Source organism: Acinonyx jubatus, chromosome D2 (genome assembly GCF_027475565.1).
Source record: "Acinonyx jubatus isolate Ajub_Pintada_27869175 chromosome D2, VMU_Ajub_asm_v1.0, whole genome shotgun sequence".
NCBI classification, from domain to species: Eukaryota; Metazoa; Chordata; class Mammalia; order Carnivora; family Felidae; genus Acinonyx; species Acinonyx jubatus.
In genome coordinates, this window is record NC_069393.1 from 20,736,562 (window position 1) to 20,880,740 (window position 144,179).

The 144,179-nt window shown below is 41.2% G+C and overlaps 1 protein-coding gene and 1 non-coding gene across 3 annotated transcripts; both read right to left on the reverse strand.

The window, feature by feature from the left end:
* Positions 1–2,554: 2,554 nt before the first annotated feature.
* Positions 2,555–111,169, reverse strand: CCDC6 (coiled-coil domain containing 6). 2 transcript variants are annotated; one of them, XM_015088349.3, is made up of 9 exons: positions 110,112–111,151; positions 60,059–60,208; positions 42,206–42,334; positions 28,087–28,190; positions 26,094–26,254; positions 20,539–20,695; positions 19,134–19,234; positions 7,893–8,017; positions 2,555–6,853 (listed from the first exon to the last, which is right to left on the reverse strand). In XM_015088349.3, exons 1-9 carry the CDS (start codon positions 110,418–110,420, stop codon positions 6,659–6,661), a joined length of 1,431 nt encoding a protein of 476 aa, XP_014943835.2. In that variant the 5' UTR covers positions 110,421–111,151; the 3' UTR covers positions 2,555–6,658. The 2 variants fall into 2 exon arrangements, with proteins under 2 accessions (XP_014943835.2, XP_053063627.1); XM_053207652.1 differs by lacking the exons at positions 2,555–6,853; positions 7,893–8,017 and adding an exon at positions 16,980–17,248 and having other exon boundaries at positions 110,112–111,169.
* Positions 11,676–11,779, reverse strand: LOC113600430 (U6 spliceosomal RNA). The gene has a single exon (XR_003421424.1). It is a non-coding gene; the product is annotated as a U6 spliceosomal RNA (small nuclear RNA).
* Positions 111,170–144,179: the final 33,010 nt, after the last annotated feature.

Below are 144,179 nucleotides of genomic sequence, written 5' to 3' on the forward strand. Positions count from 1 at the left end.
TTAAACCTGAGGCTTGCTGCCCAGCACTGCAGTGACTAATAGGAACAGTCAGTTCCCAAAGTTGAAGATCCCCCAAGAGCGGCTCACCACCACCCCAGCAACACACACAACAGGAAAGGGGGGAGGAGAAAGGTAGGTCAATTAGGCTGAACTTGAATTTTAGGAGTGGCCTTTTATTTTATTTATTTGTTTATTTATTTTGAGAGAGAGAGAGACAGAGACTGAGAAAGAATCCCAAGCAGGCTCCATGCTCAGCATGAAGCCCAACACAGGGTTGGAACCCATGAAGCATGAGATCACGGCCTGACCTGAAGTCAAGAGTTGGACGCTCAACCGACTGAGCCACCCAGGCGCCCCTAGGAGTGGCCTTTTAAAGGAATAAAGAGCACAAACAGAAATCCACAAAAGATGTATCAAGTTTGTTGTTTTAAATTCCAGATATTGTATTTTTTTGTCTCTAGAAATTCAATTTGGTTATATTTTGTATTTTTCATTTTTCTCATCATACTCATGCTTTCTTCTGCCTTCCTAAACACATGGAGAAGGTTCTCATATTCCTGTCTACTAATTCTATTGTCCATTTCACTTCTGAGTCTGGCTTTTCCTTTTTAAGATGAAAAAAAAAATTAAGTAATTACTAAGATCTCTTTTGGGGATAGTTATCTTGAAAGTTGCACTAAACCATTTATAGAGTACCAGAAAATATGATCTTCAGAAAAAGCTCTAAATATATTTAGTTCAATAGCATTCAATGTACTGTGGAATTAGGGATGATACCAGAAAACTTCAAAGGGCAAGAATTCAATCTCTCATGTCAACATAAACATTAGACACAAAATATAATCTATCACACACTGACTTCCTCCTCTATTTCCAAAGAGAATATTAAAAACATTTGGGTGTGGATTAGACATTAGTGACTGAATACAATTGCATTTCCACAAAATTTTTAATACTCAAATGTTAAAAACAAAACCCCAGATTTATGTAGTTTTATTTACCTAAACACAAAGTTTCTATCAAAACTGTTTCAATTTCAGATGCACCAGGTGGGCATACCGCCTCTAAAAGATATCAGAAGAAAAAAAAGCACACATGTAGCTTAAACTTTACTTACTTGTTGTTAAAACACTTTGTTTAAATCCTGTTTTCATCAAACTCTACCTAAAATAAGAATGGCTATCTCCATTATACAGATTCAAAAAATGAAGCTTGCAAATGAAGCCAGGACTTGAATTCCAAGGTCCTGGGTAACTCCTCGGGTAACATTTTCTGCTAAGACCTAGCTGCCAGGAGTACAGAGGTCTTCATCAAAGGGCTAACCAAATTAAAAACTCTTTCGTTAACTAATAGTTAACATGGAATCTGGCTTAAGCCAGAGTGAGTCAGAAATTACTCGATTCATTTAGCACTTTTATACAGAAAAAGGCCTAGATTCAAAGTCTGCCCTCAGAAGACTGTACTGCACCTGGGTTCTTGAAAACTAGACTCCTAATTAGGACTATGCTCCTAAGGCAGGATTCTGCTCACTACTGCGCTTTCCCCCATTGGATGCTAGGGGCTCACAAAAATGCAACTGACAAATGATACTGCCCCCAAATGTGTGAAAAGTCAACCCCAAACACCCATTCTAAGTTTCTTCCCAAATGAATGGCTGTGGGGCTAATCTGTATCTTATTGTGCGAAGGACACTAGAGGCTCCCGTCTTCATCTTCTCATGTTAGTAAGGCAGATAATGGTATTTCACAGGTGAGGGACTGGAGTTCCAGAGTGGTTAAGTAACTGGCCCAGTTAAAGAGCTGGTACTCAAACCTGGAAGTGATTCTGGAGCTGTGCTTCCTAAAAAAGTAAAAGAGTAGAAGAGTAAATTACAAGAGACTTTAAGAATAAGCTCGCAAATATACCAGATGTAATATCCAAAGCCCCAATGTGTGTGCATGTGGGTGTCTATATATGTATGAATCTACACACAATATAGACACACATATATATATTTGTGTAACATTTTGGGAATGAGTGTCACTTTTCATAATTTCCTAGGTTTATGGTTTTAAATTGAAATATAACAGTTATGGAGCAGTGCACACAAATCATAAGTATACAGCTCAGCGAATTTTCAGAAAAACTCAATACATCTAGGTAACCAGCACCCCATTTAAGAGACAGAACAGTCCTAGCTCCTTTTGTGTCCTGTCCTTAAGTTTACTTTCTAGGGGTGCCTGGGTGGCTCAGTCAGTGTTGGACTCTTGGCTTTGGCTCAGGTCATGATCTCACGGTTCATGAGTGCATGCCTCCTGTTGGGCTCTGCGCTGACAGTGTGGAGCCTGCTTGGGATTCTCACTCTCTTACTCTCTCTCTGTCACTCCCCTGGTGGTGCACTCTCTCTCTCAAAATAAATAAACTTTAAAAAGAGTTTTAAAAAAAGTCTACTTTCCAAGGCAGACTTTAGTATCTAGAATCAAAGTTAGATGTCCATCAGAATCAACAGGGAAACAATGTTCATTTTCTGACTCAAAGACCAGAAACAAAGAGACAGGTTTTAAGGCTCAATAGGTACATTTTAAAAAATTATCTTTATTTAGGTTTCTGATTCAGCACATGTATCAAAGACTAATCAACATAAAGAAGTAAATAAGACATTAATTGGAAGTCTTACAGCTCTCTAAACTCTGACCAAGTATGTCAAGATTGCCACTATCACCAGAACTCCAACCTAGTCAAGTTGTAAACAAGCTATCATGAACAACATACAGTGTGCACGGAGATGCAGAGGCAAAAGACAATGCTAGCACTTGGCTCTCCTCTCTTCCTTGTTGATGTCTTTCTATTTGACAGTCCGCTTTTGTTTTCCATGCTAAGTTCCAAATGAAGTCCAAAGGCTCAGGGTCAACCTGATCAAACACTCTTCCGGAGGAATGCATTCTCAAACTGTTGTGCCTGCAACTTTGTTTTTGCCAGGATGAAGTTCAGATCGAGATGTACAGTACAATCTCGATGACGGTGCAGACCAAGTCAAGAACTAAAGTTGAGCAGTAACTCGAGTTAAGGCATGAATGCACACACACACACACACATGTGCACACACACAGCACCCACGCGATCATGAATGCAGGATTCCTTCCACTGCCTAATGAGAGACAACCAGAGCTTGGCAGTTAACCGTAACTGCTGAGCATTCTGGAAGATGCTCCTCATTTTATGCTAACAGGTGTGTGTGTATGTTTTTAAAAAAATAGAAAAAAGAAAACAAGAAAAAAACAAAAAAGAAACTAAAAACCCCTTAATCTCTTACAATGGCTCTTGAGCATGGAACTCATGTAGCAGCGTCAATGGCTGGTTCTTTAATAAATTTGGAAATAAAAGGTTGTTTCACTATGTATTTCTTTGGTAGTTATCACTACAAAGTTTTCAGTGTTGGTTACCTATAAGACAAGTACTAGACAGAAGATCAAGTTACACAGAAATGACTCTTCTGTACTGGTAAGATAAAAATATTGCGCTCTCGAAGCACAGTTACTATGCTCTTTCTTGCCTTATTGAGCATCCTCTATAAGCAAGGCTTCGTGCAGGAAAAGTTCATGTCTACCTAACAAAGGGCGATACATACTCTATTTTCCTACAATTGAACAGTTAACAAAAATTCACATTATCAATTATCTCTGGTCAAATCAGTTAGAAGCCAATTACAAAGGGACAGCAGCACTTGGTGTCAAAGCCACATTCTGGTCACACATTCATTCCATGGTTGTGGTATCTCAGGAGCTCAGAATTTAAAACTCCTTTCAATTAACAAAGGAGCAAGTTAAATTAAACCTTAAATACTTCCACCCTCTGCCAAATTTCTAGAATTCTGTCCAGAATGCCAGCATGCTTGATGAGAGAAAGCAGTTCAGAGCCCAGAGAGGTGTCAGGTATTACAGAAGTTAATTTGGTTTTGTATAGAAGGCATGGTAGTCTGGCAACAGAGTACTTATCCTATTAGCAGCACAGTGGTAGCCAAGGGTCTCTGTCAGCAAGACAGGAAAAGGAAGTTACTGAAGCTACTGCTGTTCCCGCCTGCCTTCATGATGGCTACGGATTTTACAAAGGCCTTCGGGGCATCAGTCCAGGGTTACCCTGGGTGAGTGAGCAACAGGAATGGCAGGAACCATATTTAGCCCCAAAGAGAAGAGCCTGAGGTAAGGCAGCTTCCCATGGGTGAGGGGACTCCTGCCTCTACGGGCTTGGGGTCTGAATTTTATGGGTCCCCCATGGCTAAACAATCACTAAGAAATGGCCCTAGCATGTGTACCGCCCATGCGGGACAGGCTCTACGTGGGGTCAAAAACCCTTTAGAAGTACACAAAACAGCATAAATTCAAAATAGTAGTGTTTGTTCTCTCAATTCTGAATGTCTGCAGGGAGAGGCAACAAGATTTATGTTGAAAAGTGCTGTTTGAAGGAGCTGTGGTCTATATTGAAAGGAAATGACTAGTCCAGGGGCACCAGCACTACAGTTCTGCAAAGTCTGAATATCAAGAACCTGTTTCTAAAAGGCATTTGTCAGGAACGGTCTGCTCACGCCAAGTGCTTTCTGTTCACCACATGGCAATGTCTGGACTAGTGTGCTTTCAGGAGGTAACTCAATGGACAGGAAGCAGAGGAAACTCGTTGCTTTATGGACATTCCGATGGGAGTGCAAGCTGCTATTCAACAGCATTGAATTCTATCATCTCACGCAAGACTCTTGTAAACACAGACCACGCTTTTCCTAGGAGAAAAACCAAGAACTGTACCATGAAGGCAAACCTTGTTTGCCCCTTCTCAGAATTCCTCGGAATGGCAATGTACCGGGAGGGACAGCGGGCTGTTGGTGAGATCCCCGGGTTTGATATGACCTCGTCTGATCGAATTAAAAACCTAAAGCCTCAATAATTAAATGCCGAACTTCTTCCCCATATTTGAGAACTGCACTATGATTATGCATATTACGTACACGTTATAAATAACATTTATATAGACCAACTGGGAAGTGAAGTTCTCAGTTCAGGGGTGGAAGCAGGAAGAGGTGAAAAATCCTACTGTTGCTTTTACTCTCAAGTTCTTAAAATGCTAGTCAAACACTATTATCCAACAAGACTTGTTTCATTCTGTAATTCTTAAATATGCATTCGAAGGCAAAAATGGAAGTTTCTATACTGTACACTATTAAATATCTACAATGTCACGGTTCCTTATTTTTAGGAGTGTGTTCAATAAAGAGCTAGCTATTAGAGATGGTTGTCACAAAACAGGGACTCTTAAAAATTACTGATAAATTAATTTTCAGTTCTCTGATTATATCCAACAGATACACATTCTCATCATAAAATATACATTCTCTAGTAAGTTATTTTCATCCACAGCATATATAAATATGCAAACACAAGTGGTAAAAATCACTTTACTACCAAAGTACAAAACAGTAACTGCTGAAAAGCAAAAAATAAAGATGTTGCAAGTATTAAGAAAAGAGTGACTCACAGTGTTCCACTTCAAAGTGAAACCAAACAATTTATTTGTGCTGAATGAATGGAAATAATGTATTCAGAGTATACTTCTTTGTACACTGCACTTGCTTATACTGGGCGATGTAAGCGGTCATCAATGCTAATGTGCTACTTTCTTCTACAACTCTTCTCTTTTCTGCCAAGCAATAAAGTATTCTGTGGCCATTATGCCAAGATATTCCTATAATGTTCATTTCAAATAGTATTTTCTAATATTTTGCACCTTTAAAATATTTGTTCAAACTCTATTTTAGGGGAACACAAAGAATGGAAAGGTAAATAGCTGTTTTTGTTACAATCACATTGCCCTCTGCAGCAGAAATCAAATAGCATGTTCTAACCAGGCATCAAAACCACTGGTTGGTAGGACAACATTTATCGACTCATGTTAGAGGGGCCAGGTCTGGGTAGATTAACACTAAAGATAAGGAAAGAATCACACCTTAATCTACAATAATTATCCATCCCACATGTGGAAAAGGTACAGCCACGTGATCCATCACTTCGGCCTGTTTTACAAGAGAACGGATGTTGACATATACTGAAAAAAACCTATAAAAAGTGTATCTGTAAAAAGCTCTATTAAAGAGTTTATGGTCTTGGGCACTGATCCATCTAACTTTCCATTCTACACCGAAAGCTAGATTTTCAAAGGTCTGAATTGTAGTGCTGAATTACTGGGATGTTTGGTAAACACCATTATAATGGGGGTTGGGGGTGGGATTAACAGCTCAGTAATTTTCTGCAAATTTATGAAAACAAATATAAAAAAGATATCCCTTTTTATTTTACAAACCTAAAAGCCAGGAAAATGAAGCTCTGGGGCCAAGCAAAAATTGCACGCTGCTTCTGAATTACCAAATATTGACTAGCAGATGCTCCAGCCAGGGAATGGACGTACATGTAGATTCAAGTAAAACACTGATGGAAAAAGTCGTCTGTTTAGTGTTGTAGACCCACAACACTGGCTGCGTTTCCGACAAACACTTACAACACAATTAATAGTGAAGCCTAGATAACCTCAGTGCAAATAAGTCAGATCCAAATATGCCAGGGAAGGAAGCCTTTGGCGTCGAGGAGACGGCTCCACTGTACGAGTCCCAACGTGAGATGCAGACCAAGCACATGCATTAAGGCTGGGAGGAGGGGTGCCCCGGATGTTGCGAAGGGGCGGGTTGCGAGGTGGCTGCCGAGGGGGCCGCGGGCTGCATGGGCGGCGGAGGTGGAGGTGGAGGGGGCTGCACTGGGGTCTGTGTGTTGGGAGACGGAGGAGGCGTAGGCCGTTTGAATTTGTCAGGACTGTTGCTTCTCCGTGGTGAAGGCCTCTGTAGACAGGACAGAACAACAGGAGGTCAATCTGGGTCCAGACAGCTCATTTCTAACACAGCCTGACAAGCAGGAGCTAGTGAAAAAGGGGAGCAACAAAGACCAGAAACCAGGGATTTCCTAGTCTATCCCTACTGGTTTCTGAACTACTGATGAAAACAAGGTGGAGTTTGCATCTACACTCACGAAAAAGCTATACATAATTACTATGAAACTTGCATTGACCAAACAATTGGACTTGGGCCCTTCCAGGAGACAGCCCTAGAATTAAAAAACAGCTGTCTCATTCTCCACTTAAATCTTTTCTGTCCATTGTATGTCCCCAAGTTCCTTCCATCACTCAAAGTAAGTTTTCAACCTCCTATGAGCTACAGCTCAACCAAATGTTTCTGCTTTTACATAAAGCCATCAAACCAATAAAAACAACTTCAGAAATACCTTACTGCTTTTCCAGAATAAAAGTCTTCTTTTAAAGATTCCCTTACTGGACATACCCTCACGTCTCTCCTATTCTCAAACCCATTAGCTACATTTCCAACTGCTCTATTAGTCAACTAAATAACCAGGTCTAAAGAAAAAACTCCCGAGTGAAGTCTGAACCAAATGCACTTAAGGTTCCTTCTAATCCCAGGAGAGAAAATTCTGAGTGAAACTAGAAACAAGGCTAATTTCAGAAAGAATACTGGGGATCAGTGAATTGTGAAGATGCAGACATTGTGGCAACCAGCAATGATTCGTTATGGCAAAGAGCCAGCCAGAATCTAATCGAGGCATTGGCCAGAGTTCAAATAACATTTCACAAAGGGCAATTTTTCACAGAAAGTGAAGCTGAAATTTTTGTCTCCCAGGAAGGATTTTACTTTCAACACCAGAACTTAGTAACAAACTGCTGGAAGTCTCTACAGTTTGAAGGTGAACTGACGGTGGGAGGGAGAAGAAAGGTAAATGTCTAAGGGCATCGGGCCTGGTCTCCTGAGGAGGTCCTGTTGCTACCAGCAGCAGGAGTAAAGTGTGGCTTCCTGCCCTATGGCTACTTACTGTGATGCCATGGGATGCTCCCATGTGCTGCACATGAAGACCCGGGGAATTGTAGTAAGACATTCCGGCTCTAGTCAGTGAAGTTGGTGGCGTGAAGCCAACTGTGTGACTTGCATATGATAGACCTGAAATATGACAATAACAAGTATTATTTCAAACTCAATTATCTGCTGTCGTCAACCATCTAGAAGACCTTAAAATGCAAAAGTTCTCCATCACCAATAAAAATGAACACATATGAGAAGAGTGCTGGGCTCACCAAATGGCCTGCTGGGTCAAAGGGGAAATGATAGTCAAGTCCTGGAACAGAACACAGTGCCCAGAGATAGGTCCATGCATAAACGGTCAAATAATCTTCAACAAAGGGGCCAAGAATTCATAATGGGGAAAGCCTAGCTTCTTCACCAAATGGTACGGAGAAAATTGGATATCCACATGCAAAAGAACGAAACTAGACCTCTATCAAACACCATACACAAAAATCAACTCAAAATGGACCAAAGATTCAAACATAAAACCTGAAACTATAAAACCCTGAGAAGAAAACACAGAGGAAAAGCTTCATGACATTGGTCTTAGCAATGATTTCTCAGATGTGACACCAAAAGCACAGCCACAAAAGCAGAAAATAGACAAGTGGGATTATATCAAACTCAAAAGCTTCCAGAACGAAACAGTCAACAGAAAGGGAACATATGGAATATGAGAAAATATTTACAAACCATGTATCAGATAAGGGATTAGTATTCAAAATATATAAAGAACTCCTACAGTTCAATATCAAATAAATAATCCAATTAAAAAATGGGCAAAGGATTTGAGTAGACATTTCTCCAAAGACATACAAATAGTCAAAGGCATATGAAAAGATGCTCAACATCATGCAACCTAATGTTGCAAGAGCAAAGATGTATAAACAACCTAAATGTCCATCAACAGATAAGTGAATAAAGACAACATAGTATATACATACAATGGAATATTACCCAGCCTTTAAAATGAAAGAAATTCTTTTCAAGGAGAACACGGATGAACTTGGAGGACATTATGCTAATATAAGCTAGTCACAGAAGGGCAAATACTGCATGATACCAATTATATGAGGGATTTAAGTCAACTCATAGAGGGAGAATACGGTGGTAGTTGCCAAGGGCTAAGAGTAGAAAGAGAATTATTGCTCAACAGGCATAAAGTTTCAATTATACAAGAAGAGTAAGTTCTGGAGATCTACTGTACAACACTGTGCCTATAGTTATAGTTAAATTTTTGTTAAAAGTAGATCTCATGGTAAGTGTTCTTATCCCAATTAAAAAAAAACAAAACAAAACAAAACCAGACCTTCTTAGGAGTCCAACTAAGATGTAGGGAAGTAGTCAAAAGACAGGAGAAGAAATAAAAATCAAGGAGAAAAACAGAGCAAAGGGGTAAAAATCAGATGCAAGAAAACAGGAAGTGTCAAAAGAGACACCAACAATGAGACAAAACCACTGTGGGTGTGTGTGTAGCTGTTATAAAGGCAAACAAACAAAAAAAAAAACAAAAAATCACCACAGAGAACTTCGCAACTTGAGGATACTCAACAAAGAAAACAGAAGCCCTATATATGTCACTGCTCCCCCAAAGCAGCTGATATTTAGGAAATAAACAACCCCCAGCCCACTATCATGTTCTACATAGTCTCCATCTAGGACCCCAGAATCATCTCCAAAGTGTTTTTAAAATACTCAAGCCCAGACTTTCCTTAGATAGGTCTGGGTTGGGGAACAAACAACTGGGTTTTTCAAATAATCCAAATGTTCAACCTAAGCAGCTCAGGAACTACTGGTCTAGTGGTCTGGGGCATTGCTTATTTATCAGTGAATAAATACAGCTATCTTTACATCTTTGAGTTCCCAGCATCTACCAGGGTTATCCAGCACAGAGTACATCCCATATGAATCAATGGAATGAAAATGGAAACAAAGGGGCAATTCGGGGAGTTTGGGCAGAACAACCTATTTTCAATCACTTTGGTTTTGTTGTTATTTTATTTTAACTTCCATATCGTTAACATACAATGGTGTATTAGTTTCAGGTGTACACTATAGTGATTCAACAACTCCACACATCACCCTGTTCTCATCACAACTGCACTCCTTAATCCCCCCATCACCTATTTCACCAATCTCCAACCAACTTCTCTTCTGATAGCCATCAGTTTGTTCTCTATAGTCTGTTTCTTGGTTTTTGTCTCTTTTTTCCTTTGCTCATTTGTTTTGTTTCTTAAATTCCACATATAAGTGAAATCATACGGTATTTGTCTTTCTCTGACTTATTTCACTTAGCATTATACTCTCTTAGAACCATCCATATCATTGCAAATGGCAAGATTTCATTCCTTTTTATGGCTGAATAATATTACATTGTATGTATATATACCCATCTTCTTTATCCATTCATCAATCGATGGACACTTGGGATGTTTCCATATCTTGGCTATGGTAAATAAGGCTGCTATCAACATAGAGGTGCATGTACACCTCTGAATTAGTGTTTTTGTATTTTTTGGGTACTCAGTAGTACAATTAATGGATCATAAGGTAGTTTTACTTTTAACTTTTTGAGGAACTTCCATACTGTTTTCCACAGAAGCTGCACCAGCTGCATTCCCACCAACAGTGAAAGAGGATTCCTTTTTCTCCACATCCCCTCACCTTTTATTTCTGGTGTTGTTGATTTTATCCATTCTGATAGGTTTGATGTGATCTCTTATTGTAGTTTTTGATTTGCAATTGTTGTGCATCTCTAATAATGAGTGATGTTGAGCATCTGTTCACATGTCTGTTGGTCATCTGTATGTCTTCTCTGGAGAAATGTCTGTTCATATCTTCTACCCATTTTAAATTGGATTATTTGTTTTTTGAGTGTTGAGGTTTTTTTAATTAAAAAATTTTTAATGTTTGTATTAATTTTTGAGAGAGAGACGGAGCAAGTGGGGGAGGGGCAGAGAGAGAGAGAGAGAGAGAGAGAGAGAATATGAATATGGAACAGGCTCCAGGCTCTGAGCTGTCAGCACAGAGCCTGACTCAGGGCTCAAACTCACAAGCCATGAGATCATGACTTGAGCAGAAGTCAGATCCTCAACTGACTGAGCCACCCAGGTGCCCCTGGGTGTTCTTTTATAAGTTCTTTATATATTTTGGATATTGACCCTTTATCGGAAAGGTCATTTGCAAATATCTTCTCCCATTCCATAGGCTGCGTTTTAGTTTTGTTGTTTCCCTTGTGGTGCAGAAGATTTTATTTTGAGGTAGTCCCAATAGTTTATTTTTGCTTTCATTTCACTTGCCTCAGGGGATATAGGATATATCTAGAAAGAAGTTGCTCTTGCCAATATCTGAGACATTATTGCCTACTTTCTCTTCTAGGATTTCTATGGTCTCAGGTCTTACTATTAGGTTTTTAATCCATCTTGAATTTATTTTTGTGTATGGTGTAAGCAAATGGTCCAGTTTCATTCTTTGGCATGCAGCTGTCCAATTTTCCCAACACTGATTTGTTGAAGAGACTTTTTCCCATTGGATATTCTTTCCTGCTTTGTTGAAGATTAACTGACCATATCATTGTGGGTTTACTTCTGGGTTTTCTAATCTGTTTCATTGATCCATGTGTCTATTTTGGGGCCAGTTTTTGATTTTTTGATTACTATACTTTTTTGATTACTATGGCTTTATAATATAACTTGGAAGTCTGGAACTGTGATGCCTCCAGCTTTGCTTTTTCTTTCTCAGATTTGCTTTGGCTAAAAAATACAGGCACTCCACAAACTTGCATGTCATCCTTGTGCAGGGGGCATGCTAATCTCTGTATCATTCCAGGTTTAGTATATGTGCTGCTGAAATGAGTGCCATTTTCAATCACTTTGAATCTAAGATCAGCCAATGGATGTCAAGCGACATGAACTCCACTTAGCCTCTTTTCTGAACTACACAAAAACAAGAAGCTGTTAAGGATGCTTTTTTTTTTTTGGCTTCCATGGCTGAGACATGCAGCCACCAAGCCTACCTTTAGTTGTCTTTTTTATATAAAATAAATAAAGGTTATTTTATTTCTTGGTTTGACCATCAATTAGTGCTATTTCACATGTTTCTATTCCATTTGTGGATCTTGAGTTGACATTTAAAAAATGGAGGGCTTGGGGGCGCCTGGGTGGCTTAGTTGGTTGAGTGTCCGACTTCGGCTCAGGTCAAGATCTCACGGCTTGTGAGTTCGAGCCCCGCATCAGGCTCTGTGCTGACAGCTCAGAGCCTGGTGCCTGCTTTGGATTCTGTGTCTCCCTCTCTCTCTGCCCCTAACCCACTCACATTCTTCTCTCTCAAAAACAAACACAAATAAATAAATAAACAAACAAACAAACAATTTTTAAAAAAATGGAGGGCTAGAGTAAAGTATAAGTCTTTGGAAACTAAGTGATCATGTTTATTTTTAACCACAAGGGCTTTGTTCAGCTGGAGGAGGAAAGAAAAGGTTTTATTTAACCCTAATTCTGTTTCTTATGCAAGTGATGAAATTTAAGAGATAAACTATGGATCCTTATCCCAAGACAGAGAAGCTCATAATAATAATAATAATAATAATAAATATCTAGCCTATTTCGTAGCATTACAAGGTTATTGGTATGTTAAACGCTAATCAAGAATCTTCAAAGACTCCCTGTTGTCTACCTAAGTTGAAGAAAAAAGAATGTCTTCTCTGGCTATTATAAAGGCCTCTGCACTTGGCTCCAAACTATCTCTTGAGTATCAAAGCCCTTGCCCAGCCCCATATCCAATGAAATCAGAATCCATGGGAGCAGGACCCAGAACAGCCTGTGGTTAAGAACCACAGTGACCTTATCACTCTTGATTCTCACCTCTACTGCTCAGTTCACACCAGCCCTTTGCCTGGGATGTCTTCTCTGTACCTTCTCTCATGTCAATCAGGACCTCGATCAGCCTCGGAAGAGGGAAACAGCCCAGACACTCTAGAGCCGACTGTCATATTAGCTCAGACTCTAGTTCTGCCTCTTGGCACCAAGTGACAGTGGACTTCAGATAGATCAACTGTAAAATGAGATTACTGTAGTGGCCTTGTAAGGTTGTTGTGGGGATGAAATGAGTAAATATCACAAAGTGCTCAGAGTGCCTGGCCAACTATGGCCTCATTAAGCTTCAGCTCATTAAGCTCCTTTAAGGCCCATCTCTAAAGTGCTCTAAGCTGGTAGCTCTCTTTGTTTAATCTCTTCTTAAACTATTTTTTTCAATTTTAACTTTTTATTTTGAAACCATTTACCATCCACATGAAGTTGCACACACACTACAGGGGTCCTGTGGGCCCTGCAGCCAGCCTCCCCAGGAACATCTTCCATAAGCACAGCACAGTGTCAACCCAGAACACGAACACAGGTCCACCACTAGTGACCAAGGCAGAGACTTGAGTTGGATTTCATCAGTTTTTATTGTACTCTTCCTGTGTGCATGTGTGTACACAACTCAAAGTAATTTTATCACATGTGTAGATCCAAGTAACTCACCACAACCAGAGGCAAAACTGCTCCAACATCACAAAGAAAGCCGGTCATGCCCATCCTTTCCCTGGTCACACCCTCCCCCTCATCCTACACCCTGGCAATGACTGGTCTGTTCCCCATCACAGTAATGGTGTCACTTTGAGAATGTTCTAGAAATGAAATCGTACATCATATAACCCTTTGAGAATGGCTTTTTTCATCCATAACACTCCCCATGCTCCATCCAAGTTCTCACACGTTATCAGGTTAGTTCCTTTTTACTGCTGAGTAGTAAGTATTCCACAGAGTAGATGTACCACTGTTCAACTACTCAATTTTTACATAAATTCATTATGCTTGGCCTTATAAAGTTTCTTGCAAAGAATTTGTTTATTGTATTTCACCCCCTTCCCCAGGCCCTACTGTTTGTTGATGATAAGCTCTTAGAGGCCAGAGACCAGGTCTTAGTACTTTTTGTTTTCCCTTAAGTTCTAATCATCTTGCATCTGACCCACTAGCCCATGAACACAGTACAGGAGGAGATGGCGTGCCTGGGTGGCTCAGTCAGTTGGGCATCTGACTCTTGATTTTGCCTCAGGTCTGAGCCCCCTGTCAGGCTCCGTGCTAAGCATGGAGTTTGCTTGGGATTTTCTCTTTCTCTCTGCCCTTCTCCCACGCTTGCACAAAAAAACAAAAAACAAAAAACAAACAAAAAAAACAAAAGAAAAAATACAGGATGAGAACACAAATACCTAGGTTGAAAATGCCAACCCCCAAATACCAGTCTACTAAATCGAATACTACGGCTTTTCAAAGTTATTGCTACGATAAATTTCTCTGGCTCTCATAGAAATGCATTAACTAAAGTAAAAATGTTAAGACTTATTTCACTGTCCACAAGCTCAAGGCTGCAAAATTAAAAGATGATTAATTAAAAGCAGTTCATGAGGAAAACTACTAAGCAAAATGAGGCAAATACAAAATATATATAATCTGTATGAAACCACCTCTCCAAAGGAACATTGTAAGAGGAGGGGGGTAGGGAAAGGACACAACTGGAAACACTAAAATATTAACTCCACCTTTGGATAGAGGGATTCTGGACTCTGGAAAGAGGGACTTTATTTCTGCTTATATCCTTCCGATTGTCCCCAAATTTTCTTTAGTATCTTTTTGCTAATGAAAAAAAAAAAATGTAAAACTGGACTAAAGGCAGATATACCTTTTCTTCCTTTTAAGATTATTTTAAATTACAGTTTTAAGAGATTTTAGTTCTACAAATCACACATAAAAACATGGTCTTTGCAAAAACACAGACAATATAGACAGGATTTCCTCTTTAAATCTCCCTAATGTGGCTCTGTCTCCATCCCTCCACCAAGACTGCTCCTGCAATGTCAGCAGTGTTTCTGCTCTGCCAGCTGCAATAACCACTCTCCACTCCTCATTTTACTTGACCTTGGAGAACATCTGATGAAGCTGACCACTCTCTTCTTGTTGAAAGGCTCTGTGAGATCGTATTCCAATTTTTTCCTTCCACTCCCCTGGTAGCCACTTCCCAATCTCCTTTGCCAGTTTTTCCTCCTGAACTTGACCTCTAAATATTGCAGAACTTGACCTCTAAATATTGCAGTTGCTTCAGGATCAGACAGGAGGGTGTTTCTCTGCTCCTTTTATCTATTATGACTAGGTGAGATCTCATCTATTTCTGCAGTTTTTTGTTTGTTAGTTTTGTTTTTTAATTAACTTTTAGGGGCATGTGGGTGGCTTAGGTCAGTTAAGTGCCTAACTTTTGATTTCGGTTCAGGTCATGATCTCACAGTTGCTGAGATTGAGCCCCATGTTGGACTCTGCACTAACAGGGTAGAGCCTGCATAAGATTGTCTCTCTCACTCCCTCTACCCCTCTCCCACTCACACACTCTTTCTCCCTCTCAAAATAAACAAACATTTAAAATAAGTAAGTAAATTCGGCACCTGGGTTGGTCAGTCGGTTGGGCATCCAACTTCGGCTTAGGGCGTGATCTCACGGTTTGTGATTTCGAGCCCCATGTTGGGCTCTGTGCTGACAGCTCAGAGCCTGGAGCCTGCTTTGGATTCTATGTCTCCCTCTCTCTGCCCCTCCCCCACTCGTGCTCTGTCTCTCAAAAATAACATAAACATTAAAAAACTTTAAGTAAGCTTCTAATTTTAGAATAGTTTTAGGTTTACAGAAAAGTGGCAAAAACAGTACAGAGAATTCCTGTATAGACCACACTCTGATTTCCCTATTAACATCTTATGCCAATATGACACATTTTTCACAACTAATAAACCATTACTGATACATTATTAATTATTAATATTATTATTATTAGCTCAGGTCCATACTTTTCTGGACTTCCTGAGGTTTTACCTAATGTCCTTTTTCTTGTTCCAGGACCCCATTTAGGATGACACTTTATATTTAATTGCCATGTCTCCTTAGGCTCCTCTTGGCTGAGACTGTTCCTCAATTTTCCCTGTTTTTGAGGAGCTTGTTAGATTTGGGGTATACTGATGAGGTATTTTATAGACAGACTATCCTTCAATCTGGATGTGTCTGATGTTTTCCACATGGCTCAGCTGGGGTTACGGGTGTTGACAGAGTAAGACCACAGAGGTGAAATGCTATTTTCACATCAAGGATACACACTCCCGACAAGGCTCCCCATTGTCGATGTGGACCCCGATGGCCTGGCTGAGGTCACATATGTCAGGTTCCTCCATGGTAAGGTTACTCTTTTTGTCCCCTTTTCCATACTTATTCTTTGGAAGGAAGACCTTATGTGCAGCCCACGCTTAAAAGAGTGAAGAGTTATTTCCACTGCCTTAACAATAGAGTATCCAAAAATTATTTGGAATTCTTCTGTATGGGAGATTTGTCTCTTCTCCCTATTTACTTATTCAGTCACTTATTTATATTAGTATGAACTCATGGATGTTTGTTTTATGTTTGGGTTATAACCCAGCATGACATTATTTCTTGTGTTGCTCCAACGGTTCCAGCTTTGGCCTCAGGGAGCTCTTTTGGTTGGCTCCTGGGTCTCTTTCACATACCTTCATCTTGTTTTTTTGAGCACCTCCTTACTTGGCAGCATTATCAGATTTTTCAGGTTCATCCTGCATATCCCCTTCTCTAAGCCCTAGAAACATCCAGTTCTTTTCATTGGAGAATGGAATTAAAAACCAAGATCTGAGCAGTGAGTATGCTTGTTGCTACTGGGGTGTAGACCCTTTTTCAAACTTCCTTAGTCCCCATCTCTGATTTAGGCACATCAAAATATGCTAATTGGAAGTGTCTTTTGTCAGCCTGCATCAAATAATGGACAACCTGAAAGATAACTGTTGACAAGTAATACTCTGCTCATATATAATCCACATATGTAACACCACATATTATTAAAAGGATCTTTCGTAAATTCTAGGAAATACACTTTTCAGTCAAACTGAAAGAGAACTTAAAACATTTCAACAACTTGATGAAACCCGAGATTGCCAATGTTAATCAGAAATGGTAAAGGAAGAAACGAGCCAAAACGCTTAGCATGGAAATGGAAACTATTTTTATGAATAATGTAATTCTACTAAGAAAGTGATTACAGATTCTTAATACAAAGAACCACAACTTCTTCCAATAAAAACTAAATTGAAAAGCAAACTTGAAAATTCACGTTTTGCTGATGAACTATGTATGGGACAGCAAGGGACTAGATTAGGAGTAATTCTGCTGCCAAGTACGAGATAAAATCAACTTCGATGATATTATCGAGTTTAAAATAAGACACACATGTTCTTCTCACTTAGGCTGGCTGAAAGAAAAAAAAAAATCTAGGTGTTACTTATTACTTAGTTTAAGGAAAAAGCAAATGGCTTATCTATACAGGCACGTCCCACACTACAGGGACAGGTGCAGTGACAGTCAAAATTATGTACACAGAGTAAGATCTTCCTATAGAAGATCTGTTACAATAGAAGTTAATATTCCCAGCCAAGGTCTGACTTTTGCTTTTTTTTTAATTCAATGACCACATTAGGTTTAATGAATTGGAAAATACATGTCTCTAAGGATTTCTTCAGGTTTAAATAAATCAAACAGAAGGCTAAATTATACTTCATATGAATCAACATCACCATCAACTATAAAAGCTACCCCCATCTTGCTTCTTCCTAATGCATGCCTTCCTTTTATATCAATAAATCAGAAGGCAAAGACTTTTATCATGGTAATGAAACCCAAGCATTATTTGGGGAGAACTGAGAGGAAGCAAGGCAGAGGAGCTTTCGGAGAGATTTAAAGGCCATGAGAGAACAGGAGAAACAGATTCCAGAACATCCTTTTGGGCAAGAACAAGGGGGAGATGATCATGCATTGATCTATGATACGAAGTCCTTTTGGTTTGCAAACAGCTCCTCTTTACCCTGCCTGAACCAGATAAAAGTTGTCATGCTTTGTGCTGGACATTCTTTTGATTTCTCCTCTTAAAAAACAAACAAAAAAAGGTCACAGCAGTATAGCACAGGGCTGAGATCCTAACCTCACAGCATGTCTGTGGCAACTGTGCATTACTGTAGCATTTCCCCTCATCCACCTGAAGGGCATTCCTCTTTGTCAGTGTTGCAACAGACAAGGTGAGGCTGTACCTAACATGTAGCTGTTTTACTTTCCAAAACCACAAAGCCTTTCCTGTGCCACTCTTCCAAGCAGGCACCTCGCGTTATTCTGCTGTGAAACTCCTCCCCCCGACACGCTTTTTCCCCAACTCTGTTTAAAATCTGTTTACCAGCAAGGACAAGAAACTCAGACTCGTCCCCTCGGTCACAAGACACAATCCTTTGGCTTGCTACATTTTCTTTCCTCCCTCCGCTCCACTCACCCACCCCCGCCCCCGGCTTCCTCTTTCTTCCTTGCTGGATCATTTACTTGCCCTCCTGGCCCGAGAGCCCCACGCTGTTCTGGTTCTGAGCCAGAGACCCTGGGGGGAGAGAGTTTTCGGGGTCAGATGAAGACAAGCACGCCTTTGAGGGAAAGGCTTCTGAGCAGCAAAGCCAGATGCAGAAGCAAAGCCAAAAGCAAGTCCAGTTCCTTCTTGCATGGCCTGCCTACTAGGGCCCGGTCCCACTCACCCATCAGTGGGACTATCAGGAGGCAGCTTGTGCTCAAAAGAATACAAGCTTTGGAAATAAGAGCCACCCTGCCTTGCAATTTCCTTGGATCTAAGACCAATAGCCAATGAATTTCTGAATCACTGCTTCCTCAATTTTAACATGAGAAAAATGATGCCTACATGAACTATTCTGAGGATAAAATGAGATAACGTACGTACAACATAACAATAGAACCCACAGGAGATATGCTATGATCCATCTTAGAAAACATCTATCCATGCTTTGTCAATCCACAGGCACTTAAAATCAGTCTAAGACCGTCTTTTTAAAAAGAATTTTTGGAGTTAAATTCTTTTTAAACAACAACAAACAATCTAAAAACACTAGCTGGCACAATAAAATTTATGCTTAAAAATTTCAGATTAAAACTCAGTCTTGATAGTGATTTGTTTTAGATGTTTCTGAAAAACACAGGACCATTCACCCTCTGTTTACAAGATTTTTACATGCTGGAGGGGAACATATTTGGAGATGCCTATTAGATGTCCCAGATATCAGTCACAGAGGTAGCTGAGGATGTGTACTTACCGGGTGATATAGGCCTGCTGGAACTTGGAGAAGGTGTGTAAGGGATCGGGCTGGACACAGTGCGAGGTCTTAATCCTTGTGCAGACATCTCATTAAAATACCTAAGAGGAGAGGGGGGAGATTATCAGAACTGTCTGCACTTCAGTAGTTCCTATGAGAAAATGTTGGGGGTTCATATTTTGAGGTCAAACTCGGGGTATTTAGAGAGTGATGTACAAAGCTAGGAGACATGTATACAGTGGACTTGGGGGTCACACAGCTCCACCGCTTGGCAAAGCCCTCTCTCTAGGGGTACGGGCTAGGGAATCTGGAATGCTCTAGCTCCAGGTGGAGGCTTGCCAACAGAACTGCTCCAGTCAACAGAGAGGACTGGGCTTTCCTTCCTCACACACCAGCTATGTAGAAGTCTACCTCCGCTACCCCAAGAATTACAGACACATCCATGCTTTAATGGCTACACTTAAATTATTATTTGAAACTCAAAACCAAACAAGCCCTCTAAGATTTATGTCATCGAATCAAAGCCTAAAGATGATGGTATTCCCAAGAACTGGAAGTCAGCCATTTACAAGACAAGCTTTGCTTAACAAACAGTCACACGCTAGAATGTAGTAACAGACACTAGCACGGCACATGTACCGCAGCCACACCTGACCACACCATTCCTCCTGGATGTGGAAGTCACATCAGACCTGAGAACACTCAGGCATGATTGTTAGGGAAGTCAGCCTTTATGCTGTGAATAAGCACAGAATGCTGACAAGGAGAGATTTCTGCTTGAGAGACTTCCCAGTAAGCTACCCTTCAGAGGCCATACAGCCAAAGGAAGAAATGGCCGTGTGTGCAGACATCTTTACGCCAGGGAAGATCTCGGCCCTGATTGTCAGTTTATGAGAACATGAACACAGCCATTTCCATGCTGGTTTATGTGGCTTAAAGAAAACCAGGCTCCGAAATTTCACATACATCTCTCAGCTACCCACTGTTGACTCTTCCTGCCCCTCCAGGGCAGCCCACCGTGGTGGCACCTACATCCTGCTCGGCAATGAAAAACACCTCTTCATCTTTAAGAATAAACAACTTGGAGACATCTCAAGTTTCCAACTATTTTCTTTCTCTCAAATGTGACATTGTCATTCCTAGTTCAGTATACAATATAGCTGCTCAACTAAGACTACTACTACCAAGTAGTAACTTTGAAAAGACCTTTTTTTTTTTTTTCGGTCTGTGATTAAGGAAAATGGTCAATGCTCTTCACTTCCCCATCCTCAGCATCTACTTGGATGTGGCGGTGGCACCACGGCGAGCGCGAGCCATCTCCTTCCACATCCAGCAGGATGCGAAGGGAGACCTCTCGGGGCCTGGTTTCCTTTATTTTTCCACAAGGCTCAGAGGACGTGCACACCTTTCATCATCCATTTCCAGGCTGGACTCGCTCTCAGAGAGCTGCCGACAGAGGGCTTCCCTTCTCTCCATCTCCCTCTGCAGCTTCCTCTGCAGCCGTAAGTTCTCTTCCCGCATGTGGCGCTCCTCCTCCAGATACTGCGCCATCTTCTCGGAATCTGAAAGGCCAGAGCTCTCCATTAGACCACGGCCAGAGCAGGCGCCGTCACACCGCGACGTGTACTGTGAAGGCCGCCCAGCAGCAATGCTGAGGCAGCGGCTCTCCCCCACCCCTACCCTCTCGCCCGGGGAGATCTGGATCTAAGGCTTCCCCTTCGTGTTGAAGTTTACCCACGGTTTGCATTAAGAAAAACACAAGCATACAAAGCGGCACTCGGAGTGGTTAGGCACCTTCACTCCCACTTACTTGCCTTCTAAAGTGATGTTTGTGGAAGAGGAAATGGTGGAGCTGGAGCCAAGTAAGGGCGATGCTGGAGCCGAGGGGGGAGGGGGCCAGCCAGGGAAATTGCGTCAGCCCTGCGCCCCCCTCAAGGAGGCACCAATTCTGCTGCCCCTCAGCTCCAGACACAGAGGGAGCCCATCAGCCTGTTAGCACACCAGTGAGAACCAGGCTACTAGAACACGCAGTAGGTTAGAATTCTCTTTATAAAAATAGAAATTGACGCAGTGAATAGCTTTAGATGAATATGTCACGTCTAACTTTCCACGTGTGTGTGACTCTACTTCCCTGACTCATGCACAGCCCGAGTCAGACGGCAGGTACAGACCCGTGTGCAGGTAGGCTCCAGGGACGGAGTCCTGCTTATGACAAATTCCTGTTCCTCAGGAGCTGCCCCACTGAGCGAGGCCTCTGCTACAGTACCTGTCTCCTGGACCAGGGTCAATTAGCCTCAGGGCTAGATGGAACCAAGCCAAGCCCATCAGATTCTCCATACAGAAATCTGAAATGTGGAACTGACATGTTCATGGGGCTCTACAATGTCCTTGTGCTGAATTCTCTGGAGCTTTCACAACCCCCGCCCTTCTGAGATCACTCTGTGCAGGACTGTGGGGTACTTTCTGGCACCATTCCAATTAACAGTAAAACGTGACCACCCCCAGCCCTTTGCTGGTTTACATCTGACAGAATGTGTTTGTTACTAAGTCACCAAAATAATGTTAACACAAAATGTAGGGTCAACCCATCTTCTTGCTTCCATCCTTTTTCCCTCCCTCAGGCAATGAACATCCTGGGAAAAATAAAATCTCCACCTATTTCTCATTTCTAAAAAATAGCTACAAACTCAGAGCGGTCATGGTCATGCTGAGGAAACAGTCCTATAAACTATTGCTCCATATTACTAGCCCACTCCAAATTTAAGAAGGAAGGAAGGTGTGGAATGCCACAATGACCACCTCTTCCCCACAAAGTGACCCTACTTCAACTCTCCAGTCCAAATTACTTTCAGTTTTAAATACTTCTATGAAGTTCTGATGTTTTAGCAAATAATGACTTTTGATGCTAAGTATTCAATGATTTCTAAGACCACATCATTACAGAACATACAAAAGTTCTTGAATACCCTTATTTTAGAAATCCAAATAAAAATACCAAAATTATTAAACAGTTATGTGCACTAAACACTAAATCCCTCAGTTGTTTTCAATATAACCAGAAACCCTGCTGTCTAATCCAGATGCAAAAATCTCTTTAATTGAAGGCATGCTGGGAAAATATTTACAAAGTACACTTTTAATATAAATGATTTAAATTATTTCATCCCAAATATGCAAGCATGCAGAATTTTTCACTAGCTCTACAGGAAGCACTAGATTGGCCCCTTGGAGTATTATTGTTTCTAGAACAAGAGGGATGGCTGTTGGAGCAAGTTGCCTTTCTTTTCCATAAATAGGAAAGCTTCAGAGAACTGAGGATTTATGAGGCTTCAAGAACAATCATTTAAGAGAAACACTGTCTTTCAGATGCAATCCTTTAGCATCCGAGGAAATCAGCAGGGGAATACTTAATAATCTATACACAAGAACATCAGTCAGCAGGAGTGATGGCTGGAGGACTTTCATGGCAGTTGGGCAATTAACCCAGAAGCTAGAGGACAGAGAAAGCACCAGGCCCAACACCTCTGAGTGTTACAGTGCTAGCCGCAGATGGCTGACACCACGGTATTCCTTGGGTGCCCTCTGCTGGCACACCACCACACTGGATTTCAAGAGACTGGATTTCCTCCCATGAGTGAGTCACCACCCTCTCACCCTCTCTCACAGAGTTCCCAGGACTCAGGGGGCACAGTCGATGCTTCCCCCATTTTCAGCCATCTTGGAACACTTAGTCACAAAGTTAGCATCAATAGAGGATGACTTCCAGACAGGCTCCAAAGAGGCAGTTTCCATATGATCCAAAGGTAGCCTGTACATTTTGCATCCCTTTCAAGTTTACACTTTTAGAAAATGCTGATGCCCAGATCCTACCCCAAACAAATCTGAATCCTGAGGATAAAGCCTCTCCACTGGGATACTGAAAAGCCCCCAAGGGATTTTCATGTTTATCCAGAGCTGAAGAACTATTGGGAGAGAGGTTCAAGTTTTGACACTGCTGGACTTGGAGGGTAAGGAGCCAACTGTCCCAGCAGCATGGCAGAGAGGTGGGGTATCTGACCTCTGCAGGATGAAGGAAAGTCACTAACTCATCTTCTCAACCAATCCAGACCAAATGTGAGCAGCAGGGAGCCACACGCCCCTTCTTCCATTCAGCTTTCTCTGCCCTCATGAAATTGAAATAGCACTTATGGATGCTCCTGTAGTCATCTGCAGTCTCTTCAAAGACCAAATAGTGCCGTAGGAAGAAAGTTATGGGAATGAAAAATTCTTCCCCAATTTCTTCTAAAAGTTTTGTCTGGGGCATAAGTATACATGAGAAAGAACTGTAAACTGACAGCACTGGAGGAAGTTCAGAAAGGGGCTAAAAGACATCTGACACACCAAAAACTCAAAAGATATCCTAACATAACTAGTATTTGAAAACTGATTTGTTTTCATGAAATATATGTAGTGGTTTTCAACCCGAGGTACACATCAGAATTCTTTGTATTAAAACAAATGGAGGACCAGGTTGTACTCCTAGAGTAAGCCCAGAGTCCTGTATGAGGTTAGACAGAATAATGGACCCCCAAAAGATGTCCACATCCTAATCCCTGAAGCCTGGGATTATGTCACCTTACATGGCAAAAGGGACTTGGTAGCTGTGACGAAGTTAAGGACCTTGGGGTGGGAATTTATCGTGGATTATCTGGCTGGGCCCAAGGTAATCAAAGGGTCCTTGTAAGAAGGAGGCAGGGGAGCAGGAGTGAAAAGATACAATCCTAGATGCAGGTAGAAGTGATGCCAATGTAAGAAGGAACTATGACCCAAAAGTACAGGCAGCTTCTAGAAGCTGGAAAAAAACAAGGAAACAGAGTCTCTCTAGAGCCTTTTACCAGAAACCAGCCCTGCTGACAGCCTGAGTTTAGCCCAGTGAGAGATATCTTGGACTATAGACCTCCAGAACTGAAAGGTAATATATTTGTGTTGTTTTAAGCTACTAAATTTGCAGTCATTTGTTACAGCAACAAGAGGAAATGAACATTGTTTTTTAAAGGTTCCAAGGATGATCCTGAGTCACCATCCCAGATGCACTACTGGACTAGAATCTGCAGTGAACTTTAGAGAAGACAATGTTAAGGTATGAATCACCAAAATTTTAAATGCACATTCACGTGACTCAACAAATCCACTTCTGGAGTTTCTCCTGAAGATGCTCTTGCTCAGGTATCAAATGTGTGGACACAGATGTCCACTGTGGTTGCAGCATCACAACTGGTGTTAACTAAATTATGGTATAAGGTATCCAAGGGCGATGTACTCCAAGATCCCATAGTGGATGCCTGAAACCAAGGAGGGCACCAAACCCTACATATACTAGGTGTTTTCCTCAATATACACACCTATGATAAAGTTTAATTTCTAAATTAGGCACAGTAAGAGGTCAACAAAGTAATAACAAAATAGAACAATTTATAATAACAATTATAGCTACATGAAGTTGTCTCCGTCTCTCTTGTAGGGAGGGCAGGCCACCCAAGATGGGCCACTTTGGCACGAACATTATTTTGAAGTAAAAGCAATCCAAACCCAGCAGATTTAGGAAAAGCTCTTTACCTTCCCCTCCAATGCCTGCTTGTACCAGAAAGAGAGCTATAAATAGAGATTCCTCTTTACCTAAGAAACTTCTCTACATAATAGGGCTTTGTTTTCCAAACATCTCCTCTCACCTTCCTTCTGATGGTCTGTCTCTCCTTTGTATCTTCAGAACCCTCCTCCCTTTGTCCAAATAAGCTTCATGTTGCCTGTAGATTTCCCATATGTATGCTATTAAATTTGATTTTCTCCTGTTAATCTGTCTCATGTCAATTTGATTCTTAGTCCGACTAGAAGGACCTTGAAGGGCAAGGGAAGGTCTTCGTCTCTGACACTCTCAAAATATCTTACTGTGCGTACTCACCCTTCTTGTGATGATGTGACATGATAAAATGCCTACATGAGGAGATGGAAGTGAGGTGAATGACACAGGCATGTGACATATCATCAGGCTACTACTGACCTTCTGATGCTAAGTCAGGAGGAGAACCATCTGCCTCTGGACTGCAGTTGACCACAGGTAATGGACACCACGGGAAGTGAAACTGGGGGTACGGGGGCACTAGTGTACCAATTAACCAAATACCAAGCATCCTTTTAGAAAAGGAGTAAGACATCTCTATGTATTAGCAAGGAAAAAATTACGAGATACAGTAAGTAAAAAAAAGAAAAATACAAGAGTGTGTTCATTGTGCTACTTTTTGTATAAAATAAGTTTATCTGGAAGAAGAAATAAATAAAAACTGTGTAATTGTGAGACCTGGGTGGTTGGGGTCAGGGATGAGAAGGACAGCTACTTTTCCCTGCATACCTTTCACTACAAGGTCTATTCAGACCCACATGAGCAACCCAACTGCATAAACAGGAGAAGCCCAAGCAAATACACAGTGCCCTAGGCAAGTGTTCAGAAATCTAGTTCCTTTGATTTCTAACTCAACATCTTGACCTTTTCCAAAATAATCAGTATAAATTTTTAAAGCATTTATTCCTCAAGTATGATGAACAGATGTTATCTGATGCTAAAGTTTAGTAGTAAGGAAAATAAATACTATATTCTCTGCCTTAATTTCCCAAAAGTACATTTGTTACTGCAATCTTAGAGATGAACATGGGGCAGAAGATTAATAATAGTGCCTGATTCTGGACCCTCCTCAAATTATTTGATTTTCTAGAAGTATTCTAAACTATTTGCCTTGTCCCACTATAATACTTTCAAAAATAATCTATTCCAGGATGATAGAAAGATTTCTAGACACATGTACTGGTAATGAAATACAGTATGGATTTGATTTATGCAAATTCAATGGTAAATACTGGTAAAATCCTGTAGCTGGGAAATGGATTAATTCTGTACTCAGAAGACCAGTGAAATCAGAGGCTACATACGCTGTAACTGAGCGGCTCTCAGCTGCTTCTTCAGCCTCTCCACTTCATTCTTTAAAAACCTGATGTGGCGCATCATGTTTTCTGGAGAGTCTATCTCCATGGAGATGTCTCTAGGCGACGGGGGCGCAGAGACCGGCTGGTCTAATTTCTCCTGCAGGATTCTTCAGTGAAAAGAAAAATTCCAACAATGAAAAACAGTTTGCCTTAAAAGACAAAACAACCTACCAGCTGGAGGGTTTGTTTTAATAGCAAACTCCTGTAAATCACCAGAATTCACAGGGTTGCCAAACTCCTCTGCCCATTTTATATCTACTTCTGAGCTCCCTTACCTAGTAGGATCCAGTCAAGGTCAAAAGGCAGGGCTGTAGGATCCACCCTTTTTTTTCTTTTCAGGGACCACTGATAATTAAGCATTAGCGAGAAAGTCTGCAATGTCTGCTTCTGCTTATTATGCCTGGCATACAGTAGGCACTCAGAATTATCTGCTACCTAAACATTCATCATATTGATTTGTATGGTTGACTAAAGAAATTTCACTCAGTGCTGGTGAAACTTACAAACTCCATATTATGAACCCCCTTGGAAGGTGGCTTCACATAGACTCCACTTCTAAAATTCCCTCCTGAAAAACCAATCCTAACGGCATGACAAATTGGACTGAAGGCCCTTTACTTTTGGCCATAGCAGAGGCAAAAAGATAAAGAACAAAATAAAACCAAAATCACTGGGTTAATAATTGGTGGTCCCACCTTCTCTACCAATTATCATTAGTTTGAAGCACATGGAATGTGAATATTCAACAACTTTTGACCTACAGATGATAATTTCATATTACTTAACATAATACTCTGGTACTTATCTATACAAAACCTCCAGCTGCATTCTGCAAAGGAAGGCAGACTGACAATGGACCTCCAAGTCCCCTTTTATAAGCTGCTAGGGTTTTGGTTTGGTTTTTAACTTTTTACCTTTAAATTTGCCCAAATGCAAACAGTGAATCACCTTCAGGCCTGCCCTTGTTGAGAAAACTGGTATGTTAAATACTGTAATGATCCCTGCATTTATTATATTAAGTAACTTTTAATAATTCAATTTATTAGTACCACTACAATAATGCAAAACAGCCAATTCACCTACAGCTTGAATATTTCCCCCAGGGATAGAGCTCCATTTTTCACTTAAAGACAGGACTATATTTTGCAAATTTAGAGATGAACTCAAAATAACTTATGGATGTTCATGCAGACCAAATAGTTACGGCAAAAGGACTCTGGTTAGCAAACAAAAGATCCTAGTGAAGTAGCTTAATGAACATTTTTAAAAAACTCCCTTTCCATACCCATGAACACATCCCACATACAGAACCTCCCTGCCATTCTTCAAGCCCTGCTCCATCACCCCCGCAAAGTACATAGTACTTAGAAATTAGGGCCTGACAGTGTTTTTACATAAAGGGGTTCAAGAAACATTTGCTGTTGAATGACATTTCACATCCATGTACCTACTTTTAGCACAATTCCTAACCTTAACTACATCAAGTTTTTTACAGTAAGTTTTAAAATCGATAATTTTCCTGTTAAAATCTCAGCCTTCCTCATGAAATACATTCTAGAGATGTGTAATCATTAACTGTACACAATATACATCCTAACCACTTTAGAAAACTGGGGGAGCCAGTTCAACAAGGTAAAAAGTTGAAATTGCAACCATCTCTCAAACAATTTAAAGGTGAAAAATAGCACCTTAGCTAATCTCTTCATAGCCTTTAACCCCAAATGAAAGGAAATTTTACTGGGACGATAAGAGAGAAATATAAAGAGGTGACCAGCATGAGAAGAGTTCAGAAGGCTGTCAACACTTTTTTGGTTTGGCAAATTAATGAATGAGTGCATCACTCAGGGCATCACAATGCCCCTTCTGTTATCCTTGTCACACCCAGCTCAGCACCCCAGACATGCACACACACTGTACTGAACAGCAAGACTAAACAAACCGCTTTTCAGCTTCAAGTTTGTCCATCCTTTTCCAGAGACGATTAACTAGTGCTTCTTGTTCTTGTTCCAAAGTATTTTCAAGGTCGATCTTCTCTCGTCTCAACTAAAGGAAGGGAAAAAGTTTTACTGAGAATAGTAGGCCATTTAAACCTTGTTAATGAGGTTTTTTGATTGGACCATTAGGACCCCCTTCCTTGGAGAAATCTGCAAAGAAATGGCCAGTTTCCTGGCACAGACACATTAAGCGCATCTAGTTCTTAAACTTCAACTGAGAAAACTGAGACAGGTTCACTCTTTGATGTGAATGCTTCATTGCCCTCTGGTACATGAATCACACTGCTTGTTTCAGCATTTAGTCAAGACACACAAAAATCTTCTTTAAAGAGGGTCTGGGGGAGCTGTGCTTACCACTCACACCAGGATTTATCCGGGTCTGTCCCCCCCCAGGTTCTGCATGTAGTTAAACCAGAAAGGTTATATTACCATGTATATAAAGAACTCAAACACCTCAAGACAATTCTACATACTGGTTAAAGGATGCACAATACTAGTAACTTCTGAGGAGGTAGGGAAGAGAAAGATCTGATTTGGGGGAAAGTATGCAGCTGCAAAGGAAACCCCCAAATGCACTCTACTCCATGAAAAGAAGCAAACATGGAAAAATTCATTTAATCAATCAATACTGGGCAATATGCGAATACTGTGAACAAGGCCACTGGCAGGGAACCAAAAAATCAGAATTTTCTGCCCTTCATGACACTTACACTTTAGTGGGGGCATAGATAGTAAGTGAAATAAGTTATATACTTTGGTGGAGAGCAAAAGAGAGATGAAGAAATACAAGGCTGGCAAGAGGGATAGAGAGTGCAATGCTAAATTTCACAGCCACAGTAGAGGGAATGTGTTATATCATTCTTACACTTCTCTACATGTTTGAGATATTAAATAATTGTAACAGATTTTTTTAAAGAGAGAATGGCTACGGTACTGCCCCTGTGCTCTCTCTTCAACCAGTAGCAATTCACTTTTTCAATCACCGAGTCAACAAATTATTTCTGATTGCACAGCTGCAAAGATGTCCTTAGCAGGTCACAGAGACTCCTCACTGATCAGAGGTCCCTGTGTACACAGTAAAATGAGACCAGTACCATGTATAAACCGTAGACTTTTAAAACAACCAGAGCAGATCTTATTAACAGTGAATAAACCAAGATCACATGGTCAAATGAAAATACAGCTTGGAAATACCTTCCCTGCATGGGGGTGGGGAGGGTGGTGGGGACTCAGAACAAGTCAGAAGCATTCTGTGCAGTGAAGCTGGGAGCACGCGAATGCACAAATGCTCTTCGGAATGTCAGACACTTTCAACCTGCAGCAACCGGGAGAAACCCTGGAGCAGCTCATGGAACCCCTATTAAACTGCGTGATTCTCTGCACTGACCACATGTTTAGCCAAGCTTTGAAGTACAATTTACAGCCATTTTTTTAAAGAAACAAAATTCCAAGGCATTTACCCTGTAAGGATCCTGTTCCCATGTTTAACTAAAAGCATTATAGAGAGTACTTGGCAAGCAAGGAAAATTTCAAGCTAGGAATTGTTTTACCATAGGGATGCCTAGTAAACTTATACCAAATTGCTTTTAATTTTAGAGTAATCATGCATAATGCTAATCAATAACTCTGAAAAGCAAAATCAAGACAAAGCTGTCTCTACCCATGTACAACTTACTAAGCATGTGGCTGTGAGCAGATCCTTATCCACTAAATGAGAAGCCTGGCCTACCTGACCTGTGTGGTCCCCTCCAGGACTAGTCACTATCATTCTCTGTGAGGCTTAAGATGGCAGCTGTCTTCAGTCTGAGCCAGTTCAGCTCCAGACCCTTAGAGATGGGGGGAGCAAGAGAACCATAAGGCCATCCTTTCATTTCAGCGCCAAGAGACCACTGCCCTGGGATGTCGTGTGACTCTGGCAAAGCGATATCACCAGGATAGGAGTGGGAGCAGTCACCACGGTGGCCAAAAGAACTGGGTCCTGTCCAACCCTCAACTATGGGGATCCTGAAAGGAAAGTAAGATTTAGGGTAAGTTATTCTGATTTGCGAGCCAACAATTCTTGGGAGCAGCAGAGCAGAGGGTAGTTTAGGAGTCTGACACGATGCCGACATAGGTAAGAGAGCGGGAGAAACAAGCAGAAAAGGTACGTGAATCTCAGGTTCTTTTCAGCACCTACTGGTTGAGCTACAAGTTATCAATTTACTGCCTTCAGTGAACCAAGGCTTCCTGTGAAAGCTGGGTTTGCTGTACCAATGCTCTATGAACTTACTTCCATGAAGCAGACGACACAGGAGGCCCCGGCTCAGCGGCTCAGACGCAGGGGTTTCATTACACAGGCGGGCAGTGCTGTAGGAGTCCACATTATCTTTAAGCCTTAGAAAGGGTAGGGTCTTTCGGGGTTTTTTTCAGTTTTAAAAAATCTCAACTTTTCAATAAATGAATTATGAATGAATGAATGCTTTTAAAAAATTAAAAATCTCAACTTTTCTGCATTGCTGAGGAGCTCTGACACTAAAGGGCAAAGAAGTTAGAGGAAATGATATTATCATGATTAATTATGATTATGATTAATACTCTCTTAAGTTCTGGATCAGAGTTGCCCTTCCACCTCTTGTCTAATTCCACAACCTATACATCTGGAGCCAGAGCATACACACCAGCTCTGCCGATTCAGACAGAAGTAGATTTTTCCATGCTTGCACTGTCCTGATACCAGACAGTCCTCAAAACTGACAGTGTATGTTGAGTTTACAGAGTAGGAAGTCAGAGAGTCTTGCCTGAATGGAAACATCGGCCCAGTGACACACTGCTTTCCTTATGCTGGTCTCTAACTGTCATCCTCTCCCCAACTCCTTCCTAGTAATACCTGAGGGCTTTTTACATTCAGTGTTCGTACAACAGGCGCCCATTCATCTATCGCCAACATCAAATTCTCGGGCAAACCCAAGCCACTCTGACTGCTGATTCTGCGAGCACTCAGCACCAATGGAAATCACGGATTTGTATAATACTCATTTGAAAGCCTGCTTTATAATTAAGTCAGTTCAATGGACTGCCAAATTCTTTTCTTCTCTTCAGTAGCTCTCCTTTCCATTGCAAGTTAATTAATGTCAGACCAGGAGTTCTTATTATGTTCCCAAAATAAATATAGAAACTTTAGTGGATAAACTTTGAGTATAATAAATCTAGCTGGCTCATCTGAATTCACAGCCCATCCTATCTGTACCTTCTCAGTGGGCAGATACCCATTACCAAAAAAGCAAAAGGTAGGGGGTGGCCGAGAGATGGCTCCAATCACACTTCTTTCTCACTGCAGCATTTTCTGATTTAAAGAGAACTGGGACACTGGGGGCAGAGTTATGAGAAAGAAATGGTTAGCCAAAAAGCCTCATGAGAACTTCAGCCTAACCATCGTGTTCAATCCTAGAATCTTGGAAGGTCTTAGTGAACTTTGTTCAACCTATATTAAAGTTTTAGTCTAACAATATTATCCTTGTTTCCATGGGAAAATATATTTTGAGCCCCAAACCTATGGCTTAAAAAACAAATTTTGGAAGGCAGCCCATTACAACTAATCCAAGATTATAAAAGAGAGGGAAATGCCCATGAAATAAGAGCTATCATACAAACAGAACACAGACACACAGTTTGTTACAACATACAGGAGAGGGTAGTTTAGGTGGTGACAATGTAAGGAGAGTACCCCATGTTTAAAAAAGAAATCACAGAGTCCTCTAAGACCTATATTAACCAACTCTTAGTTGACTAGTTTTTTTTTTTCCTAAAAGAGAGAGATAAATCCTAAGAAAACAAGTGGGTACTATGGATTAGCACAACAATCCCCCCGAACTTTCCAAGTTAGGTAGTATCTGAAGGCTATTGATAATTTAGCCCAATTGCCAATCAACTTGTTATATAATACCATTATAGATGTTCAAAGTGGTGACCCTGGAGATACAACAGAACCACTTGGGAAAATAACAGTAAATATTCAGAAAATGACTAAATTACAGTAAAAAAAAAATGTATTTTTTCAATGGCTGAATGTTTGTGTTCCCCCCCCAAATTCATATGGTAAAGCCTTAACCACCAATGTGATGGTATTTGGAGGTGGGGCCTTTAGGAGGTAATTAGGTTTAGTTGATGTCATGAGGTCATGACCCCCTTGATGATGGGATTCATGTCCTTTCTAGAAGTCAAGAGAGACCCTGAAGCTTGCTGCTGTCTGCTCTCCCCACCACATGAGGATACAAGGGGAAGTGGGCAGACTGCAACTTGGAAGAAGGTCCTCATTGGGACTCCATCACACCAGGATCCAGATCCAACCTCCAGAACCATGAGAAATGAGAAATAAAGCCAGTCTATGTTGTTCTAGCAGCCCCAATGGGATAAGACCCTTTTGTTTCTACTACAAGCAGTAGAGCCAATAAAAGATCTCATCCCATCCTACTTTGCCAATACATTCGAGTTAATCAAGGTTTTACATAGACATAGGAAAGAACAGGATTCATGAGGGGGCTATTAAAACAGATCAGGGGCAACTCACATGAAAAGAGTGGAGTATAATAATACATCATGGTCCTTACTCTGTGGCAAAGCCTTGTTCGCAAATTAAAGCAACAGACATGGAGTAAAACTTAAAAACACTCTGTTAGTGCCTCTTTTGGTGTCTGTTCAGGCAATCACTGGAATTTTGCTCAGCCCTGACAATGCTCCTCCTAGGTGGAAGATATCTGACCCTTGCCTTCTGAAGAAAAAAAAAAAATTTTTTTTTTTTTTTAAAGAAATCGAACTGCCAATTTTTATTACAGATTTTATTACAGATGAGTTAAGACAGGTGTTCATAGACCACAGAGCCCCCAGGTACCTATCTGATTAACCAAGCTGCAGGCTGGTTTCAAAATTAAAACCAAGTTCTAGGTCATCACCACTGCTAGTGTAATGCAAAGCCAAATAAGAACCGAGGGAAGCTGGTCAGTGAAGAGCAACAAAAAAGGAGAGAAAGGCTGCTCACTTTTAAGTCCAAGAAGTCAAAATCACAAGTGAAAAATCTATCTATGTACATCAGGAATATACTGATAGAGGAAAAAAAGGAAAGAGATGTTAAAAAAAACATAAAGAACTATATAGCAAGATAATTAGGGCTGCCCCTTGGGTGAACAGAATATTGGTGATAATTCCTCTTCCCGCCTTTTCCTGCTCCCACCCAATTCTTTAATGAACACTTACAATTTTTGTAACAGAAGAAATTTAAAGATGTCTGATCTTAAAAGTGAAAGTTCCCAGTACAATTTAACAGTACATCCATTAACTGAAGATGATAATTTATATATACAAAATCCAGAATAAGCCAATAAAATCTCAGAGGATAATAGTGAAGTGTCAGCTATTTGAAATACTCTGAGAATTTTCCAGATAACCCAGAGTCAACCTTTTATACTACAGCCTCCAAATATATTTTCTCAAAGACTTCTCCTATAAAAATTAGATTTGTTTTCTGATGAACTGAACTTCAGGACAATATTAATATTGCATCAATATTAACATGTAAAAATGACATTATTTCATCATTTTACCAGTTTAATAAATTTTATTAAAGTTTAAAACTTTTATTCAGTGATGTTGAGAAATGAAGGCCTTTTATGAAAAAAAAAACACACACAGAATTATTCAGATTTATATGGTTTCTGGACTTAAGTTTTCATCACTTAACCGGGATAATATACAAATTTGCATAGTGGGTAAATAATTCTAGGGGACTTTAACATAAGTACCATTGATGGAACAGGGTGTACATTCTTTTGCTACATCCAGACTGCAGTGGAGAAGACCTAGGAAAGAAGTCATAACACAGTGTATGTTGTAGATACAGTATCACATCACTGGCTACCACCAGTCCATTATCTAAAATAAGCTTAAGAAAATAACATTAGGGAAACTTCTCTTGATATGCTTTATGCAAAATGGAAGTTTCCATGAAAAGTCATTACTGCATCCATCCCACTTCCTTACGCAGAGATGTTGGATTTACTTAGACATTCATTCATTAGCCATGCATGTTTAGCTAAGGAGAATGCCCTTTCTAAGTCATCAACCAAATTACTGCTCTGGTCATAAACAGATTTCATGCATTTCAAAATCACAAGCAATGAGAAAGCCTGAGTACAGTACTCTCTGGATGTTATTGCCCTTACTGTAGCATACCAACAGACTTCAATTTAACTGGCGAGAGTTTTCACATACATACATGCATGCATGACCAGAAACACACACTGTTGGATCATGGGGAGGTATCTCTTTCCTTACACAGGAAACACATTTTGAATTTTTTCCCTACCACTATGTAACAACATTTGCACCAACTGATCCACATGGCAGGTGTTATCTGATAGTTCAAAATAAAGTCTGACAAAATGAAACACAGTGCGTTTTTCTACTTAATTGAAATGAGATCTAGCAAAGAAATTCTGAGGGATTTTTTTCCCCCATATCCTGCAGAAAGACTTCCTTATCTGTGTCCCTGACAGAACTCAGAGTTTACTTTCCCAAGTCTGGAGTTGGGACCTCTCAGTTGGCTTCATGACATCCTTGGCTTCATGACATCCTGTTTTCTGGATTACAAAGCAAATCAACTGAAAAGAGAGCCCACTGATGCTTCCTTTGACTACTGGAGGAGTGCCCCCAGCTTGCTTGCTTTCAAGGCACAAAATTCCACTAATTTTTCAGTTATGCTTTTTCCCAGCTTTCCCAAATAAGCAGTAGGTAAGATGCTTGTACCCAGGCTTCTCAAGCAACCCAAACACCCTCAAGGATTTGCTACAATCAAATTGCCACCCAGCTAACTTCAGGATTTACTATGATTACGTCTGGCTGTACCCTAATGCATTTTGCATAAATGTGCAGGCACAAGTTATGTTTTATTTAAAAATAAAATAAAATCAGGGTAGCAAATTGTAATACCCTACAGTTTTTTTTAAAGGAAGAACAAAGAAAAAAAAGGGGGAAGATGAAGAAGAAATATGAATAGTAGTTATTTGAGGGGTGGATTGTAATCCAGGTAATGTTTTTATCATTTGTGTACTTCTGTGTCTTCCGATTTTTCTTGAAAGAGCAATAGATTATTTTCATATAAACATTTAATTAAAAACTCCCATGATTTCCATAATTTGAGATTAGCACTTGAAATCAAATTTCAAAGTATGCAGTGGTCACTAAATTTCATCTCTTTAATGGAAGTAAACCCCAAGTAACATGGTTGTTCTTTGGGGGGAAAAACGGCACACAGAAATCAGCAGGTACCACCCAGATTCCTCGTACTGCAAGAATCTGCAAGGGCAGCAGTTAGTGTGAATGGAATTCTAATAGAACCCAGTAGGGCCACATTCCCTGTGAATTTTAAAAATACCTTGGCTCCACAGCAACTAAAAAAAGATCAACCAAAGATGCAAAACTGGTCTGTATTTTGAATGAATTATTTTGTATACAAGTAAGTGAGAAAGGCCATCTTGTATCCTTGACTAAGAGCAACTATTCTAAGAGTTGGAAACCTAAAACTTTCCTTTCTTTCTTTAAATTTTTAGAGACAGAGAGAGAGAGAGAGAGAGAGAGAAAGCACACATGCTCAAGCAGGGGAAAGGGAGAGGGAGACAGAGAATCTTAAGCCGGATCCACGTTCAGCATGGAGCCCAATGCAGGGCTCCATCCTATGACCCTGGGATCATGACCTGAACTGAAATCAAGAGTCAGATGCTCAACCGACTGAGACACCCAGGTGCCCCTCCTTTCTTCCCAATAGAACTTAAAATACACTAAATGTGTCCTTGTTTCACTTAAAAAAAAAAAAAAAAAATTAAATCTTGTCCTAAGGATTGAAATGCATCACTCTAAACCCCAGCCTCTGCATTTGCTGGTTACAGATGGTGAGAGACACCAGGATAAGTGGGTGTCACCTCTGCAATGATCCTGTAAGCTGGGGTCTTGTCAAGCCTCTGTAAGCACCTGATGCTGCCAGGCTGAAGGTAACCACTGAGGCCTACAGCTACGTGGTTGCCTTATGCAAAATGCTGACTGTAAAGATAAACTATGCCCTCAAAGACACCAAAGATGCAACTCCTTCTCTTTCCTTGCCCAGCAGCAAAGAGGAAGGATTCAATTTCACATCTTCTTCATGAGCTCTCTTCTCTGTCTCCAGTATCTCTGCTCCACACAGTGTTGACACTCACTTTTTACTGCAGGTCTTCTCTCCCATTGTCTCCTCTCAATCTCTCCTCCCCCGCAACAAGGCTGGATTTAGATCTATCCAACCACGTGTGCCCATTAACAAATAATTAAACCCGGTGCCAAGGAGCTTTGGGGTGTCTCCCATGGTTGTAGGGGAAAGGGGGTCGGGGCCACCACAGAGGCCTCACTGCTCCCCTCCACCACAGCCATGCATACAGCATCCCTCTTCACTGGCCTTCCTGGAACAGGAGATCAGACTGCACGAGGCTGGGACCTAACATCCTTTGTTAGCAGAGTTTGTGCAGAGAGCAGGCACATAACAAAGATGTGCTGAATTAATACAGGATATGTACCATACAAATGCACTAACTATAGCATAGGCACAAAAGAAAGCCAAAGGGGCTGGGTCACAAATGACACTTGAGCACATTCTGACTCATAAATTGAGGAGACAAGGTCAAGGAAGGTGGTGAGATATTTGTGGCTCAAATAATATGCACTCTCATTTTCCTGGAAAACGGGTAGGGTAAAGTACCATAGAAATTAGATGGAAACTTTCATTATTAACAGCAGCAGCTACCATTTTTGGAGAGCTTAATAGATGTGAGTCACCAGGATACGGTGGTGAGGTCAACACTGTGCTTTCCCTCCTTCAATTTATTAGAAAACTTATAGGGAAGAAAACACTTCGTATAATTGTTTGCTAGTTGCTGTTTGTGTACCAAGTATTACAAGAGAAATACTGATCATTATGTAAATACTTTTACAGCAAACGCCCCTAACTGCCTGGAGGAAGAAAGTCAGGTAAGATGAAGGAGAATGGGGCAGGCGAGGGAGAAAAGCGGTCCAGGCAGAGGAAACAGATCCATGGAGATGTGGGGGCAAGAAAGCATGGCACACAGCAGAGCATGATTTTCAAACTGCAGGTCATGAACCATTATTGGATTGTGAAATTAGTCCACTGTGACCTACATTTTGCTAAAAATGAAATGGAATTCAATAGAAAATCAAAAGAAATGTTGTCTTATGGAACTTGTCCCAGTCATATATACGGGTACAAAAACATCAGTGTACTGGGTTGCCATGTTAACTTATCTCTTGCTGTGCAGTCCACACTGGAAGGATTCTGAGTGGAGGAATGAAGAACTGCAATATGCATGTAGTGTGAGGAAAGGCAGGATGCAACATTAATCCCCTCAACACACCTAGGAATTAGGTACTAATGTCTATTTCACAAAAGAGCTCAAATTGCTTGCCTGAAGGCATACAGTTTATTCAGATGGAAGGAAGATTTGAACCAAGGTGAGAGTTTCCCTAAAAACTACATGGGATACGATGTTTACAAACGGATGCTAATGAGGGGTGCCTGGCTGGCTCAGTCAGAAGAGCAAGCAATTCTTCATCTCAAGGTCGTGAGTTCGAGCCCCATACCGGTTGAAGACATGACTTAAATAAACTTTAATACAGACAGATTAAAAAAATGGATCCTAATGAATGAAACTGCCATCCCATTCTGAATACAGCTTTAGACAAACAGTGTCTTTGCTTTGGGGACAGGATATAGCTCAGATAAAAGATGATGGACCAAATTCCAGAAGTAACAGAGAAAACTATACTCACTATGCCAGCTAGAGAAAAGAAAAAGAGTAAGGCATCTGGTACCTGGCAGGCAATCCTGTTCACGATGTAAATGTTAGCTGAATTATGGGACTAATTCTCCATTAACTTATTCCACTTTTTTCTGTTGTACTACCTAAGAATGATTAAGTATCTAGTCCAGCTGCTTATGGCCACTATTTTCTTCTTTCCCATAGTTTTCCATGCCAAGTGCACAGAGGGCCCTCCAGAGCTGCTGAGTTGAACTTCACTTAATAAATAGGCAAATGTGGACTACCTTTTGATGCTAGTTATCCTTCTCCAGAGAAATAATAAAAACTCTTCCTGGTTGGCAGAAAACATTCAAGATTAAGATATCTTGACACTAAAAGAATATTCCAAGTTCTAGATATTCTTACTGTCTCCTAAGAAAATGTGAATGCCAAATAAGAGACAAACAATGACCATGTTTAAACAAAAATTCTCAAATAAGGGTTTGCAGGCAGTGACCACCAGTTAAAAAAACAAAACGAAACAAAACATAAAAGCACTAAAGTCATGTTGACCAGACTAATCCTAGTCTACAGTGAGAGTCCCCTGGCATGTGAGTTGCAAATGATATATGTGATAAGGGAAATGTATCTAGAATATATAAGGAACTCTTAGAATTCAATAATAAAATGATCTTGAATGGGTATTTTTCTCAAAGATATAAAAAATAGCCAATTAGCACATGAAAAGATTCTCAAAATCATTAGTCACCAGGGAAATACAAAACCACAATGAGATACCGGTTCACATTTACCAGGATGCTATAATCAATATGGCACAGCCACTTTGAAAAACAGTCTAGCACTCTCCCCAAAAGGTAAACATGGAGTTACCATGTAGTCCAGCAACTCCACTCCTAGGTATACGCCCAAGAAAAATGAAAACATATATCCACATGAAAAACTGTACGTGAATGTTCACAGCCGCATTATTCCTAATAACCAAAGGATGGAAACAACCCAAAATGTCCATCAAATGATGAACACATACACAAAATAGGATATATCCACACAGTGAAACATCATTCAGTCAGGAAAAGGAGTCAAGTACCGATACATGCTATAACATGGATACAAGCCTTTTATTAAATGAAAGAAGCCACTCACAAAAGATGACATACTATATATGATTTCATTTTTATTAAGTATCCAGCATGAGCAAATACAGAGTAGTGGCTGCTTAAAGGGAATGGGAAATTCAGAGTGACAGCTGAAGGGTACAGGGTTTCTTTTTGAGGTAATGAAAATGCTCTAAAATTGTTTGTGGTTTTGGCTACACAACTCTGAATATACTAAAAGCCAATGAGTTGTACATTTTAAATGGATGATTTTTATGGTATGTGAATTATATCTCAATAAAGCCACTACCACCACTACTACCCACCCCTGAAAAGTGAACTAAGATATTAAGCAGAAGAACCAGGTTCACATCCAGTTCCTCTTGAATCCAGTATCCAGGCCCTGAACACTATACTGTACCTCCTTCCAAAACACAAATGACAGTTACCTGGCCAAATCTACACTTAAACTCTTCCAGCAAAGCAGTGGTATACCATAAGACACATGGGATAATTGCCTTCAAATAGCTTACAGTTTAAAAACTATGTTTATTGTCAGAAGAGCAAAGCCATGTACTACATATAAATCTATATAATACATAATATAGTACATGCCTTTGCTCTTCTGATAACCTATGATACAGAATATATTCTATAACAGAGACTGTGACATATAATATATCATATGGATGATAATCCTAAGAGAGGATCAGATCACATTCATAGAAACAGAGATTTATTTCTACTGGAGGGGAAAAAACTGTTCCCCCTTAAGCATTGACTAAAATTATTTGTAGCTAAACAGAATACAGCAAAAGATCCCCAACATTTAATCATCTTGGACATACTAAAACAAAGCAGGGGTCGGGGTGGGGGCAGTTTCTCATCTTAATTAAACAGGACCTTGAGGGGCCCCTGGGTGGCTCAGTCGGTTAAGTGTCCGACTATGGCTCAGGTCATGATCTCATCCTTTGTGGGTTTGAACCCCGTGTGGGGCTCTGTGCTGACAGCTCAGAGCCTGGAGCCTGCTTCTGATTCTGTGTCTCCCTCTCTCCCTGCCCCTTCCCACTCGTGTGCATGCATGTGCGCACTCTCTCTCAAAAATAAGTAAACACTTAAAGATGTTAAATAGAAACTTTACATCCCAGATCTCAGGCTTATTTTCAGGATAGGGCTTTACAATGCATATATTCCATTGTGGAAATCCATTTCTTAATTGTTGAGGTGTGAAATAACCCTAAACGTGTATTAAGTCATTAACCTGGCAAGAATGTATGCCTTGGAATCATTTTAAAGGGTTTCCATGATGAAAGTCGCTGGAGCCTTTAGACAGTACAACAACTCGTTCTCTCTCTCCCATAGACTAGAAGACCAAACTGTCCTCTCTCTGATGCCAGACCACTACCTCCACCTTGTGGCCACACTAAACCCTGGAGTCACAGCCCCTGTCCCATAGACTCCTTAAGAACTTCTGCAAATACAAGAAAGAAGCCATTAACACTCAGCCATCACCATGAACGCTGTGACCAAATGAACTTCTCACAATACAAAGCACTGAGAGTTTCACTTGGTCACTTGGTTAGCTCTTGATGAACAAGTATCAGTAACAAGCACTTGGTGTGTCAGAGACCTTCAACAAAAATCTTCAAAGCTTTAACTTGAACGGAACTGGTTGTCCCCTATCCTAGGAATTAAACAGGTGAACTCTGGAACAAAATGTTTTCCAACAGCGTGTGGATTTTTCCAAATTTAGATACTGCATCTGAATTCCAAAGATGAATGGTAAGTATAGATTACTCTGGATGTATATCAAATAGCCAACCTTTGAAAATAGACCTTTTTTTTCTTTTACCTGGAAGGGATAGAAAAATGTTTTTAGGACCATTATTCACAATCTTAGAAAACCCAGTGACATCCCTTTCTTTTGATATAGGGAGATACAAGAATAACACAGAAAACAAAAGTCAGTTAGATGAGTTTAAAGCCAACCTGGACTTCTTCCCAAACCTGACATTCCCATCACCATTTCGTTCTCAGGTAAAATAATGGAACTAGAACGGCCCTGGGTAGATTCCACAATCAGTCAGCATGAACTAAGATACAGAGAAAGACCCTAAAGTCGGGATAAATCAGACAACTTTGCATGAAAGGCTTAGCCAAACCGTCAAACTGGCAATCAGGATTGAAATCACAAAGAGCTAAAAGACCTTCGTCAATATGCTGAATTTTACATGGAAACCACATCGCTGTACGGTATGGTCAGCTTCTTATAATTAGCTTAGGGAAAGTAAAATTTCAGGACATTCAATTGGGGCAAAAGCATTAGGGAGCATCTAGACTAGGGATAACAGGTACTTTTGTCTGACATACTAACGCAGATGGGCTGACAATGGCTGCCCACAGTTCTGTGTGTTGAAGGAGCACAAGACCCAGTCTGGACTCCCAAGGCGAGGACCCTGCTCAAACACCAACATGTGCAGAGGGCAGTGGACAAAGGGATTGTACACTATGACTTGCCACCTTTTGTACCTGGTTAAGCTTGCCATTCCTGATTTTAGTTTGCCCTTCTCTGTTTACAAATGGAAAAGCTGGGCCCAGAGAAGGTAATGCAAGGTCATACAACTAATGAGAGTCTGAGTCAGGATAAGCAACCAAATCTATGCCTCCATATCTGTACCAACAAATCACACTGGGAAAAGATAGGGTTCATATCATATTGCTAATAATTCAAAGAAGAAAAATGCTAACTGCCTCTTCTCAAGAACCCCTTAAAAAAAAGTTTTAGTTCCACAGCAACACTGTCTCAGGAACTTTCACAGAATCTATCCTGTGGTTAAAAACACATTGTTCCCCCTTTGTAAAAGGAACCTTAACATTTCCTACCTATAAGTCAGTACATCACAGTATATCTCCAGAAACTTTATTAATCGCAGTTAAAAAAAGAGAAAGTGTGAGACAGAGAGAGCAGGTGCTCCACAGACTTGTCAATCTTACTACAAAAATGAAGTCTCCACTGTGGGAAGAAACAGCTGAAAAATATTTTTCACTCACATGCTCCAGGGTATCTGAGGCCAAAAAGAATAAGGTGAGGGAGAATAATATGAGGAAAAAAGTGTATTGAGAAAACTATAGATTCTTACCTGCTCTAATGTAAGCTGCTTCGAAATGGTATCATTCTCCAGTTTTTTAATTTTCTTCATCAGTTTGTTGACCTGGAATTCCTGCTCTTGTTCGAGATGCTGTTCTAGTTCGGCTTTCTCATGCTGCAACTGGAAAATGGGAAAATCACAGATGTGGGAATTGAGACACTCTAAAGCCACGGAAACACCGGCTCCATAAGCTGATTACACCGAGTAAGAAGTATCATCACAGAAGCTACAATCCTCATTTCTGCTGATACCCAAGTGCACACCTAGTGTGTAACCTGCTCCGAGGGTCCTCTAATTCACGACCACAAGTTAGAGTCCACGTACATAAGCTCCTGGCCTGAGCCAAAAGGCCACAAGTGACAGGGCAAATACACCTGAGCATCAAACCATGATTAAATACAGATTGTTTAGTTTTTAAAAACATAGAAGTTGTTGCCTCTGTAGAGAGGAATTGGGAAGCTAGGGATGAGGTAAGGATGGAAACTTCAAATGTAAAACTAACGTTTTCAAAAATATCCCTATTCAAACACACACACACACACACACACACACACACCCTTCAGTACTTTTCAAACTATATAACATCATAAAAATTATATTAAAAATAGAAATTTTACAGTCAGTTTTAATTAAATGAATTAGTTTACTCAGATTTTTATGTGTGTAAAGAAGGAAGAGATGTCACACTCACAAAACATATTTAGTAAATTATTCTGAATGCTATATCTCAATACACTAATAAGCATCCTTTGGCAAAAACCAGTAGAATTAATTATCTTTCTATAATGAGACTGTACATCACACCTCCTACGTCTTTCCTAAAAGCCCAGGAGGGAGGCTTCTTATTTATGCAGGTAAAACATAAGGTTAGGGTTGCCTGTGTGGCTCAGTCGGCTGAGTGTCCAACTCTTGATTTTGGTTCAGGTCATGATCCCAAGGTCATGGGATCAAATCCCATGCAGGGCTCTGCATTGAGACTGCTTAAGATATTCTTTCTTTCTTTCTCTCTCTCTCTCTCTGCCCCTCTCCCCCTGCTCACGCTCTCTCTAAAAAAATAAAAGAAACAAAAGATAAGGTTATGGTGTCACTGAAAGTTTTTTTAAAAGGTCCCCCAACCATCAAAACCAAAAGGGAATCGAGGAAATGACAACTGGGGTTCTAATTTCTAACATTCTCAATTGGGAGTGTTCATTCATAGCAGGGGTTGGAGAGAATGACAGCAACAGGGCCCAATAGAGATTACGTAAAAGCCATTAAAAACAATGAAACACATGTACTTTTATGTGGGGGTCTAAGAGGACACTGCTGCCTACTTTCACCCTCAAAATCACTTCTTCAAGCAGACACTGTGTACCAGGTTCTTCATAGGCATTAGGCAGGCGTGATCACTCCCATTTCCTATGTGAAAAAACAGGAGACTGGACCAAGATAATTCAGCTGAAGGCAGTGAAGGCTGGGACCCACATTCTGCTCTGAACCCCAAGCCAGTATTCTCCCACTGGATCTTGAGCAAACCTAGGAGGAATCAGTTTCAGACTCCGCTAGCATCTAGTGCATCTTTGGCGTTTAAAAAATCAAACGACCCAGGGCGCCTGGGTGGCTTGGTCAGTTGAGCGTCCAACTTCGGCTCAGGTCATGATCTCACAGTCCGTGGGTTCGAGCCCCGCGTTGGGCTCTGTGCTGACAGCTCAGAGCCTGGAGCCTGTTTCAGATTCTGTGTCTCCCTCTCTCTCTGCCCCTCCCCTGTTCATGCTCTGTCTCAAAAATAAATAAACGTTAAAAAATAAAAAATAAAAAATAAAAAGTCAAACGACCCAACAGAAAACAGGACGCCACAGACACTTGCCTGGAGGACACTGTGTCTCTGGGTAAACCCTGCATATGGCATGACGGGCAACCCAAAAAGATTAGCCAGGCCTGAGCAACCTCCATACGGCTGCACCGAACCCTCACCACACCGACACAATTACCACTGCTCTGCAAGCACATACTTGGTTAAAAAAAAAAGGTTAAAATCTGACAGTTTTCTAAGCTGGAAATGTTGACTAAACAGATGCTTCTTTCTCCAACTGTTTTTGATGTGCAACTTCAAGAAAAGCTGGTCAACCTTGCAGGGACCCAGGAAAAAAGCAGATGCAAGGAAGCACTTACAGTGACAAGTCTATTTTTAGCTCGTTCTTTAAAACTCAGGTTCTGCAGGATCAAGCAGTAATTACAAGAAACAAGAGAAACCAACAGAGAACAAGAAGAGCTCCTGGCACTTCAGACACAAAGACCCTGATGCAACAAGACCACTCACGAGGAAGAAACAGCAAAGCATGCCCATCCCCACCTAACACTTTTACTCCGTAACATACCTGTGTACCCTCCATCTGTAAGTACTACGTTAGACGCAGGGGACATCTTGAGTGAAGATGTCACCCTCGCCCTAGAACAGTTCATGAGCACCAAGCTTAAATGGTATCTACTGGTTTTAGAAAAATAAACTTTAGTCTTAAAACCTTTAAACATTCTGCATAGTAGTTTTTACACCAGGTATGTTTTCCTCCAATATGCTTTCAATTGTTGCCATTTTTATTTAAAAGAACCCCCCCCCTTTTTTTTTTTAGCATTATTCTTCTGCCCTGAGGTAAATTAAAACAATCAAGGATGCAATCTAACATTGAAACATGTCTGGCCCACAAAGCCAGAATGTTAATCTGAGAAAAAGGTAAGGCTGTCATTGGCTTACAGAAAAATATTCCTATTTAGACAGATGGTCTATATTGTCAATATCTGATGAGGTATTTCCTTTAAGAATACAGATTAAACTAGTAATAAAATCCATAAAAGCTCTCCATTTTAAGAGACTTTTCCCTCTCAAGAGATATCCCCTAAGGAAAATTTGATGGTAAAGCTGTTGTCACCAGAACTCAAGTGAGATCCCTGGGTTACACTAACCCATTTGGGAAAGATCAAGCCATCTTGAGATCTGTCTGCCAAAGATGCCCGTGTTCATCATCCCCCGAAAGTCAGGGCTGGAACAAACAGCTTTGCTGCTTGCTTTGTTCTGACATCTCTCAGGTGACACCCAATTTCGGGGCAGAGCGTGGAGTTTCTGAACAGAGCATTAGAAACAGGAAATAGGTTCTTCCTTGGAACAAAGAAACCACCAATACAAAGAGAAACACACAGATACAGAGACACCCCCTTCAAAGTCATGAGAGTTCAGATGAGCAAGAAGGTGAGAGAGCAGAAAGGGATCTTGAGGAACTAACAACTGCAGAGTCTGCGTGAGGAACATTCAGAAATTGTTGGTTTTTTTAACAGATACCATGTAAATCCAAGTCATTCGGCCCCAACGGGGCTTGAACCAACATCCCCAGCTCATGACACCAAAAACCCTAAAAGGAGCCTCGTTCAGGCTGACACAAGCCAGCTCTCAGAAATAAATTTCCTACGTGTAGGCATAAAATTCAAGGCATGATTTTAAATTTCTAATCAAAGGTCTTAACATTTTATGAGCAACTTTAAATCTTCCAAGAAGGTCAGTGATCCTAAACTAGAGCAAAAATCATTCAAACTGAGAAGTAAACAGTCAAGCAAATTCTATTAATGTGTTTGAAATAAACTCACATGTGTGCCTTAAATATATCTAAAGCAAAAGGCTTAGGCAGATTAATTTTTTAATCAGAATTTTCTATAAATACACTTTATAAAGTCAATCACAAAGATTATGCAAGGGTTTTATGACTCCTATTTGTGCAATATAGTTAACATTAATTTTAAAAAGTGTAGAATGGAAATTATATTATGTAACAAAGGATCCACTGGCAGCACATTTTCAATGGAATTAGGGCTATATGAATAAAAGTTTGCTACTTAGGTTTCACCATCAAAAACAAAACAAAACCAACATAACTGAAAGCCATAAGCAAAGATACAAACTATAAACCTATGAATTTCTAAGTATTAAAACTTGAGCATTTTGTTACCATATCCACTCATTATATACGAAGCCCTAAAGCAAGCTTCCAGCCTGTTAAAAAAGACAAGTATAACATTAATTTGATCTCAAATAGGCTAGGCTTAAGCATCATTCGATCACTCACAACTGCTATCTTACAATTTATAAAGACTTTCTGGAGCCACTTCTGTGAACCAGGCCTATTGTATAAGAGACTCCAGAATTCTTCACTGCATGACCTTTATTCTGGGTCGAATTCTCACTAGCAAGTAGAAGCATTGCAAACTGTTCACCTAAGAGAACCATCACAGGTGCACATGTAGGTCGGCTGTCGAGCCAAGCCTCCCAGCCGGCATGCAGCAAGTTTGCCAAATCCCAGGCTGGGCGAAGCATGTTTGCGAGTCTGGGTTTGTTGTCCATCTAGCTACTGCCAAGTGAGCCAAGCCTCCAGCCACCAGCCCCAGGACCCAGCTTTCTCAGTGCAATTCAGAATAAACCCAAGATGCTCCCACCTTCTTTCTCACTGATCCAGGCTAACACTTCTGTGTACTCACCACCCCCATCCCACAGCCAGCATCCTTGGTTTACCGACAACTACCAAAAGCTAGAACTAACTGCACTGGGCCAAGTAAAGGCCACCATAGGACAATAACTACATGAAGTCATTGGGATGTCAAACACAATTATATTATTCATAGAAGCTTTGCAAAAAAAAAAGTTCAAAACTAGGTGAAAAGACATGGAGTCTTTTATGAACCAACTTTTTAGCCACTCTATTGAGTGTGAGCAGAAAGTCAGCTTCCCGTTTCAAATTCATTATATCACCACTAAATGCCTCTTGGGCCCACACTTATTCCCACCTCCAAACCCCTTCTGTTACTGGTACAATTGTTCTCAATCAACACCTCATATCAGTTACCAGTTGGCATTTAGTCAGCCTCCAGAGCAGCTGTCAAACCACCCTCTTCTTTGTATGCTCATGGCCCCAATCTAGTTCAAGTCTTTTATTATTCTTCACTGGGCCACTGCCAAAGCTTCCTAATAAATCTCCCCAGATTCAGTGTAGATCATCCTGACAGACAAACCCTATTAATACATCAACATTCTGCTCAAAACCCTTCAATGGTTCCCTACTTACCTGCAAAAGTATAACATCATTGGCATGACATTCAAGTCCTTCCGTGATCCAATCCTATCCAAGTTTCCCATGCTTTCCTCATGCTATTTCACATTCTGCCCAAGTGACAGTCTAAGGTTCATGAGCATAAATGCCTTCAGGGTCCAGACACCTAACAAAGAATGGATGTGCCAAAAAACAGCACATGGTTGTAACTGTGTTAAAGGCAAAGTTCATGTCTTTTACTCTTAAAAGAGTAAAGACTCTTTTACTAAAATAATAAATTTAAAAAACTGAAACCCATGATGCTGGGCAAACACTTCTGGAAACCACTCCAGTCCAGGGGTTGCACACCCCTGCCTCCACAACCCTGGTCGTGCTGTACCCTCTGGTAGAGTGCCTGAATCCCTCCCTCCAACCTATTCAAAGTGAGCGATGGCTCAGAAAACATCTTCCACAGTACCTTCCCACATGCCCCCAACATACTGTATCCTCCCCTTCTTTAAGCTGTGAGGAGCACATTGTACCTGTGTGCATGATAACGTCTAGTTCATGTTTCATATCTTTCTATTAGCTACTTCTAAAAGCAGCTAATACTTTAAGGCACTAGTTACTATGTACCAAGCATTTTATATGGCCATAACTCTGTGGCAGATACTATCTTTTGCATTTTACGAAGAAGAAAACCACAGCTTAGGGAGGTCAAGTAACTTGCTCAAAATCACACAGCTGATGAGGGGTAGATCCAGGGTTAAAACACAGGTCTCTGACTTCACAGCCTTCGTCCTTATCCCTGATGTGTGCTGCCATCCTCGAGCACCTGTATACATTCTCGATCACTCTTACAGGACTGCAAGCTCCATGAACAGCAGTGACCAGAACATAGTGAATTCCGCTCCAGATCATGGACAAATCTCTTGTCCATGCAAACACTGACTCACTTCCTTTACGCTGTTCCCTCAGAGTAAGCCTCAGGATGAACAAGACAACTAGGTAAATATAAAGGGTGCCATTACTACATATATAGTACTCTCAGGTGACCATCACCTAAGTCAACAAATGTTAACACTGCCCGCTCTCTCCCAGAGCCTAATGGATCCTTCCGAATCACAGCTCTCCATCTCTGAGGGGTGATCGCTCTCCTGATTCTCACTCATAGTAAAGAACTCCTTGCATTTTTTTCTTTAAAAGAAATTTTATTGCCTATGTATTTCTAAACATTAGTTTTGCTTGGTTTTGCATTCTTTTTTGTCTAGCTTCCTCTGCTAGATAAACTTAGGATTTCATTCACCTGCATTACTTAGTTGAACAGTATTTTTACTGCCTTATGATATCCCGCTGGATGAGCACAATTTGTCTACTCTACGGACAATGAGTATTTGGGTCATTTCTGGTTTTTTACTATTACGTGCAATGCCACAAAAAACATTCTTGTATACATCTGGTGTACATATGCAAACATCATGAATATATCCAGGACTGAAACTGCTGAGTCACAGACCGTGAATATTTCCAGTATCATTAGGTAATGCCAAACTGCTCTAAAAGCAGCAACCATTTCCATTCCCTGAGAGCATACAGAAGACTTCTCTAGTAATATCTTCTTGTGTTTTATTTTGCCTTTCTTGATTACTAATGTGTACTTGTTCATTTGTTTCCTGCTCATATGCCTATCTGCTTGTGCAAAGAGTCTGTTCAAGTCTCTATCCATTTTCTTTGGAGCAATCCATTTTTCATACTGATTCGTAGTCTTGTGTTAGTTGTACAGGTTGCAAACATCTTCTCTCACACTGTGGCCTGTCCTTGTGTTCTCTTTATGTGATTTCCAATGACATGTCTTTATTCTTCTCTAGGCATTACTTAATGGCAATACTCCCAAATTTCTCTGTTGAAAGAAATCTATCCTGCTGCCTATCTGTAATCTCCATATGGATGTCTAGACCACTCAACTGAAGTTCTGACCTTCTCACTCCAAGTCTACTCCACTTAAAGCCTTTCCCATCTTAAATTATGGTTAACTATATTCTTCCAATCATGGATGCCAAAATCTCCAAGTCTGTTTTGAGCCTGTCTTTTGCTCATGCCCACTTCTAATCCATCCTCAATCCAATAGGATATTCCTTCAAAATGTACCTAGAACCCAATGGTTACCATCTTTACCATCACATCCTAGAACAATCAACCCTATCTCAGTGTGGATTATGGAACAGTCTTAAAATAGACAGCCTAGCTCCCACCTTGGCCTCCACTCCATAATTTCTTCTTGAGATAGCAATCAAGGCAAGATCATTTCACTACTTTGTTCAAACCCCTTTCCTGCCCCCCATGGCTCCCACTGCAGACTGAATGCCAAACTCATGATTATGGCTCAACGGCTCTATGTGATCTGCATGCTGGCCACCAAACCCCCAGTACCCATTACCTCCTCAATCTCAACTCTTACTCCTCTCCCTCCAAGACTCCACTCCAACCACATTGGCCTCTCTGCTGCTCCTCCAACATGGCAGGCACGATCCCACCCAAGGCCTTAGCACTTTCCTGTCCCTTCCAGCTTCAATGCTCTTCTCTCTGAAATCCACTTATAGGCATAGGTTTTTTTTCCCCCTAACAAATACAGTACCATACTATAAATGTATTTTCTTTTAAGTTTATTTTTTTTATTTTAAGAAAGAGAAAGAGAGCAAGCCCGAGTGGGGAAGGGGCAGAAAGAGAGGGAGAAGGAGAATCCCAAGCAGCCTCCAGGCTCTCAGCACAGACGGTGATATAGGGCGAATTCTCACAAACTGTGAGATCATGACCTGAGCTGAAATTGAGAGTCAGACACATAACTGACTGAGCCACCCAAGTGTCCCTCTTATGATTTAAGAACATTTTTTCTCTAGCTTACTTTACTGTATATAATACAAATAACATAAAAAATATGTGTTAATTGACCATTTATGTTATAGGTAAGACCTCCAGTCAATGGCACGCTGTTAGTGGTTAAGTTTTTCAGGGGAACTAAAAGTTATACACAGATTTTGATTGGGGGAGGGGAGAGAAGGATGGGAAGGAGGAGGTGGCACCCCTAAGCCCTGTGCTGTGCAAAGATCACCTGCATTTTTTCCTTGAATGTTTTATACAACTTGCAGTAAAACCATTTGAGCCTGCAATTTTTCACTACAAAAGGTTGTTTCTCACCAATTCAATTTCTCTAATGGTTACAAAGCTCATGTTTTCTATTTCTTCCCCAGCCAGTTGTAGACAGTATGTTTTTCTATTAATTTGTCCGTTCCATCTAAAATTTCAAATGTACTGGGCACCTGTGTTGCTCAGTTGATTAACCATCCAACTTTGGCTCAAGTCATGATCTCACAGTTTATGAGTTCAAGTCCCACATGGGGCTTGCTGCTCTCAGTGCAGAGCCCGCTTTGGATCCTCTGTCCCCTCTCTCTGCCCCTCCCCCACTTGGCACTCTCTCAAAAATAAACATTAAAAAAAAAGACTAAAAACAATTTAAAAATTTCAAATGTATTGCCATATATGATTATTCATGAGTTATTCACTCTCCTTTTGAATAGCTACAAGAAAAACTGTGATATGTTTCCTGTTTCCTAACAAAGATTTCAAGCTTGATCTTTGTTTCTTTGAATGTAGTAAGCATGGCTGCTCTGGAATCTGTGTCTGATAATTCCAATATCTAAACTATTTGTGAAGTCCATTTCTGTTCTTTCATTTCTACTAGTTGACATCCATGAAATCTCATATCCCCATGTGCCTGGTTCTCCTTGAGTGCTTGGCAACATATTTGAAATTGTATTTGTAGGTGAAATTTGTGGTCTAGGATGATGGTATCTTCCTCCAGAAAATTCTGTTTTCTTCTGCCAGGCACCAGAAGACTGGGTCTACCTTAATCCAAAACAAAAGCTTCATGATTTACAGTTCACCAGGTGATACAAAACTAGTTTGTTCTTGGGGCACCTGGGTGGCTCAGTCAGTTGAGCGTCTGACTTCGGTTCCGGTCATGATCTTGCAGTCTGTGAGTTTGAGCCCCGCATGGGGCTCTGTGCTGACAGCTCAGAGCCTGGAGCCTGCTTCAGATTCTGTGTCTCCCTCTCTCTTTGCCCCTCCCCTGCTCACGCTCTGTTTCTCTCTCAAAAATAAACATTAAAATTTTTTTTTAAAAAAACCTGGTTTGTTCTTATCCTAAGGTTCATGATTAAAGTGTAGGTCATTTATTGCTGTCTCCATCTTTGGCCAACGCTGAGCTTTAACTTCTGTAACCTCAGCTCCACACAACTACCATAGCACAGCTCAGTTTCTCTGCTGTTCCATAAGCAGCAGCAAATGCTCAGGACAAAACCAGCCCTGGGAGTTTGGGTCTTCCTAATACCCACCTCCCCCAGATCATAGCCCAGCAGTCCTTCTCCATCTTGCTAGTTCTTCATGCTTTAAAAAATATTTAAGAGCATTCTGTGTAGGTTTTATTGATCCTCAGTGAGGTTTGTCTGAATTACCTAATCTGTCATTTTCTAGAGGGGAAGGTATAAGCAATTTTTGCAAGGTAACAGCTGGGCTCTTCCAGAAAATTATTTTTTAAATGCTATTTTCTTGTCAACATTCTCAACATCAAGGACAAGCCCTCATAATTTCCTTTTTTTTTTTTTTTTTTTTTTTTTTTTTTGAGAGAGAGGGCACAAGCAGGGGAAAGGAGCAGAGGAAGAGAGAAGAAGAGAGAGAATCTTAAGCAGGCTCCATGTTCAGTGCGGAGCCCAATGCAGGGCTCGATCCCACAACCCTGGGATCATGACTTGACCCAAAATTGAGTCAGATGTTCAACTGACAGAACCACCCAGGAGCCCTACAAGCCCTCATGTCTGAACAGATGGCTCCACTACAACATCGGGCTTCCCATCCACCCAGAATACCTAGTGGGCTAAGTTTGAGTTTGCCAGATTCCCCACAGCACAAAGCTGTTTAAAGCATTAACGCCTTTAGAGAAATCTGGTTAGGAGAAAATTAAAAAAAAATTTTTTAACATTTTTTTGTGAGAGACAGAGAGAGACAGAGCATGAGCAGGAAGGAAAGGGGCAGAGAGAGAGAGAGAGAGAGAGAGAGAGAGAGAGAGAGGGAGACACAGAATCCAAAGCAGGCTCCAGGCTCTGAGCCATCAGCACAGGACCCAATGTGGGGTTTGAACCCACGAACTACGAGATCATGACCTGAGCTGAAGTTGGACACTTAACCGACTGAGCCACCCAGGTCCCCTAGGAGATTTTTAAAAGATCCTCCACAAATAATATAAAGAAATCCTTTAGGGCCTGGAGTCGGCCTACTGCATTGAAAATGCAATTTGTAAAACCTAACACTTCCTTCTTCCGAGGAATAGTGTTCAGTCCAAATAAAGAATTCATTCTAACTTGAGACATTACTGTGAACTAAAACAAGGCCACACCTTTATGAATAAAGAGGAAGAAAGTGAAGGTAGCTCCGTATTTTAAGGTAATTACTGACTGGGCTGACTATAAACGGTTTTGAAATAGAAAACCTACCCAAGAAGTGCAAAACAGGGAACATTCATAACTGCAGTGTTTTAAAGTCATTTAAAAAATGTTTCCAATGATGGCTCAAGTCCATCTACAGTGGAGCCAGACTCATCTTTTCACCTAGAAATAACCATGCTTACTCCTACCCTGGAGAATAAAGTAAGCTCCCACTCCAGCTTCATCTCATTATTTTTAATTTCATTGTCTGTCTACTTTTGTTTTCTCTCTACCTGAGCTTTCCCACACTTTTCAAAGGAAGTCAGCATGGGAAGCTTGAAAGCCTCTACTCTTGCCCTTACATTTTTGGAGTCCACACTGGCACATCCAATCTAGACCTAATGTCAACACACATGCATACACTTGGAAAGAAACTCCATGATTTCTTAGAGTCTGAACAACTGTATCACGTTCATTTTATTTTCTAATCGTAATGCAAATTGTGTTGGACAGAGATTTCTGGCAGGCTACTAAACAGGAAAATTCTGGCTCATAATATGGCCTCTGGAGGCTACATCATTTAAAATGCATTAAAAACATCCCGGGAGCCTTTGCAGATGTATTGGGAAACACAACGTACAAGCCCCTTGCTCCGTGAAAAGAAACAAAGAACAGACAATGCTGAAGTTCAGAATGTTTGTAATGAAAAACAACACACACACACACACACACACACACTCTCTCTCTCTCTCTCTCTCTCTCTCTCTCTCTGACCCTACTGTTCTGTGAGCTATAGGTAACAGCAAATTTTTCAGATCAGCATTAATAGCCCTGAAAAAAGCCAGAAGGGCTACTGCTCTGGCCACCTTAATGAAGAACATATTTCACAGTCTCTTCTCCTCTTCCATGGGGAGGGCAGAAACAGTGTTCATCCGAACTGATGCGAAGGCCATCCGAGCCTAGGTGCCTTTAAAACTGACTAGAGTATCTCATGTGTATTTATTGCCCTGACATGAGATTTTGCTGCCTGCCCAAACAAAATCACTACACTGCCATCCTAGTAACTAGGCAGACTCGGGGTGAGAGGCAGGCGGCCTCACATTCTGGTGCACATGCTTCACAAGAAGGGATCTGAGACTCTATGCTCACTGGTTGTGCCCGCGGGCATGCCTGCTACCCTGAGACACAGCCTGTCTGAGGCTGGGGAAGCATGCACTCCAGAGAGCACAACCAGTAAGATGGTACTTGAAGGAGAAACCGCTTCTCCAGAACTGAGGGGAGGGAGGAGAAGGAAAGGGTAAACCAAGTGGTAAGCCTTTGTCTAGATGAACAGGCAGGTTCAGGGACTTACTTGAAATCTTCCTGTCAGTTTTACTCCTGTGCAAAGAGACGGAGGAATAATGCTGTCGCCTGATGTCCCTCTGAGCTGCTTGGCTATCAGTCACTTGGTAGCGGCAGCTTCAACAGTGGCTTTTGCCCTCAACTTCCTTCCTTTCCTGTCTCACCTTTCTATGGATGCTAGGAAACATTAACTACATGTGTTCTGGAAGGCATTCTAACCTCAAGGACCAAGTCAGTAATAATAAAGCCATGCCATTAAACAAGAGATCCAGAAAAGTGTTATTCTTCAGTACTTTGAATCATCAATAAGAATGTGCCCTTCCATAAGGATATAATACTTTCTACTGTAGCGACAGTGGCATTATTTTCTGAGGACCAGATCCAATTTCAAATATGAATCAAAAGTACAGGGGCGCCTGGGTGGCGCAGTCGGTTGAGCGTCCGACTTCAGCCAGGTCACGATCTCGCGGTCGGTGAGTTCGAGCCCCGCGTCAGGCTCTGGGCTGATGGCTCAGAGCGTGGAGCCTGTTTCCGATTCTGTGTCTCCCTCTCTCTCTGCCCCTCCCCCGTTCATGCTCTGTCTCTCTCTGTCCCCCAAAAAACAAATAAACGTTGAAAAAAAAAATTTAAAAAAAAAAAGTACAAAACTATTGGGGTGCCTGGGTGGCTCCATCGGTTGAGCGTCAGACTTCAGCTCAGGTCATGATCTCGCGGTTTGTGGGTTTGAGCCCCGCATTGGGCTCTGTGATGACAGCTTGGAGCCTGCTTCGGATTCTGTGTCTCCCCCCTCTCTCGCCACCCCCCCGCTCATGCTCTGTCTCTCTCTAGTCTCTCAATAATAAATAAATGTTAAAAAAAAATTTTTTTTAAAGTACAAAACTATTAACCTATTTGTTATTTTAAGGTCTAAAATTTAAAAGTTGGATTAGATTAAAAAAAGTCAGAGATATATATGTAATACCCAGTACCCTTCTTATCTTAGCCCTGTTCCAGGGCTTTAAAAAAAGAAAAAGTATTCATTAGCAATTGGCAGCAGTTGAGAAGATTGCAGACAAAAACAGGACTTCCCAAAGAGCAGAAGTAAACTTGATGCATCAGGCTTGCATCAAAGCAAGTGAAAAAACTCCAGGATTGCTAAAGCCATTATCAATCTCAGCAATGACAGGTCTTCCAATATGCATGATTGGTGATTGGTAGTTAACAAGGGAGTTAAGAATTATTTAAAAAAATAGTTTTAAGACTGAGGGCCTGTGGAATAAGTCATATTAGGACTGACAAGACAGTTAAGCTAGGTATTAAAGCAGTCTGATAATACTAGTTCTTAATGATTTGAGCATTCCAGAATCTTCTTTCACTTGCAAACGCACCCAAGACTGCAGCAGGCTTCACTGCACTATGATGCATGACAGTCACAGCTATGATAGAACTCTGAGCTCTCAAAGCCAATGACACAGAAGGTTCCAAAAGGTAAGGACAAAACAAGAATCAGAATTTTTTAATTTCCTTTTTAGGAAATAAGGCATTTTCTATTTACAAAAGTAATGCAGGTTGCTTTTACAAAATAAGAAGGAAAAGGATATAAGAAAACTAATATAACCCAAAGCTTAGCACCCAAGTATAATTACAACTAACATTTTGGAAAATAGTCTTTTAGATTGTTTTTCTAATGTACATGTTATATATCAAAATCTGATGAAGAGTTTGCTCACAAAACATTTCTTGTAAATTTTAATTATAAATTCTGGTTAAACTACAACTTCTGTTTGAGGCATTCCAGAGCTGAATCTGGTTCAGATGCAGGCTTGTGCTGAACTTAGCAAAAGTACCAGAAGGTTCTTTTTGGGACAGTTCTCAATCAGATAATCAATTCTATGGTCTGGGCCCAAAAGGATGCAGATTTTTCAAATAAGTTTTCATAAAATGAAAGTATAATTTTCTGGCCATCTAGGGGACATATACAAAAGCAAGAGAGAAAGCATGCTTTTTGTGTGTTTTTGTTTGTTTCAGTGATGCTTAACATATGTAAAAATATTTAGGCTATATCCCAAACTTGATCTTCTAGGAGAAAAGGATTTCCTCTCATCCACACTTAAATAAACTTCCATTTGTAAAGGTATTAGATACCAGTTCTGTTATGGCAGATGGGAAGGGAAGGGAAGGGAAGCGTGTCCCCCAGAGCAATGATCTCAGTTTGTTTTCAGATCCAAAGAATCCCTTTGAAATGCACATAAAAGCAGTGTCCAATCACTATGAGAGACAACAGTCAAAGCATGGTGACAAAACCAAAATTGTTCCACAAATGGCCTCAGTGGCCTTGGGGTGAAAAAGGCAAAATACTTTCATGGTGAACAGGTCAATTCACTCTTCAGTCTATCAGGAACACCTGCATACAGTTTCTCTTCTCAGGCTTTTCAAAAAAAAGGTCTATCTAGAAGCACCATCCTAGAGAGCCATGTTAAAGTAATTACAAAATTAGAAAAGTCTACTGGTACCAATTAGCCTAAAAAATCTCCAGATGGAGATCAGTTCTTCCACACTGTGTGGCAGAAAATGTGAGCCTTCAACAAAGGGGCTGATATCCTGAGGCAAGCCTCAGGATGGGTAACAGAGGGTGGCAGACCCTCCCGCAGCCAAATGAGCTCTCTCCAACTGGCCAACAACAGAGGAGGGCCTTGGGGTTCTACAACAAAGGTATGCTGTGATAGCTGAAGTCTAAAGTGAGAGATCATCTGTCATGCCACAGAACACACATAGGTCTAGAACTTGCCAGAGACGTCAACCTCAACTCCCTGCCACCCATCTCCTTTCAAGGGCCTAAGAACCAGGAAGGCGGCATGAGGAGTATCTGTTTAATGGGTACAGACAGTTTGGTTTTCAAGAAGTTCTGGGGATGAATAGTGGTGATGGGTGCACAACAGTGTACCTAATGCCACCACGTTATACACTCAAAAATGGCTGAAATGACAAATTTTATGTTATGTATATTTTGCTATAATGTATATATGTGTGTATATACATATATGTCTGTGTGTACACAGAACCAAGCTGGGATTCCTGAGAGATGGTCTTGAAGACATGCTAAGTATTCATTTGTCCAGATTCTTTAAGTTCGACCACAAATGAGCTACAGTCTTACTAAAAGCTCCCCCAGCAACAGAATCATACCTTCATACTATATTCCTTGTTTTGACTTGGCCACATGAAGGCTAGTGCTACATGTTATATACTACTTTTGGTAAAAAAAAAAGTTTATTGCACTGTTCCATTTGCAAGTATTCAATCTCTGTAGAAAGATCCATGCCTCTGGAAAATTTTAAGTTTTTAATATATGAAAATTATTTTTCTCATGATCAAGTATAAAACTACTTAAAAAATTTTTTTTAATTTTTTTTAATATTTATTTATTTTTGAGAGAGAGAGAGAGAGAGAGAGAGCGAGCACGTGAGTGCGTCGGCGAGGAGGGGCAGAGAGGGAGGGAGACAGAATCTGAAGCAGGCTCCAGGCTCCAAGCCGTCAGCACAGAGCCTGATGCCTGGCTCAAACCCACAAACTGTGAGATGGTGACCTAAGCTGAAGTCCGACGCTTAACCTACTGAGCCACCAGGCGCCCCCCTCCCTTTTTAAAAAAAAAGAAAATTTTTTTTCTTTTAATGTTTATTGATTTCTGAGACAGAGAGAGACAGAGCAAGAGAGGGGGAGGAGCAGAGAGAGAGGGAGACACATAGTCTGAAGCAGGCTCCAGGCTCTGAGCTGTCAGCACAGAGCCCAATGTGGGGCTTGAACTCACAAACTGTGAGATCATGACCTGAGCCGAAGTCTGTCGCTCAACCGACTGAGCCACCCAGGCAAGCCCGCCCCCTGCTTTTTTTTTAATGTCTATTTATTTTTGAGAGTGAGAACACAAGCAGGAAGGGGCAGACAAAGGGGCAGACACAAGAATCCAAAGCAGGCTCCAGGCTCCAAGCTGTCAGCACAGAGCCCAATGCAAGGCTTGAACCCATGGACCGGGAGATCATGACCCAAGCCAAAGCTGGACATTTAACCGACTGAGCCACCCAGGTGCTCCAAACAATTTTTTTTTTTTTTTAGATATAAGAATCATGAAAAAAAAATTACTGTATTTCTCCAGGTTATAGCTTTAAATTCACCTCCTTTTTCTGTTGCACATGGCTCTTCTGTTCTTTCAGTGCCTTATTTTAAGGGATATCAATGTCTTTGGGAAAAAGGTGGGTTATGATAATAAACTACACACTATAGAACCATTCACAGTGAAGATGAACCTTTATAGAGAACAGAAGCATGATCTGGCTAGGTTTTGGCTGCTTTATAAATAATTTGGTAAAAGACTCTAAATACTAATAGCCATTTAAGTTGAAAGCAAACACTGTTTCTTCCAGTGTTAAAAATTAGAGCACCTGATTACATGCTAAACTAAGAAAAACAAACTGTAATTGCATCCCTCTAGTTCTAGAAGCAATATGCAGAGTAAGTTGTCTGATGCTGCCAAGGTGAGAGAGAGCCAGAGGTCAAACTAACCTTGTCCCTCATTTTTTCCTCTACATCTGAATGCACACGAATCAATAACGAGTTCCACACAGCAACTGTGCCATAAATCTCTGCAGGACAATAATGCCTGGCTACCTCTACACTTCATATTTCAACAGCAGCCATCGAAACCGAATTTTGTGTGAGACGGTAACAGTATCTTTATTCAGTAATTAGGCAGAAAGATGGGGTCAAAGTTGACTGAAGCACTGTCCAGTCTTAACATTAAAGTTTCTTTACCAAAGCTTCCGGCTTTCTCTCACAGGATTGTCCATGTTGGAAGGTAAGAAAAGGATTTAGGAAGCTTTTTAAAAGCCTCAAATATCCTTTTATTATAACTTCACTAAAATACATACTTCAACCAAATCAATGAATGAAACAGTCAGCAATGCCCTTGCATGGAGGGTACAAGGGGTGCGTCTACCTAGCTTCCACACTCACCTGACAAAGTTTATCCTCCTGGAATAATTTTGTATCTGCTAGTGATTTTGGACAATCTGTGCTCAGTAATGAAAACTTAATATCCTACTTATTCTTTTTAAAAAATTTTTAGTGTTTATTTTTGAGAGAGCGAGAGCGCAAAGGGGGTAGGGGCAGAGAGAGGGAGACACAGAATCCAAAGCAGCTCCAGGCTCTGAGCTGTCAGCAGAGCTGCCCATGGGGCTCAAACCCATGAGCCATGAGACCATGACCTGAGCTGAAGTCGGTAGCTCAACCAACTGAGCCACCCAGGCACCCCTCCTACTTATTCTTAAATTCATGGTAAGTAGCATACAAAATATTTGCCCTAAACAAATTTTACTTTTGTAATTTATAAGCTTTGAGGGGAAAAGAAAGGAGAAAAGGAAGGAGACTCTGAATGAGAAAAAATCAAACCTTCCTGTATGTTTTGTGTTGTGTCTTCTATAACCTAGCTGTCTGATACTTATTTGCTCAGTAACCTATTACTCACCCATTTGAACACACCTGATTGTATGTAATTTTAACTACCGATCATGGATATCTTGTATTCCCCCCACCCCCGCCCAACTGACATTTCACTTCACAGCCTCATATTTTAATGCAGAAGACCCATTTCTCCTACACAAATGTTGATTTATTCCTTACAGAATCAACATAAAAGGAGAAAAATATTCCACATTTACTGTTAATCCTCCTATTTCCAAAACACTACTTACAGCAATTGCTCCCGTGCTAAGGCTTCAGGCTCATCAGAAACTTCTTCAGGTGCCCACAGCATAAAATCCCTTACCCAAGCAGATGAGTCACAGAACCAGTCTGGAGTATTACACTGCTTCCATCTTTACCTGGTCTTTTTAATCTCCAAAAAACTTTGGCTATAAATGTTTCAAGCAAAGTACTCTATCAAAGTCATTTTTTCCTAGAGAGGAAAACAGGCAGAGAAGATATAAGGCGAGAAAAGATAAATTTACCTGCATCAACTTTCTGGAGAGCTCATTAGTGAGGAACTCTTCTTCCTTCTCATAATTTACAGCAAGGGTTTCTTTCTCCTTCTGCAAAGCCTGAATTTTCTTGAATAAAGTGTTACTGATGAATTCTTCTTCTTGCTCAGCCCTGGCTTGCTGTTAAAAAAAAAAAAAAATTAAAACAGAGCAACAACAAAAAATATGTTAAGCAAACAGGAAATTTACAATGGAAATAATGTTCTTATTTGCAGAAAGGGCACTCATCTTAATTAGATCTCTATTTTTACTTGTGAACCAGTGCACCCCAAGACTCATAAACCAGAGGGGCTGAGTGGCAACCCTAAAAGAAAATCTGGCTATTCCCCCAAAGAGCCTCCCTAAACTACAGATGGCCTTCTTCTTAAATTGACGTTTTGAAGAAATTCATAAAGACTGTTTTACTGTTTTTAGAATCAATCCCCAATCAGTAGAATACAGAGAGCTCATCAGATGGCACACAGGTCCAATTCTGTGCATCAATTCATGATAACTCTCTGCAAGTCACTACATCTCAAAGGTCTGTAATAAAGCTGAAATATCTAGGCAACATTTTTTTACTGAAGCAGAGTTCACCTTTTGAGGATATTACTGAAAGGATTTGGATAAGCAATTATAAAAGCAATGCACACTGCATGCTCAACGAATAGTAATTGGAAGGAAATACACACCAAATGGTGATAAAGTAGCTACTGAGGTAGGAATCCAATAGGTGAAAAGTAAGGGTGGATGAGAGGAGTTTTATTTTTTACTTTATTAATTTCCCTACTGGGCATTTTTGGAGGTGCGAGCAAGGACAGACATTACTGAATTTTAAGAACAAGAAGAAAAGAGGGTCAGAATAATTCGAGAAGAAAATATTCTTCTGAACCACTTCCCCAAACCTATATTTTAACAGAATACACACCAAAAAACTAACCATCCTTGAAGGAAATTAATCTTTTCAGAAATAGGAAACTTGTTTCAAGTGAACTCAACTCTACTCAATGCACTTTTTAAACCCCATCATTTTGAGGCATTAATCCCAAACAATGTGTTCCTGTTTTATCAGCCAAGTCAAGGGAGAAAGAACTATATCAATTCCAAGTTGCCAGCACCTGTCACTTCAAGAATATGAAAGCCAGAGAGCAGGAGACAAAAGGGCACCAGCACTAAACAATTACCACCTTTATTGTACAGCCTCTGACAACCACTCCCAAAATCTGGTGGCTGAGATTTCTGGACATATTCTCTAGCTTCCCCAGCATCCAGCATCCGTGCCCAAACAGACTGGGTTTCTGAGTCTGTCCTCTGTGCTCTCCTGTCAGTGGCCGAAAGGAAGTCCTTCAGTCCCCAGAACTGCTTGTCAAACAATTCTACAAAAGAGAGTAGCATGTCGTATTTCAACTGAGAAACAGAGCTATAGAAAAAGTGAGAACTTTGGGACCAGGTCCAGCACTCAAGTTCTTTAAGAAACCATTGGGGATATGCCCGGAGAGCTGAACATAGCTAATAAATGTTTATTTCCATCCAAGAGCGCCCAGGGAGATATCCCTAGGTTCCCGAGGGCTCCCAGACACTTGGATGTTTTGTTAGCCCTTCCCAGGGCCCTACTCTCCTCTCCACTCCACGGCTGAAGGTACTTACTCTCCCCCTTGAAATGAGTCCCCACTCCTCTTTACAAGTCACACACTTCCAGGTGGGCCAATGGGCAGGAATCCCAAGTATGTATGGAGGCACACTTAACTCACGTATCTAAGCCTGCAATCTGTTTAAGCTACTTGTTTTTCTGGTTTTGACTGACAACATCCTACACAATTTGATTTCTGATTATTCTAAAAGTTACAGAACAAAAAGGTAGAGGGGAACTGTAAGGCTTTTGCTAGTGATACCGCACTTACTATTTAAAAGGGTGTTTGCCATAAATTATTTTTCTTATCAGGTCAGACTCAACTTTCTTGCGTGTTGCCACTCACTCGGTATTTTAGACAACTGGTGTATATGATCACAAGCAAGAAGAGCCAGACTCAGGCTCAGCAGACCACCCTCCCCTTCCGCACTTGGGGCCTGGAAGTAAGAAGCTGGAAATAAGAGGCTAAGCCCCAAGTGTGTGTTCTCGTAGCTTCCACCCCTGCCTCCCCCTCCATCTAACCATTAAGTTGCAGGGACAACAGATTTCAGTGTAATATAAAACAGTACTCCGCGATAAAAAGTAGATTAGTGGTTGCCAGGGGCTGGGGGAGGGGATGCGTGGGAGATGGGGAATGACTGCTAATGAGTGCAGAATTTCTTTTTGGGGTGATGAAAATGTTCTGAAATTAGTGCTAACAGTTTACACAACCTCGTGAATATACTAAAAATCAATGAGGTGTACACTTTAAAAGGATGAATTTTATTGTATGTGAATTATATCTCGATTAAGAAAAAGCACTCTGATAATTAGCAGGGCCTGTATTTCCCGGGGCACCTGGTCTCCTTTGCAATTCTTCCCAGGGAAAGCAGCAAAATGTTAAAAGGATGGGGGCGGGGAAGTGTTGAGGAGCACTGGATCTGCTCTAAAGTGCCTTCCAAAGTAAGTGACACATCGCTGGTCATGAGAGGCTGAGGCTTTAGCTAACAAAATTATTCACCATTTAGAATAGCTGCTTAATTCTAGGCAAAGCCCATTAACGGAAAATGCACGCTCAAGGAGCCCTGAATAACAGGAGGAACTGCTGGTGGAAGCTGGTTACAGCCTATCTAACTTCACAGGGGTTACCGGGGGTTACACAGATTCCATCAAAGGCCTCCTTTAGCGAAGTTTCTGGCACTTTTTGGTTCTGTGTGTTACCCTGCCTCCCACAGCATCTGACATCCAGAGGAGAAGATACGGGAGCACAGGAGTCCAGGTGCCCAAGTTGTAAAACCTCACTCACCCTTTTTCTAGTTGGTCACAGGTCACTTTAGGAAGGAACACATAAATGACGACAAAAGATAAGATGCTGTATCCAATATAGCCTCAGAGGAAATTTCTGAAAGATCAGACAGAGTGTACTGACAACCAGGGGTAAAAAAAACTTGATTATCAGAGTATGAGCTGTGAGTCACACAGGCAGTCAGTAGCCACTGACTTCCCCACTCAGCTTTCTCCCATGCCACGTGCATCAGGGGCCCAATTTCAGCCTTAGTCCTGGCTTTTTCTTCCCCTAATTCCAAAACAAGCCTTTTATTTAAGCTGTAAATGAATTATCTTCCCAGTGTGTTCCCCCCACAGAAAAGCCAAGAGTTCAGTAAAGAGTGCCCCAGGTGCTAAGAAGCAAGCCCCAGACACTACCAGTCAGAAAAACAGGGGGACAGAGCAGAGATAAAACAGGCTACCTCAAAAAATCTCATCGGTTTTACCAATCTATCTCCCTTTTTATCTGAAATGCTTGACAATGTCAACATACTTAAAGACATCCAAATTCAAAAACAAAATTGTATTTCAAAAGCTAAATAAGTGAATCATGGTTCACCTATAACTCCATAAACTCTGAAAAGAAAATATGAAAACTTAGGAATGTTTCTGAAGGAGGTTGTGTTCTGTATATGTCTGTAAAGCTGAGAACTGGGGAAATCTGGGGAAAATTTTTAAAATATCTGTAACCCTATCTGCATGTTCAATATGGTTCTAGATGCTGTGTGTAGAAACTGGGCGACTCTGTATACTGTACTCACATATTTGCACCAGCTATTTTGACACTCTCCTAGCAGTAACCATTGGGATCTATAAATATGAGGACTAGAGCAGAAAGCAGGTCTCCACCATTCCTTCCCCATCCTACCAGAAGTCCAATGTTAAAAAAAAAAAGGGGGGGTACAGAAGAGAAATAGGGAAGGGGGCAGGACAGGAGAAATTTACCAAGTACTGTGGGAAAAATAAACACCAAAATTCTTAGAAAAATTATCTTCTCCTGAGTCACCACATATTCAGGCAACCATACTCTAAGTAAGCACTTAGATTTTCTGTGAATAAGGAAAACACAGCTCATTCTGACCCACTGCTATTATGATCAGAGCACAAATTTCATAGGATATTTCAGGGTGATTGTTTAGTTCTTCTGTTCTTTATCAACAGTACTTTGGAGATCAAGGGTAGGCGGAGAAAGCAGAATTCAAAAACTCTCAGCAGCACCACTCACTGCTGACAAGAAAATCCAAGTGCCAAAACCAAAATCATGTGGGCTGATGCAATTCATGATCTATCAAGCACAAGGAAGAGAACAGTTTTCCAAAGCAAGAAATGCAGGCAATATTTAATAGCAGCCATAGGTAAAAGATATAATCAAGAGAAGATACAAATGACTACCAAGATTACACATTAGTATTTGTGGGTTTTTTTAAATGTTTTATTTATTTCTGAGAAAGAGAGACAGAGAGAGAGAGCAAGCACAAGTGGGGAAGGGGCAGAGAAAGAGGGAGACACAACCCAAAGCAGGCTCCAGACTCTGAACCCTCAGCACAGAGCCCAACACAGAGCTCAAACTCAACGAACCACAAGATCACGAACCACAAGACCTGAGCTGAAGTTGGATGCTCAACCCACTGAGCCACTCAGGAGCCCCAACATTAGCATTTGTTTTTAAAAATTACTTTTAAGTTGACTGCTTAATTGTTTTAATAACAAAAAACCATAAAACTAAGATACCTTGAAGCTCTCACGCTTAAGAGCCCAGGCAGGCTCTATTTATTATTTTAATTATTTAAATTTAGGAATCTACTTAAATGTATTATTAATTTAAATTGACTATTCTGTTGCCTAGTCACATTTTAATGACCCACATTTTAACGATCTTAACATCTCAGTTTGAAAGGGCATTGGAAACCAAACTGTTACGATAGCAGGAACCAACCCAGCACAAAGCCAGGGAAGTGAATAAAACCCTGCACTCCGTCCACCGTCCCTCCACTTGGTTCACCAGAGCACACGTGGCTTGCTCTGGATGACGCTCAGAGTTCAACAGAACTCATGACTGATGGCTGGTGCCTCTTCAGGGATCAGTCAAGTACCAGGCATACCAGTGGGTTTGTCAACACCAAACACAGTCCTGCAGTGGTTCTGCACCAGCACCAGCAAGGGAGGGGTGGGTGGCAGGTGACACAGTCCATGAAGTACCTTTGTTTCTTTGACTAGGAGAATGAGAGAGATGATTTCAATTACAGGTGTCAGAACTGAATTTACCACCTAGTCTGTGGGAGCACAAGGTTACATACACACTGCACTCCAGGCCTATTGTAAAAACAATGAATAATCGGTAAATTAAAGAGCTTATCTGTTCCATTCCAGTATTGCCAGCCAATCAGTAAGCACACAGGCATCGCAGCAAAATCTTTATTAGCCCTTGCAACTGTGCTACTGTAACCCAGATGCTTAGGTCACTTACAGGACTGCAGGCCGAGAGAGCAAACAGCAACAAAGGGTGACCTGCAGGACAGAAGAGCTCGAGGATCTCGAGGTTATGAAGGACTCTAATTGCTACCAAGTTTTTTTATCAATCAACCTACAGTGCCTCACAAACCAGCTGTAGTGGAAGACCAGTCCTCACTATTCTGGTGTCAGGCTGCTTGGTTTACAAGACGCCTTTGCCCACGTCCAGCTGTGTGACCCCCAGGAGAGCCATGTGACCTCTCTGGACCACTGCCTTCTCCTCTGTAAAGTGAAAATAACGGCACCTCCCTCTGGGTTGTCTGTAAAGATATATTCATATAACTCACAGAAAGAGTTTATTAGCACAGTATCTTGCATAAGAAAGCACTCAAAAGACTTACAAAAAGGCTTGGGGAGAAGCATGGAAGGATTACATGGAGGATTGATGAGAAAACAGTCAAGTCTTACAGAGTCTCCCTCCATTTAACTAAAAAGCTGAAATGGACATAATTATGGTACATCCATAGAAAAACACAGAGTGGAACCATCAAAAATACATGGTCTGCACTTACTGTCATGAAAAGATGTCCAACAACAAAAGGTTAAGTGAAATACCAAAGTTGAATGTTTGTATTGAAGGTAGAACAAAACTATGTTGAGTTCCCAAGGAAAAAACACATATCAAGGACACAGTGCATTATGAATAAGTTAACAAAAATGATTTACAGCTCTACACATTTGTACTAACCACCCTACCCTCAGATCAGCTAAGGTTTCAGATATTCAAATTCTCATAAAGTATAAAACAGTATTATCTGAAACGTTGCAAAGACATAAAATATGAACAAGCAGCAAGAGAATAGATCAGGCAGATTTGAAAAAGAAAACAGAACTTCTTGAAATCAATGTTTAAATTCATCTTGCATTTTGTATTTCAATAGCAAATTTGACACAGTTGAATCACAAAGACTGAAAGAAATACTTAAGAATCAATCCAGAATGTAACACAAAGAAACAAGAAAATGGAAAATGTGAAGGATGGCAATAGATACAGGAAGGAAATGAGAAGATTTAACACACATCTTACTAAAGATCAAGAAGGAAAGAATATTGGAAGAGATGATGGCTTCAGATGGTATATCCCAGAAATACTATCTGAGAATCTCCCAGAACTAATGAAAAACATGGACCTATCGATACAAAAAGCACCAAGAATTGGTGCCTAGACACATCTTAATCAAACTGTACAGCATTAAGACAAAATTCTAAAAAGAGTCTAAAGAAATGACAGATGATCCATAAATAGTCAAGTAGACTGGCCATCACTCCTCAACATCAATAGAGAAAGGAGACAATGGAGAATTCTCAAAATGCTAAAACTGGCAAACTATATACAAGGTTATCAAGAAAAACTATCTTCCAAGAAAGAAACAAAACCCACATTTCTCATATAAACCATAACTGGGTTTATCACCGACAGACCTACACTAATAAGGTTTCTACAGGATCGACTTACCCCAGAAGAAAGGTCTGTAGTGCACAAAAAACTGGAGAGCAAACAAATCAGTAAAAATGAAGGACAATCTCAACAAAAACAGTGTCTAGTCTGTGAGGTGAAAATGTCAGTGACCCCTTTTGCTCACCTACAGACCCCAATAGTTAAAACCAGAAATAGACAAGCCCGCCTAACTCATGCTCTAACTATATAACCCATGGTGTTCATTTCTTACTGCACTTTCTTGCGGCATTGACAAAGCCATTCTACAAGGACCACAACATTCCGACCACCAGGCTAGGAGAGAGTGCCCAGAAGACCACGCCCCACCAAATCACCTTCCCTGCCCCTAATCATGGCTGAACACAGACCAACCCCCACCCATGACCATGTGCTCCCTTGCCTCCCTTCTTGAAGGACCCTCCTATGGAAACTAAAGCTATCACCTCACACAGTGCTGGAGAGGAGGCAGAATGCTGCTACCACTTTGCAAAAACAGTCGGGACGTTTCTCCAAGTTAAACCTAGAGTCACCATACAACTCAACCTCCTAGGAATACACTCAAGAACACTGAAAACTTTTTTTCCTGCAGAAACTCGTATACAAGTGTTCCCAGAAGCACTGTTCATGATAGCCAAAAAATGGGAAGCCAAATGTCTATCAAGTGATGAACAGACAAAATGTGGTACGGCCATAAAAAAATAATAAAATAATGTCCTGACAGTACAACATGGATGAATCTTGAAAATATTATTTTTACTAAAAGAAACCAGATGAAAAAGGCTACAGAATGTATGATTCCATTTACAACAAATGTCCAGGACAGGCGAATCCAAAGGGACAGAAAGTACATTAGTCATTTGACTAGGGATAAATGTAAGGGGAAATGAGAAATGTCCATGAAATAGTATAAGCTTCAGTTCTGGGGTGATAAAAATGTAATTAAACACTGGTGATGGTTACATATGTTAGTAAAAACAACTGAATTGTACATTTTAAAAGGGTGACAGTTATGGTATGCGAATTAGATCTCAATTTAAAAGGGGGTGTGGGGGGCATGCTTAAGCCACTCTGGGAGACACAACAAACCCTTCTGCCCCCAGGGCCAAGCCCAAGAGCCCCTGCTTCAGGAGAAGAGGTAGAAGCAAAACCAGTCAGCAAGTGGAGGAGGAGGCAGTCCTTCCTCCAGAACTCAGGCAAAGATCCACTGCCTCTGGAGAATGGGTGGGAGATTGTCTTGAAGACCCACAGCAGATTCAAGTCAGAGAGTGGCTACCGAAAAGACGGGCTGAAAAAAACGGTATCTCCAGGCACACAAACCTAAGACTAGCCCTGAGGAACTGAGAACCACCCCTTCCTCTACAAGGAGCCTAGAGAGGAGAAACCACCACAGTGTTGCTGAACAAGGGGCAAAGGCATGCAGATTATATACCGTAGCCCAGGCATTCAGGCACTTCTGAAAGATGAGAAGGCAGAGCAAGAACACTGAGGAAAACAGGGTACCCCAGGCCCCACTCTACGTGTAACGTACTGGAGGAATTTAAAGCCTGTGGTAGGGGCGCTGTGTGGCTTAGTCGGTTAAGCGGCCGACTTCGGCTCAGGTCACGATCTCGCGGTCCGTGAGTTCGAGCCCCGCGTCGGGCTCTGTGCTGACAGCTCAGAGCCTGGAGCCTGTTTCAGATTCTGTGTCTCCCTCTCTCTGACCCTCCCCCATTCATGCTCTGTCTCTGTCTCAAAAAATAAATAAACGTTAAAAAAAAATAATAATAATAAATAAATAAATAAAGCCTGTGGTAAAAGGACAGAACTACAACCACCAAGAAAACTAAAACCCAGTTCAATTACTGATTAGACTGACTCAATCTCACACTGATGGGCTAACAAAGAGACATGCTCATTTCTGGGCATAAATAATTTTTCTCAGTCTTCTACAGACAATGTCTGTAGTCAATCAAAAATTACAAACAAAATTAGGGGTGCTGGGCTGGCTCAGTCAGAAGAACGTACAACTCTTGATCTCAGGGTCATGGGTTCAAGCCCCACGTTGGGTGTAGAGATTACTTTAAAAATAAACAAATAAAAGTAAAAAGAGCCTATACAAGTAGGATAAAGGGTTTTTCCCCCCCTCTTTACGTATGGAACCAATTCAAGGCACAGTTTTCAAAAGTATCTTGTATTTTCTCATTTTCTCTATTGATCCATATTGGTAGTACACTCAAAGTGCTCTCAAGGCCCCGCCCTGGTACAGCACAATTCCCAAACAGTACTTTCCCCCAAATGAATCACGACACCAAATCAGCTGCCTTCCTTTCCTTATAAAACAAAGCTCTGAGCACTTAGCAGCCCTTTCAACTGACAACTGAGAAGCAATCGGACTGACCTAAATTATACTAAAATATGAAAGACTGTTTTCCTTACCCTGAGGATTTCCTATGAGAGGAAAGGAGAATATAATAGGATCCCTGGCTGAGTACTTTCACTGAGAAGTTCATTCCATCAATTATCTTGCTACACTATGTAACAAACCATCACAAAACACAATACTCATAAAGAACAATATATTATTTGTCATCATTCTATGTGTTCCCTTGGCTGGTTTCAGTGAGCTTGGTCATGCTGCTGCATTCAGCCAGAAGTTCAGCTGAGCTAGTATGATCCAAGATCAAGGGAGTAGAAAAAGATTTCATCTTTTTTTTTTTTTAATGTTTATTTATTTTTGAGACAGAGAGAGACAGAGCATGAACAGGGGAGGAGCAGAGAGAGAGAGGGAGACACAGAATCCGAAGCAGGCTCCAGGCTCTGAGCTGTCAGGACAGAGCCCGACAAGGGGCTCGAACTCACGGACCATGAGATCGTGACCTGAGCCGAAGTCGGACGCCCAACCAACTGAGCCACCCAGGCGCCCCAGATTTCATCTCTTAATGAGAGAAGCAGTAAAATATTACTCAATCAGGATACTTCCCTTTTTTCAAAGCTTCTTCCCTTCTTTTGAAGACACAGATTTCCTAAAATCTCTCGAAGTTTTTCTGTAAATGATCGGCATGAAAGAGAAAACAACTCTAGAATTTGGTTAGTACTTTAGGTCAGTGTTAAGTTGGACCACCTGCATTGTCAATGACCTAACTAAATATAGCCAGAGCTTTTTTTTTTTTTTTTTTTTTTGGATCATACACGATCAATTCTTCCTGCTAAGACTCATTTCCTTGCTTGTTGACAGCACTAGAGGATATAGAGTCTCACACTAGAATAACAACACATTTTCCCAATTATAAACACAGGAACTGGTCCTGCAATAGCATGATAGGTAATGTCCTCAGATCCTTAAGGAATATATAGAAAGACATCAGACCAAAAAAAGTCCATGCCTGAGTCTCAAGGCACACACATCTGTAAGAACTGTCATAAACTAGACAGAACAGAAATACAAAGAGAGAAATGACCACATCAGTGTTCTGTTGTGACTCCCATCACTCATCAACTTATACCCATTGTCTTCTTCACCTTGAAGATATTACTACCACCAGGGTACATCGTGGCTCAGAAGTCAAGGGGAAAATTATCCACCACTCTTGGGAGACATGTTCTTAAAACTGAGCCTCTAGGGGCGCTGGCTGGCTTAGTCTGTATGGCATGTGACTCCTGATTTCAGGCTTGTAAGCTCGAGCCACACATTGGCTGCAGAAATTACTCAAAAACCTAACTAAAGAACTAAATAAATAAATAAATAAAATCTTAAAAACAAAAACCAACTGAGGCCTCTGTCATTTTTTCCCAAGAAAACCACTAATGCCACACCCTTTATACCTCTACTGATCTCCAAACACCTCGAGGTTTCCAAATTTGGTGCTGGGGCAGTAACTGAGACCTGGAGAACAGGAATTTGAAATATACACAGCTCGACATGCTCAGAAAATGAGCATTACTACTCAGTTGCCAACCCAGAGAAAAGGTGAGCAGCAAGCACGTCCTACTCCAAAGGATCCATAGGGGGAGCTATGGTACAGTGGTCTCAATGGAACAGGATGGCAGGCCCACTACAGACAGAAAGACAGGTATCCTTCCTCCCAAAGGTATATTCCCAAAGACAGAGGCATAATGAAGAAAATTAAAAATGATAAAACAAGTTGTTCTTCGAGCAAAGACTAAGGTCACTGGTAGTCAATTTCACAATACAGGTAAAGTTCACTGCAGATGATTATTATCCCAGATTGAATGCTGGACATGCACCATTCACCGTGTGCCTAAACTCACAGTTTCCTTGTACCAGGAACCCTGCATGATTAAACATGTCCCCACTATTTCTGACATGGGCAGGGGTGAGCCTCAACACTACTCCTAGGAGTCATCCCTTGTCAGTAATAGGCTTCCCCCTCAATACTAAAGTTCCCAACCAGAATACCTGACAAGTAGAAGCAGAAACTAGTGATTAGAGTTTTTAAATTTAATTCAATACATATGACAGAAAATCCTACATGGCAAGCACTCTATGGATATGGCAGTGAATACCACTGACCTTGTCCCTAGCCTGAAGGGGTACATAATCCTCCTAGGAATTAAAGGAAAGTAACATCATTAATCTATACATTTAGCAGTTGGCCTTGGAGTGATCTTGGCTGCATAAAATAGCCTAAAGAATCAAGGGATTTAAAAGTAGATTAAGCTGCACAGAAGAAAAAGGTTAAGTATTTTATCCACTACAGTAACAGAAGAAATGGCCAGCACATAAGCACTCAAACACGTGCTAAGGGGTATAAATGTACACAAATATACAAACTTTATATTATATACATACATACGTATGTACATAAATATACATATATGTGTATTTATAATGAGGAATTAACTCTATGGCAGGAATTAACTCCTATACTATATGGTAATGTCAGTCAATATTTAAGTATCGATTATATTTCTGGCACTGTAAGAGACCCCTTACAGAATTATCTCATTTGATCCATAAATGGGCTTCACACATTTCAGCCCCACATAAAAACAAGAGCTGAGAGAGGTCAAGCAACTTGCCCAAGGATCCAAGCTACTAAGTATCAGGACTACAATTTAACCTAAACCCTGGACTGGCTCCAAAGCTCCTGGTCCTTTTACAGCCTGCTCCACCTTTCCAGTGACAATGTCTTCCCCTGGTGCAAGGGATGTAGCATCATGATCCAGAAAGAAGTCAAAACTCTCCAGCTCACTATTAAAGCCAACACGTGTCATTCACAGAGCCCGAGAACCACAAAGCAACTCCTCTTTGGGAGGAGATACCCTGTAATTTCCTTCCCCAAACAAAGTAACTGAATGTTGGGTGACTAACAGGTAATCTTTAAGAAAGGCACAAGAGCCACTGTTTGCTACAGCTACCCACCACTGCTCCAAGTGGGAGACCACACATTTCCTGATGGTACACACACTGTTGTTCCCGCGCATGTCACGTTCACAGCACACTCTGGCAATTTAGCTTTACTCCATCCACATGTGTTCTCCCCAAATCTTTCAGGGTGAATAAGGGTGTATGTGTCAGGGTGAGGGAAAACAGGTGAAAGAAATCACGGGAGCAGTTCGGCCATAAGCAGGCCAGTGAGGATACAGATTCAAGTTTATTGGGAAACTGCAAGATGATAAGTCACCCTCCCTCTCTATGTGTAGAAAAGAGCTAACGTAGCAGCAGCCCTAACCACTATCCTTTTAAAGGCTGTTTACAAGCTCAGCCCTTGACTGGTGACGGAAAGCTTGAATTTGGAAAGGATCCCCACCACCCTGATAAAAGGGGCTCATTGTGGGGCGCCTGGGTGGCGCAGTCGGTTAAGCGTCCGACTTCGGCCAGGTCACGATCTCGCGGTCCGTGAGTTCGAGCCCCGCGTCGGGCTCTGGGCTGATGGCTCAGAGCCTGGAGCCTGGTTCCGATTCTGTGTCTCCCTCTCTCTCTGCGCCTCCCCCGTTCATGCTCTGTCTCTCTCTGTCCCAAAAATAAATAAACGTTGAAAAAAAAATTTTTTTTTTAAAAAAGAAAAAAAAAAGGGGGGGCTCATTGTGTCAAAACTTTACAAACAATATCATTTGTGATGAGCACCTGCTTTCCTCTGGGAGTCTGGAATTTTGGTACATGCTAAGCAGAGGGTACCTATGTGATCAGTCCCAGTGAAACCCTGGGTGCTGAGTCTCTGTTGAGCTTCCCCGATAGAAAACATTCCACGTGTGTTCTCACCTGTCACTGGGGGGAAGGAAGTACATCATGTAGGACTACTGGGAGAAAACTCTTGGAAGCTCATGCTGGTTTCCTGCAGACTTCACCCCTGTACCTTTTCCCTTGTGCTGATTTTGCTTTGTAGCCTCTCACTTAGGCATCAAGACTGAATACTGAATCCTGTGAGTTCTCCTAGCAAATTATCAAACCTGGGGGTAGTCTTGGCAACCAACGACTTACCCTGCATCTAAAAATAATCTTTCATCTGTCTTTCAAAAACCATGGGAGCCACAGAAAGGGACACACCTCACACCCGTCACACCCTAATGATTTTGGTGTAGTGGTATAAGCTATAACCCAAAGTCTGAATTTAAGTGCACCCTGACTAAGAGAGCCATGACACTACTTAGCCAGAAAAATCTCCCCCAGATCTCCAGACTCTTAACCAACTGCCTACTTACCAGCTTCAACTGGAGATCATGGAACCGTTACCTCAAACATAACCAACACCAACCAAACACATCTTGAGTAAACCTTGGTTCTTCTTTCCCTCGCTGCCTTGTGCCCATTCAATCCATCAGAACACCTTGTTTCTAACTGAAATAGATCTAGAATGTTTCTTTCTATTCTTGCAGTTGCCTTTGTTGCAGCCACCATCTTTTACCCAACTGACAGACAACAGCCAGCTAGCCAGCCCTGTTGATTCTTCCCCTCTTGCTCTCGAACAATCTATGCTCTCTGCATCCAAAGTGATTTTAGAGGCAGAAAACTGAGCACGTCACTGTCCTGGTTCAGGCCCTCCAGGGGCTTCCCAGGATACTCAGAAATAGTGATTCCTTGCTGTAATCTACCAACCCTCCATGATGGGAGTCCCCACCTGCCTCTCCCACCATGCTCATGACGTTACCACCACCCAGCACATCTACTCCCACACATGCCCAGCTCATGATTCCTGAGTGGGACCCCTCTGCCACATGGCGGACCGGCTATCTGTCATTTCACCTCCCCCCAAAGAGGCTGCCCCTGTCACCAAACCTAAAGTCAGCCCTCAGTCACCCAGCCCATCACATGGCTTCCTTTTCATCAGAGTATCCACTGCCACTCGAATGTTTTTCTTTCTCTGTCTCCCTGTCACTGCTCACCAGAATGTGGGCTTATGAAGCACAGCAGATCTGCTGGTGACTGCTGCAGCTTCAGAGTCTAGATCCGTGCCTGGCATATGGCAAGCGCTCAAATGCTGGACACATGGGCACCTTCTAAAATGCAGGAAAAGCCTTCTCTTAATCTCTGAACCTTCTCTACCTCACTCTTCTCTTGGCTAGCTGATGGCCACAGCAGCGAGTCAAGTTCTCGTGACCAAAAAATGAATACGGTACTATCACTGCCTTTGGAGCAGCTGGTCTAGTAATTCTATATCCTTCACAGCCTTCCACACCCCACATCAGCTTCCACAGATGCCAGTGATACCAAAACACAGCCCTGTACTTGGCAGCTCTGACTTCCATTCTCCCCTCCTAGCCCCACTGCTACACACTGCTGGGGATGGCTGACCGTAGGGCACTGTCCCCCCAGCCTGAACTTTCTTCTTCCTCCTTTCCACAGCAGGACCTCCTCACGCTCTAGTTTGACCCGTGACTATCCAGCCAGACTGAATTTCCCTGCCTCTCTGTGAGTGAGGTGAGCCTGAGCCCTGAGACCAATTTCTGGTCTAGAGGAGGTGAATGGAAGCAGCATGCGACTCTGGAGTCACATCTTCAAAAAGGAAGTGTTGTCATCCACATTCCTCCTTCCCTCAAGTTGGACTCAGACCTGGTGGTTATGAGGCAGCTCCTGCCCCACAGGCAGGCGAACCCCACACAAGATGGTGGAGCAGTAACACGGGAGACACAAGCTGGTGAACACTGTGGAGCCCGGGGCTGGTGAGTGACACTGCCTCCATATTCTGGGTCTCCCTTTCAGCAATTTAGATGCTGCCCCAGTACAATTCTTGAGATGCAAACTCATTGGCATGAGAGAAGCAGATCTAAGTTTAGAAATTAAAAGCTCCCACAAGATACAGTAAATTAAAATGGTAAAAGGCAAGAGGATGTATATTATGATCCCATGAGTAAAGTTTTATTTAATAAGGATACATAAAATGCATTCATCTAATAATAAATAAAAATTGTAACTTTATTATACTATACAAATGCATATAAACATCTTGCATATAAATCATTGTAAATATTTTAAAAATTAATAGAATTGCACCCAAGAAATGTTAACAGAGCCTCTGGAATTGTTAAGAGGCTAATTTGTCACACAACATCCACAGGGCTGAGAACACTGTTTTGTGCATACTAAGCACTAAGTTCTGTAAATATGACTATTCACTTTGCATTTGTATGTGTAGACACACACACACACTGGGAGGGGCTGCCCTGCCTACAAGCCCAGTACCAACATTACATTAACATCACCTATTATTAAAAAAAAAAAAAAAAAGATGGGGCACCTGGGTGGCTCAGTCAGTTGAGCAACCAACTTCAGCTCAGGTCACAGTCTCACGGTTTGTGAGTTCAAGCCCCACGTTGGACTCTGTGCTGACAGCTCAGAGCCTGGAGCCTGCTTCGGGGTCTGTGTCTCCCTCTCTCTCTCTGCCCCTCCCCCACTCATGCTTGTCTTTGTCTGTCTCAGAAATAAACAAACATTAAAAAAAAAGAAAAGAAAAGAAAAGATAAATTACCCCTCTCCTGACACAGTGGGCCAGCTCTGAGGAGGGGGACCCTGGGGTTCTGAGCAGAGGAAAGGACACTGCACTAGCAGTTGGGAAACTGGCTCTGGTCCTGGCTTTGCTGTTAACTCCTAATTAACCTTGGCAAGCTTCCTTCTTCCCTAAGCCTGCATTTCTTTCTCTATAAAACGTGAGAGAATCGAAAGTCCCTTATGACACAGCAACTGACAAAAATCAGTCACATTCTCCAGAAGAACTCTAGGGAAAACCTTTTGTCATCAGAGGACACTAAGGACAAGAAAGATAGCCAGTCAGTGGGGAATGAGAACCAAATTATTCCCCCATTCAGTGCTCTTCCCACATCCTCCTCGTCCTGCCCTGGCCCTTACTCTGCTTTGAACAGCAACTCTTACAAAGTATCCTCCAAACTCAGTGGCCAATTAGCAGCAAAAGAGTAGTACTCTGATTAAACCCTAAGTAAACATAGTACTCTGATTAAACCATAAGGGAATACAATTCTCCCCCAAAAGTAAAAGGCTCCTGGATCAAGGGACTTAGAGGGGAGGAGGGGGGGGGGGGCGGGGAGGGGGGTTGAGATAGAGAAAGAAAATAGATTTCTTACAAAAGAATAGAAAATACTTCCAAGAAAATTAGTCCATTATGAAAAGTACTGTTAACATGGTTATCCATCCCTTCTAAACTCTATGCCTATACAATTTGATAAAATCAGTTCACATTATAGGCACACCACATCACTTCACCCTGCTTACTATGTTGTAAGTATTCTCTGTGATTAAATGTTCCTCCAATGATTTTTGATGTTGGAAATATACTAGCTCACTGATGTGCCCAAACAATCTCCCTGACATTCCAGATGTTTCCAATGCTTCTACCCTAAGAACTGTTACAGTGAACATGCTTGGACAGTATCCAATACTGTACTAAGCTGGATGCTCCTTCCAGCAGATTCCCCAGCGCTGGATTTCAATACAGAGTTAAGATATGGGGATTTAAAGCAAACTGTTTCCGACATTCTTCGAAGCTACAAAGCTGTGTCTGCTTCCTGCGTAGTTGCAGGTGAGAGAGGGGTAGCCAATTTACTCCCCCGTTTGTCATTTGCTTGCTCCTTCAAATGTGTCTGGGGGGTTGGTTTCTACGCTGACTTTCTACAGAAGCCAATTCCTCTTAAGAGGGGAAAGGCATGATGCTTTGGTTAAACTGGAAGAATGGCTTTGGATTTGGGGGTTGATGTATGAAGGGTCTCTGTTTTTCTGTGAGGGAGGAGAGAGAGCTGGTTTAGCTTCTAACAAGGGTTTATCGTGCAGCATAAAATTTCTAATCTGGTTGCACATGAAGATACAGTGGTCAAACTACATTACCTCCTTGATACCCAGGGCTAAGTCTATTGTGTCTGGTCAAAGAGTATAACCCTTAAGTAATACACGAGTAGTCACTTCTGATACAACTTCCAAGAAAGCTCACTAACCTGCTGTCAGCAATTAAGGTGAAAACCTAGCACAGGTCCTCAATCTTTTAAACGCGACTCCAAAATCCAAAACACTCTGCAAACCGAAAGCTGCAACCATCCGGCAGGAAGCCAACTAGCCTGAACTGCATTTGTTTGGGGGCAAAGCCTGATCTGAAACGACATGAGGCAGCATGCAGCTTTATCACTTAGTGTGGCTCGTCGCATGTTCCGCTGACGTGTTTGCTGATGGACTGTGATGCCAACCTATTCAGAGGGGTCATATACGGCAGGTGCCCAACACTACCTTTCCACACCCTACCTGTTAGGAGCTGAACTGTCTCCCTGCCCCCCTGACAAAAGATATGCCGAAATCGTTTCTCCAATTACCTGTGAATGTGACCTTATTTGGAAATAGGGTCTTTGCAGATACAATCAGATTAAGAGGAGGTCATTAGGGTGGGCCCTAACCCAGTATGACTGGCATCGTCATAAGAAAGGAAAACGGACCGAACAAGGATGTGCCATGTGACTGTGGAGCAGAGACTGAAGCGTTGCGGCCGCAGCCAGGAGCACCCAGAACTACCAGAAGCTGGCAGAGGCATGGGACTGTCCTCTCCTAAAGGTTCTGAGGGAGCCCAACCCTACAACATCTTGGTTTCAGACTTGCAACCTCTAGAATCCTGTGAGAGAATAAATTTCTGTTGTTTTAAGCCACGAAGCTTGTGGTGCTTTGTTACACCAGCCGTAGGAAACTAACGCACCCCCATCCTCGCCACCAAAAATCCTGAACTCTAAAACACATCTGGCCGCATGGGCAAGAGACGGTAGGACTGTACTTCCATGTGCCATTTTATTCTGCCCACTTCAAAGTAACTCTAGGTTCCATTCACGGTTTCTGGCAACTGGTATTTATAAAATCTTCACAAATTTATATAAAAACTGTTTTTGTATTAAGGGGGTGAGGAGAAGCAGGAAGAGAATATACAGGACACACAGTTAACCTTCAAAATTAGCAAGACAGAACAGCTAAAACCATCCAGATACATCTTAACTGCTTTTCACAAGAATAAATGTCCCCCGTTTCAGTGATATGGAGGCAGTATTATACTTAAACACAAACAGCTGCCAACATCCAAAATGATGCAAAATTAACCGAGGTTAGTCTTTCAGAGTCCTTATTGATATGTAACACCAGAAAGGAAACAAGGTGAAAGAAGGGAGTTTAATGATGAAGTGTATGCATATGTAATCAGTGTATATACTCATTTCCTTACTAATAAAAGTGTACACAAGTGCCAAAGATATAGGGAATAGAACAAAGCTATAATGAGAGACAGAACCTTAAACTCTAGCAGGAATGCAACAAAGGAACAAATTGGTCTCCTCCCAGTTCTGAAAACTTCTCTTTGCCTTCTGTTCTCCTACCACTCAAGACTGGAATTCTAGTAATTTGATAATTTCTGTCAAACATATTACAATAATCACATTGAAATATTCCATTTATAGAAAGGTGGTCCATGGGTCAACCAGAGAGATACACAGAGACTGATGTATGAAGGTGTTCACTGAATTGTCATCCACACAAATGCAAAGAACCAATTCATCTAAGAACAAGAGACTAACATGGGCAGAATAATGCCCTCCTCTACCAAAAAAAAAAAAAAATGTCCTTATCCCAAATCTGAGAACCTGTGTCCATATTACTTACATGACCAATTGGAATTAAGGGAAGAGATGGAATTCAGGTTGCTAATCAACTGACTTAAAACAAGGAAATTATCCTGAGATATCTGGGTGGGCTCAGTGTCATCACAGCAGTCCTTGCACAGTGGTCAGAGTGACACCACATGAGAAGGGCTCCTCCTGCCATTGTTGGCCTTAAAGATGGAAGACCAAGTGACCTCTAGAAATTGGACAAGGCAAGGGAATGGATTCTCCTCTACAGCCTCCAGAATGGAAGGCAGCTTTGCCACATCTTGATTTCAGTCCAGTGAGACCCATGTTGGACATCTAACCTAACTAGAAGAAAATAAATTTGTGTGGTTTCAAGGCTCTTAGTAATCTGTGGTCATTTGTTACAGCAGAAACAGGAAATACAGGCACTGAAAAATGGTCATTTATCCTAACAATGGAATAATTATGCTGCCATAATTAAGAACAAGGGACAATTGTGATGATACACCTTCAACAAGAAAGAACAGGCTGGGAGCCACGCCATGACCCCAATTTTGCTTAAAAACTTCACCCCAGCCCTCAAATGAGTTAGAAAGAACCAGAAGCTGAAGCAATTGAGGTGGTTCTGAGGCATGGCACTGAAGACAGTCTTTGTAGAGTGAACCCAGTTTTCAAAGTTGCTGCAATAAATAGTTATTTGTCATCAGAAAAAAATATTTAGAGTCTGACAGAGATCTGCTCAACCAAGGCAGCTGTGACAGGCTCCTTGGTGACTGAACCAGGGAAGGCCTGGGATGGACAAACTCTGAGGGATGAGGAAGAACATGCAGAGGAAAAAGGAGGTTCAAAGAGCACAAAGTTGAAAGATTCTCGTCCAGGTGAACTTCAAGAACAAAGACCTTTACTGAATCTTTCCAAGTCTCGGGTACACAGCAGGTGCCCCAAGCACTGGCAGATCATCTGCAAGTTGCTGACATGCTGAACTCTACTCCCCACATCCAACTGAGGCTCCCCAAGGCACAAAAACGGTCTTAGTTCTCCAGTGACAACGTCGCACGGTTTGAGGGGTCTGCCCCAACGCTATTGTTCCCTCAAGCCCTAATATTTTTAGTGATTTTGCAGAATGAAAAGTTTTTCAGGAACACATATATCATGTCAGGGCAGAAACCCCTATATTCCATTTGATGTTTTAAGACCTATGTAGGCACCAAACTGGCTGAAACAGACCCAGCCCAAACCTCTGGCCACTCCATGCCTGCCACATGGCATTCTGAATGTGTTGGATGATACTATGCAAAGAACATTGATATTTGGGCATAATTTCGTACTCTGTACTTCTACCAGAATACTCAAATAAATTCTGCAGTCCTGAAAAAATAGTGGTTACTACAAAACCCTGAAGAGCAGTTTCACCATCACAAGCACGTACGTGAGCAGTGTGCACGTACAGACACAGATGTGTGCAGACCTGTTGTTTCTTTCAAAGCAGCACCACTGATGTGTGACATGCCCAGCTGCCTCACTGAATGGGCTACTTGCCACCACTATTCTCCCAATATGGCATTTTTTTTTTAAAGCCTCTCCTCTACCTAGGAAGGATACCAGCCCCACATGTTTTTGACAGGAAGCGCTGTGTTATACAAACTATACCTATTAAAAACAAACAAAAAAAAATCTAAGAAAGCTACCCAAAAGTGACCCCGCTTCCAAAACTGTACAAGAAAAGGCTAAAGGCCACCTATATGCAATACACGTGCAGATATCTTGAATATATTAGCAGAATGCATATGAATACAGTAATGTATTAAAATTTAAAAATTACCTAGAAGGGCTTATCCCAGGAGTAAGAGGCTAGCTCAACATTAGATGATGTATTATTGTATTTCATTACATTAAGGTTTTGTAAATATCATCTCAACAGATGCAAAACATTTGACAAAACTCCACTAGCTCGTGAGAACAGACAAAACAAAGTCAACATCCTATGTCCAAGCTTCCACCAAAAGCTTTCATCAGACACCATATTTAAGAATAAAGTACTGGGGCGCCTGGGTGGCTCAATCGGTTAAGCGTCCGACTTCAACTCAGGTCACGATCTCGCAGTCCGTGATTTCGAACCCCATGTCGGGCTCTGGGCTGATGGCTCAGAGCCTGGAGCCTGCTTCAGATTCTGTGTCTCCCTCTCTCTCTGCCCCTCCCCCGTTCATGCTCTGTCTCTGTCTCAAAAATAAATAAACGTTAAAAAAATTTTTTTTTAAAAAAGAATAAAGTACTAGAAGCACTCCCATTAAAGCTGGGAACAAGAGAAGGATGCCTGCTATCATCAATATTATTCAAGGTTGTACAGAACGTCCTAGCTAATGCAATAAACAGAAAGGAAATATGGCCGAGATGCTTCTTATGTTAGGGTTAGCTCCCAAGGCCAGCATGCAAGTGGGAAATGGCATAAAGTCAGTTTTCCTTTGATTACGATATGGTTGGGGTGGGGCTAGGGAACCCTGTTCTATTATTTAAAAAAAAAAAAAAAATGCAGCAGTGGAAAGGTACAAGAAAATATGCATAGCCAACTGGCAAGAGGAGAGACAGACCAGGGCCACAAGGCTCATGGAGTAAGAATGAAGAAGCCAACACTGTTTAAATTAGTAGTCTCTTCTGTTTACTAGGTATAAATAGCCAAACATGTCAAGTTAAAAATGAGTATGACCTGGGGCACTTGGGTGGTTCAGTTGGTTAAGAGTCCAACTTCATCTCAGGTCATGATCTCATGGTCCGTGAGTTCGAGCCCTGCATCGGGCTCTGTGCTGACAGCTCAGAGCCTGGAGCCTACTTCAGATTCTGTGACTCCTCTCTGCCCCTTCCCCACTCGCACTCTGTGTCTCTCTCAAAAATAAGTAAAACATTAAAAAAAGAAAATGAGATGACCTAATTCTATGGTAAGACACTGTGAGATGCTAGAAAAGGAGGGACTAGAAATCTGTCATTCCAGATGACGTCCACCTAGAAGATGCTAAAGAACCAACGAGTAACTAACTGTTTAGCAGGTAACTAGAGGTCAAGCAACACATTAAAAACACAAAACAAAATCATTCCTAAATATGAGAATGTAAAATAGAAAAAATCCTGCTCACATTGGCAAGAACAAGGTACCTAAGAAAAAAGACTGAAGCCTGCGCATGCTAAACCAAGTATTTTTAAAAGCGTCACCAGAGGGTTAAAATAAAGAAATACAAACCTTAACAAATGGATATATAGGAGATTTAGAAGATAAAAATTCTCCCCAACCTAAAATCCCCACAGGATTTAAGGGGTGTGACATGCGGGAGGGAAATCCTAACAGCCAGACAGTACTGAAAACAAAAGGTCAGAACTTGCCATATAGTGAAACCTACTATAAGGTTGTAATAACCTAAACAGAGTTATTAATGCAGGAACAGAGATTAAGGAATCAGAAAAGAGTGTTCATAACTAAATCTGGATACTTACGTGATTTAGATGCTATTTCAAAGCATTTCAATAGGATAAATGACCATATATTTAAACAAAAACAAAACTAGACAGCATCCCAAAACATGCACAAGAAGTGCCACACCTGGCAGAAGTGTCTACTTTCTAGCTCCTCTTTTTTTTTTCACCCACTTGCATTGGTTTGAAGCTCTTGGACAACTGATCCAAACACGCCTCATCTTTTTCCCGTCCTTTTCTTTATTGTCAGGGGGACGTTGCAAGGTAAAACTCACCATTCTCACTAGCCAGTTTCACATTCTGTTCCATTCATACACAGCTGCGGCTCACAGATAAGGCTACGTTTATAAGCATTCAAGAAGCAAAACAGAAGGTGCCAGAAATCAGAAGGCTAAACGCTGTGTTAGACAAGAAAATGAGAAAAACATGTGCTAGTTAAGTCCCATTCCTAGTCCTTGTGACAGGGTCAGGAGTCTAAGGTGACCCAAAATGTGATATCCAAGCCCCTAACTCTTCCTAACCAGAATGCTGGGCTCACCAAAGTGCAAGTCTTGTGCTCACCCTCCTTTAAAAAGCAATCACATGAGATATTTCAGTACCTCCACCGGGCATCCCCGGATGAAGTTTTCTTAGATGAAGACCACCCCCTTCCAGAAAATGTTTCTCTTTGTGGGAAAGAAAAGGAAAAGATGTGGCTACAGTGCTCAGAGAAAGTTTTGCACATCATCTTGGCCACCTCAAATCTTTTTCAGAAGCAGGTACGGTACAAATTAGCAGATACCTTCTCATTGTGATATCAAACCATTACATCACAGGGGTCATTAAGAAATTTGGGTCCCTGTTATAATTACCCTTACTCAACAGATAAGGAGAGAAGGGTCAAGTGTGATTAAGCAATTGCCAAAGGGCCATGTGACTGCACAAAGATTACCTAAAACCTCTAAAAACCAGTCCACACAGGGCAACCCCAGTCACCTAAGCAGCTTGAAAACAGGGATCTAAAGGGTAACGTTCTAAATACACTTTCTGTTCAGAATTCTTATTTAGCATTTTAAGGAATAAGTATCTGCTGAAAGTCAATCCTATTTATTTATTTTTGAGAGACAGAGACAGAGCGTGAGCAGGAGAAGGGCAGAGAGAGAGGGAGACACAGAATCAGAAAAAGGCTCCAGGCTCCAAGCTGTCAGCATAGAGCCCGATGCAGGGCTCGAACCCACGAGCTGTGAGATCATGACCTAAGCCAAAGTCAGACACTTAACCAACTGAGCCACCCAGGCGCCCCAAGTCAATCCTATTTTAAAAACACCCCTATTATAAGTGCAGATTTCTGAAAAACAAAACCTACAAACTTTCCTTGAGAAAGAAAGAAAGAAAAAAAAAAAAGCATCAGTCTCTGATATCCAGGAACCGGTGTGTGACACTCATAGCTAAATCTCTGTATTACTACAAACTCATCTGACACAGTGAGGTCATGTTGTTCTCCTGGAGGATAAACAATCCCACAGAACATCCACATCAAACAAGGCCACTCTGGGACCATGACAAAATGAGACAAAACAAGATCCCAGTGAAGCCCACAAGATGCCAAACATCCCCCTCTCTCAGCTAAAATGAGTGACTGCAGGGGCACCTGGGTGGCTCCGTCGGTTGAGCATCCGACTTTGGCTCATGATCTCATGGCCTGCGAGTTCAAGGCCTACATCGAGCTCTGTGCTGACAGCTCAGAGCCTGCAGCCTGCTTCATAGTCTGGGTCTCCCTCTCTCTCTGCCCCTCCCTTGCTCATGCTGCCCCTCTCTGTCTCTCAAAAATAATAAACATTAAAAAAAATTAAAAATAAATAAATAAAATGAGTGACTGCAGCTTCTTTACCAATTACAGCTGTCATCGACTCTAAACTGCCCTCTCCACTGGTAAGATTTCCTGACACAGCCAATCAGAAAAGTGCCCCCGCTTTTTGAAAACACCTGATCTAGAGAGAACCTGTGCTTTTGCAGACCCTCCCAAGATTATCCAACCAAAACCCAAATCTTATAGAAGGGTCTAACACCCTCTCACTCCCAGGCAATGTTCTCTCTCACCACCAGGGGTAATATACTCACCTGTTCCTTGACAGGTGTGTTCCTGCTGGTCTTTGGCTAAAGGGCACAAATTCCATTTTGCAAATTTCTAATTTCTTTTCCCACCTACGCTTACATCTTGGTAACACCAAATTTAACTTCATTAACAAACTTTTCAGAATCCTAGCTACTGCATAAAAGCACATTATATCCACAAGACAAAATGTGTCTGGCAGAGACATTAATCCCATCAAGAGTTTTACGCCATTCTTTTAAAAATACAGAAATGCATTTCGTTATTAATAACAGAATCTTTCCTACCAAGGACTCTGAAAATTCAAACAGCTTTTTCTTCTCAAGTTCAAGGCAAAGCAAACTGGGATGACACCTCACAGACTACATTTTCCAAATCTTCAAGTTTTGAAACTACACACACACGGGATTGTATAGCCCTGTAGCATAAGTGGTTTTTCTAGATACTCTAGATCCTGAGACCTCATTTCAGAAAAGAAGATATCAACAGCATAGATGAATCTCACAGACATTAATGCTGGGGGAAAGGACTCAAACACTAAGGAACACATACTGTAGGAGTCCAGCTAAACAGAATTCAAACTCAGAACACGGGTTAGTCTTGTAGGGATGGTGACGGCAGGGAGCAAAGCAGGGTCCTGGGTGTTAGTTATGTGGTTTCTTGATCTGGGCACAAGTTATACAAGTGCCTTCAACCTGTGGAAATTTACCAAGCTTACATTTAGCATACATGCATACTAAACAAGTTAGGATTCAAAAAGTTTCAAAAAAAAGCAGGGGGGGCGGGGGGAGGATGAAGTGTCAGCATGTCAGAGAGCAGCATCCACTTAACTGAGACTCTAGAGGTAGCACATACCCACCATTTGGGCCAGGTTCTCAACCTCTCCAAGCCTCTTTGTCCAGCTGTAAATGAGGGTAAATGATCACACTCCATAGGGTTCTTCTGAGGGCACAGTACATGGTAATTCAACCAGACAGATGTCCTGCCTACCAGGCTTTGCCCAGCATCATCTCTGTACAACTTGGGGAGGAGTGGTCATCTCTGACATGACCAGAGGGGATGGCACAGAGCAGATCAACGTCCGGATGACCGCTTCTGCCCTCCCTTTAACTATCCCCTCCTTGCCCATTCTCGCCTTCTAGGCCCATTCGGGTCTCACGAGGCTCTTCCAGTCACCCGTGCCTTCTCTCCTCACTACTTCTCACAACATCTACCATTTCAGAGAGCACGAATTCTGTCCTCAACACTCCAACAGTGCTGTACCATTCAAGCAATACCTTTCTGTGGTCTTCCCTTTGTTCTCACAGACACAACCATTTTAAGGGGTGCTTGCCTCCCAGCAATGTCCACGGCCCCTGGTACCGAGGGTCACATTGGGTCAGAGAGGCAGAGCTGCCCTTAAGAGAATGTGAGGCCAGGGCCCTCTGTGAGGGGTAGGCGTGCACCCAAGTGCAGCACGGCCTGGAAGACTACAGATGAAATGCTTTTAAGATGAACATCAAGGCAGCATATTCAAAAGAAAAAGGAAAGTATTGGGGCTTCACGTGGGGGAAATTCCGCCTGCTCTGTCTGGGTGTCCCAGAAGGGCAAAACGAGGTCAGACAACTCTGACCCATTCCTCTCTTCGGGGCCAGCTGAGGTCTACTGCAACTGCAGAGTCACTCTGAGCTTCTTTTTATACACTGATTTACTCCAAAATTTACTGGGGTTCTTCGCATAAATATGTAAGATTTTAAAAGGGAAGGAAGCATGGATGGCCGGAGGGGAAAAAGAGAAAGTCTAACAGCCAAATAAAACTAAAAGTTACACAGGTGCTCATCAACAGGTCTTTTTACATTTTGAAATTTTAGCTCTGAGTGTCCTAGATGCCTAGTAGTTTTTGCTGCCCCAAAACTGAAGAACTTTACTTGGTAATAAGACATGAGAAAATAGTTTCTTACGTGAGTCCTCATAAAAGCAACACTGTGACAGGGCAGATAGCACTCAAAAATATGTGCCCTCCCATGTCCCTGTTCCTGAGATACACACTGAATACTCAGGAATGGAGTGACCTGATATCTGAAACCTACTCTCAGATGGTTGGGCAAAAGGGGGTGGGGGGAGGAGGGGGAGGGAGAGGTTTGTGTGACGTGGGAGTTGTAGGACACCAAAAACTGGTGAATTTAAGTTAAGTGAGGAGTATAAGGGTACTCATTGATCTGTCTACATTTTAACTGAAAAAAAAATTTTTAATTCAGAAGGAAAGAGAAAAAAAGAGGATATATTGTTACTCCCAAAGCACAGTAACAGGGATTCTAAAGGGTCCCATCAACTTTTAAGTAAGCAGTTGAGTTCACTGCCCACTCTCTCATCTCCTTACTCTGTATTAACAACTCCCCTCAGTACCCAGTCTTTGAGTTAAACACCACGTGTCTTTGCAACAGCCACACAGCATTATCAGTCCTGCAAAAGACTAAAAGTACAGCAAGTCCAAAGTGATACTGGAAGGTGGGGACAAGGAACTAGGAAAGGAAATAAACTCCCCTTTTGTGACTTCCAGGTGAGACAATGGCATCAATACCCTGCAGAGGATGAAAGGGTCAAACACTAAGATGCACTCAGGTGTAGCAGATGACACAAGTACCAGGAGTGAAACTGGAAACAGCACCAGCCTTGGTGGGAGCCGTCACCTCCTTCCCGAGGCTCTGTATTTAGAAACCCGGCTCCCCTTTTCTTCTCTTCACTCTTCCCTATTCTATCAACTGAACTCATGGAAGCACAGGTGAATGATAGGAAAAATCTAACCAGTACATTTCATTGCAAGGTTGCTCAAATTATAAATCTTGTCCAACGAGACTGTATTAAAAGCCTGTGTTCCTTTTATTGGTTCTACTTACAGAAAGTGGAGTGAACTCAATTGATTGTGTGTTTCATGGGGAAATCCATTTTACTCTTAAACTTCTAAAACAGATTTGAGAACGTGGGCTAGGACCTATCATGTGAACTGATGGTGACTGGAATGGAAAGCCTGTCTTAAGAAAACAGATCTATAGACTCTGAACACAGTACATGCCAGAAAGTTTCATGTACTGTTGTTAAGAGTTCAAAACCCTCAACAGAGAGCCCCATACTTTGAACAATCATAATACTTCCTACCATTTTACAAAGACTGTCACCTTCTTATATGACCCAAGGGAGTGATCTATGCTAGCCAAAGATAGGTCTTTAGTGCTACTCCAAAAACAGTTTGAAAGAATGAGAGGTATGTCATTAGGTGAAAAAGCAAGATAGAGAAGAACACATGCAATGTGTTCCCACCGCTGTATGTTTTCTTAAGGGCTCAGCCAATATAGCCCCACATAAACTATGTGCATAAACAATATCCAGAAAAACACTTAACTAAGAAAAGATTAACAGTAGTTACATCTATGAAGACAAACCAGGGTCAAGGATAAGAAACTACCTACTATGGGGCGCCTGGGTGCCTCAGTCAGTTAAGCATCCGACTTCAGCTCAGGTCATGATCTCACGGTTCGCGAGTTCAAGCCCGGGGTCGGGCTCTGTGCTGACAGCCTGGAGCCTGCTTCAGACTGTGTGTCTCCCTCTCTCTCTGCCCCTCCCCAGCTCATGCTCTGTGTCTCTCTCTCAAAAAATGAATTAAAACATTTAAAAAATTTTTTTTAAATTTTTTTTTAAAGAAACTACCTTTCATTTTAATATGGCTTGAATTCCACATGCACCAATTACATGTTTTAAACCTACCTTTCCAAAAAACATAAAACTAGGTCTTTCAGTTTTAACACGGATCAACGTATGCATTTTATGTTGGAGGAACAGAAGTCTCAGGTGATCTCCACAAAGAGTAAGAGCAAGCAGGCTCAGTGGTTGGGGACAAGTGATGAGCAGTTAGTATTATTTAATGACTGAATAAAGAAAGAACACAGGACGCATTTTGGGGAAAATGCCAGTAGGATGTTCCTGCTTATCGTCATCTACAGACTTAAACCCACCAAGTGCAAAGAGACAGAACAGCCGTGAGCAGGAAACACAGAAGAGCTCTCTACCTTACAAACTTGCTATATAAGCAAGCCCTGTGGGGTGGGGTTCCTGGTGCCCTCTGCAGACCCGGACCACACCCTAGATAACCCAATTCTTCTCCATTCCTCTCCCCAGGCACTAATCCTTGCATAAGGAAGGGAATTTTCCTACATCTGACCCTTACTGAGACCCAGCCCAAGACTCTAATATTAACTGATCCTCCCCACTCACCTTTAACCTCCACTCTGGCCCCAGCCTCTGGTCTACCTCACTGGTAGTACGAGCGAATCCACCTTTTCATCCAGGCTCTCTTTCCATCCCCAACATAAGCAGTCAAAGTCTGAAACATGCACAGGAGACATTTCAGAGACAGCTAGAACACAAAAATGCAGAGGCTCCAATAAGGAATGTCTAAAGTCTCTGACTCCTTCAGTGTACAGATTAAAGGGATCCTTGACACATTTCTAAGATTCTAAGAAATCCCACTGAGGACATGTGAAGAGTCTACCACCTAAGGATCTAAGATTCTAACAGATGTGAGAACATACCCTCTGCCATCTCCGCCTTTTTTTCTTCCCTTGTACAACGAAAGCACAAAACAGGCTACTCACCTTTCATCTAGAATGAGCACAGAATAAAATGTGACCCGGGGCAGAAGGGAAAAATCCATTTTGGATACATTTAGTCCTGTATCTACAGATTCTCCACCTTCATTCCTTCTCTAATCCTCCAACCAAGTCAGAAAGTTTGCTGAACAAGCAGTAAATCTTTTTGCCATATTTGGATATTAAAACATGAAGACTACTGGCAAAAACACATCCTAATGAAAAACTAAAAAGGAATGGATTAAAATGGTATTTTTGCAAACCAAATTAATTCATCTGAAGAAAGTTCTAGAATGGCATAGTCACTGGAATAAAGACTATTCCTAACTTAAAAGCACGTATGCCAGCACTGCTCCTTGAAGTAGATGCTCTAGATACTAAATGTTGTCCTGAAGCTGCAGGATGAGAAGCATGGACGTGGCCTTGGCAGAGCCCACATTCTAGAAGACAGTCTCCTCTTCTGTGTGACATTTTTAATACATGTTATTCAACAAAATTCTCAACTGATTTAATTTGTATATCCTCATAAGTTTTGTCATACAAATCAGCATAAAACCACCCATCACAACACATTTCAGTTTTTAGTCAGAACATGTGTTTTCTGAAAGAGGAAGTGTAGAGTACAAAGAACAGTTTACAAACCAAGAGACCTGGGTTGAAGTTCTGACAGACACTACTACTGGCTTCCATTGTGGACTTGGATAAGTCATTTCCCTGGTCTATCATTTGTAAAAAATAAGCATTAGACTAGCAGTAAATGGCATTTAAGGTATTCTCAGCTCCAAAATTTGAAGACGGCAAGAGCTACAGCTAAAGAAGTCTCTTCCCTTCAAATGGATGCCTTACATATTTCACCACTGGTTCAGGTTTTATTCACAGTAGCATCAGAAGACAGACTATGAACACTGTCAAAATCTGCCCCACCTACTTCCAGATCCTTCCTCAGGCCACATCCAGATCGCACCCTGACCACAATCTCTCAGTTCCTCAAACTTACCATGCTTCTGTGGCTGTCAGGATTTTTGCATGGCCTGTTCCCTTGGCCTAGAACATGTTTTTACCAATCCTCTCCATGGTTGACTTTTATTTATCATTCATATAATGGCAGCCCAAATGTCACCACAGAAAAGGTCTCCCTGGTTGCCCTAAACTAGTCGAGTTCCTGATTGTATCCTCTGAAAACCATATGCATGTTTCTTTTTTTGTTGTTTTTAAGTTTATTCACTTATTTTTGAGAGAGAGCAAGAGAAGAGAGCACATGTGCGAGCAGGGGAAAGACAGAGCAAGGGAAAGAGAAAATCCCAAGTAGGCTCTGCACGGTCTTCAGAGCCTGATGTGGGGTTCAAACTCATAAACTGCGAGATCATGACTTGAGTCCAAGTCAGGAGTCAGACAGATACTCGACCAACTTAAGCCACCCAGGTGCCCCTGCATTATCTTTCAAAGCATCTATCACAATTTTAACTGTGCAATGTGAAATTAGTTGTCTGATGTCTATCCCCTTCTGCCTCACCCCCACCCCACACCCAGCTAGAACACAAGCCCCAAGAGGCAGGGAATGTCCCCTAGACCCTATCACAGTACCTGGCACACAGAATATCCTCAGAATTACTTATGAGATGAACAAAGATGACTGGCTAAATGTGAAAGAACGTTAAATTCAGTTTAAGGTCCAGAGCTTTCAACCTATCTTTAAGCAGGGGAAATGGAAAATACTGCAAAGTAAAATAAAACCACCAGATAAAGAGTCTGAAACTAACCAGGAGAGAGAAATAATGACAATTAAACAAGTCCATTTAAGAAGGTTCTGGAGAGAGGAAAGGCTACCCCCATAATACCCAAAATGCAAACAATTCAGTAACTGATCAATTCATCACAGGAGACTTAACGTAATTCAAGATCGTAGACAACAAATAAAGTGATAGTATAAAGAAAGACAAGGGAGAAAAAGGATACCAGGAGATGTGCCCCTAATATTCAGCCATGAATTCAAGTCATTGAAAGCAATCTGAAAGAATACCTAGCATTGTTACCTCTAGGATTTCTTCTGAATCTCTCTTTAAGATTTTAATTTTTTAAGTAATCTCTACACCACGTGGGGCTCTAACTTACAACTCTGAGATCAAAAGTTGCACACTCTCCTGACTGAGCCAGACAGGCGCCCATGAATCTCTCTTAAATGCACTATGTTATCATTTCAATAAAAACACAGTAGTAGCCACCCTACGCTTTTTTCCAAAGGAGTAAATACACAGCAAAGTTTTACCTAATATGGTAATAATATTTCCTGTAGATTATGACATTAAGAAATCATAAAGGTAATAATATTTCCTGTACATTATGACATTAAGAAAGCGTAAAGAAACTTCACTGTGGCAAACAAAAAAAAAACAAAAACAAAAACAAAAAAAGACCCAATGCCAAAAGCCAAGTCAAAAGATAAATGAAAATGGGAAATTTTTTTCCTACTCAAAACTAGAAAAAAGGGCAAGTCCCTGTAATATATGGAGTGCTAAGAAAATGGCCAAGGGAAAGACCAACACCCCAGTAGACAATTAAAAACTGTGAAGTGGGCATTTGCAGAAAAAGAAACACATATGCTTACCCATCCCCTTGAGAGAAATGTAAACTACACCAAGATGCTATTTTTCCCCAGACCAGCAAAATCCAGGTTTGATAAAAGCATGGTATGGGGCCACCATTATCTCACTCATATCCTACTAATGGAAGTGTAAATGAGTACAAGCGCTATCAAGGGCAATTTGGCTACATCTGTTCTATTACACATCAACAGTACATCTGAAGCAGCAACATCACTTCTGGGAATTTACCCAGGAATTCAGTACTGTAAAGTGGAGTCATTTTGCACAGGTGTGATTTCTGGCTCTGCCCCTCTCTGGTTTAGGACTTCAGACAAGTTACCTAATCCTTGGTGAGCCTCAGTTTCCTCATCTGTAAAATGGAGACTGTAAAATGTAAAATGTAAAATGTAAAATGTAAAATGTAAACTGGCTACTTCACAGGCCTAATTTGAGGACTGAGCCAATTTAAGGAAAAGGTTTAAGAGAGTGGCTGGTACGTAAGATGCATTAGATAAGCATTAGCAAATGCAGTGTATCCTCTTAGATACATTCACCCATATGCAAAATGATCCATGTTCAAGGTTACTGTAACAACATGAGACCAAAGACTGAAAACAAACTGGATGCCCAATGGTAAGAGACAGCCAGACAATGAATGACAATGCAACTGTAAGAAAGAATGAAGAAGTTAATGAATGTACTGTTACGGAAAATTCTCCAACATATAGTTAGGTAGAAGAGAGAAAAGGCACAGAACAAAAAAACATCTGTACCACCTTTTGTGTAAAAGGGAAGGGGAGCGCATATCATGAGATGCCTTTCTATTAAAAAAAAATGCCAATTAAAAAATTAGAATTTTTTAGGTAATTATGTGACGTGATACAGATATTAGCTAAAGCCATGGTGGTAATCATTTCACGATTTAGAAGTCTACCAAACCAACAGGTACACCTTAAACTTACACAATGCTTTCTGTCAATTAGGTCTCAAGAAAGCCAAAAAAAAGAACAGGGAAGGGGCACCTGGGTGGCTCAGTCGGTTGAGCAACCGACTTCAGCTCAGGTCATGATCTCACAGCTCGTGAGTTTGAGCCCCGCGTCGGGCTCTGTGCTGACAGCTCAGAGCCTGGAGCCTGCTTTGGATTCTGTGTCTCCCTCTCTCTCTGTCCCTAACCCACTCGCATTCTGTCTCTGTCTCTCTCTAAAATAAATAAGCACTAAAAAAAAAAAAAAAAAAAGAACAGAGGGAGAAAAGAACATTTTTAATGGCAGTATCTTTTTCAAACCTTAGGTGTAATTAATATCTACTCACAATTGTATACACCAACGATTCCCAAACTTTGTTGCTGGTAATTTTGGAATTACCTGGGAATCTTTAAAATTACTAAGGCCTGGCTCCTATCCTCAGACACTGAAGTATGGGACCCTGGGTATTACGACTTTTAAAATTCTCCAGGTGATTTGGATGGAGAGGAAAGTCTGGAATCCACAGACTGGAAGGTGAGAGGCTACTAGTTAGAGAGGTCAGATGAGCGTCCCAACAAAGAGCCACTGCTCTGAAAATAAATGAAGTCCCAAGCCCCCAGGTCAGCAGCCCACTTCAAACACTAGCTGACTTAGGCAAATTAAGAGCAAGGTAAAATTGTTTAGACCATCCCATGGAGGTGATTTCAACAGCCAGGACTCCACACACTTCTTTTTCTATGCCCAGGGCTTGGCCACCCTACACCAGCCCCCACTGAGGCCTCTTATCACATGGAGTGGCCCTCCTGCAGAGCCCAGCACACATTTGGATAACTTCTGGTAAAAGGAGACTCACTCCCTTCACCAAACTTCAGCCAAGGAGCTAACAACCCAGGCCATCTACCCTGCTATCCGCCCATCCCATTTGTCAGCACTGCTGCACGGCCAATAATTTAATCACATTTCACCTGATTCTTTATTTTTAAGTTGAGACTCCCACTACCCCACCACCACCACCCTCTTACACACACAGACTTCCTGTGAGGCTCAAATGAAATAACCATGTTAACACCATTCTGTATCTGCTGCACAAGCTGCAGATTTCAGAGCTGCAGACTCTGGACAAAGATGCTCATTTTTCTACCTGTCCAGAAGACATCTGTCTGCACACACTGCCCACAGCTTCCTGTCTGGTGCTCTCCAGCCCTGCGTGGCTTCACATAAGACACTACACCAGACTTTCTAGAAGCCCTAGATGCCAGCCCATCTTCCTAAGGCATGATTTCTCCAGAAAGCTCATCAGACACTTCTTCGCGAAAAGCCAGGGAAGACTGCAAAGGACGCCTCACTTCATACCTCCTTGCAGCAGACCTGCAAAAGCTGTGATTCTTGCCGCACACACACCAGACAGTGACCAGAAGTCCACACCACTGGGCAACAGGAGGGCTGGGAAGCCAGACTGCATACCTTCCTGAGAGCAGAACACATAATTGGGATGCTTGGGGACTAAGCACCAAGAAGCAGAGCAGCAGGTAAAAAAAGGTCCCAATACCAGCTGCCAGCACACTTAGCAGGAAGAGATTTAGATCTAGGGCTAGCAGGCTCAAGGCACAGGGGTAAAGGCTTAAAGCAGAGAAGCAAGGATAACACGTTTGATTCCAGAAAAGTCTCTCCTGTTTACCTTTCAAACACAAATTTACTACAGGAAATACTTTTTTTTCTTAGATGTGATACATAATGGTATGTGGTTATAAATCCTTATCAGCGATGCAAACTCAACTATTTATAGGTGAAACAATCTCAAGACTGACCACATGTTGATAATTGGTCAAGCTGGATGGTTTGCAAATTCACTTTCCTTTTGTGTATGCTTAAAATTTTCCATAATAAAAGTTTAAACAAAATCCTCTAACATCATAAAAACAAATTTCACAGCAGGAGAATGTGAGAAATGTTTCTAACAGCATGATCAAGTGCCAGACATTCAGCAGGGAGACAAGGCCACTAAGCCACTAACTTGAGCAGCTATTTTTCCTCCCAAGGCATCAGCCTCCTCATCAGAGCCCTGGGGCCCGTGACAGGACTGCCACTGGCCGTGAACTCCTTTCTGGTGCTGGCCAGGCATCCGGAGCTGTTTCCCACTGTTGAATGCCGCATGCTCTATCAGAAGCGGCTGGTCTTGAGGATATTCAAGGTGTCAGCTCCCCACCTGTCTCTCCTCTGTGAGAAAATTCATGTCAGCCATAAAGGACGACATGGACACACAAGAAAGCATTCTAGGAGAGGGGCTTCTGAGGCTCAAGAAAGACACACAGGAAAGGCCGCAAGTGTCAATTCAGCCATTCAGAGCTGGAGGAGCTGCTACAAGCGGAGCCTGTGGTTTCCAGCGGCCATGCCTCCGTCCATGCAGATCTCCCTGGCATGTCCTTCACTCACATCCTCCTGGGGAAATAAAAACCTACAAGTCCGCCAACACTCTGTCATCTGTGAAGTGTTCGACGACAGCCCAGGCCAAACATAGCCATTCCATTTTCATTTCTTCCTGAGCCAGTCCCAGGTCTGACTGGCCCCAGATCCCCACTGTCCTCCTCCCACTCTGCACGGGGTGACCTCTGAAGGCTGAAACTCCCAGTCCCCTGAAGCCAGCTAACTGCCCCTGGGTGTAGCCAGGCAGAGGTACTGGCAAGAGACTGGAGGCTGGGAGAAGGGAGAATCGGGGTGTTCTTCCCCTTCTTATCCACCCTAGGCAGCATTCCTGTCTCAAGGCCCAGCTGGCTCCAGCTTTCTCTTGGTGCCCCCTGCCCCTGGGTTGATAACACTTCCTCCTCCCTCTGTCCTCCAGAGGAGGATGGGAGTGATATCCTGCTGTTCCAAACTCTCTGCACCCCCAAGAAGTGGTCTTCTCTACAGCTCCCCTACTGGGGCAACCAGGCCCTGGATTACATCCGCTTCCTCTCGTTCCACAGTTTCCTCTTTACTGTGTGAGCCCTGCATGGGTGACTCGCCATCTTCCTTCAACTGTGCCATGGTCGCTGCTTTCTCACCAGTCTCTCCCACCAGCCTCTCAGCCTCTTCACAGCAGGCCCCATGTCTGCTTGGGCTTCCGATGCCCTTAGCTCAGGTCCAGGCACTCAGTTATTCATCATACCCCGCCGTGCTCCTAAAAGGACGTCTCAAGCGTAGAGCCAGCACTTGGTAGATATCCAAAATCGGCTGAGTTAAATAAACACCAAGGATACCTCATAATCTTTTAAAAGTTAGAAGAAGGTCACAAGAAAACTCTCAGAAACATCTTTAAGGGACAGTAAGAAGGATACTTTTGAGAGGAAACTGATTCTACGGATTCACCACCCATGAATTACAGCAACTTCCCAGACAACAGGCCAAGGACTAAGGTTATGAATTTAAAAAACAAAACTGTGCTATGTTCCCAGTTCCTACAAGAAATTTCACAGACCCTTATAGCTGCAGGAATACAACCCAGTGGCTAAGAGCAGGGGCTCCAGGGGCAGGCTGCCAAGTCCTGGCCCCACCACCTACGAGCTGACTGACCCCAGACCTCAGCTCCCTCAGCCTGTAAAGTGGCACGATTGTGCCCTGTGGCTTTGTTTCCGGAGCTAACTCAATTAAACAGGGCGCACAGTGCCATCAGTCACTATCCACAGCATAGCTCCAGGGTCTCCAATCCAAGTGCCTTCGGAACAGGAAGGAAATAAGCAAGTGCAGCTGCTGTAGGCGTGAGAAGCAGCAGAAGTGATGCCCAAGACAACCAGAGCATCCGTGCCTGTCCCACCACATTCTCTTTCAGAAGTCTTCTAAATCTCCAAAGCTAAACCACTCGCTGTGGGCCACACGCAGGCTGCCAGTAAGTCATCCCTGAATCCTAAACAAGCCTTCCCAGGGAACAGGAGAAGACTGAGGCCCCAAAATAATACACGATCGTCGCCTGGCCCCAGGAACTGTGAGAAGCCAAGAGGCCCCATTCTTCCCATGCCATCTCAGGTTGAGAAGGAAAGGAGAAATGAAATGAGAGGGTTGGTAACACATGGCCAAAGAGAAGGGACACCTGAGGCACACAAAGGTGGCTTCCAGAGAGGAACAAATAAATGCGTGGGTGGTGGAAGGGCAGAAAAAGTGAAAGCAAACAGAGTAGTTGAGGAAGAAGAAGGGCTGAGGTCCTGAAAACCCCGACAAGCCACACTAAGGAAAGGGCACTGGGTTGGCTTTGTGAAAGAAAAAGAAGATGGGCCAATCCATAATAACTGGACAAAGAGGGAAAAGGAAGTCACGTGCTGCCTGTGTCCTGAGGGCTTTCAGAAGTCACCTCATTCATGAGGCAAACCTGAGAGCTAAGATAATATGATCTGTTTTTAAAGAAGGCATGTTGTCTTTGGGGTCAGATAAAAGGCCAAATGATCACAGAACCAGGAAGAAGCAAAATGGAGATATTTTTAAGTCCTATGGGTTTTAAGACTGCTGGATAAAATACAGGATGCATCATTAAATCTGCATTTCATATAATTTCTTAGTATACCTAGTTCCATGCAACACTTGGAACATACATATACTAAAAAAGTATTCATTGTTTATCTGAAATTCAAATATGGTTCCTCATCCTGTTTTTATTTGCCAAATCTGGCAACCCTATCTGGTTTCCAAATCTCTCTCCATTATATCAAGTTCACTCAAAGAACCTTGGGGTGGAAAAACAAAGGAGCTTATGAATAAAACTGAAAGGAGGGATAATCCACACAGATGGCCTAGCGGAGAATGCTGTTCTGCAACACATAAAATTGAGAGCATAAAAATGAAAAAGGTGAGCAGTGGGACCCACAGGAAAGTGAGAACTAGAGAAAGAATACACTGTGGCAGTGCTGTATGGCAAAGCCTAATGGTTTTCATCTGTGGGCTAGCAAGTGAATTCCAATTGCCTTTTCACATCACCCAACAGAAATTCCAATGACCCAGAGCTACAGGGCTCTGGGCCAAGCAAGAGCGAACCAAATAAAGGATTAAAGTCATTAGTGCTAATCTCCCTTACCTGAAAAAGAATGGGAAGGCATTCAAAGTACTTTGGGAGGGGGACTGAGACAGACCAAAAGACTCCTAACAGTCTTGGCTTATGGCCACACCTCCTCAGCAAAAGTAGTAAGGGCTTTCCTGGGTTCAAGAAGGCTTACTTTAACTTATTTACAATGCTGGCTGAGTCCCTGAATTATACCAACTGTCCTCCTTGCCCCCCTTCCATTATACCAAAAGCCTTCACACTGGGACAATAAAACCACAACCGTGCCCTGGTGAAAAGCATGTTCCTTCAACCTTCAAAAAGTCCCATTTCTATTGCTAGAGAGAAAGATCCAGAGGCAACAGAAAGAGTACAGGTCACTTGAGGAGTCCCCTGCAGACAGAAAACTACCGGCCTCCCACAGACTGGTCCTGGCTCACAAGCTGGAGCTGTCCTTCATCATTCAGGAACCGCAAACCTGCAAAGTCAGTCAATTTCAAAGACATTCATGTTTTGGCTTCTGTTCTTTAGACCAGCAGCTAAACAGGAGTGGCACTGGTGTCTCAGCCATCAAAGCCCACCCTCTGGAATCCACACTCCCTTGAAACAGGGTCAGAAGTCACAAAACAGAGAAGCAAGCTTTGACTGTCTGCTGCCCACAGTGCTAAAGACAGAAAACTAGGAAAAGGCACACGTCGACTCCTATTTCAAGAAATGACGGAAAGAGCCCTACAACCGACCTACAAGGAAAAATGCATCTCTTTTAGGAAACATGTTTGCCTCTTGCTCTCCTTTTATTTTTACGCCACCACACAGGCTGGCTTACTCCTGACTCACCAAACCCTAGGAAATCGGCCAGGTTCCCAGGCATCCCAAACTGCCAGAGAAACACAGGCCCTAAAAAGCCAGGATGCAGAGCTCCCCAACTTTAAGGCCTCCAGACAGATCAGGGCTTGGGGCCTCAATCGCCTCCCCCCTCAGCTTTCCAGATGTTATTTTGATAACACCATCTTACAAAGAAAAGTTTTGATTCTGTAATATATTTTGGAAAACAATAGGAAGTATGGGGGTACTAATAATCTAAATACCATATTCCACAGGAATATTAGTTCACAAATTATCAAAACACTCTGATGTGCATGCTCTCATTTTACACCCACAACAGCAGTAGGATAGAGGTATGCTAAAGAAGGTAGTAAGCCCACCAAGGTTCACAGGCTCTGAACGCAATGTAACTTAGCTAGTAAGGTGGCCGGAGCCTCCAATGACTGGGAGCCACGTCCTGCAGGGCCTCGCATCCTCTGGTGTGCCACCCTCCTTTCCCACTGCCCACTGAGCACTGCTGAGGGAAGGGGTGGGGTGACCCAGAGGGCACACGCCAGAACAGTTCCACAGACACACAAAATGGGGATACTGCACAGCTTTAAAAAACCCTACCTCTATATGCAACAACAGAGATACTGTTTAATATCAGTAAATATACAAACTAGGATATCAAAGCAGAGAATCCAGACACGCAATAAAAATGTTCCGTATAAAACCACTTATGGGAAGTTTAAAAATAAGCAAAACAAATCTACAGTGACAGAAGTCAGTGCAAGGTTATTTTCTGGGGTGTGAGGACTAGAACAGAGGACAGGGGAGGTTGGTGAAGGAAATGATAATAGCATGTAGCTTGAGCAGGGTGATGATGACACTGGTGAATTCATTTGTAAGTTCATGCAGCATAAATTTGTGCATTCAAACCTTGTGCACTTTACTCTAAGCTTGTCATACTCCATTAGAGTTTATGAAAACCTGGGCACCCCCAAAACAAATCCCACAAAGTTTACGGAGCATCTCCTACGGCGTCAAGGCTGTGGGAAAAATGATCCTTCAAATGGCAGAACTTTTCTGCACCAGTCGCATGTGAGGTACCCTCAGATTGCCTATGTTCAAATCCCGTTTCTACCACTTACTGTGACCCTCAAGGTGTCACTGACACCTACACCTCATTTCTTCCTCCGAGACGTGGAGATGGCAAAGGGTTGCTAGGAGTTCCCACAAAAAGTGTTTTGAAATGTACCAGGCACACAGTAAAAGACAGTACCATGTAGCTACCACCATGGAATAAGACAGATCATCTCACAGGTGATAAATGACAAAGTACGTGCCTTCAAATAGCTTAGGAGGAAAACACGAAGAAATGTCGTCACTAAGCAGCCAGAGCAGATTATGAAAATACAGAACTGTTCCTATTGTTCCCCTGCCCCCTCCCCACCCCCCTTCTGCAGTCAGCTCCTGGAGGGGAGCCAGAAATGGCACCCACCAGGCTTGCCTAGCAGGGTCCTGCTCTCCTCCCCAGTTTGCCTCCTTTCCCCAACACTCAGGTTCTGAGTCAGGGAGGAATGCCCCTCTTGCCACGCCTCTGCCCCTATCTTCCTCTAGATTAACTTCCATTTATCCTTCAGGCTGTAGCTTAAAAATCACAGCCTGGACTACGGTCCCCACTTGCAGATTGAGTCAGGGGTCCTTCACCAACTTCCCAAGTGCTGTCTCATCCCACTGATATATATGGCACATTGTCTAGTATACAGCAGGTGATCAATATGTTTGTTTAAAAAAGAAAAAAAATCCACTATGACTGCGCTTGTCAGACTATTTTTAAGTAGAGGTTATAAAAGAAGTACAAAGTCCAGACTGGGACAGGAGCAAAGGGAGGGAGAAGAGGGGAGCCCAGATGGCTGTGCTAGAAGCACAGGGGCAACCTACCAGGGTTCCCTGGATAGGCCACAGGCTGCCCCCTCCCATCACCATTTCTCTTCCAAGGCAGGGAGTCTGCTACCCTGGAAACACTCCCTTAGGCCTGGCATCCCGGGAATTTGCCGTGGTGACAGGGCAGCGGTGACTGCTCTCACTGAAGGAACAGGAGTGCAGAAAACGAGGAGGAAAACGCCCACAACAAAATAAAGACAAAACTGATCAGAAATTGACTTATACCCCACCCTCCCCAGGCTGTGCACCCTGCACTTATGCTCTGAGGACAGGCCTGCATTCAAATTCCGCCCCCCGCTCCACCCGCGGCCTGCGTTGGAAAGCTGGCAAGTTATATAACCTCTCTGAGCCTAAACCTGCATAGCAATGCATTACAGCAGTACTGACCCCACAGGATGGTGCTAAGGGTTAAATAAGAAAATACAAGCAGATCCCTCCCAACAGTACCTAACCCCACAGTAAGTGCTGCATGAATATTAGCTGTTATCACAGCAACACAATCTGCTTTGGAAATAGAGCAATGCTGGTAAATAAGAATTGTTAATTAATTTTTTCAATCTTTTGGGTTTTTTCAACCTTTCTTAAATTGTGATCTCTATTCAAAATGCCATCAAGGAAATTAAATGCTTGCAACACACACACACAAAGAGGGGCGCCTGGGTAGTTCAGTAGGTGGAGCATGCGACTCGATCTCAGGGTTGAGTCCCACGCTGGGTGTAGACATCACTTAAAAATAAAATCTTTTTAAAAGTTAATTAATTTTAAAAAATACAAAATTTAAATTAAAAAAAAAAAAAAAAGCACCCATGATTGATGAGGAGTCAGGGCAAAGTCCTATCCCCTGACAGTGGGTTACTCCCTCCCAAGGTTCTTCTTGAGAGAATGCCTCCTCTAAATGCAAAGTAGGACCAAAAGTGCTGAGCCCAGGGCTGGGGTACCATCCATGTTTGCTGAATGACAGAAAACCAGATGAGGGAAAGCCCCAATAACAATAAAAACTGGAGATGGAGCAAGATAACAACAGCACTTTAAAATCTTTTCAGTCCCAATTCATAACTTTAACACCAGGATAATAAAAAACACCTAGCTGCTTTTGTAGATCACTATAAACTTTTCCTTTAAAAAATTTTTAAAAGTAATTTTTAAGTCACTAAGAATAGAGGTTATTAGGGCCTAGAGGTAAAGGGAAATGAGGAGGTATTATTTAATAGAGACAGTTTCTGTTTGGGATAGTAAGTTCTGGAAATGGATAATGGTAATGGTTGCACAACACTGTGAATGCATTTAATGCCACTGGATTGTACACTTATGGTTAAACTGGTAACTTAATGTTGTGTATATTTTACTGTATTTTTTTAATGTTTATTTATTTATTTTGAAAAGTGTATGGGGGGGGAGGGGCAAAGAGAGAGAGGGAGAGAGAGAACCCCAAGCAAGCTCCCTGCTGTCAGCACTGATCCTGAGTGGGCTCGAACTCACAAACTGCAAGATCATGACCTGAGCTGAAGTCAGACGATTAACCGACTGCGCCACCCAGGCGCCACTATGGTGTATATGTTTAAATTGTACTCTGGTTAGCAAAGATGTTAAAAGCATCTAGCCAATTTTTTTCTCCTCAAATTTTAGTGTTTCTATAATCAGAAGCTCCTAAATGAAGCAGAGACACAATGTTTTGACTCTCAGCAAATGTCTTTGTTTAGATAAATTAAGGCCTGTCTAGTGAAGACCAAAAAAAAAAAAAAAAAAAAGGAAAAAAAAAAAACCACCAAAAACAAAAATCTCAATAGAATAAAAGTTATTATTTGAGTTGGTATATTAGGATAACAGAAAAACAATCACCACTTAACATGAAAATAATGTCACAAGTTGAGAAGCTCTTTCTATAATTAAACACCAAATAAATTATTTTTCTCAAGACTATTTTAACCTTTCTAATTCAGTCACAAAAAGCCAACTGCACAAAAAAGACTCTTTGCTTAGGAAAGCAACACATGAAGTGTTTAATCTACTGCAGGTACTAAATTTCGAAGAACTTTCTTTAGCTCATACAGACTTCCATGTTGTTTTCACTCTGTCACTTTCCTCTTTCCTTCTATGGAAAACTTTTTTGAATCATGACCAATGTCTGGCTAAATATCCTAACTCTGCTCCTCAGTACCAAGTGGCCTCATCTGATCCGAAGTGCCCTGAGATGCCCTGGAGGGTATTAGCCAGATCACCCTGGACACACACCTGGCACCCACAGGAGGCTGGTCTGATCTGGAACAGATGCATGGAAGATTATCCCGTCAATCAACACTGCTTAAAGAAAAAAAAAAACAAAACAAAACTGGAATTTGGAATTGCCCATAAACTAGTATCTCTAATTAACTTTACTGTATGAAGTCTTTACTTTCACATGGTTTGGGATTAAAGACTTAGGAAATTCGATCCATCCAACAGTATTCCATGAAAGGAATGTGGGTGGGCCTCAGGGCATAACAGGAATAGAGGAAAAACTACCTAGATCTACCAGCAGATGCAAATTATAAAATTAAGACATCAGTGGCATTTCTTTTCAATCACCACAAAAACAAAAAAGAAAATTAAAAACAAACAAAAACCTACCAGTACCACCTCACAACATAGACAAACTGAGCAACCCGTTCTCCCCATCTTGGCCTTATAAAACCAACTACAAGCTAATTAAACTGTGAGTGAAGAGGGCACATCATTTCCCTTGAAGGGACTCAACAAGACAAAGAGGGTGACATAGCCCTCCCTGGAACCCCTACAAGAGTCTGCTGAACCTCCTTTCTTGCTTGCACCTGCACTTCACCACTCTCTGGACTGGAAAGTGCTGGAGAGGGAATGGCTGTTCCTCTGCTGAGTTTGCTACATCAGCAAGCCAGGGCCAAGCTGACGGCAAGTCCAGTGTAATGCTTGGGAAGCTGCTAGAGAAGCCCTTTCACTGCTTCTGAGTGCTTCAGAGCACTGGCACCCAGGAGGCCAGTACTCCGAGAAGTACTGGGAGGTTGAATCGTGCCTATTTTTCAGGCTGTACTCCTCACATACCATTTTGTGCCTTACTGACAAGGCAAAGGGGGGGAGAAATCACAGAAAATTTCCCATCATTAAATAAGTATTATAATGAATTTTAATCACTAAACTGTACCCCATACATTAGAGCTAGGGACCAATAATAAGGGGGTGGGTTATTTCTAAATAAACCATAAATCAAACAATTAGCCTTTTTTGAACATTCTTCTCACCTAAATGAGAACACCTCTGCAAAGTAAGGTTTGTAATTTACTGGAATGAACACTGAAATAAAACTCACAGCTGTGAGTTTCACAGCCATGAAAGATAAGAAAATTTGACAATATTGGGGAAGGAAGAGTTTGCAAGTTAACACCACTCTGAGATCCTGATGATTAGAAACATTTTCCAGAGCATTAGTTTCCCTGTCAAAAAATTTCAACCACCACCAAGCAAGAACACACTGAACCTGTGAACACTGACTTCACCAGCTTTGACAATAATTCAATCTATCTAAAAGCAGCTGCATTGTGATTGAAAACAAAAAGCAACACCTACCCACTGAGGGAAGAAGTATGGGAGGGAAAGAGGAAGAGGAAGGTTACTCCTGGTTCAGCCCAGCTGTAGTTGAAAAGGTCAGATGAGCATTTCTAGGTGTAAATGCAACGATCGCTGCAAGGCATTTAAGAAGAAATGCAAGCACACTGCGTGTGACACCATTACCAAGCCCCTGCAACTCCACCCCGCAAGCCTCCCATGGACATCTACAAGGATTCAGCCAAGTCTCCCAATCTCCTTTGCAGATACTTCCCCAAATAGAGCTTCAGGTCACGGGTACTTGCAGAGATGCATGATAGCACATTGTTTCCCAGAGGCAGCTGTGGGGCATTTCAAAACTAACGAAAGTCATGAGAAAACACTGAAATGATCTGTCACCATTACCAAAACTGAAGTGGTAAATCTGAACATGCCAACAGAACCACATTTTCCCCCTAAAAGCCTGGCTCAAAAATCCTTGGAAAGGTGAAACTGAAGACACTTTGTCCCCCTTTCAGAGGTGAAGTGTATCTTGAACATCTAGATATAGCTACAAGGTAACCTATAACCTCACCCACCCTTAGAAAACAAGAGCTTGGGTTGCATTGATTGTAATGGTCCCCCAAAGTATACACTGTATTCATTCATCCATCTAGCCTCTTTAACCAACCCCTGTGAAACCCATATGTGCTGTTGTTCACAACACATGCAGCAGGAGAGTGACCCTATTAGTACAAGGACAAGACAGAATGGGCACAAAACAACAACCACTGCAGTACCCAGGGCCTCCTGAGTCAACTCAACATACCCTTGAGTATCTACCACATGCCAGGCACTGAGAAATGGGAGTGAACAAAGCAAAATCTGCCCCTGGAAGAATGTAAACCCCTGCTGAGGGGCATCTATGTGATGGGGTGGTAGAGGGAGTGACAGATGGGTCCTGTGGGAGCACATGAATGGGCACAAAGCCCACTGTGTGGCTGGTACAGAGGCAGTGGCAATGAGCACTGGGGTGGGGGTGGAAAAGGTAGTATAGTCTACTAGGATTTACGAGGTAGAAGGGAAGGGAGGAGTCAGGGATAGGATTAAGGGCAGGAAGTCTATCCCAGAGGAGTCAGAGAGACCTATTGAAATTCCAGCAACTAGCAGTTCAACCAAGTGAGAGCTTCTAGACGTTGAGGGGTAGGTGTGTGAAGCAAGCAGGGGCCAGAGCAAGAAGGGCCTGGTAAACCACAGAAAGTTTACCTGGATCCAGAGGGTAATGGAGAGCCACTGAATGTTTTTAAACAGGCAATGACTAGTTTCAGATTTTTGCTGTAGGCCAGTGTCTCTGGTCTTGAACAAGAGTCACTGCAAACCAGGTACTGGTGATTCTCCCACCCCAGCAAAACAAAAGGAACACTGCAAAAGACTGTCACAATCTCCTCGAACATTCTGTGTTTTTTTAATCAAATACAATTACATTACATGAAACAGAAGAGACATCAACATGAAGAATTTCAACTGCAGAAGAAAGCTAACCATATAGCCTTTGTAACAAAACTGAACCATGTACAATTAGACCTAACTGTGAGGTCAGACGTTCTCAAAGTTCTGTCTAAAGCTGGGTGTTTTCCATTAAGAATCTAAGTGGGGAAAAAAAAAATTTTAACAACAACAAAAAAAGACATACACCACACCTCTTTACAAGGGCAATGTCAATCTGACAGCTTCAGAGTCTGCCAAAATTAAGTCTTAAAAATGGAAAATAGTGTATTAAGCTTCCAGAGTAAATAACCCTAAATCCACAACATTTACTATATGGAAGATTTTATTGGTTAATGAAACCATTACACTGTTGATGTTTAAAATAGCCAGGCTTTCTAATCATGCCATACAAACCTGTTTTTCTACTGTAACTTCAAAATTCCTTTGTATTTCTGTATTTCCCTAAAGTTCTATAATAAAGAACTAACTTTATAGTTAGAGAAAGATACTCAAATACTAGGCCTTTATTTTCAAACCAGACACATGCTATTAGGTCTGAACCAGTCTAGAAAAGGCATACGCCTTAGAGACTAGCCATGCCAGGTGAAAGCTCCACTTATACTGAGAATACTAGCAGCTCATCTAGAACTGTAAAACCATCCAACTAACGCCCATTATAGCATTTCCTCATCTCAGAGACCACCACCCCTGGACACTTCTTACTACAATGAATCAGATCATCTCCAATTACATTTTCACCCACAATAAAAGCAGGATAAATCTAGCCTAACATATAAAAGCTATTCAACAGACTGACTGAGCATTTGTTTTTTGTGTACTTTCTCCACGCCAAAGAAGAAATTATGAGCTATAATCAGCATCCTGGTTCCACTGCTAATTTACTGGGAGAAATTGGATAATCACTCAAAACATTCCACTCTTCGCGTAAGCCCCAAGTAAAACATACTAGGGGCAAGCTCGTGACTCCCAGATGCACCAGGCACTTGGACACACGGATGAAAGGCCTCATCCAGTTGATTCTTCCCTAGAGATAATGTTTAACTTTATCATACAGATGCTGAGAACTGGGACCCATGAAACCAGTCCTTTATTAAATAGGTAGCTTGATCCAAGTAAGCATTTATATACCAAAATACACAGAAATGATCACTAGTTAAGATTTCTACTAGCCTTTGGACTGGTTTTTAAAAGAGGGCACAACAATGAGGTACCTACACACCTATCAGAATGGCCAAAATCCAAAACAATGACAACAGCAAAAGCTGGCAAGTATGTGGATCAACAGGAATGCTCACTCACTCCTGGTAGGAATGCAACATGGTACAGCCACTTTGGAAAGACAATTGAGCCGTTGCTTAACAAAAATACTCTAACCATACAATCCAGTAATTGCACTCTTTGGTATTTACTCAAAACAGCTGAAATCTTTTGTCCACACAAAGCCCTGCACACAGATGTCTGGTGCAGCTCTACTCTTAATTGCCAAAACTTGGAAACAACTAAGTCCTTCACAGGTTAATGGATTACTATGAAGACAGTAAAAAAAGATCAGTGGGTGCTAGGTTAGGGAGGGATGAGAAGGCAAAACACAGAGGAGTTTTAAAGTACTTGGTCTACTCTGCAGGATACTACAATAGTAGATACGTGTCATTATACATTTGTCCAAACCCACAGAATGTACAAACACCAAGATGAACCCTGATGTAAACTAAGGACTTTGGGTGATTATGATGGGTCAAAGTTGGTTCATCAGTTGGAACAAATGCACCACTCTGGTGGGGAGTGTTGATAATGGGGGAGGGGAAGGACAAGGAATACGTGAGAAATCTCTGTACTTTCCCCTCAATTTTGCTGCAAACCTAAAACTACTCTAAAAAAATAAGCTGCTAAAAAAAAAAAAAAAAAAAAGAGCCACACTCTTCCACAGTGTGGCTGATTAGCAGTGTACCTTCCTGGACATATGCAGGGAAAAGGAAAGACACAATCACCTTTAATGCTCAAGAATATTAAAGTTAATATTGTAAGTAAAGGAACTAATAAGAGCCAGGAGAGCAAGTAATAGGATTATGACACCATCTTCCCTTTAAATTAACTAAAATATGAAAAATCTAGCAAGGTCTTCATTGAATTGAATATAGGCCTTATCACAAACTTTCTAGGCAGCTACTAATAAGGGCTATGTTTAACTTAGAGTTGTTAGGAGTCGTCCAGCTTAACCTTGACAGAAACTACGACACAGTATTGTTCAATGGGCTCCTTACACCCACAGACCCATTTCACACAGTCACACACATGTCTCCTCCCGTATTGCATACATGAGAGGTCAAGCCCACTTCAACACAACCTGGGTCCAAAATTCTCAAAAGTTTAAAAGAACTCTTCTCTGCATTTGCCTTAATAACACCTGTCAAATACTAAGGAACCAGGTAAACCACAAGCATTTTTGTTTCCTTGAAAGTATGAATTAGAGATCAAAGAAGAACTGAGTACCAAAAGGTACTTGTAGGCTGTCATCTAAAACAGTATTAAAACTCTACTCAGTACGGCCACATTTCACAAAGTATATCTGGTGGGGTGTCAGTTTTAGCTGAGGGTAAGTGCTAAGAAATAAAGCTACCACCTCACACACTCGTCAAACCAAGTGTTCAGAAGGCCTCCGATCTTATGCACCAGGAATGAACACATCTGTCCATGTGAAGCCAACGTGTTTGTGTATAATTTACAGACCTACTTATAATACGGTCAACTGTCAAACAGATACCCTTTCACAGTATCTCCACCCCTAATCCTCTCTCCCAAACAAACAAAAACAGCCTGAATTGCTCACTGTATACAAGAGGCTAGAGATTCTGTTTCATATAAGTTTTACTACTTTCTATGGTTCACGTTCTCCAAGAGACTAACCCTCTCATTTACTAACTCAAACCTTAAATAAACTGCTTCCACCAACTTCCCCCTCTTCTCAAACCCCCACTCAGCAGAGACCTCTCTCTCGGCCAAGAAAGCTAGAGAAGGCTTGGAAGTGGCTGCCTCTGCAAATTCCTCCCTCTTCCTACCAAAAGGGCACTTCAAGAACTTGACAGTCTGGAAACGCGTGAATGTTGTTCCCATTCCATTCACCAGGACTGGATTTGAGCATGCAAAGTGTCTTTCTATAATCAATTTCTATTTAGGCTGCCAATCACACTGAAACTTTGGTGGAAATCTGCTTCTTAAGCAAATTCAGAATGCCATCCAGGTCCCATGTATGAGCTAGCACTGGGGGAGCATACACACCCACTCACACATACACACTCACTTCTCTGCTGAAGACTTTCTGGCACAGGGGCATCCTAAACTTGCCCCGTTTCATTTCCAGACTGTCATCTTTGATCCATTCCCAAATTCATGCTTTTTTCTCCATCTGAAGGTTCAGTCTCATCAGCTATGGTGCAGCAACTATGGTAATTTATGCCCTTGATTTCTTGACATTTTCTTCTCAGCTCCTGGCTGGGAAACTGTTTTGATCTGAATAGAGTTGTCTGTATGGGGATTCTGCATGTTAATGATGTGGCTAGCTGGCAGGGATATTAGGTGAGAGCACACGGTGTACTTTTTCCAGTTATGTTTCGCCTCATCATGGCTATAGTGGCCTTTCTAACCGCCTGCTTCGCTAGGAGGGAGACTACACACCTAATCTTACCCTCTTCGGGTGAGCCTCGGGCGCCAGGTGGAAACAGAACAGACAGTCTGTTCTCTCATCAAGTATCTGGACTCAGAGGCTAAATATCCCTAGACACTCCACCACCAATGAAGCAAACACACGTACATCCTCCACCGCAAGGGAAAAGGAGTCAGTCGATACCCTTCACGGTTGCAGCCTGTCCAAGCTGCACACCCTTCACTCTGTCCAGGTTTAGTGTAAGATGCTGCATTCTCCAGGCTGTGCACTGCCGCTGGCACCCCCTACACTCAACCCGAACCAAGGAAAGGACTTCCAACGGAGGTGGGAGCATCAGCTCCGGTACCCGCCCTTCCCTCTCAATCCTGGCCAGAAAACTCCACTTCCCGGATTCCCAGCCACTCTCTCCCGCCCCCTCCCCGGGCGATCAAGCTAGCGCCGTACAGATGCCAGCGAAGTGCCCAGCCCAGCTACGCAGCCCCCGCACCCTAAGGCAGGCCCCCGGAACCTAATCCGGCTTCCTCCCTCTCCCACAGCCTAGGGGTCCCCAGATTCTGGACGTACACCTCAGGCACGCTGTGACTGGGAAAAAAAAAAAAAAAAAGTCCCACCCCGCCCCCCAGCCACGCCACCAGTCTCCAGCACTACCCGGGAGGGGCCTCCTCCCCAGAGGCGAAAAGAGAATGTGGGTGGTTGTCCCAGCAGCTTTCTCCCGCACCCCGCGAGGGGCCTGACCCCTGAGGGAGGCCAGACTCGCGTGGCCCCAAAGGGACACCTCCCTCTCCCCGACCCTCCAGGGGCCAGCAGTTCTTGGCAGAGTGTGCTCGCTGCAGGTCCCCGGAAGGCTCGGGGAGTTCGGGGGCTGCCCGGTCCAGGTGCAACCTCTCCCGGAGGCGGGCGGAGGTCGGCGCCGCGGCGCGCCCCCCGGGGGAGCAACTCACGATGGTCACGCTGGCTTTGCGCAGGTCGCGGTTTTCCTCCTGCAGCGCCTTGCACTTGAGTTTGTAGGTCTCCAGCTCGATCTTCAGCACCTTGTTCTCCTGCTGCAGCGAGGCCAGGCGGTTGGTGAGCTCCTCCAGGCGGAACGGCGAGATGACAATGCCCCCCGACTTCCCACCGCCGCCGCCTCCCCCGCCGCCACCGCCACCGCCGCCGCCCGAGGTCGATGAGCAGGACGACTGCATGGCGGCCGAGCTGCTGCTGTTGCCCCCCGCCCCGTCCGTGTCGCTCTCGCTGGCGCTGTCCGCCATCGCCGCGGCGGGCTGGGGAAAGGAGGAGGAGGAGGAGGAGGAGGAGGAGGAGGAGGAGCAGCAGCAGCAGCAGCAGCAGCAGGGAGGCGGCGGCGACGAAGGCCGGGCTGCGAATGAGTGGGCGCCGGGCGAGCACAGGGGAGCGCCGAGCTGGGCGCCTGGCAGCAGGGCGCAGACTCCGAGCGGCGGCGAGAGAAAGAGAGGGAGCTTCCCGCTGCCAAGGGACCTCCTCTGCCAGAGAACAGAGACCCCGCCCGGGCTCGGGCAGTACTGCACTGGGGCTCGCTCCAGCCGGGCCTGGCGCGCTCGCTAGGCCGCCCTAAAGAGCTGGCCGAAAGCTCCGGGACCCGCCCGCCGCCACCGCCGCGGCCCGCCTCCCGGCGCCTGCCGGCGGGCCAGGGACTCGCGGGCCCAGCCGGGGCGGGAAGGCCAGGTCAGCCCTCGCACCAGCTGCGCGCTGGCCGCACGTGTTCCGAAGGAGGGCCTCCCGGCCCCCCGACCTAAGCCCCCAGACGCCCAGCCTCTTCCGGGCTCGCGCCGGCTCCCGGGAAAAGGAAACCCGGTGCCCCGCTAGCCTCGCAGGTGTCGGGGACACGTGGAAAGGTCACGCCGGCACCCGCATTCAGCCGTGGCCGAGCCGTGGCCCCGTCTTCCGCCGACTGCGTGTGCTCCTGTCTCCCTCTGTCTGTTTGAAACATACACGCAGCCCTTTGAGTTTTATCTTCTCGGAGAGCTCAACTGGGAAGCCTAGGATAGCGCTAAGAGAACAGAAAGTTCCCCTGCCAGGAGCCCGAGTGGGGTGGAACAACAGCAGCCACAGGTTAACCTCGTTAAGAATTTGCGGAAGAGACACGCCACTCTCTTTGCTCCTCCTCCTAATAATCTCATAAACCACACTGCGCTCAATCTTTAAACAAGGTGCAACTTTCTTTTCTTTTTCCCTTCACATTTTGAGAACAGTGCCAGGACGTGTCACGCAATAGGATTAAGAGACTAGCGTTTATCTAATCCAAAAAGAAAAAAGAAACACTCTCTGTGGATTAAAACCCATCTCTTTAAGTGCCAGTTTTCTAAGGTAACTGCAGACAAAGCATTATGCTGTACAAATAATGATGATTAAGTGGGAATACAGCATAACCATCACCCTCTTGCCCACTTCCAGAAAACTTTAATAGGTTAAAAATAAAGCATTAATTACTCTGATGTGATCTAATTCAGGGTTCTAGTTTTGAAGCATAAGAAATTCTAAATAACCTTTTATTCCCCCTCTTCTCTCCCAAAGAAAGGCTTGCAGGAAATCCGCCCAGCAGGTGAGACGATTCTAAACATCTTTAAACTGTTGACACAAAACAGCTTTCACTTATGTATAAAAATTGGAAAGTGAAACTGACCAGACTAGTTATTACCAAGCTTAGTCAAGGGAAGAACAAACACTTGGAAACAGAAAATAGGAAAGAAAAAAAAAGAAAAAAAGGTGTGAAAATTTTCTATTGCTTTGAACTTTTGGAAAAGTTTATAATGTGCTATGAAGGATAAAGAGGTGGAATTTAATGATTTTTATTCCTACTCCTCTGTTATCTTTAAACCTAAATTTGATCTAATGATTAAGCTGTTATTCTGTGGCTAATGGAAACTGGTACCTCGGAATAAACTAAAACCCCAAGTGTTCCAAATGACGTCATCTTTTACCAAAATGGCTGCTTCTGGCAGAGAGCCGAGAAATGCCAACTGCAATTAACCCCCAGATTTCTCCTAGTTATTTTTTAGTGCTAAAGGACTTCTGAACTTAGTCATTGTTGGTGTGGCAGGAGAAAAGAAGAAAAAGAATTGGCTTTGCTCTTAAGAAATATAGCCAATGTAAATTGTTAGAAGTGATCCAGTGTAATTTTCATTGAAACTTATTTCTCTCCCTCACTTTTCTTTTTGGGGATCTGGTACATGAGACCAGCAGCTCATTAAATTAGAAACGGCTTCTGGAAAACTCACTTGCTGGGTGAAATGGAAGAGTAAAGCTCGCAGGGAGCAGCACCACAGGGAGAAACTCAGATTTAACAGCATTCTTTCCGCTTTATTCAGCAGCGTGATAGAATCTTAGAGCAGGTCTGGCTTCCATACTTCACAAGTTCCTATTGTTTCCTATCCCATACTATCTTAAAACTTCCACTTTTAGAGCTTATTGCAACAGAAACATTCCTTCCTGGCAGAGCAAGGGGCAAGTCGGCTCTCTTAGCTTTATCACCAACTAACTGCTTCAGAAAGACCGACGGACTCCTTCAAGTCAGCATAGGGGTGGGGTTTAAAGTGCCTGACTTTCTTAAAGGGCCCACATTGTGATGAGCTTAAAAATGTATTGGTCTTGAATAGGATGTGGAGGAAAACTGCATTTTGACATGGTATTTGTAGGCAGTAATTGTGTTTAGAAGACTTTGGGGGAAAGCCATCTTCTAAAGCTTCCCTGCTGATACAGATGGGAATAAACTGGGGAATATTTTTTCACTGTGGTTTTTATTGTTATTGCAAAGCAGAAGCGTGTCTAATTTTCTACTTCTTGTAAAAGTGATTCCCCTTATAAACAGACCATTTATCACAACATTGGTTCAGTAATAGCATTACAATGGAAACACTAGTTACAAAACCAATAATATCATTATAAAACTCCTTCTCAGCTATCTAGGGGAAATGAATCAGAAGAATAGATGGCAGTGTGTGCTGCCTGGAGGAAGAAGAGAGAAATTTAGATAATCACTTCCATTGGAGAAATAATGAAATTTACCTTTGCCCTAAAGTCAAGCTGCAAAATGTAACAACAAAGGAAAAAATACCTTATAGTCTAACTGCAAGGCACAATGTCAAAATCTTTCTTTCTCTAATGCTATTTGTGCAGTTGATCTACCCTATGGCCTTGAACTTTCAAATAGTAAAACTAAAATAATGCCATAAATCATAGGGAAATTTTGTTTAATTTTTTATTGCTATAAATAAATTGCTGTACATATCTAGTTATGTTACTGTCACATACTAGTAATTTCATTCAAACTCTGAATGGATTTGGTGGTTGCAGACTCCATTGTTACAGTTTTGAAAAGAATTGGAATGAGCCAGGTATAAGATGGCTATTATGGAGTGCCAGAATTTGGATAGAATCATAGAATAATGAGCCACTGTGGTGCTATCATTTCTTGAAATGTAGTTGATATTGAAATATAGCTTGCTTATTGAAATATAGCTTTGATTTAGAGGCTATCTATGGTCTCAGAGTCTAGCTCAGGGCTTCATAACCTTGGCACTATTGACACGTGGGTCTGGAAAATCCTTTGTTCGGGTTGGGGTTCGGAGGGGATTGTCCTGTGCACTGCAGGATGTTTAGCAGCATCCCTGGCCTCCACCCACTAGATTCCAATAGCATGCTAACCAAAAATGTCTTCAGACATTACCAAATATCCCCTGGAGACAAAAGTGAGAACCACCAATCTAGTAGAACAATTACTTTTGCAGGGCAAAAGCAGATCCACTTTGGAGTGGCTTTTCTAGCAACACGTTGATTACATACCACAGAGCCATCAAGAGAGCCTTCTTCTCAACTCATATTTCCAGTGTCAACTAACCAGGAGATCCTGGACCCAAAGAACCACATCCACACTTAATACTATTGGCTTTTTCAATATTTTACACTAATTGATGTCAAACTAGTCTTGCTATCCAGCATCCCACCCTGGCAAGAGACCATGACTACAAGATTAATTATATATATGATCTCTAGCCTCCTGTTTGTGTTCAGTCATTATTGGTTCAAAGGAAACAAACCATTTATACAAATGGCAGACAAAAGAAATATGTCATCAGCTAAAGGAAATTAGATGAGAATCAAGTAAGAATTTCAACAAAAAATGAAACATGATTTATATGTCTGGAGATTTGACAACCTACAAAACCTAAAATTTGTCTTGACACAGATCATATTGAATTGCTGACCTAGAAATGCTTCTTAAATGGTACTAAATACAGAACTAGAAAAAAAGTAAAGGGAAATCCCAGGCTCCAAAGCAAAGAGGAAAACTAGAAATAACCCAAATGTCCACCTACAATATAAATCCTGTTATATTCATGCAGTGGAATAATACACAGCAATGTGAATGAGCAAACTATAGCTACATGAATGAAGCAACATGAGTTGCTTGGTGAAGGAAGCCAGACACAAAAGAGTATATGCTGTATGATTGCAATTATATAAAGTTCAAAAATGTACAAAATTAATCTATGAGGTTAGATGGCAGAATAAGGATACTCTTTGGGAGGAGATAGTGTTTGGAAAGGATACTAAAAGATTTCTAGCAATGTTCTTTTTCTTTTTCTGGGTACTTGTTACATAGGTATGTTCTCTTGTGAAAAGGTATTGAGCTATCTATTTATGATCTATGTACTTTACCATATGTAACTTGCACTTCAACAAAATGTATTAATCAAAAAAGGGGAGGAGTGAGGCACTATAAATCAGAGTAGTAAACTGGCAGCTGAAACTGGGACAGCAGCATCGTAGGTCTTGTTAATCACGATGTTCGAGTTTAATACCCATCAGAGACAGAATATGAGGACATGTGGCCATACCAGGAAGGAAGATGTAACTAAGATGCCTACAAAATGCCAGATAGTCAAAAAGCTACACCGCACTGAAAGTCTTCCTACCAGCAAACAGGAAGACAAATAGGAAGATTCAGAGTTAAAAAAAAAATCTCTTCGGAAAAGTTATCTCTAAACCTAAGCCTCATGAAGTTAGGGACTTCACATGTATACTGATACTACCTACATGGTCCAAAAATTCCCAAACTGACATAGTATCTTAAAAGTTGGGTTTGCTTGGGAAGTTTTTGGGTGATGGAAATGTTCTATAGTTTCACTGTGGTAGTGGTTACACAAATGTATGCATTTGTCAAATATCATCAAACATACTTAAAAAGGGAGTTTGTACTCTATGTAAAATCCAACCAAGAAAATAAACTGATAAAAAAAATTGGCATAAACATGGTAGCATTTCCAGTGTACCTGACAGAAACAACAAAAATTTACTCTGGAAGGAGTCTCAAAATGAAGATGGAGTTACAACTGGAAATTATAAAACACACAGAGAAATAATCCCTCTCAAATAAAAATTAGCAAAAATAAGGGTGTCTGAGGCTCAGTAGGTTGACCAGGAACACACCTACAGCCAAAAAAGCTAGCTTTATCCAACTTGCTGCAATAAAGGAGAATGTACATCACAGAAATTATGGGAGGGATTTATTACAGGATTTGTCCTTGAACTGGGTGCGTCTAAGCAAGGTTTAAGATGGCAAGTGTCAGTTCTGAATTAGATACTGTCAAAAAGTGGATGAAATTTGGTGCTTGAGTATCTTGGTAATTTTTATCTAAGAAACAGGAGTATGAAAGTTGAGTTATCATTTGGAAAAAAGCAGTAGTCACTCATATTCATCAAGAGTAGGATGTTTACCCCAACTCTTATTGTATCACTATCAATTTCTTCCTTTATGTTTGTTAACAGTTGCTTTATGTATTTGGGTGCTTCCATGTTGGGTGAATAAATATTTACAATTGTTAAAAAAAATAGTAGGATGTTTAGTTATTTTTATGGCTGCAGAGTATCTTTCTTTCTGTCTTGTTCCAAACACCAACACGGAATGGCCTTATCTGATCATTGCTTTTATTCTGTTAACATTGTCTTCTTTCAATTAGGAACACCTGAACTGCCACGTGAGCAGTTTTTCATTTCATTAAGTGATTAATTTTAAAAACCCTGAAGGAGTAAATTAATTAGCATATTGGACACAGCTGAAGAAAGAATTAGCAAAGTAGAAGATAGATCTGAGGAAATTAGAATGCAGCACAGAGATATACATATAAGAGCAGAAGTTAGAAGAGCAAGGTGCAATACACATCTAATGGGTATTCAGAATTAGAAAACAAAGCAAAAGAAATAGAAAAGCAATATTTAAAGTGATAATGGCTAAGAACTTTTCATAATTGATAGCAAATATGAATGGTCATATTCAGGAGGTAAGATAAGAATGGAATAGGATAGGGGCCCCTGGCTGCCTCAGTTGGTAGAGTGTGCAAATCTTTATCTCAGAGTCATGAGTTTAAGTCCCACATTGGGCATGGAGCCTACTTAAAAAAAAAAAAAAAAAAAAAGAATGGAATAGGAGAAATAAAAATAGAGCTATAGCAAGAGAAATTCAAACATATGCTTGTAAAAACTCTGAAGAATAAGTGCAAAAAAATTAAAACAATTCTATGTAAAACCAGAGAGAAAAGAGAAAACAAGAACTATCTAGAAAGGACAATTATCTACAATTAGAGTGTCAGCAGATTTCTTAATACCAATAATAGAAGCCAGAAGGCAATACAGTAATAACATCAAGGGGCTAAGAGAAAATAGCTGTACTAGAAATGTATTCACAGCTATAATACTTATTCAAGAATAAGAGTAAATTAAAGACATTTTAAGACAAATGTATTACCACTAATGAAGAGAATTTCTAGATGTTCTTCTAGAAGTATCAAGATACAAGAAAGAACCATGAGCAAAGAAACTTGGAAGAAAGTGGATAAATTTAAACAAATACTGACTATATAAATATAAAAAATAATGATGATAAATAATGGGAGTTTAAAAACCATCAATAATAATAATAATTACTATTTTAAGGAGAACTAAAATATTAGAAAACAACAACAAATGGGTAAAGAGGAATTGGAGTTAAGGCATTCTAAAGACTGTGATGTTCAAAGGAGAACAGCAAATACTTCTTCAATCCACAAGGAGATTTTAAAAATCAATAAAAGGTGAAAAGAACCAGAGAAAATCAGTATAAATAGAAATCACACACACACAAAGATGGTAGAAATTTATACAAATATATCAGGAAACATAATAACTGTAATTGAACTTACCTATAGAAACACAGAGATAATCAGAATAAAAAAACAAATCCAACCATATTTTTATAAGCCTGTAAGACATTAAAGCCAACAACTAAAAAAAATTGAAAATAAAAGAATGAAGATATATTCTACAAATACCTACCAAAAGAAAACTGAAGAAGCCATATTAAAATAGGCCCCTCAAAGAAATCAAGTGTTACAAGATATAAAAGGAAGTAGGCATCCCATAATTAAAGGAACAAATAACCACAAAAATAAAACAATTAAAAAAAATTTTTTTGAATGTTTATTTTTCAGAAAGAGAGAGCATGAATTGGAGAGGGGCAGAGAGCGAGGGAGACAGAGAATCCCAAGCTGACAAGAGAATCTGTCAGCGCAGAGCCTGATGCGGGGCTCGAACCTAAGAACTGTGAAATCATGACCTGAGCTGAAATCAAGAGTCAGATTAACCAACTGAGCCACTCGGTGCCCCAAAACAATTACAATTTTCATGCACCCAGTAATATAGCCTCAAATGTATGTATTAAAAACTAACAGAATTATGTGGATAAATTGACAAATCCATCATAGGTGACCATAGCACATCTCTTTATTGAAAGATTAAGCAAATGAAAAATTACAAAGAATGTGAAAGATCTGAACATAATTAACAAGCTCAGTCAAATGTGTGTGTATACCTGTTCCCAATAATTATAAAGCAAGCATTTTATTCAGGCACACAGTTTACCAAAACTGATAAGGAACTCAGCCACAAAGCAGGTCTCAACACACAGTATCTCATATTTACTAGGTGCTTACCTCATGCCAGGTGCTGGCTGAATACTTTAGTGCTTCACATGTATTAATTTGTTTAATCCTCACAACAACCCTACTCAGATAGGTACTATGATTAGCCCTGTTTTTAAGATGAAGAAACTTAGGCTCAAAGAAATTAAGAAAATTGTCCCAGATCATCAAATGATAAATTGGAAGACTGGGGTTCAAACTAATGCAGTCTGCAGACATTCACTTTCCTTCTCTTAGGGAGAAAATGTTATAAGATACACACAGGAACGAATTCTCAACACCATAAATTAATAAATTTTGCTATTTGGTCATATTTCTTTTACTATTTTTCTTTTTCCTAAAAGACAGAGAACACTTATAGTTAGCCCTCTTAACAACTCAGTTTGATTCCCTGGCTCTTCTTCATGATAGATATGTTTTCTTCCAGTTTATATTTTACACATTTATAATGGCCAATACTTGGGTTAAAAATGTCTTACATTGGTTTTGGTGAGCATGCATATGCAAATGTGCACATACACGTGGGAATCAACTTTTTCAGTTATTTGGGAAAGGAAGGAAAGGACATTTTGATGAGGAAAAAATAGCTAATGGTATAAAACAAAAACATTTAGTGAGGCCAGAACATGAGCTGTATGAGAACAAGTGACTAAAGATGTAAATTGTGACCAGATTTGAAGCATTATTTTTTTTCATATCACAAGAATAAATTTGGATTTTATTCTGTAGGAAATAAATCAGAACAGTTGTCTTTTTCTTTGCTAAGGAAGAGAATGGTAGGTTTAGATATTTTGAAGTAAAATAGAGACATTACAATGTTTCACTCCAAATAATTTTCCTGCATGACCACAATACAATCATTATTACCAATAAAATTAACAGTAATTCCCTTACTAGCATATAGTACCTTATTATTTCCAGGTAAACTCTACTCCCATTGTGGGGCTTGAACTCATGACCCCAAGATCAAGAGTCACATCTCTGCTGCCTGAGGCAGCCAGATGCTCCTGGTACCCAGCTGATATCATAATTTTCCTGATTGTCACCAGCACATCTTTTACAACTGTGTTATTCAAACCAAGATCTAATCAAAGACCACACACCATTGCATTGCATTTTTCTGTCTCTTTAGTGTCTCATTTTAATAAAGCCCTTCCATTACTTTTCGCATGTCATTAAAATGCTGAAGACTTGAATATCCCACTTCTAGATTTGCCTAATTCTTTCTTTTGATATTGTTTTAATTTTTCCCTCTGCCCTTTGTGTTTCCTAAATACCAAAATTTAGCTCTAAAACTTGCTTAGGTGCAGGTTAAATATTCTTAGCAAGAATACATCATTGGCGATGCTGTGTGCTTCCCACTGCAGCATATACAGGAAGCACATAATGTCTGGCTGTTGACTAAAAATGGATGCTAAGATTAGTCCCTGAGTTAAAGTGGTGATATCCAGTTTGCTATTGCAATGCTATGGTTTACCTTTTCCTCCCAACAAATAACAGGCAGAGCATCTTGGCAATGGATTCATTGTCATCTTGTCTCCTATCATCACAACCTAATAATTTCAACATCCATGGATGATCCTAGTTTCAATCAGTAATTTCTATAAGGGTTGCAAAATGGCAATCGTCTAGTTTTGCCATTTCTTCTATATCAGTATCAGCTGTCATTCTTTTGTAAAGAAGAGTCTTTTTCCATTAGCTAAGATTATTTGGTTGTCCTGATACACAATTCCTACTAGACGTGTACTCCTAACAGCCATGATTTCTTGCCTTGCCAAAGAATCAGTATCAAGCTTTCCAATCATAATGCAATTAAATGATAAATTATTAATAAAATACAACTAAAATAATATATATATTAAGAAATTTAAAATAGTTTCTAAGTAAATTGTGGGTCAGAAGTGAATTAAATACGAAAATTAACAGACATTTGTAACAATGATCATTTAAAATCTACTTACAAAAATATAGGATGCTGCTAAAGTAGCAAAACACCAGATAAACAAATAGTAAGATTCAGCAAGGAAAAAAGATAAGGGGCAAACACCTAAAAGCAATTGTAAGTCAAGAAGTAAAAAATTTAGGCAAAATATACAATTTTTGTATGAAAAAAATGACTTGCCAAGAACAAATAGAAAACCTGAAATATAACCATTGAACAAATTGAATCAGAAGTTTAAAATGTTCCTCCAAAAAATACTCTTCTCTGAGGTCTGAAAGATTTATAAGAAAGTGCTACCAAACAATCAGAGAACAAATAATTCTTGTCTTACACAAACTGTTCCAAAGAATAAAAAAACAAGGAAATAACTCACAACTATTTTATGAGGACAATAAACCTGATGCTAAAACCATAAAGGGCCATGTAAAAAGAAAAAGAAAAAAGAAAAAAACAGTTAAAGGCTATTAGACTGCTAACTATTCACCAAAACTATTCTCTCCTTTTTTAAGTACTCAATCAATGTCTCCCAACCTCCCTGGCCCCTGGGTGTGAGCATAGGTCAGTGTTCCTCAGAGTGGAATACAAATGGAAGTGACATATGCCACTGCCATACATGAAAAATAAAAAATTTAAGCACCATCCTCCTTGCTTTTCTCTTTTATGACTAACCATAGTGGTAGTCCCCAGGGCCACCATAAAGAACATAAACTCAAGGTGGCCTGTCAGCCTGGATCCCTAAAAGACTACATGTAGCAGGAAAGATATCTGCATCTCATATAACTAACAAAGTATTATTATCCATTATATAAACAAGTCCTATATGTGAATAAGAAAAAAACCAGTCCATTAAAAGGTGGCAGGAGGGGGGGGGGCGGGGGGCCGCGCCTGGGTAGCTCAGTCGATTAGGCGTCCAACTTCTGCTCAGGCCATGATCCCGCCATTCATGAGGTTCATGAGTTCGAGCCCCGCCTTGGTCTCTGTGCTGACCTCGAGTCCCGTGTTGGGCTCTGTACTCACAGCTCAGAGCTTGGATTCTGCTTCAGATTCTGTGTCTCCTTCTCTCTCTGCTCCTCCCCCACTCGTGCTCTGTCTCTCTGTCTCACTCTCTCAAAAATAAATAAACATTGCACACACAAAAAAAAGAAAAAAAGGCAAACCATATTAATCAGATAATTCAACAGAAGTAGAAAATCAAATTGTCAATAAACAACTGACAAAATGATCACTTCTACTACTGAAATACAAAATGATACCACTATGAAATACCCTCATATAGGTTTCAAATTGGCAACAAAATTTAAATCTAACAGTAGTGGGGCACCTGCATGTCTCAGTTGTTTGAGCATCCAGCTCTTGATTTTGGCTCAGATCATGATCCTAGGGGTTGTGGGATCGAGCCCTGCATCAGGCTCTGCACTGAGCGTAGAGCCTGCTTAAGATTCTCTCTCTCTTTCCCTCTGCCCCTCTCCCCCACTCACACTCTGTTTTTCTCTAAAATAATAATTTAGGGGAGCCCGGGTGGCTCAGTGGTTAAGCGTCCAACTTAAGCTCAGGTTGTGATCTTGCAGTTTGTGAGTTCGAGCCCTGCATTGGGCTCTGTGCTAACAGCTCAGAGCCTGGAGCCTGCCTAGGATTCTGTGTGTCCCTCTCTTACCCTCCACGGCTCCCCACTCTGTCTCTCTCTCAAAAAAAATTAAAAGTTAAAGAAATAATAATAATTTAAAAATCTAACAATAGCAAATGTAGGCAAAAAATGAAGCAATAAGAATGCTCTTCTCTTATTCATTGTGGATAGAATGGTAAACTGAAGAACAATCTAGTAATATCAATAAAACTGAAAATGCATATTTCTTATAATCCACCAATTCTTTAGTATGCATTCTGGAAAACAACCACACATGTACACTAAATACATGAAAGTAACAAGAATATTTGCAGAATTGTATGAAACAGCAAAATATAGGAACAAATAAGTGTTCATCAATAGGACAGTAGACAGATAAACTAATTCTATACAGCTAGAAAAATAAATTCTCTAGAACAATATGTATCAACACAGATAATTCTAAAAAACCTGTAAAGAGGAAGCAAAACAAACAGCAGAAACATAGTACATATAATACAATTATTTTCTTTTAATTTTTTTTTAACGTTTATTTATTTCTGAGACAGAGAGAGACAGCATGAACAGGGGAGGGTCGAGAGAGGGAGACACAGAATCTGAAACAGGCTCCAGGCTCTGAGCTGTCAGCACAGAGCCCGATGCGGGGCTTGAACTCACAGACCGCGAGATCGTGACCTGAGCCGAAGTCGGACGCTTAACCGACTGAGCCACCCAGGCGCCCCTAATACAATTTAAAAGTAGGCAAAACAATGATCATTTGTGAGTACTTGCACATATACTAAATATATAAAGACGTGTATATTGATGAACACCAATTTCAAGATACTGGTTGCCTCTAGAAAGGGAGAGAAGATAAAAAAGGGCTTCAACTTTGTAAAGTTTTATTTCTTTTTTTAAAAAAGTTTACAAATTTATTTTGAGAGAGAGAGAGCATAACCACAAGTGGTGGAGAGGCAAAGAGAGAGGAAAAGAGAGAACCCTAAGTGGGCTCCATGCTGTAAGTACAGAGCCTGATGCAGGGCTTGATCCCACAAGCCCTGGGATCATGACCTGAGCTGAACTCAAGAGCTGGATGTTCAACCAACTGAGCCACCCAGGTACCCCTATAATGTTTTATTTCTTTAAAACCTAAGTATATAGTGCTCGCTTCAGCAACACATATACTAAAAAACTAAGTGTATAAAAATATGTATACTGAGCCTGGGTGCCTCAGTTGGTTAAGCATCTGACTTTGGTTCAGATCATGATTTTGATGTTCATGAGCTCAAGCCCCACATTGGGCTTTCTGCTGTCAGCACAGAGCCCACTACAGATCCTCTGTCTCCCTCTCTCCCTGTCCCTCTTGAACCTCTCACACACTCTCTCTCCCAAAACTAAATAAACATTAATTTTTTTTAATTGAATGTCAATGTAACAAAATGTTGAGATTTGACAAGGCTGGATTGTGCATGGCAGGCTGTTTTAATACTTTTCTGTGTGTTTCAAATACAATTGATCATTATTATTTGTGGATTCCATATTTGTCTATTTGTCTACTCCCTAAATTTTTTTTGTAACCCCCAAATCAATACATGTAGTACAGTTGTGGTACATTGCAGAAGTGGAAAATTTGAGTCACCTGGTACACATGTTCCCAGCTATGGTAGAACAAGACGACACCCCACCTTTCTGTCTCAGCTTGTATACTATAAAGTGTCCCTCTCATGGTCTGTCTAGTGCCTCATGTTTTGCATTTTTGTGCTTTCCGTTGAAAATTTCACTATTTAAATGGCCCTCAAGTGTAGTGCTGAGGTACTGTTTAGTGTTCCTAAGCTCAATAAGGCTGTGATGTGCTTTAGGGAGAAAATAACATGTTACATAAACTGCTTTTGGGCATGAGTCACAGGGCTGTTGGCCGTGAGTTCAGTGTTAATGAATGAACAAGATATATTAAATAAGGTGTCATTACAGAGATACGTACATAAAATAAGATTACATATTGATCGGTTGATGAAAACTTTGTGACAAAAAGCTCACAGGAACCTAAATCTGTATTTCTCCTAGAAGCAATGGCTCCTACTTTAGTGTTTACTAATTCAATAATTCAGTGTATACAGAGACAGTATAGATAATAACTACCATGAACAATAACAATTAACTGTATTTAATTAAAAATATTATAGTATCTATTTCCAAGAAAGATGCAGGCTGTGGTATCTCCCTGATAAATTTGAAGAAAAAAAAATGAAAAAGAATGCCAATGTAAGAAAGAAGATAGTTTACAGGATGGATCTAATTTAACTAGAATGATTTGGACTGTATTTCCTGGTTCTAAGATGTGTTTTTATATCCACTTTTTACACTTTTGAAACTGGGATGCACCCTATAATCTATGTGTTTGTTTCATGTGGAATTGTTCTTTTTATTTCCCTCAAAATGTCATTAAACTGATGGTAGGTTGTACTATTGATGATATTTCATAGTATAGTAAATATGGTGCATTTAAGTAATTCTGATCAGTTTTATTGATATCCAATGATTTCAAGGAGGGACACGTGTGTGGTTGGTGATTAGGGACACAGCCTGTATGTATGTTCCATCTGAAGCCTCTGCCAAACTCTGCCCTATGTGGGCAGTAGATGTAACTAAGCTTCATCATTACATTTTCTCATCTCCTGATGGAAGACTTAGGAGTAAAGAGGGAAGAGCCTCTGAAGAATAACTCAGGTAAGAAAGACTGAGAGATGTGACAGCAATGCAGAGTATTACCAGATTAGAGACAGGAGGCGTTCTTTAATTTTTTTTTTTTTTTTTTTGAGAGAGAACGAAAATGAGGGAGGGGCAGAGGGACTAGGAGGGGCTGAATCCCCAAGGCTCATGCGGGGCTCCATCTCACCACCATGAGATCCTGACGTGAACTGAAATCAAGAGTCAGATGCTTAACCAACTGAGCCACCCAGGCGCCCCAGGGGAGGAGATCTTAAAGGGAAGAGAAAACACGGGAAGATGAGATGGTATGAAAACCACATCTTGTAATGTACCTGGTTATATCATTTTGACTTTGGAAACATGTAAATGCTTTGTGTAACTAAAGTCAAAACAAAATGTTTTAATTTTTTAAAAAAGAATTGCTAAAAATCAAAAACTAATTCACACAAAGGAATACAGAAACCCTCTAGACTCTCCCTACAACACTTCTGTAAGTCTAAAATTATTTTGAAACCAGAAGTTTAAAAAAAAACTAAGTAAAAAAATAACCTTTTTTAAAATGTTTATTTCTCTTGAGAGTGAGAGAAAGCACAAGCAGGGAAGTGGCAGAGAGAGAGGGAGAGAGAGAATCCCAAGCAGACTCTGTGTTGTCATTGCAGAGCCCGATGCAGGGCTTGATCTCGCAAACCATGAAATCACTACGTGAGCCAAAATCAAGAGTCAGATGCTTAACCAGTCGAGCCACACAGGTGCCCCCCAAAATAAAAAATCATAATTATATATCAAACTGGTGGCACAAGAGAACCTTTAAATGTCTATATATGGAAGGCAGAACAACAGACCCTTGAAGATGTCCTCACTTTAATATCTGAAGCCTGTGAAGAGGTTACACTGTAATGGCTAAAGAGACTGTGGGTGTGATGAACATTATGGACTTTATAATAGGGAAATTATCCTGGATTATCTGGGTCCAGTATAATCACACAACCCCCTAAACTGAAGAACTTTGTCTGGGTGGAAACAGAAGAGCTGAAAGGGATGTCAGAGAGATTCCAAGAATGACAAGGACTCAGCATATTTTTGCTGGCACTGAGATAGACACAGGCACACAAAGCAAATAGAGGCTTCAGGAAGCTAAAAGCAGCCTAATGCCCACAGCCAGCAAAAGAATGGGTACCTCAATTCTACAGTCACAAGGAACTGATTTGTGCAACAATTGGATGAGGTTAGAAGTGGATCTTCTTCCCCAGAGTCCCCAGATAGGAATCCAAGCTGGCCAACATCTTGATTTTGGACTTGTGAAACCTGGAGCAGAGAAACCAGCTAAACCAAATTGGACTTGTGACCTACAGAACTGTGAGATGAGAAATTTGTGTTATTTTAAGCTGCTATATTTGTGGCAATATATTATGGCAGCAATAGAAAGGGATACACTATATTTTGGAGTCATCTGGGTAGCACAGTTAAGCATCTGTCTCTTGATTTGGACTGTGGTCATGGTCTCACAGTCCTGAGATCCAGCCCCACATCAGGCTTCAAGCTGAGCGGGGAACCTGCTTAGGATTCTCTTTCTCCCTCTGCCCCTACCCAACCTATGTGCATGCTCTCTCTCTCAAAAATATTAAAAGATTAAAAAAATGAAGCACTATATTTTGGCTATATACCTGGAGGAATATATTGTTAGGACAAAAAGAAGTAAAATAATTGTGAAACTTCATATGAAGTAGTCTTATTAGTAACTACATTGGCATTATTTTTCTTTATTAATTTAATTTTTTTTTAATTTACATCCAAATTAGTTAGCATATAATGCAACAATGATTTTAGGAGTAGATTCCTTAGTGCCTCTTACCCATTTAGCCCATCCTTCCTCCCACAACCCCTCCAGTAACCCTCTGTTTGTTCTCCATATTTAAGAGTCCCTTATGTTTTGTCCTCCTCCCAGTTTTTATATTATTTTTGCTTCCCTTCCTTTATGTTCATCTGTATTGTCTCTTAAAGTCCTCATATGAGTGAAGTCATATGATATTTGTCTTTCTCTGACTGACTAATTTCACTTAGCATAATACACTCCAGTTCTATCCACATAGTTGCAAATGGCCAGATTTCATTCTTTTTGATATATACTCGATTGTGTGTGTGTGTGTGTGTGTGTGTATGTGTGTGTGTGTGTGTGTCACATCTTCTTTATCCATTCATCCATCGATGGACATTTGGGCTCTTTCCATACTTTGGCTATTATTGATAGTGCTGCTATAAACATGGGGGTGCATGTGTCCCTTAGAAACAGCATACCTGTATCCTGTGGATAAATGCCTAATAGTGCAATCGCTGAGTCATAGAGTAGTTCTATTTTTAGTTTTTTGAGGAACCTCCATACTGTTTTCCAGAGTGGCTGGACCAGCTTGCATTCCCACCAACAATGCAAAAGGGATCCTCTTTCTCCACATCCTTGCCAACATCTGTTGTTGCCTGAGTTGTTAATGTTAGCCATTCTGACAGGTATGAGGTGGTATCTCATTGTGGTTTTGATTTGTGTTTCCCTGATGATAAGTGATGTTGAGCATATTTTCTTGTGTCAGTTGGCCATCTGGATGTCTTCTTTGGAGAAGTGTCTATTCATGCCTTTTGCCCATTTCTTCACTGGATTATTTATTTTTTGGGTGTTGAGTTTGAGAAGTTCTTTATAGATTTTGGATAGTAACCCTTTTCTGATACATCGTTTGCAAATATCTTCTGCCATTCTGTCGGTTGCCTTTTAGTTTTGCTGATTGTTTACTTCGCTGTGCAAAAGCTTTTTATCTTGATGAGGTCCCAGTAGTTCATTTTAGCTTTTGTTTCCCTTGCCTCTGGAGACGTGTTGAGTAAGAAGATGCTGTGGCCAACGTCAAAGAGGTTTTTGCCTGCTTTCTCCTCCAGGACTTTGATGGTTTCCTGTCTTACATTTAGGTCTTTCATCCATTTTTAGTTTATTTTTGTGTATGGTGTAAGAAAGTGGTCCAGGTTCATTCTTCTGCATGTCGCTGTCCAGTTTTCCCAGCACCACTTGCTGAAGAGACTGTCTCTATTCCATTGGGTATTCTTTCCTGCTTTATCAAAGATGAGTTGGCCATACGTTTGTGGGTCCATTTGTGGGTTCTCTATTCGGTTCCATTGATCTGAGTGTCTGTTCTTGTGCCAGTACCATACTGTCTTGATGGATACAGCTTTGTAGTATAGCTTGAAGTCCGGGATTGTGATGCCTCCTGCTTTGTTTTTGTTTTTGTTTTTTTCAAAATCGCTTTGGCTATTTGGGGTCTTTTCTGGTTCCATACAAATTTTAGGATTATTTGTTCTAGCTCTGTGAAGAATACTAGTGTTATTTTGATAGGGATTGCACTGAATATGTAGATTGCTTTGAGTAGTATCAACATTTTAACAATATTTGTTCTTCCTATCCAGGAGCATAGGATCTTTTTCCATTTTTTTGTCTTGTTCAGTTTCTTTCATAAGCTTTCTATAGTTTTCGGTGTATAGATTTTTCACCCCTATGGTCAGATTTATTCCTAGGTATTTTATGATTTTTGGTGCAGCTGTAAATGGGATCGATTTCTTGATTTCTCTTTCTGTCACTTCATTGTTGGTGTATAGGAATGCAACCAATTTCTGTGCATTGATTTTATATCCTGCAACTTTGCTGAATTCATGAATCAGTTCTAGCAGTGTTTTGGTGGGATCTTTTGGGTTTTCCATATAGAGTATCATGTCATCTGCAAAGAGTGAAAGTTTGACCTCCTCCTGGCTGATTTGGATGCCTTTTATTTCTTTGTGTTGTCTGATTGCAGAGGCTAAGACTTCCATTCCTATGTTGAATAACAGTGGCGAGAGTGGACATCCCTGTCTTGTTCCTGACCTTAGGGGGAAAGCTCTCAGTTTTTCCCCATTGAGGATGATATTAACGTTGGTTCGCTCGTATATGGCTTTTATCATCTCGAGGTATGATCCTTCTATGCCTACTTTCTTGAGGGTTTTTACCAAGAAAGGATGCTGTATTTTGTCAAATGCTTTCTCTGCATCTATTGAGAGGATCATATGGTTCTTGTCCTTTCTTTTATTGATGTGATGAATCACGTTAATTGTTTTGCAGATATTGAACCAGCCCTGCGTCCCAGGGATGAATCCCACTTGGTCGTGGTAAATAATTTTTTTAATGTATTGTTGGATCCGGTTGGCTAATATCTTGTTGAGGATTTTTGCATCCATGTTCATCAGGGAAATTGGTCTATAGTTCTCCTTTTTGGGGGTGTCTCTGTCTGGTTTTGGAATCAGGGTAATGCTGGCTTCATAGAAAGAGTTTGGAAGTTTTCCTTCCATTTCTATTTTTTGGATCAGCTTCAAGAGAATAGGTGTTAACTCTTCCTTAAATGTTTGGTAGAATTCCCCTGGAAAGTCATCTGGCCCTGGACTCTTGTTTTTTTGGCAGATTTTTTATTACTAATTCAATTTCCTTACTAGTTATGAGTCTGTTCAAATTTTCTATTTCTTCCTGTTTCAGTTTTGGTAGTGTATATGTTTCTAGGAATTTGTCCATTTCTTCCAGATTGCCCATTTTATTGGCATATAATTACTCATAATATTCTCTTATTATTGTTTTTATTTCTGTTGTGTTGGTTGTGATTTCTCCTCTTTCATTCTTGATTTTACTTATTTGGGTCCTTTCCTTTTTCTTTTTGATCAAACTGGCTAGTGGTTTATCAATTTTGTTAATTCTTTCAAAGAACCAGCTTCTGGTTTCATTGATCTGTTCTACTGTTTTTTGGTTTGATAGCATTAATTTCTGCTCTAATCTTTTTTATTCCTTGTCTTCTGCTGGTTTGGGGTTTTATTTGCTGTTCTTTTTCCAGCTCTTTAAGGCATAAGGTTAGGTTGTATATCTGAAATCATTCTTCCTTCTTTAGGAAGGCCTGGAATGCCATATACTTTCCTCTTATGACCACCTTTGCTGCGTCCCAGAGGTTTGGGTTGTGGTGTTATCATTTTCATTGGCTTCCATATACTTTTTAATTTCCTCTTTAACTTCTTGGTTAGCCCATTCATTTTTAGTGGGATCTTCTTCAGTGTCCAAGTATTTGTTACCTTTCCAAATTTTTTCTTGTGGTTGATTTTTAGTTTGATAGTATTGTGGTCTGAAAATACGCACAGTATGATCTCGATCTTTTTGTACTTGCTGAGGGCTGATTTGTGTCCCAGTATGTGGTTTATTCTGGAGAATGTTCCATGTGCACTGGAGAAGAATGTATATTCTGCTGCTTTAGGATGAAATGTTCTGAATATATCTGTTAAGTCCATCTGGTCCAATGTGTCATTCAAAGCCATTGTTTCCTTGTTGATTTTTTGATTTGATGATCTGTCCATTGTTGTGAGTGGGGTGCGGAAGTCTCCTACCATTATGGTATTACTATCAATGAGTTTCTTTATGTTTGTGATTAACTGATTTCTATATTTGGGTGCTCTCACATTTGGTGCATAAATGTTTACAATTGTTAGGTCTTCTTGGTGGTTGGACCCCTTGATTATGATATAATGCCCTTCTGCATCTCTTGATACAGTCTATATTTTAAAGTCTAGATTGTCTGCTATAAGTATGGCTACTCTGGCTTTCTTTTGTTGACCATTAGCATGATAGATGGTTCTCCATCCCCTTACTTTCAATCTGAAGGTGTCTTTAGGTCTAAAGTGGGTCTCTTATAAGCAGCATATAGATGGATCTTGTTTTCTGTTACCCTATGTCTTTTGATTGGAGCATTGAGTCCATTGATGTTTAGAGTGAGTACTGAAAGATATGAATTTATTGCCATTATGATGCTTGTAGAGTTGGGAGTTTCTGGTGGTGTTCTCTGGTCCTTTGTAATCTTTGTTGCTTTTGGTCTTCATTTATTTGTTTTTTTTATTTTTTTTATTTTCATCTTTTCTCCCCTCAGAGAGTCCTTGTAAAATTTCTCTTAGGGCTGGTTTAGTGGTCACAAACTCCTTTAATTTTTGTTTGTCTGGAAAACTTTTTATCTCTCCTTCTATTTTGAATGACAACCTTATTGGATAAAGAATTCTTGGCTGCATATTTTTCTGATCAGCACATTGAATATATCCCGCCAATCCTTTCTGGCCTGCCAAGTTTCTGTGGATAGGTCTGCTGCAAACCTGATCTGTCTTCCTTTGTATGTTAAGGACTTTTTTTTCCCTTGCTGCTTTCATGATTCTCTCCTTGCCTGAGTATTTTGTGAATTTGACTATGATATGCCTGTTGATGGTTGGTTTTTGTTGAATCTAATGGGAGTCCTCTGTGCTTCCTGGATTTTGTTGTCTGTGTCTTTCCCCAGGTTAGGAAAGTTTCCTGCTATGATTTGCTCACATAACCCTTCTACCCTTATTTCTCTTTCTTCCTCTTCTGGGACCCCTATGATTCTGACGTTCCTTTTTAATGAGTCACTGATTTCTCTAATTCTTAAATCATGCTCTTTTGCCTTAATCTCCCTTTTTTTTTCTGCTTCATTATTCTCCGTAAGTTTGTCCTCTATATAGCTGATTCTCTGTTCTGCCTCATCCATCCTAGCCGCCGTGGCATCCATCCGTGATTGCAGCTCAGTTATAGCATTTTTTATTTCATCCTGACTAACTTTTACTTCTTTTATCTCCACAGAAAGGGATTATAATCTATTTTTTACTCCAGCCAGTATTCTTATTATCATGATTCTAAATTCTGTCTCAGATATCTTGCTTGTATCTGTGTTGGTTAAGTTCCTGGCTGTCGTTTCTTCCTGCTCCTTCTTTTGGGGTGAATTCATTTGTTGTTTCTTTGAGAGTTTCAATTTTCTTTCTCTGTTCATCATCTTTGCAGTTTTGAATTTTGTCATCAAAAAGCTTTAGTTGTTCTATCAAGATTTGTAGGTAAGCATTGACCTCTGTAAGTTTCTTATCAAAGTCTTGGACACTAGGAACAAATCCTGAATCCAAACCTCCACAAGTGGCCAGCAAGAAAACCATTTGCCAAGGCCTCTTCCCTCAGTGCCTCCAGGGGAGGGAACCAGGGGCCACTTCCAAGCACCCCTTTTTTTCTCCCCCAGTCCATATCCCCCAGAATGCAGTGAAGTCTGTCCCACTACCTTGACATTATTAATTGGAAACTATTAGCAGATATATTAGTCATGGTTCTGGCAAAAAACAATCTTAAATTAGGATAATCTGAGGAGAGCTTAATAAAAACACTACAGAGATGTGGGCAGAGTGTAAGGCAGTGCACAAAGTTTTGTGCAGGAACCTATCACCCCTATATGTGAAGGGGCAGGAAAGTCATTCCCAGAACCTGTGAGGAGAGAGCTGTGAAGGAAGCCACCTGAGAGAAGCAGTAAATATTTGTTGAATGAATGAATGAACTAATTTGATTAAAGAGCAGATCTGAAAAAAACTTCCCATGCAAAATACATAAGGAGAAAAATAGAATTCTATGGATCTAATAAGTTTTCTCTAGCCTGTCCCTGACTCCATCTTTATGCCCAGATTAAAAAAAAATTTTTTTTAATGTTTCTTTATTTCTGAGAAAGAGAGAGAGAGAGAGAGAGAGAGAGAGAGAGAGAGACAGAGCATAAGTGGGGGAGGGACAGAGAAAGGGAGACAGAACTGGGAGCAGGCTCCAGGCTCTGACCTATCAGCACAGAGCCTGATGTGGGGCTCGAACTCGGGAACTGTGAGATCATGACCTGAGCTAAAGTTGGATGCTTAACCGACAGAGCCACCCAGGTGCCTCTGCCCAGATTTTTTTAAATTGGGCCTATTGTTTCAGTTATTTATTCCTCTCTAATAAAAATATACATTCACCTCTTTTTCCACTCACCTTTACAATGTCCTCTCCCCATGAGCAGAATGTACTTCCTGTCCCAACGATATGAGCAGAGGCTTTAAAGGTGTTTTCATAGTATGGGCTTGGTCTCTTGCACACTTGTGATTCACCAATCATTGGTAGCTGCAAGTTCAAATAGAATGTGGAAACATGTGGAGTGGGCCTAAATTCAACTTGCAATCAATCTGGAGTCTGGAGCATCTCTACAGTGCTAAGAGATACCCAATCCAGTTGAGCCCAGACAAACACAACTAAACTAAAGGCTAAAGCAGAGCCTCCCAGTCCACACAGGTTCATTCACACTGACTCAGAAACATCATACCAGAGGCACTAGCCAGAGCAATTAGGTAAGAACAAGCAATAAAATGCATCTGGATTGGAAAGAAAGAAGTAAAAACATGTCTATTCACAGGTGACATGCTCTTATATAGAAAAGTGTCCACTAATAAATTATCAGAACTAATAAGTTCAGTACATTTGCAGAATTCTACATCAATATATAAAAATCAATTGTGGGGCGCCTAGGTGGCTCAGTCAGTTGAGCGTCCAACTCTTGGTTTCAGCTCGGGTCATGATCTCATGGTTTGTGGGTTCGAGCCTCACACTGGGGTCTGTGCCAATAGCATGGAGCCTGCTTCAGAGTCTCTGTCTCCCTCTCTCTCTGACCCACCCCATGCTGTCTCTCTTTGTCTCTCCCTGTCTCTATCTCTCAAAAATAAATAAACATTAAAAAAATCAATTGTATTTCTATACAGTAATGAACAATCTAGTAATGAACAATCCAAAAATGAAACTAATAAAATTTCCAATAGCATCAAAAAGAATAAATAATCAGGAATAAATTTAACAAAAGAAGAACAAAACTTATACACTAAAACTATAAGACATTATTGAAAGAACTTAAAGAAGACCTATGTAAATGGAAAGATATCATTCTATCAGAAGAGAATATTGGGCAATATTTCCCAAATTGATCTACATATTCAATGTGATGCTGAACATAATCCCAGCTCTCTCTTCCATAGAAATTGTCCAGGTAACCATAAAATTAATGTGGAAATGCAAGGGATCCAGAATACCAAAGGAATATTGAAAAGAAAAAACAAATTTGGAGCAGTTACATTTCCCAATTTCAAAACTTACTGCAAAATTATATTAATCAAGACAATATGAGGGATGCCTGGGTGGCTCAGTCAGTTGAGCGGCTGACTTTGGCTCAGGTCATGATCTTGCAGTTCATGAGTTTGAGTCCCACCTTGGACTCTGTGCTGACAGCTTGGAGCCTGTGTTTCCACCTCTTCAGATTCTGTGTTTCCATCTCTCTCTCTCTCTGCCCCTCCCCTGCTCATGCTCTGTCTCTCTCTTTGTCAAAAAAAAAAAAAAAAGACAATATGATACTGCCATAAAAATAGATGTATAGCTTAACAGTACAGATTTATGAGTCCAGAAATAAACACTTATATTTACACATAGCTGGTTTTCAACAAGGATGCTAAGACAATTCAATGTGGAAAAAATTGTGTTTTCTACAACTGGTGCTAAAACAACTGGATATCCATAGGTAAAAGAATGAAGCTGGGCCCCTACTTCACACCATATAGAAAAATTGACTCAAAATGGGCCACAGACCTAAATATAAGGGCTAAAACACTAACACTCCTTGAAGAGAACATCTTCATGAATTTGGATTAGGCATTGGTTTCTTAGACACGGCAACAAATACACAAGTGACATAAAAAAAGTAGAAAAGCTGAAATTCATTAAAATTAGAAAGTTTCATGCCTTAAAAAATACCATCAAAAAATACAAGTTCCCACATAAGGAGAGAAAATATTTGCAAATCATGTATCTGATAATGGAATGTATCTAGAATGTGAAAGAACTCTTACCATCAATAATAAAAGAGGATTACTCAACTTAAAAAATGAGCAAAAGGAAGAAGGGCAGAGTGGCAATGTGGCAGTGCTGGTTGCTGGTGACCCTCTGGAAATGTAGAGTTGGAAGTCTTCTCCAGCTCAGCACGTCAATATGACTTGGGAGAAGCTGATTCAGCTGTAATTCATGTAGCAAGTGCAGCTCGCCAGTGGCAGAAGACTAGAATATCATGATTGATGCGGTTACCAGGGACCTGGTATTAGCTATTTGTGGTTATACCTTCTACTCCATGTCCCAGGAGCATTTCCTAGGTAAGCTGGAGGACAAGGCCAAAGCTGTTGAAGCCAAGCCCTGGTGAGGGCATCAAGACCCTGAACCAGATGGGCCCTCTGCCTCTCCAACCTGGTAGAGCCCATCACATGGTGGATGATGCCCCATGACCCTATAGAAATCCAAGCCTGCCCACAGCACTGCTGGCCTCAAACCTGGACAGTGATTGAGACCAAGAAGCCAGGTATTTATACATTTGGCCATGTCAAGGGAATGTTGCCCACCTCACACTCACTGTGTCCATCACTGTGCCCTTCTTACAGTTTCCTTGTTTGAGAGTTGTACAACCTTGGCTTTTCTCAGGCTTTCTAACTTTGTGGTTTATTACCCTCTTCACCTTCCAGGTGCTTAGGTATTGTGGGAGTGGGGTGGCAGCTCTGTGTAGTGTTGGAACCTAAAGTGGGAAAGATGGGGTCAGGCTGAGGGTAATATGAGCAAAGGATTTGAACAGATATATCTCTAAAGAACATATAAAAATGTGTAATAGCACATGAAAAATGCTCACTATCATTAGTCATTAGGGAATTGCAAATCAAAATTGTGACAGTATTTTACACTACTAAGAAAGAAATAAACAAAAACAGACATATCAAGTGTTGTTGAGGGAGTGGAGAAATTGGAACTTCATACATCACTGGTTGGATTGTAAAATTGGCAGCCACTTTGGAAAACAGGTTGGAAGTTTCTCAAAATGTTAAACATAGAGTTACTATGTCACCCAGCAATTTCATTTCTAGGTATATATCCAAGAGAATTGAAAACATCTGTCCATATAGAAAATTGGATGCAGACGTTCATAGCAGTATTACTTATAATAGTCAAAAAGTTGAGAACAACCCAAATGTCAATGAACTGATGAATGGATAAATAAATGTGGTATATCCATACATTGACTATTATTCAGCCATTAAAAGGAATAAAATACTGAGACATGCTATGACACGGATGAACCTTGAAAATATTTTGCTAACTGAAAGAAGTCAGGTAATAAAAGGCACACATGATTCCAATTCTATAAAATGTCCAGAATAGAAATAACCATAGAGATAGAAAGTAGATTCATGATTTCTAAGAACTTGGGGGAGGGAGAAATAAGGGATGACTGTAATGAGTATTAAGGCCACATACACAAAAATTAAAGCTTCACAGTTCATATTTTAAATGCATATTCTCATAGGATAAGCCAAGAATCACAAAGCAGGGTCTGGTGAGTTTGAGTGGCATCTTACCCAGGTTCGTTACTCTACTCCCTCCTCCTTTCTCTCCTTCCCTCCTCTCTCACCTTCCTCCCATCCTTCCTTCCCTCATTTTACTTTGAACTTTTCACAATGGAGGTTTTGAAAGGTTTAAAATAGGTAGTATAATGGACTTCCTATTTGTTTGAGAGTATAGTGGATAGTCAGATATACCCATCACTTACCTTCAACAATTATCAATACGTGGGCAATTTTTTTCTTCATCAATAGCCCCATTGATCACCGTGTTAGGTTTGGTACCCTGAGAAGGAAATGTGAAGACAGGATTAGATGGACAACAGGTTTATTGGGGAAAATAGCTCTGAGGGAAGGGAGCCAGAGGAGGCTAGGGGAACTGTTAGACTGTGCAATACAAAGTTCAAACTTTGTGGAGCAGAGAAAGAAGGAAGGAAATTTCAGTAGGAAAAGTTTTAGACATCAGTACAGTTTTAAGAAACTTTCAGCAAAGCCAATGGAGAATCCTTGAGCCAATGTAACATGTCAAAGGAATCCCTGGTCTCCTAGGAATGGGCCTGCCTTAGATCTCTGCTGCACTTAGTCATTGGCTGGCAATACTCTGTGAGAATCATGGCCTCTGTAGAAACTGGTGATGAGTCAGTTTCAGAGTGCATGTCAGCTGGATGCAGTTTTCTACATTCACCTAGTGTTTTCACAGACAAAACTACACATAAGCAAACGCAAAATTTGCATTATGTTTGAATTATTCCCTTATCAGTTGCACTGGAATAAATTCTTAGTTTCAAAACAAGCATAACAGAAGAACAGACAGAATAGCAATGGAAGCCTGGTAGGTCATTTGACTCAGAAAGATTGTGTGTCATGGATGTTCCTGGCTGGAGTTCAATCTCATTTCCTTGATATGCATGAATTGATCAATTTCTACATGTTTGAAAGAATGATGTAGAATCAAACATGTCTTTAATATTAAGCTTATAAGGTCAAAACTGAAAGGGAATTCTCTAGAGAAGTTTACGCCATCTGAAGAATGGCTTTTTCCTTTGATTTTTCAGGTTGTTCACTGTAAGCACTTTATATATTTTTCTTGCTCTTTCACCCATCCATTCCTAAAAGAATTCCATTAGGTTCCTCAGGAATGGCTAACCACTTGGGAATACATTTCTTTTGTCCTTGAAGGCCTTGAGTTCCCCGTTCCCCACAGGAAAATAAAAAACGATAAAGCAATGTGTAGTGTTGGCAATATCAGTGCAGTGTTTCCTTAGTGTAGCAAATTTATGAAGAAAGTTTCTTCATATTTCTGTAATTTGGGGAGGAATGGGGCAGTACAGGAAAAGGTGCCAAACGGACATAGGATATTGGGTTATACAGGTTTTGTTTTTAGTTTATTGTGATAGTTTTATAAATTTAGGCCCTATAAATTTCCCTGGAATGAATACTTATTGGAGTCAATTCCAAAATTAATTTTAGAGACTATAGAGCCTTCTGCACTAAAATTTTAATTTTTTTTAACTCTGTGATCAATTATTTAAGAAATATTAGTTTACTTTTTAACCTTGCATATGTATTTTATTTTCCTTCACAACTATTAGTGATTTGGCTTTTTAAAGTATGACTCTACTGGACTATAAAAGGCCAATAAATATAATTTTATGGGTAATAATTTCACATTTTTGCAAATAAAACTTCACTTTTTACGATTGGTTATTCATTCCTTTAATGAAGGATATTCTAATATGTTTCTTAAAGTAATGTTTGCAGCAGTAATATATGATAATTAGTTATTAGTCAGTTAATTACTGCTTTTTGAAACTCTGTTCTTGAAGATGGTGGATTTTCAGTTTAATTCTTATGTAATGACATGATAATTACAGAAATAAATTGCATTTTTTAGATGGTAATTAAAATTCTGTTTTCCTCTTCTTTTACTGAGAAGATTAGAAATATTTTCTTGCTTTTGGTTTTGAGAATTTTTACTTTATTTCAAAGAGTAGAAACTGTCTTCTTAATAAAAACCATTAAAAAAATCCTAATTTTTTTAAAGTGAAAGAAGGAAACATTTACTCTGCCTTTTTTAGAAGGAAATATAGTTCAGCCCTAGTTAATGATGATGAATGCTCCTTTACAAAAGAATATCAGATAATAAATGTAGAAGAGACAATCTAATTAGAAAGTCAGAATTCTGCATCCCCTTGTTCCATTGAGATAATTGATGTAGGCAAGGGTCATCAATAGTTACTAAATAATTGAGTGAAAGTTTGTTGAAAAACAGAATACTCTCATGATTCCAAAGCTATCTTTACTATGAAGCAATCTGACAGTCACCACCTTAGCCCAGTCATCAAATTTAGAAATATTAATAGTAGGATGGCTGTACATCTATTGTTAGATGCAATATGACATACACAGAGCCATCTATGAAAGATACATGCCACAAATGTTTAACCCAAATTGAATTAAGTCTTTGGATTTAATTTCCAGTTTAAAATACAAGTGATAGACGATCAAGTTGAACATACTGTAAGAAAACAATAAATCAAATCCAGAAGGTAGGGCATTCTACAACACAACTGCCTGCTCTCAGAAAATACTCAACATCATCAAAGATGAGTTGAAACAATGTTCTATATCAAAAATATGTAAGAGACATAACAGCCAAATATAATGGATGGACTTGATTGGATCTAGTTTGAAAGAAAAAATACAGCTATGGAAGATTTTTTAGAATTGTTAGAGAAATTTGGGTGCCTGGGTGGCTCAGTAGGTTAAGCATCTGAGTTCAAGCCCCACATCTGGCTCGCTGCTGTCAGCACGGAGCCCACGTTGTCCCCCTCTGTCTCCCTCTCTCTGTCCCTTCTCTCTTAGCCCCTTCCCTGCTTTCACTCGCAAAAATAAACATTAAATTAAAAAAAAATTGTTAGAGAAATTTGAATTTTGATTGGGTGTTGGTTGATCTTAGAGAATTGGAGTTAATTTTTTACATATGGTAATAGCATTGTGATTATGTTGGATTTTTTTTTTTTAATTTTTAGGAGATGCACACTGACATAATTAAAGGTAAACTGATCAGTTGTCTGCAACTTCTTTTCAAATGGTTTAGCAAAATGAAATACATATATATATATGTATATATATATATATGTATATATATATATATATATATATTTACAGATATACATGTAAAATATATTTTTATAGGGTAAAATGTTTAAAAATTGTTTGAATACAAATGGTTGATATATGGGTGATTATTGTACAATTCTTTCAACCTTCTGCATTTGAAATTTTGTTCCTAATAAAAGTCGAAGTGAGATGCATAAAGCTTCAAGTTTTATTTGTTAGCTGGCCATTATTTCCCACAACTTATAAAACATAAGAATATGTAGAAACTCTTGGGAATGCAAGCTGGTGCAGCCCTCTGGAAAACAGTGTGGAGGTTCCTCAAAAAACTAAAAATAGAACTACTCTATGACCCAGCAATTGCACTACTAGGCATTTATTCACGGGATACAGGGGTGCTGTTTCGAAAGGACACATGCACCCCAATGTTTATAGCAGCACTACCAACCATAGCCAAGGTATGGAAAGAGCCCAAATGTCCATCGATGGATGAATGGATAAAGAAGATGTGGTATATATATATACAATGGAGTATTACTTGGCAATCAAAAAGAATGAAATCTTGCCATTTGCAACTACATGGATGGAACTGGAGGGTATTATGCTAAGTGAAATTAGAGAAAGACAAAAATCATATGACTTCACTCATATGAGGACTTTAAGAGACAAAACAGATGAACATACGGGAAGGGAAGCAAAATAATATAAAAACAGGGAGGGGGACAAAACAGAAGAGACTCATAAATATGGAGAACAAACTGAGGGTTACTTGAGGGGTTGTGGGAGGGAGGATGGGCTAAATGGGTAAGGGGCACTAAGGAATCTACTCCTGAAATCATTGTTGCACTATATGCTAACTAATTTGGATGTAAATTTAAAAAAACAAAAAATAAAATTAAAAAAAAAAAAAAAGAACATGTAGGAACTCAGCAACCCAGAGAAAAAGTGGAAAGAAGGTAAAAGCTTTAGTCTCTTAGCATCATACATGCTATGGACCAAGTTCCTTGCATAGAAGCAGAAGTGTTATCTGAACTGAGATAATTTGTGTAGTGTTACCTCAGGACAGTTTCCTATGGGAGGAAAATAATTCTCCACCACACTAAAATTATCCAAGAATATAAATATATATAGACAAGAAGGAAAGACAGGCTCAAGACTGAGATGCCACCCTCAAATGATTCTATTGTCATGACTCTTACTCAGGTAAATACTGAGAATCCTGGCTTATAGATATCATTGTAGCTTACTGAATCCTCGAGTGAAGAGATCTTAAAACATTAGTTTGAGTTCTATGAAATTGCCAAATGTGACCATTTCTGACCAACAAAAATAGAAATTTGATATGGTTCAACTTATTACCTGACTCTCCTCTATGTACTTGACAAAGGGTCACCCAGTCTTTTCACACACAATGGAAAGATTAGGGAGGCCCATTTCATTTTCAGACAGCTTTCTTGGGATGGTCTTTCTTTTATTCACATAAAATTTGCCACTCTGTAAATACCACCTTCTCTCCATGACCCAGCTTGGTCTTTGACTCTCTTCAGATTTTCAAAAGCAGTTCTCATGTTCTCCTAAGTTTTCTTCCTTTCCATGTTAAACAGCTATGGTTTCAGCCATTCCACAGGTGGTACAATTTCAAGTTTTTAAATTTTATGTATTTATTTACTTATTTATTTATTTATTTATTTATTTTGAAGAGAGGAGGTAAGGAGCAGAGGGAAAGCAAAAGAAAGAGAAATGGAGAATCTTAAGCAGGCGCCACACTCAGCACAGAGCTTGACACGGGACTGGATCCCATGACTCTGGGATCATGACCTGAGCCAAAATAAAAAGTCAGTCGCTCAACCGACTGAGCTACCCAGTCGCCCCCTCAAGTTTTTTTTTATTATCTTCTTTGAATTTCCTCTTGAGTAGCTTCTGTTCTTCAGTGGCCCAGAGTTCATCAATCTTGGAACCACTGACATTTGGAATCAGATAATTCTTTGTTGTGGGGGCTGTCCTTTCCACTGTAGGTAGTTTAGCAGCATCCCTGGCCTTCATGAACTAGATGACAGTTACAACCCCCACCCCCACTCCCATCACCAGTTTTGACAAACAAAATTATTTTAAAATATCCCTGGGGGACAAAATTGCCTTTGCCTGAGAACTACTGGTCTAGCCACCAAAGCAACAAATGAGAAATTCCAAATATAACAAAAACTAAAACTTTCTATTTGAAAAACAAAAGATCCTTGTGCCTTGGGAAGAGCAGATTGCTCACCATAATAAAGGAAGAATTATTTGTAGTTCAGAAGGGAGAAGATGAGGATGAGAGCAGAGAGAGGAAGGTGTCAAAAAAAATTCAACTACTGAGTAAACGTGAAGATCTTACTGGTTTTATTCACCGAGTCAGGAATTAGGCAGCATTCCATCCAACAAGTAGAAAGGAGGAGTGTACAAAATGGAAGACTTTTATAGGCAGAAACTGGGTGGGACAAGGAAGTTATTAGTAAAAGGAAAGAAAGGATTATTTCAGACAAGGTCACCTTTTTGGGGGAGGGTGGGGGTCTATTATGCAAATTACTTTACTAGTGCTGATCAGGAAATTCCAGATTGACTGGTTAAAGGTCACATTCCCCCAGTTAAGTCTTGGTTTGCAGTCCAGGGGGCAGGGAATTCATTTTGGGCCTGTTTTGTTTGTTTGTTCGTTTGTTTGTTTTTAACAAAGCATACCCCAGGGAAAGTCCTGGTGTTTTCTGCCTGTAGGAATTGCAGCACAGAATAGTTGAAAGTGTGATTTTTAGAATCTGGGGCCTTGTTTACTCCGTAACAGACTTAAATGACATTTACTATACCCTGGAAAGCTTTGGGTCAGGTTGTTATGATTTGTGACCTTAAGAAAGGGACTCCACTCCTCATCTGGGTTGATGTAGTGCAAAAAAAAAACAAACAGTTTGTGCACAACAGAAGCCTGGAGACAGTGGAATCTACAGAAGTCTCATGGAAGGGCTTTCACCTTCCTCAAGACGCAGACTATAGATTCAGACCCATCTGATCAGGTTCTTCATAGCCTGTGCCATCCCAGCTGTCACCTGTGAGTTAGGTATGTCCTAGGCACCAGAGCAGGAGAGGAATCTACTCTCTCATTTTGGACATCTATTAATATACCCTAAAATTTTTCTCCCAGCCACATTACAGTGATGATTCCTGTGTGTGTGTGCGTGTGTGTTATTAACTAGTTAAAAGCACTGACTCTAGCATTAGATTGCTTGAATTCAAATAATGGCACTACCACTTTACCTCTGCCACTGTGTTTTGCTACCTCTTCAAGCTTCACCATTCTCCTGTTACGGAAACTGGTCTGGATCATTGGCAGAAGAACCAAGCAGCACTCAAAGATCTTGGAAGGAAGGATGTTTGAAGGAGGATTATTTTACACTGGTGGGCCCGGTGGGGACAATTTATAGTCTGTTAGTTTGTGTTCCTCCTAAGTAGTAATTTGGCACCTGAGGCAAGCAGGGTGGGAACAAGAACCAGGAAGAGAAGTCTTCGGTCAGGGACTGAAATTCCCTTATCAGTCCTGTCGGCCATTATATAACAGAGTTTTCCCTAACATTCCCCACTTTGATGCCCCTTTAAACAGATCTACTCTGTATTAGAGGGCATCATCTTCATTTAAATATATATATTTTTAATGTTTATTCACTTTTTGAGAGACAGAGACAGAGTGTGAACAGGCAGGAGCAGAGAGAGGGAGACACAGAATCGGAAGCAGGCTCCAGGCTCTGAGCTGTCAGCACAGAGCCCTATGCAGGGCTCTAATTCACAAACCATGAGATCATGACCTGAGCCGAAGTTGTAGGCTTAACTGACTGAGCGACTCAGGTGCCCCAGACATCATCTTCATTTATTATGGGCTGGTTCTTTTTCTTAGTTCCCTGGTTTTGATTGTGACTATTCCTGACTGGTTTACAAAGTAACAGCATTTTTTCCAAGAAAGATACTGGTGCCCCCTTTCTCGACAGTGAGGAGGTCAAGTGCCCATCTGTTCTAGAGGGCAACTCCTGCCAGGGAATTTATTTGCCTCTGTAAGGACATTAGGGAGTCCGCCACTCGTTAGTCCCATAGAACAGCCTATGCCTCCTATGCCAGTCCCTATTCCCGTGGCTATTCCTTCCCCAGGTGAATGGGTAGTACCTCCACTCAGTTAGCCTAGGCCTTAAGGTTGAAAGTTATTTTAGGCACCAACTTTGAGAATTATTTAATCTTTTTCCTGAAGCTTGAGGCACATGCATCATTGTAAACACTTCCCGAAAATGGCATTGTTAACCTCCTTACTGGCAGGCAAACCAGCAGACCGAAAGAGGTTACAACATATATGAGCTTTTAAACCCCCGAATTTTTTCCATTCAATGTGCCCACACTTACAAAGGAGGCCCAGATTAGAGGAAATCAATACCAACAAAACATCCTATCCATAAGAGGAAGGTGAGTGCGAACAGGAACCTCTCATTATTTCCCCAGCTTCCTGGGGCAGCCTCTGCCAACCTGATGGCAAGGAGTAAAGACAGTCTATTTATTTTATCAGACTGGCAATTCCTCAAGCTTCTGCCATGCGTAGACCAGCCAGCTTCCGGGGTGTGGCTGGAGCAGGGCTGAAGATCGGACTTGGGTCAGTCTTCCAAGTCTGGGGCTCCTCAGGCTTGGCCTTCTTGACTCTGGAGTGGTGGACCCCTGGAGTGATGCCTTTAGACGCCCAGTCCACCGTGGTTTGAGAAGGTCTTTTTCCAGTCTCTAACCTTAACCAAGTCCCCTGGTGAGAAGGGGTATAGATGTGCAGGCAGCCCCTCAGCACGAAGTGCAGGCTTACATCCTGGTCCCCTTGGTGGGTGATGATGGTGCCAGCTTTGGCATGATGGGGCAAAACCCGGCTGTTCAGGAGGGAGTGGTCACCAGGTCCTCTGCAGGTCCAGGTAGTGGGGCCCCAGTGTGGTCAGGCTGCTGGCCAAGAGTCTCCCTTGGCTCCTTGATAGTTGAGGCACTGACCACCCGCTTAGAGCCATACACGGGGCTGGTGCAGTCCAGGAGGCCAGGGCTGGGGACGAGGCACAGGGGCTGGATCTCGTGGCTGAAGGTCCCACTGTAGCCTCACCATGATGATATGCACCACCTGCACCAAGCTCTTGGGGTACTTGGTGAACAAGGCAGAGAAGCCTCCACTGGCAATGCAGCACCGTGGAGTCTCGGGCCGCCCAGGCAGACACAGTGCCCCGGGGGTGCCGGTGGCCGGTGATGACATCCAAGATGCCCAAGAGGCTGTTGACACTGTCCCCAGGGACCACTTCCTTCACCACACACTCCTTCCCATCAGGCCCTGGCAGACAGAGCTCCG

Coding starts and splice junctions, on each gene's coding strand:
- CCDC6 (XM_015088349.3), bottom strand. CDS start 110,420: ATGGCGGACAGCGCCAGCGAGAGCGACACGGACGGGGCGGGGGGCAAC. Junction 42,335..60,058: donor TCTCCAGAAAGTTGATGCAG/GTAAATTTATCT, acceptor CCCATTTTCCAG/TTGCAGCATGAGAAAGCCGA. Junction 19,235..20,538: donor CTGGAAATGGATGATGAAAG/GTGTGCACGTCC, acceptor CTCTCCTCTTAG/GTATTTTAATGAGATGTCTG.